Source organism: Mixophyes fleayi, chromosome 1 (genome assembly GCF_038048845.1).
Source record: "Mixophyes fleayi isolate aMixFle1 chromosome 1, aMixFle1.hap1, whole genome shotgun sequence".
In the NCBI taxonomy this organism is placed as follows: Eukaryota; Metazoa; Chordata; class Amphibia; order Anura; family Limnodynastidae; genus Mixophyes; species Mixophyes fleayi.
Window position 1 is genome coordinate 338,191,801 of NC_134402.1, and position 138,196 is coordinate 338,329,996.

The following is a 138,196-nucleotide window of genomic DNA, read 5'->3' on the forward strand; positions in this document are numbered from 1 at the left end:
ATTTAATTCTATCCACTTCACTAGGAAGTGAGCAGATGCGAAGACTGTCATAGTCTCCCAGGAGTCCGTGAGACCCACCCAGAATTCAGGAGTCTCCCGGACATTCCAGTAGAGTTGACAAGTATGGGTAAAATGCTGCCTGCTTCAGAATGTAGTACACTAATAATGGCGGTGGTAATGGTTAATTTGATGGTTTTAATAATGACACGGAGTATAAAGACATATATACCGTATTTCCCCATGTATATGACGCTCCACTGTATAAGAAGCACCTATATAAATCATGTGAAAAAATTGAGGATAAACATTATCCTCAATTTTTTCACAGAGCAATTGTGCAGCATATACAGAGGAGAGACAACGCTATAGTCAATTCTGTCTTACCCTGTCAGATGCTTCCTCTGTCCAGTAAAGTCTTATTTCTTCTGTTCATTCTGATCCTAATGCTGGAAAGCCGCTTAAGGTCATAAACCCAACAATAGCAATCATTGCAGCATTGCACTGTAATACATTATAGACACATTTATAAACACTGAGAAAGGTACCTGCCCAAAAATCAGCTGTAATTCACTGTAATCACATTTTCCTTTATATACTTAACTATACTAGACAAACGGCAGTTAATATTGAATAGGTTGCTATGGGTTACAGCATTAATTACATATACACCAGATTTCATAAATGTTCCCTAGTGAAAAAACATGTCTGTTGTAGCACAGGAACATGTGCAGAACTTGTACCTGGTAAGATAAAGCCACCATAAACACCACAGCCCACACAGACATCAAGCTGTATCCTCCAATAATCAGCACTCGTCGCCCAATGCGGTCTATGAACAAAGTCTAGAAGAGAAAATTAGCAAGGAGGGAAATTAACAATGTCACATTATATCAGTTTTTCTTTTAATAGTCCTCATATATAAACTGTGAAGAGCTGTCATATCAATGCAGTTTAACAGATTCCATGTGGCCAGAGAAAGAACATGCAGTAACTCTGTGGTCTAGTTGTGTTCATTGTATATGTTGTAATGAATAATAAATTAAACAAATAAAAAAATTAACATTTTGGGGAGAATTCAATTTCCCCCTAAATTAGTGCAGCGTTAAATCTATTACCGTTATTACAGTAAATTTAACCCGGCTTTCTGCTCACAGCTCAGGGAGCTGCGAGCTAAAAGCCGGCGTTGAATCTAATAACGGTATTTAATCGCACAATTACCGTAATAACAGTAATAGTGCGCAGGCCGTGTTTCTTTTTACAGTAACGTGGCCAATTGAATTCCCCCCTTTGTGTAACAGTAACTAATTTCCATATAAGCCACCGTCTTAGTCAAAATGTTGGGTATTAACAATAGCAAAATATTTTTGTTTAAATACAAATAAACCTGTGTGAATTAACCCTTGGCACCAATTCCCTTGGGCCTAGTTTAGAGGTGACTAATTATATCAGTGACTAAACAGAACATTATTCTTTTAGTAGGTTACTACTCACAGAGATGATTGAGGTGAGAAGCTCACAGCTTTCTAAGCCAATAACCACATACTGAATCATCTCAGAGGGAATCCTGGCTGCTTCAAGAGATAGAGAGGTGTTATCTATTGGAGGAGGACAAGGAGAAAACACTATTTGCAAAAGATTGGAAAGAGGGGAGAACATAAACAACTATTAATGTTTAGTCATATATGACATTTTGCTGATACAAAAAAGTAAACAGGAATAAAAGATATAGGGGAAAAAGAAGTTCAGCAGAAGACACTGAAACAAAGAAAACATGGAAAGGCAAATAGGAGCATTTCAACGTACCGAGTCATTACCACAAAGTTGCATGGCACTGCTGAGCACCACTACAATGAGAAGCTGCTTTCGCACAGATGGGTCCCGTATAAGATCAAACAGGCCCTTTGGGCTTTGAGCTTTGATGGCAGCCTGCTCCACTATCATCTCCTCCTTCCCACTGCTACAATCACTGTTCTCACGGAACCGCTGCAATGCTGCAAGACATGACAAGTATAATAACTAACATGCGGTGTTATGAGAAATTGTTGATATGTGAATTGTTATTTCCCTTGTACAAGTGTAACTCTATTGCCAGGATAAAATAAATTGATTGAGCAACTTCCACTTCTTTATCTATTGCCAGGAAGTGGATGGCTTTGGGAAACTTAGTCTAAAAGAATGGATAGATCTTATTAATGATACTGTAGGACACGAACGGTTTCTGTATACTAGTCGTAATCTAACTACTAAATATAAAAAGATTTGGTACAGATGGAGGATTTCTCCTTATGTCACGGGAGAATTGCGGGAGGTAGATCTCTCTTAGATACTATGCCCTGGACAGACGCTCAGACACTATTATTTTGATATTAGAACATTATAGATCTAAATACGTATTTTAAAATAAATTTAGTGATAAGGCTTGTGGTTTACTGATTATTTTAAATAATATATTCTATTTAATGAAATATATGTTATTAAGAAGACCAATGATAATGACTAAAGACACAAAAAATTATTATGACATTTTATCTATTTTTATATAACATACTCAACTAATATTGTTCTATAATTAACAATATGCTTAAATGATTGTGTGTTTAATGGTATGACATTGTTGTTACCCCTACGTGGGTTTAATTTTAACTTATTACTGTTAGTATTTTTAAATAAGATGTATAACGCTACAAAAATTGAATACATTTATTTTTTCTGATTAAAAAGCAAACAAAAAAAAAAAAAACAAGTGTAACTCTACATCCCTAATTAGCCCAATCTATAAAAGTTCCAACTTTATATGCTATTGATCAGTTAATGACATTATCCTCACCAACTGCATATACATCAGGAAGCCATGGAATACACAGAATTTTCAGGATGGCAGGAACCACGTTGCTAGCTAGGAGAAGAGGCCATAACTCCTCAATGCCAAGTATCTCTCTAAGATAAGATACACAAGACAAATATTCAAGCTTTGACCATATTTTTATGTATGTTGACAACATACTCACTAAATATATACATTTGCTTAGTTCCATAGAACTGGATCTATGCATTTAAAATTTACTCAACCTCCTTGAATTTACAGAGACCTGGGGGTAAATGGATTAAGCAGCGCTTTTTGCAATTCGACGATATTCGGCAAGTTTGAGAGCAAAACTGAAAATGGCAATGTGCTTATAAAGGCAAATCTTACCTTTAAACCTATTGCAGTTTTACATTTTCACAATCACATTTTGTAAAAAAACAAACAGAACAAAGCATTTCCTGTATTATACATTTGACTTTGCCTTCGTTATTTAAGAAACACGGCCACCCACCTTTAGAGAGAGCTCACCATTACAGCAACCAATTAGACAAAGATTGCAGCATTGATTTAAGTCTGTATTACACTTTCATATTATGTTGCTCAAATGTGAACTCGTAAAATGTGCTTTAATTTTTACAGCTCAGTTCTGCATTAATATTGAACGTGTCATTAATGTTTCTGCATTACCTGAGTCCCACCAGTTGACCCAACACTGACCCAAGGGGCAGTGAAGCCTGCAGAGGATAGAGCTAATGTGCAATGTCGATTCTTGGGGGCACTTTCTTCCAGATACTTAGGTTGGATATTCATGCTGGCTCCTGGAGAATAGAGAGTATAGTTACACAGAGCAGCGAAAATGAAAACTTTAAATCTCTTAGCTCTTCTCATAAGCCTTTTAATTCCATTAACTAGCACTTCCATTCTCCATCCTATGTAAAATAATCATTTAACACTGTTTGGTTCTAGACCAGAATGTGTATTTATGATTCACCGATCACTTTCTCATGATTTCATTTTACTCGTGCTCATTGTCTCTGGGGTGGCACCCATGTGTTATGTATGCTTATTGTTTCTACATATGTTTCTCTTTCATTGCTAAATATATGACACAGCCCTTGTGCTTGTTTCTTATTGACAAACTGGCTCAGTGATGTTCACTGAGGTTCAAACTTCACTTCATACTGTACATATTGTATTTGCTGTAAACTGTAAGTCTATTTCACATGGTTTTCGTTTGTCTTATGTATTTAAACATGCTTCAATAAAAATTGTTTAAAAAGAAATAAAAAATAATTATTGATCACCTGAACTCACTCCGGATAATACTCTCCCCAATATGATCATCACAAAGCAATTGGCATAGCGGCTAAACCCACAAATGATCGCAGATAGTACTATGAACAGGTTACTGAAGAGTAGAGACTTCTTTCTGCAGACAAAAGGTAACAGCGTACAGTATCAAGAAACCAAACCGTAAATATGACCAAAATAGCCATAAATCATAAGCCGTTTAAGCAATGACAAAGTACAAGATAGTATATACTCTATTAACTAGCACAGTCATGTGCTTTTTAAGGTGAAGCAATACTGGAATTTATATATATATATATATATATATATATATATATATATATATATATATATATACACACACATACATATTGTATATATGTCAGAGAGTGAAATATGTGTTACCTCCCCAGCCTGATAGCCATAGGGCCTGCAAGTAGTCCTCCGATGAACCCACCCAGTGGGTACATAGACACCATTATGGACCAGATGAGAGTGATTGTCTGGCTGTCCAACTCTGATCCCCTGTTCTTCAGCCATGATTCTCTCACAAATTTTTGAATATGCTACAATCAGGGTGAAAAAAGATTATTAAATATTGAAGTGCACACATTTTGTAAGAGTCTGACCATAACACTTGGCAATATAGTCCACCATTGTATTGTTGGAACATGAATTTGCAATATTTTCTTAGTTACTTAACAAAGAAGAAGCATACTCACTTTGGTGGGGGCATTGATGATGGAGAGATTGTACTCATACTGGAAGGTACCCCCAATGCCCACTGCACACAATGTAAACAACAGCACCCATCCCTGAAACAAAACAGATCATGGCTGACAATGGGCCAACAAATAGGAACACACATCTGTAGGATAAACAAAACTGCACTAATTTCTATAAAATTATAAATGTGATCTCACAAAAATTATTAAGAATTGCTTCTAATATTATGCTTATGTTATCTGAACTTAATTTCACTTAAAGAAGTCATTTTAATCGAAATTACTGTGGTAGGCTATAAGAAATATGTTGGAATTTACCATTTTCCCTTGGGTTGTCCTTTAGTCTGCTATTACCGATTTATAACTCTTTACTGTGTCATGGAATGCCATGGCAACCACAGTCACAATGGCCATGATGTCCCTCTGAGGTCTGTCTGCATTGTGACATCCTCTTACATGATGAGAGCTGTGAGCCTATGACAACCATACTTTTTTTTATCTCCCTTTCAAAATCTCTTTGGAGGGCAATGATTTGTAGAACAGAAATTTAGTGCAAATAAAAATCAGCTAGTTCACCCAAAAATAGTGGTAGCAAATCTGAGAAATAAATGTGTATATTTTATTTTTATTTTTGACTTGGCTCTGTCCCTATTTTTCAGCACTAATTAATTTATTCCAAATGTGATTTAACAGTAGCTGAACTGCTTATGGTGGATCGGTCACTGCTGGGGTACACGGAAGACCTGGATATCTCCCTAGGGTTCCTACTGCCCAAGGATTTCCCTTTATTATTTCAACATTTTATATTGCCACATAAAATTGCACAGGTGTTTTTAAAATAAGTATTGTCTATATAAATGTAGGCTAAAACAGAAAAAAACTGTTGCTGAGGACTTCTCTTTCTTTGCATTTTGGAGCCACTGGCATTAAGCAGGAAATACCGGCAACACAGAGTGACTGATTAAAAAAGTGAAATAACTAGTCAGAATGTTCACTCCACCATAAAAGTGTGAAAAATATTAAAGTCACATAAATAACTGCAATGACAGCTACTGCAATTCTTTTGAACTAGTCAAATACAAATGTGAATTACTGTATATGGGTGTGAGTTAAATTCTGCTGGAGACTTGAACTTAATGTTAGTAACCCTCGCCATAAACTGACTGATCTGGTTGGATTGTTTAGCTGTTGTCAGCCAAACTGTTCTCACATCACTCTGCATGTGGGCCCCATACTGATCTTTCTGCTGAAACAAAATCCATTTTTGTATTGGGCATATGGGGTGGTCTGAGGGGCAAGTGGGGGGAGTTTTGGAGTATATGTGGAATTTGACGGCTTGTTGGAGTCTGAGTGATGGTGGGTGCATTTTGTGGTTAATGGAGGGCTGAGGGCATGTGAGACAATTCTGGAGCATGTGGTGGAATTTTGGAGCAAGTGACAGGAGCAAGTGACAGGCATGTGGGGACATTTGGGATAAAGGATGTGAGCAGAGTCGGACTGGGACATAAAGGGCCCACCGGGGGAATGCAATGGCAGGGGCCCATGAAATAATGTGGCCAACCATCAGAGGGGTTGTGGTCAACTGCTGGAGAGGCCAGGCCAGTCAATAAAGGCCTGTGGTGCTATATAAATAAATGTTACAGATTTGAAGAAGATTATATATATATAATCTATTAATATATATTTCCATTTTCCTTCCTCAGTAGCCATTGTTAGGAAAAATGGTTTCTTTCTATCCCCCACTTTATACGACATGCTGAAACACTTTGAAGCTACTAGCTGCTTAATTAACATGTATTAAGATCAAGGCACCCTGTTTTGGGACTCCGCCTACCTTTGGGGGGTGATCTGTAAAATACAGATACATTTTGCTATAGCTCTCTCTCAAGCTGGACACACAAGGAGAAACACATCATGCGAGGAATTCTCATAGGTCCTGCCGGGCAGTGGTAGTATTTGAATGCGAGGAAATAGATAATGGTTAAATACGTTTCTATAGTGTTTAATGTGTTTTATTGTAAGATATATTGTTACTTAGAAAGTGAAATAGTTGAAGTAATGCAGTTTTGGTATTTGGCAATGCAGTTTAGTTTAGTGTAACACTGTAAGCCTAGAAAGTGAAATAGCAATAGGAGTTGTATAAATAGATATTGCTATTGTAGTAAATGTTAGTGTGCTTAAAAAGTAATGCAGTTTTTGATCGTATTTCCTGGACCTTCAGTCCTGAGATCAATGGGCTTTACTGGTAAATTTTTAGATGGTCTACTAGCTTTATACCAATCACCTAGAGCAACTGTAACGCCTGCGGGGAACAGGGCAGACGCACACAGATGAACTTACCCTACAAACGATGGTCACATCCCTTCCGCTTCCGATGCACCCCAGCCACTGTCCTATCCCAGCAGACCAGCAACCGGACCTCTGTCACCTCCAACCCCTTCCCTCTGAGGAAGAAACAGAAATTAAGGCCGTGCCTACCAGGAAAGGGCTGGCCGAGACCACGGCAATGAGCGGAGACACTCACGTCAACCTCGCTTGCCGCCACCTCGTTTTACTCTTGCCAAGGGCGCGGGACTACAAGCACTTGAGACCAGAAACAGTCCCGCCTCAAGTACCCCACTCACCTCTGGGGGAGGGCCTAACTGAAAGAAGGAATAGAGCGTTCTACTCACCGGGCACTCCAACTGCCAGTCCCTGTTCTCCTGCTCCTCCCCGACACCTGTGGACGACAGACAACACACAGCCTCCCTCTACTCTACCAGTGAGCCGCACGGAACCGCCAGTCATCACTGCCGAAACTCGAAACGACTGCCTCCACTCAAGCGGAACACCTGTCCCAGTACGGAACTGCCAGAGAACCTGCCGGAACTGAGGACTGGAACACTCAAATAGAACCATGGGCGCCTGTGGAACTCAAATGAGCTGTGCTGCACTGCCAGCGAGATACTCAGTCACCACCTCTGGAAACCAGCGTAACCCCAGGGACCTACAGGACGGGAAAACTACTGTGTGTTATTCCCTGGCTATGTGTATGCTCTTAACTACACCTTGTCCCCACAGTACAGGTTGTTGCAGGAAAACAGCAAGTAACAAGAGCCTACCTTTAATGGGGGCCTGACGTCTTGCACCTGTTAAAGAAGTACACACATCACAGCCCAAATACAATACACAATGCAATATTCGCCTCACAGACGGCTTCTGTACCTGGAAGCTGTGCGATCTTAGCCCTTACAAGGGCTCCCCGCCGGCGTCTCCGGCAGTGATTTTCAGTGGCAGGGTAGCTCCTTGCCCTGACAAGGGCACCCTGCCACTTCCCCCGGCTCTTCTTGCTTGATCCGGCGCTCCGGACGTACCGCGACATCCTCGCTTCTCTCCGCCGGCGAACTTCTGCCGTAATGGCGCCGCCCGGAGGCTTATATAACCACCAGCGCAACGTCATCACTGGGCGCCGCCGCAAGCGCTCATTGGCTCGCCGCGGCGCCAATCCTTTGAATGGCCGGAGGTGAGCCAGGATTGGCTCACTCATCTGGCCGCCGATTGGCCAGTGGGGAAAGGCGAGCCCTGATTGGCTCATCCTCCTTCCACTGTCAATCCCTGCAGGAAGGAAGAAATACTCACCGCTGGAACACTGTATCGGTGAGTAGCTTTTATTCTGTTCCTTCTTCACCCTCTTCGTGGGCACAGCGGCAGTCTCCATCTTCGCCCTCTTCAGGGGCGCAGCGGCAGCCTCCATCTTCGCCCTCTTCCGGGGCACAGCATCCGGAGTCAGGGGGCACATCTCAACATTACAGTAGTGGCCAACTGAGTCGCTTCTTCTCCCTTTTCAATTTCTAATGGCACGCGGCAATGCTGCCTTCTCTCACCTTTAATCTTTGCCTTTTTAATTTAACCATTAGCCGCGAAAATTTGTTCCAATAATGCCATCCACGGGATTAAAGTAGGGAAATCCGGACATAAAATCTGATTACACGCCAACGATATCCTCTTGACGCTTTCGGACCCTTCTGTTTCTTTGCCCCCCCCTTCTTGCATTATTAACTCCTATGACTGTATTTCAGGATACAAAATAAACCCACAAAAGACAGAAACTCTTGATTTTTACCTGATGGACGACATTAAATCTTTCCTCACCCAGCAATTCCCCTTCAAATGGCTTTAAAAGGAGATTAAATATTTAGACATCCACATCACTAAACAGTACAGCCAACTTTTTCAAGTTTATTACCCTAAACTGCTAACCCAGGTCAAATCTGACCAAGAAACCAGGAATCAACATCTCATCTCCTGAATAGGTGCATAAACTCGATTAAAATGAACATTTTACCCAGGTTTCTTTATCTTATTCAAGCCTTACCTATATGCATTCTTCCCTATAATTTTAATTTTTTACAATACTACAAGTCACAATTCATGTGGGGCAAGAAATGCCCCAGAATTCGGCTCCTTGTTTTCCACAGGACAGCACAGGGTGGTGGCCGAGGGGTTCTCAATTTTAAACATTTTTTAGCGGTGCAACTTGCCCAATGTGTTTTGTGGAACACTCCTGGCTCCTCCAGAGTTTGGTCTCGTTACCAGCCATCCATAGAATCTTGTCACTGTTCAGTAAGGCATCTATTTTAGTAACTCAATACATCTAAAACAGAGGCCCTTCCAATTAATATGCCCTCAGAGAGACTACAGGGTCTGAAATATAAATTCACCTAGACTTGGAAATCCACTGAACTCTCCCTATTTAGGTATTCAGATCCCCCCACACTTAAATACTGTTATTGATAAGAATTTCTACCTGCTGATGCAACAACTTTCAGCTTTAACAGCTTCATGGATGTGTTACGAGGTCTCCTGGTTGGGCAGAATATCAGTGTTCAAAATAATGCTTCTCCTGATACTGATGTACTTGTTCCGCATGCTCCCGTTTTGGCTCCCAGCGAGGCTGTTGAATTAAATGACAGCTGTAATGAAAAGATATGTGTGGAAGAACAAACAGTGATGTATGGCGATGCAGCGACCCTAGTGAAAATGAAGGGGGGACTGTCCCTTCCTAATCTGTGAAAATACCATAATGCATACCTGTTGTCCCGGATGTACGACTGGTCTCTTCCGAGGGGGCATAAGCCTTGGACAGATATAGAAACGGCGTGTAATCCAGACTTCACCTTAGTCGATCTAATATGGGTTCCCAGAGACTGAAGGCCTCTGACTCACAACCTGCCTGCTCTAACTAGGGATGCTTGATGGTGTGGGACCAGTTCTGCAGTGGTACTGACGAATTTTCCAGTCCCACAGCTAACGTATCGATACAGGCAGCAACCAAATAGATTCCAGACTTAAATCTCTCACTATGGGGCTCTAGCGAGATTCTATCCTTGGGACATATGTTTGAATCAGGAACGCTCTCTGCCTTTGCCCACCTAGGTGACCACTACCATCTACTTAGATGCAACTTCTACAGATATCTTTAGCTAAGGTACTGGCTATCTACGCTGCCGCTTAAAGGACTGTCCCCTCCAACATTATATTTCACAAAATTGACAAGAGCTATAACTTTCTGTTACAACCTTCTGACTACACAAATCAGACTTGCCAAAATCCAAGGTAAAGCTCCAGTGTGAAGCAGAGCTTCACCTGGAATTTTTCAGAAAGGAGTGGGAATGTAGCTTCGAAAATTCCTTTAAGATGTCCAGATGTCTCTACCACACAGAATTGTTGGTCAAGCTCATAAATAGGTTATATGTCACACCTGAGAAATTGCACAAGATGTGGCCCTCCGTGTCCCCATCCTGTTGGCGTAACTGTTCAGGGAGAGAGGATATTTACACATTTTCTGGTCCTGTCCTGCTCTGCAGCCCTTATGAGCTGCAGTTTTTGATTTACTAGGGGTAATCTTCTGGCACCCTGTTCTTCCCTCCTTGGAGCTGGCCCTTTTACACCCTCTACTCCACAATGGGATAGATATGTGATGGGGCACATTTTTATAGCCATCAGGGCAGCTATAGCCCAAGCATGGAAGCAACAATTACTCCCCACTGACAAAGATTATATCAAAAGTGAATTACAGTTTTGAAATGGAGACTTTGGGGTTTCCCTATTCCACTGTGGCTGACTCTCCACCAGTGAAATGGTGTAGTTGGCAGGTCGATGTACCTGAGGGAGTGGGAGCTCCTTAATGGGATTCCCAGCAGATTGTTAACGCAGACTCATTGTGACTATAAGGATTGTATTGCTAGAGTGTTCTAATCTCATGTATACCAGTAAGGACTTTGTCCCAACTGCAACAATAGTTGGGATGTATATGCTGGTTCACACTGGTCATCAAGCTTGCTTTGTGCAGCTCGCCCTTAATAAGCAGTACAGTGTAAAGCAGTACATCCATCCTAACTATCCTTGCAGTCGGAACAAAGTCACACAAAATTGGGCGCTGCCCCGACAGAATCAGAACAATTGGCTACCATTGCCCGTGTATTTGAAGGAGATGGGAAGAGATGGAGAGCAGCCCAACACTGCCTCAAATGATAGCCACATCCTTTCAAACACTCTCAGAATGGAACCTCCCCTCTAGAATCCTGCATTTTCCCCTCCATAGTATTTAAAAAGTCATTGCTCCAATCACCCGCATTCTACTTTGGAATGGTTCGGCTGACTAATCCAGCCTCCCTTAGATTGCGAGTCCATTTCAGCCACTAAAATGGTTGCGATTTTGTGACTGACATCTCAGACTTCCCATCAGGAAAATAAAATCCTCAATCCAATAGCTAATCTCCCTTGTTAATTGACACTTCTGTTAATCTATCAACATTGTATCATAACCAGTCTCCCTGTCTTTATAACCCAATACAGTTACTTAGAATACATCTCATTATAGCAAACATAATGGGCCTGATTCATTAAGGAAAGTAAAGCAAACAAATGAGTAACTTAGCACCTTGGTAAAACTTTGTTGCATTGGAGGGAGGGGGGGGGTAAATTTAAAATGTGAGGACAGATTTATAATTGGGTTAGAGCATGTCCTAGAACAACTTTTAATGTCAGTGTAAAAATACATGAATACATGAAATACAGCCAGTATTTTCCTTACGTGCAAAATAATAAACCCATTTGCACCCCTTGCATTGCAACATGGTTTTGGCAAGGTTCAAAGTTACTAATTTTAACATTCCCAATCATTCTTAGTGCTTTCATATTCGCATAATTATAGCAATAGTAGTGAATTACTTTCTAAACATTAATTTTTTAAGATCCATTGTTGAAATTATATTTATATTTATAATGTATGTCATTGTAACTTTCCATTGCTCTCAGTTGGTCTGACCTTATATACTAATCTATGTACAAATTAAATTGTGATTATAAGCTTAATTGAATTAACCAAGATGTAAATCATGTTTATAATTCTTTTATATATTGTCTATTATATATTGAGCTGTTGGCGGGAATGTGGCCAGAGAGGCACGATGCTACATATATGGTGGACCTGCCCCCGTATAATCCCTTTTCGAATATGGTCCTTGCACTTGTTAAATCCGCATCTGAACAACAGGTCACTAAGGATCCCTGGTCGTTTCTTCTCTCTCGCCCTGTCCCTGATGAGAGCGCCCCCTCCAACAAGCTGATCTCTCACATACTGGCTGCTGCCAAATCTCTAATAGTTAAAGATTGGAAGGACCCTAATCCTCTCTCTATGCAGGCTGTACGGAATTACATCTGGCATATCGCAAGCATGGAGAGTATTACATGCTACCTTCACGATAAATCATACAACTTTGACAAGGTTTGGGCCCCGTGGTATCTACGTGAAAGCCGTAGCTGCTTACCATCTTTGGCTTCCCCACCTAATGTGCACATTAGTGCCCTGTGCACTAATGGCACATAGATTCTGGGCCACCTCTGGATCCTCCAGGCTGGGTGTCGTGCACCATGAGTAAGAGAACCATATGTGTGGACGTATGTTAATTAATTACATAGGTCATTAATCCTTGGACATGTTGCTTATATTCTCATTAGTAATATTTATGGCAATATACGTGCCTCCCCACCCCCCTATTCCCCCACTCCATTCCTGATCTTTCTCTCTTCTCCCCCCTCGCTAGTAAAATTAAAATGAGGAGACATCTTGTTGACTTATAATCTTCTGTTTCATTTGCAGTTTGTATTTTTTCATGCTGTTTCTTCTTGTGATAAATAAATACTGTGATCAAGAGTTAAATGTGTATATGGAATAACACTGCAACATCTACTATTTAATATAAATAACATATATATCATTACCTATAGTTTCACAATGTCATATTTGAGTGATTTTCCTATCGCTCTTTAATTAAAGTATTAATCTTTGTGTGAACCCTATTCCCAATTGAACCTTTTGTGTTTAAACATATAATTTTTAAACTACTGTAAGTGCTACCTATAGAATTTAGACTGTAAGCAGGGAATGATACCAATGATTAAATATTTTGTGTAAAGTGCTGCAGCTATAGGTGCTATATAAATAAAGGATAATAATATTGATGATGCTTACAAACTAGAAGCATTATTATGGCAGTTAAAGAGTCACAGATAATTTAAGAAATAAAATATATTGCATATCATAGACAGCCAGTTGAGGACTTGACTTCAACTCCATATGTGACTTTGGATTGAACCAGTGGTACCTGATCACATATCTTATCGCTCCAGTACAGTAATACAATGCAATACATAAGAATACAGTATTAGCTACATAATGTTGTCACACATTATAATTTGTGAAGTCGATTCACCATTCTGCAGAAATAAAATGATTCTGGATATATCACACATTATACTTTTATTACTGATACAGTGACAATTCTGAGCAGTAAATAATGCACTTATTTCTGATACCTTTGGTACTTGTAATTTTATTCAATTTAAGCAACAGTAAACAATACAAATGACATAATTCTATTTGGTTTATTTCTAAACAGGTAACATGACCTTTTCCTGTTTTTCCAGAGCAGTAGCAGTGTTTGATTTCCCCATTAATGTGCATTTTCCTAAATAAACCCATTTGTGATAATATTTCATGGAAATGTGAACACTGGAAGCAAAAGTCCATTCTGTGACGGATATATATCACTTTGCCTTTCCCTGAACAAGCAGTATAATATCTCCTTTTCATGAGCAGGAATGCAAATATTAAAATAGGTTATCAGCACATAATGAAGTATATTCATGTGTTTAGCTAACATTTATAGAGCTACCCTGCTTATGAATAGGGTGCATGCTACATACCATATATCAGGCCAATTACCCCAATAAAATCCCTAAAAATAATTAGCCTCACAGCATAGTTCCTTTACTAATAATGTATTCTTCAATCTTAGGGGTCCAGTTATGAAAGGATGAAAAGCTTCGCCCTATTTAACATAACCCTGGGATAGTGGTAGCTATGAAGTACTGCCGATATCCTCCTATCGCTATTTCAGGATGGCAAAAGCCAATGGGCAGGCAATTAAATTATGCTTTTTTTTTTATTACAAACTTTATTCATTTGTTTGTACTGAATCTGGAACTGAAAGCCCAAGTCCATGCTACCAGTTCCAATCGGCATGCCGGCTCATGCATGCGCAGAGGCTCCATGTACTGCTTGGTGAAGCAGTACAGTCCTCTTACCACTGCCAGCCAGTATTGCTTTTCATCATAAATTGGATGAAAAAACATTTTCCAGCACTGAAATAAGCAGTGATTGAAATTCTACCTTATCAACTGGTCTTAATAAATAAATTCCTCATTGTATTATTTTACTTGTATCATTATCTTTCTGCCCACGATTTACAAATAATATTATAGTACCACTACCACAATGCCATTCTCTTTCCCACATTTATTGCCAAATGTGTTACATCAGGGGCAACTTTGGAACACTCAATGATCCATTGGCGGCTGCTACATATCGCACCCAGTGCAACTTCACCAACGTTCTCTGTAGTTAATTAAAGTAAGGACCACTGAAATCTGTAACTTCCAATGACCAGTGAATATGATGTGAATCTAACAAGCATAGCTAATTATCCTTCCTGGAATAATCATAAAAAAATATTTTTAAACTACAGCAGCCTCAGATAAACGTATTGCAGTCTTAATAATTGCAAACAACAAGGATACCAATATTTGGTACACTCTGCTAACAGGAATGCCAAACACAGACATTCAATATAAATAGGACTACTTAAATACAATGTACCTGCAATTTGGGGGACATGACAAGTGGGATATTTTTTGGCAAACAAAAATTACTAAATTCTATGTATAATATGAACGTAAAAATGTAAATGCCAAACACATTTAATATTTGTATCTTAAATGCTGTACTGTTCCGCAAATAAATAATAGGTGAATAGTGGGCCAGAGGTGTGCCTGCCTAATCACTAAGGGAAGCTGAGGGTATTCCTTTACTCCCAACAATGAAGCACTATTATGCGGACAGGGCAAACTGTAGGCACTGAAAATTCATCTAAAAACATCTCAACATTATTCAATTAAAAAAAACACATGCTAACATACTGGTAAAAAGTAAATACAAAATAAATAAATAAATAAATAATACAGCATATCTAATCATTCAGTAGAATTGCTATTGTGAAACAAATATGGTATGTTACTAAACAGTACAGTACAGATTTAAAATAGTCTCCACAAAATCAAGTTTCCAAATATGTAGACAGCAAAACAAATGGCTGTAGTTTTAAAAAAGCTCTTAGCACTATTTCCTCATAAAAAATAATATAGAGCGTTCAAATATAGGGCTACCCATGGGATGTGACATATACTCATTAAAGCATAAAGCTCACAATAATTAAATTGAACTATGTTAAGAGAAAAATATAAATGCCCACATTTTGGCTTGTAAAAGACGTTAAAGCAAAGGCATATTGAGGACTTATCATGATTACAGGAATTGTGATCTAGATCTTAAATATTTTTGTATACACTGTGACTTAATGTTAATAAAATTAAGTTGTGTATGATGGCCTCTAAACACATATGTGTGATAGATGTAAAGACAAATACATCCTGAGGTTCACTAAAAGACTGAAACAGCTGCCCTAGATAAACCTCCTTTTATTCGAATGTGTAAGGTAGTCTTTATGCTTATTATGACTCTTATAGTGTAGGGGAGGTCATGTATGGCATTACATGCATAGCTGTGACACTGAGCTGACACTCTGCATGAGAGCTATCCACGTTATACAGGAACCACAGACCATGTCCTCGCTAGGGCCTGACCAGTTTTATGAGCCATATATGACAGACAGTATGAAACAATCACAAATAAGTGAATCAAAACAGAACTTATATTAGACAGCCAAATTCACAAAAGTGATGGTTGACACTCCTGCACTGGATACACGGAATTTAAAATTTTCCATCGCCCATTACAGTCAAAACCAGCAATCAGTATTAAATATAAGGGAGAACAATCCCTTTAATTTTATAGGCACATTTTCCTTACTTACAGACACATTATGACTTTTAAAATGTATTAATCATACTTGCCAACATTTTTTTTTTTTTCTTCCGGGAGATGCCGGCTGGGACGTGGGCGTGCAGGGGGCGGGGCTGCGAAATCGCGTCATTTTGGCCCCGCCCCCGTGACGGAATGACGCAAATCGCGTCATTTTACAGTGGGGGCGGGGCTAAACGCCGCGATTCCGGGTGAATCGCGGCGTTTAAACTAAATTTTTCCCCCTTCCTATCAGGGAGATTGCCACACTCGTCCGGGAGACTCTCGCAAAATGCGGGAGTCTCCCGGACAATGCGGGAGAGTTGGCAAGTATGGTATTAATGGGTCTGGAAGATAAAACATGTCTTTCCAATGTGAACATTATAATTCTCTTATGAAAAAACAGTAAAGTTTTCACAGTATAAACAAACTTTTACCATTTTTTTTTTTTAAACTAGACAGATTCATATAAACTCGATTTCATTTGTTTGTGAATTTGACCGTGGATAGATGATTTTGACACCATTTGCAATAAAAATGCAAACTCTGTGGATTTAGTCCGTTACAGTTTTAGAAAAACATAGAGACAGGGTACACGTGTGGTAGCATACAAGTGATGTTAGGCAATAAAATAAGTAACTATATAACTCGTGCCCTGAATTGGAAAATGTGGACGGAGCATTACTGAAAGGGGTAGAGAAAGACTAAATAGAAGTGATACAGAGATAATTTTAGCATGACGTAGAATCCTGGATGAAGCCACGATGCTATGACTGAGGGATTATTGTCATTTAGCCATTGTCATCGTTGAGTGCGTAGTACCTTCATGTCTTTCACATGGATGCCTGGAATGGTGTTGCACAGGAGACAAGGGTCTGTACTTTAGTTGGTGAGGAAGAGAAGTAGGGTTGTATTGATTGATGGTGTGGGCTGTTAGGAGGCACAAACAAGTCTATAATATGAGAGGTGAAAAAAGAAATGTATTAATTATATTACACTTGTGTGAACTTATAGTACATGAGAGTATAGTATATATACTTATAGTATATGAAAGAAAAAAGACAAATATGGATAATGAAAAAAGAAAACGTAAAAAAATTAAAATAAAAACAAGAGTGGCAAAGAGGAAGAGAAAGGGGGTGAGGGAGAGTGTAAGGGATGGGTGTGGGGAAGTATTTAAAGGGTTGATCTAGTGAGTGGAGGAAGGTAATATGTAGATGTTACGGTTCTCAGGAGTTTTCTATCAGTCAGTATTAGCACTGGCTTTCCTAAGGCACGGAGTCTAACGAACCCCCCGGTCTTCACCAAGAACCGCCGCAAGGCAGGATGGACTTTGCTGCCGGGGGTCCGCAGGTCGCGGCCCCTAGTTTAGCCCACTGACGTGATGGGAGACAGACGTTTAGTAGGAGGTCCGGCAGGAATGGGGAATAGACTCTGTAGAGGTAATGTAGCAATGCACAGAGGAGCAGGATCTGTTAGCTAAAGGAACACAGCACATGCAGAAGAATCCTAGCCGTATGTAGTGGAACTCCGGGTCGGATACACAGGGGAGCAGGCAAAAGCGTAGTCGATAAGGATAGCCGGGTCAGATACACAGGTTCACAGGCAGCAGAGTAGTCAAAGGAGAGCCGGGTCGGATACACAGCAAAACACCAGAATGCAGCACAGGATATGCAGGGAGAGCCAGATGCTAAGTGGTAACTTGTTGCTCTGACAAAGCTGCAGTGTCCAGGTGAGCTTAATATAGTCTATAGATAGTAAAAGCCGCCTCCCAGCCACAATCACGTGACCACCGAAACCAGGAAGTGCTGCTGTACACAGAGGCAGGAAAATCAGCATCATGAAAGCAAGTAAATTTGTGACAGATGTGCAAGTCAGAAAGAGAGGTATGAAGTGAGGGTAGTAGGATGTGCATTCTGGTGTCAGATGTTTAGTATGTGTGAAAGTTGAGTAATATAAAGAGTGAAGTGAATCCATATGAAAGAGACAGGTGTGTCACATTGATATGGAGTGGAATGAAAATAAATATAAAGTGAAATATAGATTAGGAAGTGTTAGACAGACAATAAAGCACAAATAGTGAGTCACACTTAGGAAACCACTACCAGTGGTAAAACACATTTGATACTATCCTATACTAATGGACCACTACACAGGTTGCATAGCTCTTTATTTTATTTATATATTAATATTTGCAGTTTTGAAATAAAAATAAAAAATAAAGTTACATGTGAAGGTTTTCCCTATAATAATGTATTTTTTTTGCCCTTAAGTTTTTTTCTGTATATTAATGTTTATTACACACATATATATGTAATGACATAATTGATTTAATATACATTAATAAAATATATATTAAATATTAACATTAGTGGAAGTTTATGTTATATGAAGGAGATATATTTTGTTCATACTTGGTGTGACTTGGGTATTCATTCAAAGTGACATATTCACAATGATTCTGCTGGCATTTAGTAAAAGTAACTTTTAATTCAGAATACATAGACTTTACTCAAGGAAAAACTCTTGTAATGAGAATGGATTGGCTGGAAGTGTCTCTTCACAAAGAGAAAAATACCCAGAACTTTTTCGAGCCCTGGAAAAGCTTCAGTGCGTCCTTATCTGCTCCTTTAAAAAGAACAAATTTGGAGATATTCCCACCACACTATATGAAATTCATATACAGCGGGTGAAATAAGTATTGAACACATCAACATTTTTCTCAGTAAATATATATTTAATGTGGCTATTGTAATGAAATTTACACCAAATGTCAGCAACAACCCTTGCAATTCACACATTCAAAGAAATCAAACCATAGATGTCCATAATGTAAGTTTTGTGTAATAATGTGAAATGACACAGGGAAAAAGTATTAAACACATGAAGAAAGGGAGGCGCAAAAAGACATGGAAAGCCAATACACCAGCTGACATGTATCAGTTATTAGAAAGCAATTCTTCCAGCTGGTTCAGCCACAACTGATGGCCTATAAAAAGGTGTCTCATTACGAAGGTGTCACACTAGAAACATCTCATGATGGGTAAAAGCAAAGAGCTCTCTCAAGACCTTCGTACCTTATTGTTGCAAAACATACTGATGGCATTGGTTACAGAAGGATCTCTAAACTGCTGAATGTTCCAGTGAGCAATGTTGGGGTCGTAATCCGGAAGTGGAAAGAACATCATTTCACCATAAACCGGCCACAACCAGGTGCACCTCGCAAGATTTCTGACAGAGGAGTGAAAAAAAATTATCAGAAGAGTTGTCTAAGAACCACTTGTGGAGAGCTTCAGAAAGACCTAGAATTAGCAGGCACAATTGTTTCAAAGAAAACAATAAGTAATGCACTCAACCGCCATGGCCTGTATGCACACTCACCATGCAAGACTCCTTTGCTGAACCATGTTGTTGCTCGTTTAAAGTTTGCTGCACAACATTTGGATAAGCCTGTGAAATACTGGGAGAATATATTGTGGTCAGATGAAAGAAAATAGAACTCTTTAGGATGCCATAATACACTCCATGTTTAGAGGAGAAATGGCACTGCATATCACCCCAAAAAGACCATACCAACAGTGAAGTTTGGAGGTGGGAACATCATGGTGTGGGGCTGTTTTTCTGCAGGAAATACTGGCATATCCAGTGTCGGACTGGCCCAGCGGGCTACCGGTAAAACCATCGGTAGGCCCGGCTACACCCCCTTTTACCCGTGGCTTACCTGGAGGCCCCCACGAGAACCCGGCGTCCCCGCTGCTCAATTGCGATCATTTGACCCGCCCCCTCCCCCTGACAGCTGATCTTCCCGCCTGCCACCGCTGAAGAAGAGAGAAGGAGCAGAGAGCCTGCAGCAAGCAAGATATCGATAAGTATATTTTTAAACCATTTGTTTACACTATATATGTGTGTGTGAATTGTGGTGGTTACTTGTGTGGCATAACATTGGGGGCACTATGTGGCATAACATTTGGAGCACTATGTGGCATAACATTTGGGGCACTACGTGACATAACATTGGGGGCACTATGTTGGATAACATTTGGGGCACTATGTGGCATAACATTTGGGGCACTGTGACATAACATTGGGGGCACTGTGTGGGATAACATTTGGGGCACTATGTGGCATAACATTGGGGGCACTGTGTGGCATAACATTGGGGGCACTATGTGGCATAACGTTGGGGGCACTATGTGGCATAACATTGGGGGCACTATGTCGCATAACATTTGGGGCACTATGTGGAATAACATTTGGGGCACTATGCGACATAACATTGGGGGCACTATGTGGCCTAACATTTGGGGCACTGTGGAATAACATTGGGGGCACTATGTGGCATAACATTTGGGGGCACTACTGAGTGGCATAACATAGGGGGCACTATGTGGCATAACATTGTTTTGGGGGGCGCTACTGTGTGGCATAACATTGTTTTGGGGGCACTACTATGTGGCATAGGGGGGCTGCCTATCTATACTAAACTATAGGGGGGCTGCCTATGCTAAACTATAGTGAGGGGGGCTGCACAGAGAACACTATAGGGAGGGGGTGATGGGACCTTTTATGCTGAGTTGGTTTGGGTCTATAATTGAATGTGGGGCTGAGTGTGGGGGCTATCAAATGTGAATATTAATTATTTAATGCTAGGAATGGTCGTGGGAAATGGATGTATCAAACGTAAATGCTAATAATTTATTGCTGGGACTGTTTGGAGGGAGGGTAATAGGTTTATTTATTAAATGGGAATACTATTAATTTAATGTTGGGGTTGGTTGGAGGGAAATAGATCTATTCATCAAATGTGAGCACTATTACTTTAATGTTGAGGCTGGAGAGAGGCCTAATTATTAAATGTGGGTGCTGTTTATTTAATGTCCGGGATGGTTGATGTTTCTAAATGTACCCATTATTTTTTCCAAATAGGGCCGGCCCTCAACATTCCAGGATACAGACAAGCCGCAACTAAAGAAACCAGCAGCCACAGGTGTTAAAAGTGACAACAACAGGTAGGACAGTCTGTCAAATGATCTGAGTCTAGTGCAGGCTTGGCTAACCTGTGGTACTCCAGGTGTTGTGAAACTATAAGTCCCAGCATACCCTTCCAACAATAAGCTGCTATATATTGGCAAAGTATGCTGGGGTTTGTAGTTTCACAACACCTGGAGTGCCACAGGTTAGCCAATCCTGGTCTAGTGGGACAATCCTGATTTTTGGTGACTGTTCTGCCCAATCAAAGGGGCAGGTCAACACTGTGTACTCTTTATACACTACACTATTGTGCTAGCTGTCCTTTGTGGACTGACCACTCCCCCTCTAGTGTCTGGTCCCACACCCCCTTTGGTGGGCCCCTAGTGTAGCATTCCCCGGCGGGCCCTTCATGCCCCAGTCCGACACTGCACACTGCATATGATTGAAGGATGGATGAATGGAAAAATGAACGGAGACATTCTTGATAAAAATCTGCTGCCATCTACCAGGATGCTGAAGAAGAAACGAGGGTGGACATTTCAGCAAGACAATGATCCCAAATACACAGCCAAGGACACTCTCAGTTGGTTTCTGAGAAAGAAAACAAAGATGCTAGAATGGCCCAGCCAATCACCTGACTTTAATCCAATTGAAAATTCATGGAAAGAACTAAAGATCAGAATTCATAGAAGAAGTCCACGAAACCATCAAGATTTGAAGACTACTTGTGTTGAAGAATGGGGCAAAATCCCACCTCCGCAATGCATGCGACTAGTTTCTCCATACAGGAGACGTTTTGAAGCTGTCATTACCAACAAAGTCTTTTGTACAAAGTATTAAATAAATTTCAGGAAGCATGTTCAATACCTTTTTCCCTGTCATTTCACATTATTACACAAAACTTACATTATGGACATCTATGGTTTGATTTCTTTGCATGTGTGGATTGCAAGGGTTGTTGCTGACATTTGGTGTAAATTTCATTACAATAGACACATTAAATATATATTTACTGAGAAAAATGTTGATGTGTTCAATACTTATTTCACCCGCTGTGTACCTACAGGCTCCGATTTACATGTGATTTCCTAACTATGCAATCTCCTCTGTGTCTTTTGGAAATATTATTTCAATTTGTATTTAACTCAATTTTCTTTTCCACTTTTATCCCTTTATTTCTTTTCTGATAAATGTAATTTGTGCTTTCATGCTTAACATTGATTGAAGGTCTTCAATAAAAACATTTAAAACAAACCCTGCAACTTTTAAATAAAATAGAAAGTGTTTATGCAATACCTTATTAAATATATATTTATACAGTAATTTGTTTGTTTCTTTTAACAAATCATATTAACTATTTAATTTAAAATCTAATTGCCAACATATATTGACCCCTATTTTTTAACCAATCATCAAGTAATATCTGGCTATAAAAGGCCATGTGAATGAATGTTTCCATCAGCCACTGAGGAAGTACATGGTATGAAGTGGAGATCTAGTTATGGAGAAAACATATCTTACAATTATATCTGATCTTGCACCTGTCCCTTAAACTACAGGCCAAGTTTCAGAATGAAAACTTAAATTACAGTTCATGTGTGCAGTCTTACAGGTCGAAAGAAGAACTTCAAGATACCTTGGGTAATATTCCTTCACGGTCACATGGCGGTTGTGATCTCCTGAGGTCCACACCAGCCATTTTCCTCATGATGTGGTTTAGCTCTATGGTTTGTAAATGCCTCCGTGATTTCTAAAATACTTTTTCCTTTGGTCTCTGGGAGGAAGAATCCAACATACAGAGCGGTGCTGACACAAACTACCAGAAATGGTATAAAGCAGAAGTGACCAAGTCCTTGCTGGAATGGAATAGAATTGGTCAAATGGTGGCAGTGTAAATAAGCTTGTTTGTGCAAGGTACAGTATGAGAGATGTGTACACGAAGCTGCAAGGATCAGAGCTTAATAGCTTCATAGCACAGATGCTGTGAGAAGTGCATGTGACCAAGTGGGGAAATTTAATTAACGTTAACATCTTAGTAGCATATTTATTTATATAGCACCATATCACACAGCACTGTACAGAGATTATGTCATCATTCACATTATTCCCTGTCCCATTGCATGTTTTGGACTATGGTAGGAAACCACACTACCCAGAGGAAACCCATACAAAAACGGGGAGAAAATATAAATGCCATAGAGCTAGTGTCTTGGATGGAATCGAACCCATGACCCCAGTGCTGTGAGGCAGCAATGGTAAGAACTATGTCAAGGTTTGCTAAATTATTAAAAATGTTAAAATATGCCCACCCTTTGTAACTTTCTGCAGTTAACTTAACTAGACTCAAATGTTGTTTATAGTGCTAGTGGCTCTCCCCCTATGCTGTTTCGGACGAGGTCACTGGCCTTTAAATACCCAAGGGATAATGTAATGTTGGCCAAATGAGTCAGCAGAGTGCTCAGCGCAAGAAGAACACATACAGAGTTTAGTAGGAATCAGAGGTCATATTTGAAACTAAGAAGCCATTAGACACAGACTACTAGAAAGTGTATCGAACACACTATAGCAGCTTGATAGCATTTTCCATTAGCAGAAATTATCCTCATGTTAACTGCATAATAAATTAATCTTATTTGCGATTACGTCTGTTAAATATTTTGATGTTAGCTACATGCTATAATAGGATGTCTTGTACATAGGTTTCAAGATTATTCTTTTCTATATCACTCTATATTTATTAGTTTAATAAAAGTTGACAAAATCACAGTTTGTCCCCATCGCTTCACTCCCCTGGTCATGTTTTTTTTTCTACATCCCAAGCTGACTGGGAGCGGATTCTTGATTCCCCTAGTTACATGTTCTCTTGTTATTACACCTTGTACCACCTCATTCCATCCTTTTTACCTCCCTTCATCCCGTATATATTTCATACAACTAAGAATACACTACTTTATCTTCTGCACCTTCATACGATAATGTCTTCTATTCTACTATCCCTTCCATTATAAATACCATACGCTTTGTATCCATTAATGCTAAAGAGAACCGAGAAGAGAGCTATAGCATTACCATCCTTCTATTCAGATTGAGTAGATATAGCACTAATACAGGAAACACATTTTAAATATACTGCAACTCACCTCCACCTTAGTAATAAGAACTTTCCACAAGCTTTCTTTTGTAGCAACTGTAAGTCCAAAACCAAAGTTGTCGCTATCCTGTTTGCTAAACACTTGCTTGTGTCAGAGATTGAGACTTATCAGTTGGAGGAGGACAAATGTCTCTTTTGTAAAATATTTTAAAAAAAATTGCACTGTTCACAATATTTATGCCCATAATCAAGTTCAGCCAGCTTTCTATGAAAAAGTGCTGGAGCGGGCTGCCTCTCTTCATGATGGCAATCTGAAATTTGGTGGAGACTTCAATTGGACACTTGATCCTCACCTTGACACATCCAACGAGTTAGCATACCACTCTGGGAAGATCATCCAAAGGGTAAGATATATCTTTCACACTCACCAGCTAGCTGATGTATGGAGGATCTTCCATCCTGATGCCAAAGACTTCACATTTTATTCTCACCCACTTAAGTCTGAATCTAGGATTGACTACAACCTTATTAGTCATAGACATTTACACATATTATGGGAAGCTTTGACCTCTATTGCCTCATAGTCCAACTATACACTGGTCCTGAAAGCTGAATGAATCTTTACTGCAGGACAAGTATTGTAAAACACAGCTTGAGGAGACTATTAATGAGTATTTAACACTAAATAATACCCCTGATGTATTCAAACTTACGATTTGGGAGGCACATAAATGTGTCATCCGGGGTAAATGTATCCAACTGAGCACTTTCCTTAAACAGCAGAAACCCCAAATAAAGCTCTGTTACAAAAAACTTAATTTACTTGAAACCACACATAAATCCTCCCTATCTAGGGATACTTTGGCAGAATTAACAGCAGCGATAGAGGCACTTCTCAATGAAAAAATCAAATTGTCTTTCCGAAAACGTCGCAACAGATATATCCGATAGGGCAATAAACCCGGCAAAATGTTAGCAAGATCTCTTAATGTTCAAAGGGCTACCTCTTATATTCATTCTATTAAGGTTATGAAAGGAAAAATATGTCATGAAACAAGTAATATCGCTTCAGACTTTTGCTCATACTACTCCAAGCTATATAATTTACTTGAGGATACTAGCTACCCAGGAGATGGGAACAGACAGTCAATCATTAAGGCTTACTTAATTAGGGTTAAGCTTCCCAAGATTCCTTCTGCTGGAATCTTTTACCCTTGTGTAACTGGAAGAGGCGTTTGCATCGACCTCTAATGGTAAAAGTCTGGGACCCGATGGCTTTACTATCAGCTGAGGTGTTTAAAGACAAATTAGCTGCATTTCTTTTAGCAGCATTTAACGCTGTTTCAGATCGAATCCCTTTTTAAATCAATCATTAGAGATTTTGAGAAGGTCTGGACAACACTATGAAAGTACTGGACCTTGTCCACCTCATCTCGGGCTCTGCTTTCTGGGCAGTCCACCTGTCGACTGTTGCAAAAAAAAAACTTTGATACAATTGACTGGAGATGCTTGTCTGGACTCCTGAGGCATTTGGGAATGGGTCCAACCTGCTATCAGATCTTATCTCTATACAAATTTTCACCTGCTATAATTAAAATGAATGGCTTTTCAAATTCATTTGATATAAAAAAACAGTACTGGACAGGACTGCCCACTCTCTTCGTTGCGCGGTCGATCAGAATGAACCCTGATATTTTGGGGATCCATAAGATAAGTAAAATAAACGTGCCCTCTTCACAGACAATCTACCTGCAACACTTACAAACCTTGTGATATCATTTCCTAATTTGTTAAAAGAATTCACAGAATTCAGCACATTATCCAATTTTAAAGTGAATTATTCCAAATCAGTGGCTCTGAATCTCACCACATCAAGTCAAGCTGTAGAGGGTCTGAAGCTAGCTTCCCATTTGTCTGGCATAAATCTCCCATCAAATATTTAGAGGTGTATATCACCAATTATCTGAGCCAACTCCGTCATATAAATTTTTTGCCACTGTTGACCAAACTTCGTAAAGAATTACACTCTTGGAAATCTAAGAAATGCACCTGGTTAGGGAGGATTAACATACTCAAAATAATTTTGTTGCCCACAATACTATATCTTCTTCAGACACTACCAATCTACAAACGTCCCAAGTAGTTCTCCATGGATACCTGCCCTACCAATAATCAAACTTCCTTTCATTTCTCCCACTGTTTCTTGTTGGAAAAAGCTTAGATGTTGGAAACTCATTTCATCAATGGTCTCTCCTCTGATGTCCTTTGTGTTGAACATTCCGTTTCCCCAGGACTAGATCTAAATGCTTTTAGACACCTGCTAAATGCAGGGATCTTTCAGGTTGGGCAGCTGGTGAGCTCTAATGAAATACGCCCTTTTGGTCAGCTCCGAGAAAAACTGAATCTCCCCAATACAGAGAAATGGAGATACTTGCAGTTACATCACTTCCTTGGGATGAAGGTTTCTATTACAAAAATCAGTAGAGATCTCACTCCATTTGAGCAGTTATGCTCTAGACCAGGGGTAGGCAACCTGCGGCTCTCCAGGTGTTGTGAAACTACAAGTCCCAGCATGCTTTGCCAGTAGATAACCAGCAGATAGGTGGCAAGGCATGCTGGGATTTGTAGTTTCACAACACCTGGAGAGCCACAGGTTGCCTACCCCTGCTCTAGACCAACCAGTCCCACTCATTTATTATCTAAATTATACAAACTTATTCTTGAGGACTCATATGATCCTTTACCGCATTACACCACGGAATGAGAAAGAGACTTGGGACATGAGATTGGAGAGAATGGGTGGCTAAAAATCTTTCAGATTAATGCTAGCTCAACAAGTACCATGTAATTGAAACTCAATATAAATATTACTCTCTAGATGGTACAGGTGTCCTGATACCCTTAGCAAGATGAAGAAAGGAAATTTAAATTTATGTTGGAGATGCCCATGGAGTTAGGCAACCCACTTCATATTTGGTGGGACTGTATGTTGTTAAAACCTTATGGAAAAATGGAAAAAACATCTTCCTAGTGAAATCCTAGTGATCCACTGTTTTGACTTTTAAATTGGGCAACAATAGCAGTCTCTAAATATAAAAAATCCTTTTTAAAACACCTTTGTAATGCTGCTAAAGTTGTGATATTCACACACTGGTGAACCTCCTCTCCTCCAACTATAGCCGAATGGTTCTTCAAGATAGACCTCTTTATATATGTAGATGATATTACCCCACAACAGGCGACAATTACAACTCTTTTCAAAACACCTGCACTCTACAGAAATAATCTCTCATCTGCCACTAGTTGATTTATTTAAATCTCTTTAATGTTTTATGCTCTCAGACTGGGGGTTGGTAATGCCATATCTTTTGCTCAAATATTTAGCCTTTTTCTCAATATCCCTTATCTTTACTAGGTGCTGTGGCCGTTACCCTACTTTTGCGCCTTCGTATACGGCTACACCAAGATTACATTCACCCTTTTCTAGTCTCTCCTTTTGTCCTTCCGTCTTATCTGTCTTCATACCTCCATCCTCCCCCTGTTTATACTTTATCCAAATTGTTTAAAGTATTCTATATGATAGAATTGATCATGTTTTTTTTTTAACTTTGTTATATTAATAACAACTGTTAAGTTCAAATTAAGTGTTCTATAATCTATGTACTGGTATGTTGCTGTTGTAAACCCTGTCTTATTGTGAAAAATATAAGATAGTTTGTATACGGAAATGATCCTTTGTATTCAGTTAAATACCTAATAGTACACAAAACGTGGACTATTCATTAACTTGCATACAATGACAAAGATTATGTGGCAGTAGCCTGTCAATCATTTTACCTGACTGATAAACTATGCTTTGAATGTGTGCTGATAGTAAATTAAACAGGTAGACTGTAAAAAAAAATGCAACATAAGTATAAAGATATTACACTCACCACAATGAAGGGAAAAGCCAGACCCACCACAAAAAGCATGATCCACATGAGGGAACCATAGATCATGTATGCAGCTGGACGAGCCATATGATCAAATATCTCAGCTGGCATTAAACCAGTAACTCCAGCTATTAGTTTGGGAAGGTAAATGAAAGCGAATGATTAGTGTTCTGAAAACACAATGGGAGACAATTCTGAAAACTATTTCACAGGTAACTATATGTACTGTATGGAGTTGCATATCACAACCAATCGGTCAGTGTCTTTTTTTTTTTAATACGGTATAGCCTAGGAACTGAAAGCAAACGGTTGGCTGCCATGTGCAACACTAAATATTCTTCACAGTAACTTCTAGAACAGTTTTGTTGTATCTCAACCTTGAAATGTTCAGGACGGAAAGTTAAAATACTAGAAAGAATGTTGTCGCACTAGTATATTTTGTACAAGACTGTTACTCCATACCATGTAAATCTGATATTATGATATTTATCTTAGTTGTAGGTTATATTGATATATCGCATTTCTACATGGCAATGAGGTGCCATCAACCAGCTTAAAGCAACATATAAAAAGAGAAGAAAAAGAAACTGGAATAAATTGGTGCACTACAGTCTAGTTCAGTATTAAATGTATCGAGTTGTGTATGCCCCTATTGATTAATAACACTTAACCTTTATTAAATTGAACTAAAATAGTTTAATGTTAATAAAAACAGTGAATTAAAAATGGCTGTGCGTTTCCCTATCTTCCTTCCATTACATTATTACTGCCCTTGGGATTGGACATTCTATAAAAGTTTGTATCCAGAAAGAAATCCTATTATTGTGGGCTCCGTTAGATTCATTCAAACAACAGATCGACTGATGTAGGATGACCAATAAACCGCATCAGAATTCATAGGTTAGAAAAATATATAATATCAGTAACTCCCTAAATGTAGCCGACAGGGATTATTGCCTCTTTAGCTTATGCGGTTCCCTGAATGCCATCGGTGAGGGGAAGTGATTTGCTAACTACCACGAGTCCAAAGTACTCATGCAACTTGTAACAGGTAAAGAGGAAAGACACAAAGCTCATACGCCAATGTGCGTTTCGCTGTACTCTGCTTTTTCCAGAGTTTCCCTTTACAGTAAACATCCAAATCACGGACACGGTGAGTGTATTCGTGATAAATATGATTGGTTTTAGTTCTATATAACATATGGGGACATAGCAGATGCACTTCACTGAGTGATAAAGAACTTGCATTAGAAATACAAAGTCTTTACAGTTCTATATTTACCTGGTCCAATGCCAAAGCTCAAAATGTAGGCGAAAATGCAGACCATGCTAAGATATGGTATCCAGCTGACTTGTGCCTGCAAAATAGGAAAAATATTTAAGGGGGGGGGGGGGGGGTCAACATCTGGAAATTGAATGTAGCTTTAGTGCTTGTCAAAACAGTTATCAACAGATCACTATGACAAACACAGTTAAAATATTCAATAATATATACAATTTTAAGAAATGCAGACGGTTCAAAAATTCATCAAGTTGTGTTCATGTTGTGTCTGGCATTTGTTAAAAGCTTTCATAATTATTACTGCTTTTTGATAAGCGCTCACCGGTGTGTTCACTCGCCAATGAATCAAGCACAGGCAACGCAACAAGGGCAGGTGTTAAGACATTAATGAGAGAAATACCCTTACCAGCAATATGGCAAACATGTAGTTTAGAAAATCAGAGAGAATCCTGGTTAAAACAGATGGCATTCTGCAAAACCATAGGCACACAATCTGTATGTTTATAAATAATGAACCAAATAATCCATAAGTATAGAAATTGAATGGATTGCATCTACACTTCTAGCACTGTACATAGGTGGTCATAAACTCAACAATAGCAAACATTGCACTGTAATACATTAGACACATTTAAAAAAAGAAATTAGAAAGGTAGCAAAAAGTAGGTGTAATTCATAGTAACTAATCATTTGTTTTCATAGCCTTAAATCTACTAGACAAACTGCAGTCATTGAATAGGTTGCTATGGGTTACAGCATTTTACATATACACCAGATTCCATAAATGTTCCCTAGTGATGGTGAAACAACATGTCTGTGGTAGTACAGGAACATGTGCAGAACTTGTACCTGGTAAGATAAAGCCACCATAAACACCACAGCCCACACAGACATCAAGCTGTATCCTCCAATAATCAGCACTCGTCGCCCAATGCGGTCTATGAACAAAGTCTAGAAGAGAAAATAAACAAGGTGTGAAATTAATGTCACATTATATCAGTTGTCTGTTTAATAGTCATCATATACGAGGTATGTCTATTAAATAACGAGACTGACTAAATAACTCACCTTTATTTATTGGTATTACAAATTTAATATTTGTCCCCTTCAATAAACTCCCCATTTGCACTAATACATTGCTGTAGTCTTGTTTTCCACTGGCCAAAAGCATGGAGCAAATCAATTTCTTTCACTTGTTTCATTAATATCGGCCGTTTTCTTTTTTACAGCATCAACTGACTCAAAATGTGCCCCTTTAAGCAGATTTAGCTTTTGGGAAAAGATAAAAATCGCAAGGTGCTAAATCAGGCGAATATGGAGGATGTTCAAGTGTAGTAATGTGTTTGTCCGTCAAAAACTGCTTCACAGAAAGTACTGTGTGAGCAGGCGCATTGTCCTGGTGAAAAAAGAAACCATTATTCCACAGTTGTGGCCGTTTCTTTCTGACTCTTTCTCTCAGCTTTTGCAAAACTTCCTTATAATAATGCTGATTAACTGTTGTGCCTTCTGGAACCCATTCTTCCAAAATGACACCCTTGATATTGAAAAAAAAAATGAGCATTGCTTTGAATTTTGACTTGCTTTGACAAGCTTTTTTCATTCTTGGTGATGACGGTGTTTTCCAGTGCATTGGCTGTCTTTTGGTTTCAGGATCGTACTGGAAGATCCAGGTCTCATCCCAAGTGATTACTTTATGAAACAGGTTTGGATCTGTGTCAAGTTGCTGTAGAATGTCAACACAACATTCCTTGCGACGTTCTTTATGCTCTGGTGCGAGAACCTTTGGGACCATCTTTGCACAAACTTTTGTCATGTTAAGATCCTCACGCAAAATTTTCCATACGGTGTCTTTGTCAATGTTCATGGATTCAGCTATCATTCGAACACTTAGTCAGCTGTTTTTTTGAACAATCTGACTGATTTTTTCTACATTTTCTTCGATTCCTGAAGTGCAAGGTCGTCCAGGGCGCTCATCATCTTCAACATTCTCACGTCCCTCGCTAAATCTTTTGTGCCACTCAAACACACGCACACGAGACAGGCAATCATTCCCATGGGCCATAGTAAGCATTTGAAAACATTCTGTTGGTGTTTTGTGCAATTTTACTAAAAATTTCAAATTGACACGTTGTTCAACTTTTAAACGGCACTTTTTCGGCACTCTACAGAAAACACAACCAAACTAAATGACGACTCACAATCAGCTGAACGTCAGAGTGTTGCAGCTTGTCACGCAGGTTCAAGGTTACTACATATGCAGTTATAACCGGTTCTGACTGCTTTGTTTAGTAGGTGGAATCACAGTCTCGTTATTTAATAGACATACCTCGTATAATCTGTGAAGAGCTGTCAAATCAATGGAAGTTATCAGATTTCATGTGGCCAGCTTTGGATTCTGCTACCAGTTGACTGACTCCCTGCCGGTTCTTGTTAATTGAATGGCACGATCTAGAGATATTTTTCTGTGATCCTACTTAGTTAGTTTAACTGGAGATCTTGCAAGTACCACCATGCCCAGACGAGAGCCCTTTTGTAATGTAATCTGATGTTGAGCTTGTAGTTGACAAGCAATGGACTAGATCTTGATGCACCTCTCTTTTGGTAGAGAAACTTTGTTTTGTACAGTGTCTATTTGGACCCCCAGAAATTGTATCTGCTGGAATAGCACAAGATAACGCTTTGACTTACTTATAATCCAGCTGTGCTCCTCCAGAAAGGCCATTACTAAAAGCTATCCTATCCTTGATTGGAAAAGTGCTTGGACTTCCCTGTCACTAGAATGTCATTCAGATAGGGCCAGAGAGTGTTCCCCTGTTTCTGTAATTCTGCCACCAATAGAATTAATACTTTGGTAAAATTTCTCTCTACGTTACCAGAACATAATAAAGGCAAGTGAACTGGAAATGCTGTCTCAGGACACAACCTGAGGAATCTCACATGATGAACTACAAAAGGGATATGGATGTAAACATCCTGAATATCTATGGATGCAAAAAAATTTATACCAGTGAGAATTTAATTTACAGACTCCATATGTAAATGTCTTTCATGGACAAAATGATTGAGTCTCTTTAAATCTAGAAAAGTACTAGGAATTTCTGACCAGAACAAGAGATATCACATGAGCTTCCTGCAATGTTGCAGACTGATGTGAAAGCTTCCAACTCTGCTGAAGCAGAAGGGGCTCTGGATCTGACAAATAAGTTTCCCTGGGAATATAACAGAAATTTATCTTGCAACCGTTTCTGACAATGTTCAGATCTCATTGATTCTGAAGAGTATGTGAGCACCTGAAAGGGTTGTTTGGATGCAATGGTACCACCTTGTTTGGTGTACTGTATCCCAGGCTTATAATTTCTTACATCTTATAAGTGTTGGTGAGATGAGGAAGGGATATACATCACCTTTCAATCCTCAGGCAGGTGGTTAGATTTACCCTCAGAAAACTTGTGAATCAAGGTGTCTAGTTTATCACTGCTGTTAAAGCCATAGTTCTGTCTGAAAAGGTAATGGTATCCAATGATGCCTCGCAAAGGAATTCTATTCCTCTATGCATAACTTCAATGTTTTTCAGCAACTATTGCTATGGGATTAGACTATTCATATTGTATGAAGAGTCTCACCACATTGTCTGAGTTCTCTTGCTGAGGTCATAGTTAACCCTTATTTCAAGATAGTTCCAAAATAAATTTTTATAACAACTTTCCATCTTTATATCCATAGGATCTCTTAGAGAATAGTGGTCCTGGTTGATAAACGGACTATTGCTGCGTCTAATTTTGGAACTGACCTGAACTCTATTTCTGTGCTTCTTCATTTATAAAGGGATACATTCTGTCTAATCTTTTTCGGTTAGACTGAGATGGAAAATGTATTAAGCTGCGGTTTGTAAATATTATCAGTTTTCAGTGTTTTTTATGGTGGTTTTGAAAACTACAAATGGATGAATTGATGGAATGAAGGTAGCAACTAGCGGTCACCGTTTAGCCAGCCTTCCTCTTCAGCTTGCACCACCAGCGGTGCGTCGCTGGAACCATTATAGCAGGTAAGCCCCTACACATAGAAAATAACAAACTACTACCTGTCCACTCTGTCTTCAGCTAAAGATAACAATAGACACAGGGGAAGAAGTGGATCTGCACCATATACTACCTGGGTCATTTCTATTCTTCCTGTCTCTACTTCAGGCTAGAAGAGGACCAACCAATTGGGGTGGCTGCCATGGAGGATGGAAGAGGAATCTTGGGAGTGGTTCAGAGTTGACTAATTATATCAGTGAGTAAACAGAACATATTTTCTAGTTTATACTCACAGAGGTGATTGAAGTGAAGAGCTCACAGCTTCCTGTGCCAATCACCACATACTGAATCATCTCAGAAGGGATCCCGGCTGCAGCAAATATATAAGATGCATAGAAATACATCTAGGAAGACAAAGCATGAGCAGGTAATATATAGAGGTGTTATGTCTTGGAGGAGGAGGACAAAGGGAAAAAATAATTGAAATATATTGGGGAAAGAGCGGAGAAAAATAAAAAGGAGAACATAAACTATTAATGTTTAGTCATGCATGACATTTTGCAGATACAAAAAAGTAAACAGGAATAAAAGATATAGGGGGAAAAGAAGTTCAGCAGAAGACATTGAAACAAAGAAAACATGGAAGGGCAAATAGGAGCATTTCAACGTACCGAGTCATTACCACAAAGTTGCATGGCACTGCTGAGCACCACTACAATGAGAAGCTGTTTTCGCAGAGATGGATCCCGTACAATATCAAACAGGCCCTTTGGGCTTTGGCCTTTAAGGGCCGCCTGCTCCACTATCATCTCCTCCATCTCACTGCTACAATCACAGTTCCCACGGAGCCGCTGCAATGCTGCAAGACATGACAAGTATAATAACTAGGACTGCATTGTCGTGAGAAATTCTTGATCTGTGAATTATTTCCCTTGTATTTAAGTGTAGCTCTATATCCCTAATTAGCCAATCTATAAATTTTCAATTGTTTTTGTTACTGATCAGTTAATGATATTATCCTCACCATGTACACATGAATCATTGTCCTTTAAATCAATTAACAAATATCGAGGGCTCTCAGGAAGCCATGGAAGAAACAGAAGTTGCAGGATGGCAGGAACCACGTTGCTAGCTAGTAGAAGAGGCCATAACTCCTCACTGCCAAGTATCTCTCTATGATAAGATACAGAAGACAAAAATTCAATGCTTTAACCATATTTTTCTGTATGTTAACAAAATACTCACTAAATATATAATTGCTTAGTGATATATATGAATAATTTCAGAGAACCTGATCTATGCATTTCAAAATTCCTCAACCTATTTGTCCTTACAGAGACCTGGCAAACCTCCTTTGACTCTACATCCCCTGTGCTCTATATAACCCTCAGCTACACTTCCAGACCCAGAGACCGACAAAGTGGCACAGTAGGCATACTACTTAGTCCAAGCTGCACCTTCTGAGCCATACCTTAAAACCCTCCCCATCCAGCTGTTTTGCTTTGAAGGTTACACCATCTGTCTCTTCTCTCTGCTTCCTGTTCCTTTCCCCTAGGTTCAGTCTACCAATTACATGACAACTTTGCTGCCTGGCTTACATATTTTCTATGACCAAGCTACTCTCATACTAGGTGAATTCAACATTCAAAATGACAACTGTTTCTGCCACTACCAAACGTTTCACTTACTCCCTCCTTAGTTTCTCCCACAGAACTTCCCACTCACTGTGATAAACGTGTCCTTGACCTCGCCTTCCCGATACTTCTTTATCTTTAGTTCCTCCAACTCGGTCTTCACATCCTTCAACCAACCTCATGGTCCGCTATTGCACCCAAATCCACATGCACAAATCTGCACCTAAATGCTCTTGACCTGATCCACTTCTCATCTAAACTCATCCCAATAAAACTTCTCCTCTCTCCAAGCCTGAGATAAAGCAAGGACAGTCACAATATACAGTTTCTAATTATCCAAACCTTAAGAGTAGTACACCAAGCAGATCCACTACCCACAAAGATGCTCTTGCACAACTAAGCGTCACTTGAGGAAATCTCTCTTCAGAGCTGCCCTTTCACCTGACAAAATAACTTAGTACACTTATCTAATATCTACCCCCAACACGTCCTTGCCACCTTCAATTTGCTTCTTTGCCGACTTAAACCACCTCCCCCTTTCTGCCTCTCAGCTCATGACTTTGACACCTACTTCAAAGACAAAATTTACACCATTAGACAGAATTTCTCCTCAAGCCAGACCCTATTTGCACCACTTCTACTGCACTCTCCAATTTATCCTCTGTACATTTGCCCCCAAAATCTGAGAAAAAGACTCTCCCACTTATCTCGTCTTACCCCACAACCTGCTCCTTCAACCGTTTTCCCTCTCACTTCTACACTCACTGCTCGTCAGCCTTTAGCTCATCATTTCAAGCTGTTTCTCTGCACTGGCACATTCCCTTCTTCCTTTAAACATGCACTTTTCTCACAAATCCTCCAGAAACCAATTCCTGACCAAGCCTCCTTCTCCAATGACTACCCCATTTTCATCTTCCCTACTTGAGCAGCTTGTGTACAACAGCCTATCTCGCTTTCTTCATTCTTCATGAGTCTCTGCAGTCAGGCTTCCACTCCCACATTCTGATGAGACTACCCTCACAAAAATGATGTACAATCGACTTACAGCAAAGTCTAAGTCTACTACAGCATTTGTCACCACTTCAATGCATCCTATGTGTTGCATGATCTTACTCTCTCGTCACTCCACATCCGCCAACCTCTCAGCAAATCCCTACACTGGCTCCCTATAGTCACAAGAATCCAATTCAAATTACTCACTTACAAAACCCACAACCACACAACCGCATCTCTGAAAACTCATCTATGTACTAGCGTGTAACTTACACCGACCTATACTACTCACAATGGTACACTGTCCCAAACTCGACTCTATACCTCACTTCTTCCTCTTGTCTCAGCTCTACCTTTTTCCCACTAGACTGTAAACTCCCTCATGAGCATGGGCCTTCCTACCCTTTGTTTTCACAACTGCATTCATTTTGTTTACCTTCTATGCCCCTTTTTATATATACTCTCTTTTTCCCATTGTCCAATGCTGCTAAGCACAGTGGCGCTTTACAAATGGCGCTTTATAATACCGTATTTCCCCATGTATAAGACGCACCTTTTTCCCCAAAATTTTGGGTCTAAAAACTGGGTGCGTCTTATACAGGGGTAGTAGCACTTTACCAAACAGAGGAATCATCTGACAGGGTAAGTCTTCTTTCTTCTGTCCGTCTGATCTTGATACTGGAAAGTCGCTTAAGGTCCTCTTCGCGATGACCGGATGTGGTGCGTGATCTGCAGTTGAAACGCACACTTCCGGTTTCTGCATTTGGTGTTTTTCCAATCAGGACCTTGTCAAGGTCCTGAAAGGACATCCGGTCATCGCGAAGAGGACCTTAAGCGGCTTTCCAGCATTAGAATCAGAATGGACAGAAGAAAGAAGACTTTACTGGACAGAGGAAGCATCTGACAGGATAAGGCAGAATTGACTATAACGTTGTCTCTCCTCTGTATATGCTGCACAATTACTCTGTGAAAAAATTGAGGATAATGTTTATCCTCAATTTTTTCACATGATTTATATAGGTGCGTCTTATACAGTGGAGCGTCATATACATGGGGAAATACGGTAATAGGAAAAAAATTTACATTTACGTAGTGAAGTGATTCCGTTACATCACTCAAAACTACATGCTTTACCATATATAAAAGTTATAGTTCATGCATGCTACCTTGTGTCTGTTAGAATCCATGCATATTCTTTGTTACTGATTTTAAACAAGGTATAGAAAGCCCTGTTAGTAGGAACAACTGACTTTTATTTTTACTTTCTTTACCTGTTCACTATCACATTTTGTACAAAAACATATAAACAGAGCAATACATTTCTATACTATACATTTGTCTTTACATATGCGCCTCCATGTGTCCTGGGACAGTCTGCGGAGACGCATTGCCTAGACATTCTGACTCAATGCTCCATTCATTTTCTCTGGCAGCCTACAGAGATGCACCACAAAATGAGCAGAGAATCCTTACCATAATAGGCGGTAATATGCGGCAACTAGTGCTGAACTAAATCTGCTTCTTAGAGAGAGCTCACCATTACAAAGCCCAATCAGATAAGACAACAATTGCAACACTGATTTAAGTCTGTATTAAACATCAACTTCCATAGTTATGAACTCTTAAAAAGTGCTTTAATTTTGCTGCTCAGTTTTGCATTAATAATCATAATGTTTTCTTTCCTCTGTGTTACCTGAGTCCCACCACTTGACCCAACACTAGCCCAAAGGCAGTGAAGACTGCAGACGATAGAGCTACTGTGCCACGTAGATTCTTAGGGGCACTTTCTCCAAGGTACATAGGTTGGATATTCATGCTGACTCCTGTAGAAAGGAGAGTATAGTCACACAGAGTAGCGAAAATGAAAAGCTTTACATCCATTGGGCACCACGGTGGCTAAGTGGTTAGCACTTCGATCATGAGTTCAATTCCCGACCATGGCCTTATCTAGGAGGAGTTTGTGTAAGGAATTACCTTGACATTTGCACCTCCGACCACTAGGGGTCTCTGTATTTGGAAACTTGCCTTTAGCTTTGCCCTTATCCAAGATGGACAGTTTCTAATCAAAGAGAATCCATCTTGAATCCTGTTTCCTGTTTGGGCCTATAAATAGCACTTCCTGGTTCAGACATATACTTGAGTATTCTGCTTGCTCAGCTCCTGCTACCTGCTACTCTACCTTGCATCTGTACCGACCCGGCTAACAACTGACTACCCGCTTGTGTAGTGACCCGGCAAACGTCTGACTACTCTCTGGATATCTACTCGGCTATTGGGCTTCAGGTAATAGCACCAGTATCGTTACAGGATACTCAAGCCTTGAAATGGATCCCGCCGAAGATATACCTATTAAGCGGCGCATGGCAAGTTTAACCACCATGCTAATTGAATGCCAGGCGGAGCTGAAATTCCTGAAGGACAGTTTTGTGACTCTCGAGGCACAGGTTAAGCAAGAGTTTCAAGTTATCTCACAAAAAACCCATGACGCACATAGTGGTTTCCAGGAATTTCTAATTAGACTGTCTCAACATGAGGAACTTATCTCAGAGTTGGAGAAGGGGTCACCACAAGTGCCTGTAACTTCACCATCCCCTGCTGCTCTCCCTCTCCCACCAGTCTGGTTTGGAGGGGACCCTCAAAAGTTTCGCGTATTTATCAATCAATGCCAGCTGCATTTCCAACTGTATGAGTCCCATTTTCAGTCTGAAAAGTCAAAGGTGCAGTGTATGCTTTTGCTACTTCAGGACACTGCCTCTCCCACCAGTCTGGTTTGGAGGGGACCCTCAAAAGTTTTGCGTATTTATCAATCAATGCCAGCTGCATTTCCAACTGTATGAGTCCCATTTTCAGTCTGAAAAGTCAAAGGTGCAGTGTATGCTTTTGCTACTTCAGGACACTGCCCTTGCATGGACTTCTCCTTATATTGAAACTTCTAGTCCAATATTAGAGAAATTTGATGACTTCCTCAAAGTAATGAAACAAACCGTTGATGATCCGAACCGGAAAGATACTGCTGAAAAAACATTATTGAAATTACGTCAGGGGAGACGCTCAGTTGTGGAATATACTGCAGACTTTCGAAGATGGGTCCTTGATACTACTTGGAATTCTGAGGCACAGCTGTCTGTCTACCGTAGGGGACTTTCTGAGACCATTAAAGCAGAGGCACCAACTGAACTTGAGCCTTTCATTATCCATTGCATTCGAATTGATGCTCGTCTGATTGAGAGACGACAAGAAAGGAAGGCCTTAACCTGGACATACCCCAGTTATCGAGAACCCACAAGTTCAAACTATTATGGGAATTCTGAGGTAAAATCTACTAAAGAATTTGAGTCTGAACCCATGCAAGTAGACACACTTCACAAACTTGGTTCCAATGAGAGAAGGGAGCAACAACATCAAGAGAACTTGTGCCTTTATTGTGGCAAACCAGGACATTATGTCTCAAATAGTCCTAGAAGACCTCAGAAGACAGTGGCTAACTTAGCAGATGCAGACTTTTCAGACCAGGAGTCTGTGATTTCCGACATTGCTCAGCATGTGAATGCAATTATTCTTTGTCTCTCCTCTTTAGCATCAACTGAAAAGAATAAGGTAAATAATAACTCACATTTCTCAATTCCAATAAGATTCCAGATTGGTGCACACTGCATTTCCAGTACAGCAATGGGGGACTCTAGTGCGAACGGCAATTTTATGGACATTATGTTTGCTAAGAGAAATAAGATTGAATTTAGAGAGAAACAGATACCAGTGTTAATGGAAACTGTGGATGGTTCTCCTTTGAACTCTGGTCCAGTTACTCATGAAACCGAACCCCTGGACCTCTTAATTGAGCCAAACCATCATGAGACTCTGACATTCTTACGGATCTCTTCTCCCCAGTTTCCTATTATTCTGGGAATCCTTGGTTGGCTGCAAATAATTCATTCATTAACTGGGAATCAAAAACTATTTATTTTTCACAAGAAACATATGCTCCGGAGATTAAACCTGAATCCTCTGTTGAAGAGGTGAGCAAGTTATATAATTCCCCTCCTCATGTTTTGGACCAGCTACCTCCACAATATAAGGACTTTTCTGATGTCTGTAGTAAGAGGAATGCTGGCAAATTACCACCTCACAGACCCTATGATTGTCCTGTGGATTTGTTACCTGGGGCTGCTATACCCTTTGGACGTATTTATCCATTAGCCGAGCCAGAGTTAAAGGTCCTCAAGAATTATGTGGATGAAAGTTTGGAAAAAGGTTTTATTCGTCCATCTACGTCCCCAGCAGGTGCACCTATTTTCTTTGTGAAAAAGAAGGATGGTTCATTACGACCATGTATTGACTATAGAGCGTTGAATAAAGTGACAATCAAGAACCGCTATCCACTCCCACTTATTTCAGAATTACTGGAGAGGCTTCGCTCAGCAAGAATTTTCACAAAATTAGATCTACGAGGGGCATACAATTTAGTTTGCATACGATCTGGCGATGAATGTAAGACTGCCTTTCGATGTAAGTATGGACATTTTGAACATCTGGTGATGCCCTTTGGACTGTGCAATGCTCCTGTTACATTCCAACATTTCATGAATGATGTTTTTAAAGATTTAATTGACCAATTTGTTGTCATTTATCTTGATGACATACTAATTTTCTCAAATTCCCAAGATGAGCATCAACAACAGGTTCGAACCGTACTGGAATGTCTTCGCAGACACTGTTTGTACATTAAGTTGGAGAAGTGTGAATTCCACCAAACACAGATTCAGTTCTTGGGCTATATCATCTCACCTCAAGGTTTGTGAATGGACCCTAGCAAGGTCCAGGCTATAGTAGATTGGCCAGCTCCAAGAAACGTAAGAGGTACAAAGGTTTGTAGGGTTTGCCAACTTCTATAGACATGTCATTAAAGACGTTTCCAAGATTGTGACGCCAATCACTCAACTAACCAAGAAGGGATCGTCTTTCCATTGGTCTCCAGAAGCTGAAGGGGCTTTTTCTCTGCTTAAGACAAAGTTTACTACAGATCCCATATTAATATATCCCAACCCAGAACTTCCTTTCATCCTTGAGGCAGATGCTTCAGATTCAGCAGTAGGGGCAAAATTATCACAGAGAATAGGAGAGAAGATGTTATTACATCCATGCGCTTTTTTCTCTCGTCAAATGACTGCTTCAGAAAGAAATTATGATGTGGGAAATAAGGAACTATTAGCCATTGTGGCTGCATTTACTGAATGGAGACATTTGCTTGAAGGTGCTGCACATCAAATTACCGTGCTTACTGACCACTGGAATCTAGAGTTTGTTCGGTCTGCCAAAAGACTTTCTCAGCGACAAGCCAGATGGAGTTTATTCCTAAATCGTTTTGATTTTGTTATCTCTTATAGACCTGGATCCCGAAATGGGTAAGCTGATGCTCTATCCAGAGCATACATGGAAGACTCACCACAACTTGATCCGGAAAAGACAATCCTCTCTAAGTCAAATTTCCTGGGAGCTATTGGCACTGGTGAGCTGTTGTCTGACATCAAAGAGGGTTATAGAACTGATCCGATCCTTTTAGAACCCCCTACAGATTTACACTTGACCTATCGAGATAACATTTGGAAGTATGGACATTGCTTGTATGTACCAGCAGCAGCACGATTAAGAGTACTGCAATTTGTCCATGACTCTAGAATGGCAGGCCATAAAGGTGTTTGGAAGACGCATGAATTATTATCCCGTTACTTCTGGTGGCCGAAATACAAGGAGGATATCAAAAGATTTGTATAATCTTGCAGTACTTGTGCCCGTTTAAGACTCCCCGCACTGCTCCACTTGGACTCTTACAGCCTTTGCCGGTTCCTTCACGTCCATGGGGTTCAATTTCCATGGATTTTATTGTGGATTTACCTTCATCCAAGGGTATGACTACAATTCTGGTGGTTGTAGATCGACTCGCAAAAATGGCTCATTTTGTGCCCTGTCGTGGGCTTCCTTCTGCAAAAGAAACAGCAGAATTACTAATCAAGGAAGTGTTTCGTCTACATGGAGTCCCTGATGATGTAGTTAGTCTCTGACCGAGGAATACAATTTACTTCACGTTTTTGGAAGCAGTTTTGTAGTGCTCTTAATATTAATATCAAATTATCAACTGCTTTCCATCCTCAATCCAATGGACAGACAGAACGCACCAATCAGACTTTAGAACAAATACCTACGGTGCTACATTTGCCATCTGCAAGATGACTGGACTAACGTTCTGCCAATGGCAGAGTTTTCATACAACAACTCACAACACTCATCCACAAGACAAAGTCCTTTTTATGCCAATTTGGGGTATCATCCAAGCCTACTCCCCAATTTTCCACATGATTCTTCCATACCTGCTGTTACATCCAGACTAGAGTCGCTACAGAATAATCTCGAAGTACTAAGAGAGACATTGCAACATGCACAGGACAGTTATAAGAAAATTGCAGACAAACATTGTAAAGCTGCACCAGTTTTAAATGTTGGTGACGATGTTTGGCTTTCTACAAGAAACCTAAAAGTAAGCGTGCCTACTCCTAAATTAGGACCGAAATATATAGGTCCTTTTAAATTTTTGGCCCAAGTCAGTTCATCTGCCTTTCGACTTGAACTCCCAGGATCTATGAAGGTTCATCCTGTCTTTCATGTGTTCTTACTGAAGCCAGTAGTTTAAAATCCATTTCCTAGTCGTACCTTGCCTCCTCCAGATCCTGTTCAAATTGATGAACATGAAAAGTTTCTGGTAGAGAAAATACTAGATTCTCGAATATTTAGAAATAGACTTCAGTATTTGATACAATGGCAGGGATATGGACCAGAAGACAATTCATGGGAACCAGAAGAGAACATCCATGCACCTCGATTAATGCGTGAATTTCATCAAAGATACCCGGAGAAACCCTGCAAAGCACCGTCCAGAGGACGTTATTGAAAGGGGGGAATACTGTAAGGAATTACCTTCACATTTGCACCTCCGACCACTAGAGGTCTCTGTATTTGCAAACTTGCCCTTATCCAAGATGGCCAGTTTTTGGAATCAAAGAGAAACCATCTTGGATCCTGTTTCCTGTTTGGGCCTATAAATGGCACTTCCTGGTTCAGACATATGCTTGAGTATTCTGCTTGCTCAGCTCCTGCTACCTGCTACTCTACCTTTCATCTGTACCGACCCGGCTAACGTCTGACTACCCTCTTGTGTACCGACCTGGCAAACGTCTGACTACCCGCTTGTTTACCGACCTGGCAAACGTCTGACTACCCTCTTGTGTACCGACCTGGCAAACGTCTGACTACCCGCTTGTGTACCGACCTGGCAAACGTCTGACTACCCGCTTGTGTACCGACCCGGCAAATGTCTGACTACTCTCTGGATATCTACTCGGCTATTGGGCTTCAGGTAATACCACCAGTATCGTTACAGTTTGTATGTTCTCCCCGTGTTTGCGTGGGTTTCCTCCCACACTCCAAAAACATACTAGTAGGTTAATTGGCTACTAACAAAGTGTGTGTGTGTGTGTGTGTGTGTGTGTGTTACTGATGTTAGTGAGTTCTCTGTACAGTGCTGCAGAATTAGTGGCGCTATATAAATAAATAGTGGTGATGATGATCCCATAGCTCTTCTCAAAAGCCTTTTAACTCAATTAACTAGCATTTCCATTACCACCATATGTAAAATAATCAATGATCACCTGAATTCACTCCGGAAAATACTCGCCCCAATATGATCATCGCAAAGGAATTGGCATAGCGGCTAAACCCACAAAGGAATGCAGAGAGTATTACGAAAAAGTTATTGAAGAGCAGAGACTTCTTTCTGCAGAGAAAAGATAACAGCATACAGTATCAGGAGACCAAACCTTGAACGAGATCAAAACAGTCATAATCAAACAATAAAAAAACATGGAAAAGCACATCTATATTTACCAGAATATTAAATTTCTAATGTACAAGTTAAATCCTCAAGAAAATTCAAATGTCTAAACCCTTCTATACAAGTTTAACCATGGTCTTAAAACCTATTAAAACACAATTGTACACCGATAATCCAAAAATAGACTTGTATACATAGGCATTTGCCTCGTCTCAAATCTGACATTGTTTGCACGTTTCATAAGTGTTCATTTTTGGCAAAATCATCATTATCATCATTTATTTATATAGCGCCAGCAAATTCCGTAGCGCTTTACAATTGGGAACAAACATTAATAAGACAATACTGGGTAGTACATACAGACAAAGAGGTAAGAGAACCCTGCTCACAAGCTTACAATCTATAGGATACAGTACTATAGTTCTATAGGAGTTATCATTAATCACATAGGGCATTATCTTTATCAGAGGATGAAATATGCGTTACCTTCCGAGCCTGATAGACATAGGACCTGCAAGTAGTGCTCCTATTAAGCCACCCAATGGGTACACGGACACAATTATGGACCAGATGAGAGTGATTGTCCAGCTATCCAACTCTGATCCTCTATTCTCTAGCCATGATTCATTCACAAATTTTTGAATATGCTACAATCAGGATGAGAGGGAGATTATTATTTATTGGAGTACAAACATTTTGTAAGAATCTGTGGTGGACCATAACAATTGGTAAGTCCACCATTATATTGGTAGAACATGGGAATTTGAATACTTTTAATTGTTACTTAAAAGAGAAGTTCTTCCAGCATACTCACCATGGTGGGGGCATTGATGATAGTGAGATTGTACCCATACTGGAAAGTGCCCCCAATGCCCACTGCACACACTGTAAGGATAAGCACCCATCCCTGCAAAACAAAACAACATGGCTGACAATAAGGACACAAATAGGAGCATGTATGTGTAGGCTGAACTGCACTAATTTCTATAGAAGTATAAAAGTGATCTCACAAACGTTTTATGAACTATTGCTATTATAATGCGTTAGTTTCTGAAAACTCTTCTGTATCCAGGAGTGTTAGTTACCTCAATAACCAGACCCAATATATTCTTGTGATGTGTCTTCTGCCTCATAATTGTCACACAAACAGAAATTTATTACAAAAATAAATTGGCTCGTTCATCCAACAATAGTGATAGCAAATGTGTTTAGTGTACTGAAAAATAATTATTTTTTTTCTTAAAGGCTGTCCGCTCTTTTTTCAGTACAAATACATTTAGTATAACCAGGATTTAATAGTAGCTGACGTACTTATGGTTGATCTGTCACTGCTTAGCTGCAGGGGACACCTGAATATATCTCCCCATAGTTCCTTCCTCCCTACCTTAAATAAGGATTTCCATTTATTATTTCAACATTCAATATTACCACCTAAAATTACACAGGTGTTTTTAAAACAAGTATTGTCTAGATGATTGCAAGTTAAAACAGAAATGAAAATAATAGAGTCCTAAATTAATACTTCTAACAAATAAACATATTTATTGCAACCTTAAAATATTATTCAAACAATAAAACAAAAAACTGTGGGCAACCGGCGTCAAAGTATTTTAATGTGCTTATCTATTATAAATGAGATGTACCGGTAATTAATCTGGAGTCAGAGCACATACACGTCCATAGGAGATATTACATAAAAGTCCAATCTGGGTAAAAGTTATAGTCCAAGATAATAATAGTATTCTGGAAAACAGAAGTCCCTGTCTTGGTTACTCCGCATTATTAATCTCCAATTAGCAGGACTTAAAATGCATTTTTTAATACCTCTCATTATATTAGTGCCTGGTTGTGGTTGTTAAAACAGAATTGAAAATTGCATTTTGGATCGACTGACACTAAGCAGGAAATATCGGCAACTAAGAGAAGAGACCGATTAAAAACTGTGAAATAACTAAACAGAATGTTACAAATGTACTTCACAGCACCAGAAACGTACAACAGTGCAATATATTAAGGCCTCATAAATAACTGATGACAGTTATTGCACATATTTTTTATTTTATTTTTAAATAAATGAAAAAGGTGAATTACTGTATATAGGTATCAACTAAATCAGGCAAAAAAAATGATCTTTCTGTTGAAACAAAATCCAAAATCCCACAATTTTTTTATTGGGCTCAGAGTAAGATCAAATCAGTGGAGGACATAGGTTTTTGTACATGAACATCTTATGACCTCATTGCATGGAACCCCTCTCCAGCCCCACCAAAAAAACAACCATATGCATCCTCAACAGTCCCTATTTCCATTGGACAGCCCAAATGATTAAATTTGGTGGGGCTTGCTAATTTGGGATTTGTGGTCTGTAAAATAGGGGTGTGACTAGACAGATAATGAATAGTGTCAAATTTTGTCACCAATATATTTCCTGGAATATTGGATGCATGCAATTAAAACAATTGCATCTGCATATGTGGCCAATGTTGATGTTAACAGGCTCCAACCCCCCAGAAGGTTCATCCGTAGTCTGGCTGCCAAGGAAAAAACAGATATTAGGCAAAATATTACACAGTGAAAGGATTAGTGGTCCAGATATATCCTGTTTCTACTCTTGCAAGTCCTTTGCACCAAAAACACTTATTTTTAATAAAATGCTCTCTCTTCACAAAGTCATCTTAGAACACAAGAAAAAAAATTATTATTAAAGCATTATAAAGAAGTTGGCATATGTAAGTGTTAATTACATGGTAAAGGTTGAATTTACCATGAAGCAATTGAACAAAGGTTTCTAAAAGCTATGCTTTTTTTCTGCCAAAGGGCAATTGGAAGGCACAAGTTATGCTCCATTAAGAGTACAGGATCAGACCAGATTTCTGCCAGTTCAGAGTTATTGCAAAATTACTTTTTTTATTTATTGCAGTGACAATGTCTGTGTGTAGTAATGAACACCCTTAAAAATGTGCATCTCCACCCCTTTACTTTCAGCATCATTTGGATTATATGTTTGTCTGATTAAGGGACGGCAGAATCCTAAATGCTTGTAGCTTTTATTTTATGTTTACAGTGCAGTCAACGTACTTATTTATTAGCAAAAATTCAAACTGTTCTACTACTTTATCCTAATATATAATTTGTAAATGACAAGGTGTACAAAGAAATCCAAATATTTTTGTACCTACCACCTTCAAGTTCTTACCACATTCTGCTGTTGGTCCATTCTTTTGCAGACAAATAGATATTCTTGACTTCGTGTATGTAGTGGTAGTTAAGAAGTAGATTTTTAAACTTCATCCTTCAAGGCATTTCTGTTTAGTTATCCATTATGGGCTGAAAGTAAGCAATTAAATCATGCATATCATGAAGATGAATGAGAGAATAGATTTATATATTTGCAGGTCAGCTCACCAGAAATCCAACCATAGCTCCTTATTCTAGGGACTGCCACAGTCATATATATGACTTTAAAGCAACAATTCTTTGTATTAAATGATAATGCTCTATGAAAACTTGCAGGCATCAGCCAAGGTAGAGGGGGCAGTAAAACCATCCTACTAGAAAGTTGTCATTCTAATGGTCAGATGGTGGTTGGTATGCAACAAATAAGAAATAGGGCGCAATAGAGTGAGGAGAGCTTTTACTCCCACTAATATTATTATTATTAAGTTCTTCATTTCTGATGCTTAAATCCAGGGATATGAGAATTACAATTTCACTAGTGCATTAGGGACATTAAGAGTTCACCACACTGGTGAAATAGTGAAAATGTAACCGTTTCTCAAGGTTTTACATTTTTCCTATATCACTGTATAAAGGAACCTATTATCTATAGTAAGTTTAAACTGAAACGCATACACAGAAAATATACCAAGCTTCTCTAAACCACTACATTTTTAAAAGCAAAACTGTATGAAAAAAAACATATTATCATACTAAACATGGTAAGAAAACAACATATCAAGAAAAAGTATTTCCTTTAAGAACAAAAAGTCATATTAGTGGAGCTGTTAGCATTGTGTAAGGATACTGGGGTAATATTTAGCATCGTCAGCTGACTGATTGGCCCAAAGTGACCTTATGTGCTAGCCTGGCACCCTTACTTAGGAATGAAATCACACTGGAAAATATCCAAAAATATTTTATAATACCTATGTTTATCGATAAATAGATATTAGCAATTGAAAGGGGATACATTTAAAAACCTGCTGCAATTACAGCATTCTTAGTAAATGCAAGATAATGACTAAAGCACCAATATGCAAATCAGTATTGCAAATTTATTAAAATGTATAAAAATAGAACATACAAGACACTGATCTTGGTTGACACAAGTACTATATACCAGTACAAAACAAATAAATATCCAAAAACTTACATTAAAGATCTGTTGGAAATACCATCTAAAACAACTCCGATTGTTATATTGCACATTTTGGATATTTATCCGGTTTACACTGGTATATAGTAATTGTGTCAGCCAAGATCAGTTTCTTAGATGTATTATTTTTATACATTTTAATACATTTGTAATACAGTTTTGCATATCAATGTTTTTGTCACTCTTTTGCATATTATTGTGTTATACAAGTTTCAGTGTCCTGTTCCCGAGAGCAGGAGATTGCATACACAATAGTTTTTTTGATTTTATTTATTTTCTTAATAAATGGTCAACACAGTCTAACTAAGTTATATTGAAGTTAAATGTAACAATAACACAATATAGTCATATCTAAACTACTTCAAATATTGGTCACTATAACAAATATCCAGCTGGATTTTCCCCTGGGTCCAGTGGGTTGGCAGGAAGTCCAAATTTTATTTGATCACCTACCTGTGTCCCACATACACAAGTTCCCAGGCTGGGGTGGTGTCTTAAGCCACCAAGTGGCAGATAAATTGACAACTGGGAGTAGTGGTACCCGATACTTAATGTAAAGAAATTTATAGTAGACCAAAGATTGTGTTTTTTGCCCAGTGTCAGGGGTGCTTGGGCACAACTGCAGATCTGGCTTGGTTAACAGAAATGTCAAAAATCCTCCATTGGAATTTCTCATCCCCAAACGCAGATCTGAAAGCTGCCCCATGACAGGGAAATGTTGGGGTTCCTTGTCCCATTCTGTCTCCTCTAACACTCCCTTCCTCAAATTGAAACCAAAAACTACCAAGTGGCAGGCAATTGTAAGGGCTCCAGGATGCCCACTGATGCTGGCTGGTCCTGTTATGAAGATTCCTCTGGTGGTCACCTTCAGCAGGGTCCACCCTGATCTTTGCTAGATCAACATAGATGGCCATTCTTTGGATCTGGTGGTATAACTGTCAGTAGTAGTGGTATCCTATAGGACGTTTCCTCGTCTGGGTCTCTATCATGATGGGCCTCCCCCAGTACAGCAATCCGGACAGCGATTTGTAGGCTCTTCTTTCCAATCATCGTTTCCATGGAGTTCTCCTCGATGTCAGCATCCCCCCAGTAGAGCAAATTGGGCAGCAGGTTGTAGATTGCCCTCCTAATATGTCTCGCACATCTGGGCTGGCTAGGAAGACTGGAAAATCCCTGCAGCAGGACTCATCTTGGATGTAGCTGGCAGAGATGTGGTCTCCTTGGGGAGCAATTCTATAGACTGGTCGGCTGCTAATATAGCTGGTGGAAGAAGCTGTTACAGGCAGTGCCTTTTGGCATCCACCCGACAGCATTGGTCTTGCAAGAGCATGGTTTCAAGCTGCCCCCGATCCAATACTTCTTCTTCTACTATTTCCAGGGACTCTTCCAGACAGTTCAGTTATTCTGGGAGACTCTTTTGTGGCGAGAAGAATCCACATTTGATAACCCACTGAAAACGTTGATTGACTCCTGGTCCTGGGTGAGGCACTCGATGAGCTCCTTGTGGGTTCAATTGTGGCAGGAGACATGTAACGCTGGTATTCAGTTATTGACTCCTCCATATCCATTTCTTGAAGTTAATCTGCAGAGTATTATGGCCATAAACCTTTCCGCTCCATCGCTTCTGTGTCTGCAAATGGTCCCTCGGTTGCTAGGCCGTATTGCTGGGCACAAGCAGTGGGAATCAGCACCTCTTTGATTGGTGACTCCCTTGTCAAAGAACCCTGCTGGTTTGAAATATTCAGAACACGAGCTGTGGTCCCTTGAGCCAAGTAGATCATCTTCCAGCCGATCTGTTCTGTGACCTCTTTCCACTCAGTGCTGCTCAATAGAGTGTCCATGGTGATCTCTGTCCACCGCCAAAAGCGCTTACAATGGGCACTTAAGCGCCAGAACTGGACCATGGAGCAATGGAAGAAGCTGGCCTGGTCTGATGAATCATGTTTTCTTTTACATCATGTGGATGGACTGGTACATGTGCATGGTTTACCTGGGAAAGAGATGGCACCAGGATGCACTATGGGAAGAAGAAAAATCAGCGGAGGCAGTGTGATGCTCTGTGCAATGTTTTGCTGGGAAACCTTGTGTCCTGGTATTCATGTGGATGTTACTTTCACACATACCACCTACCTAAATATTGTTACAGACCAAGTACACCCATTCATGGCAATGGTATTCCCTGATAGCAGTGGCCTCTTTCAGCAGGATAATGTGCCCCGTCATACTGCAAAAATTGTTCAAGAATGGTTTGAGGAACATGGCAGAGTTCAAGGTGTAGACTTGACCTCCAAATTCCCCAGATCTCAATCTGATCGAGCATCTGTGGGATGTGCTGGAAAAACAAGTCCGATCCGTGGAGCCCTCACTACGCATCTAACAGGATTTAAATGATCTGCTGCTAACGTCTTGATGCCAGATACCACGGGACACCTTCAGAGGTCTTGGAGTTCATACCTCAACAGGTCAGAGCTGCTTTGGCGGCACAAGGGGGACCTGCACAATATTAGGCAGGTGGTTTAAATGTTGTGGCTGACAAGTGTATATTGGTACTATATAAAGGATAATAAAAAGAAAACAGTATAAAACACTGGTTAACAAAAAAAGTCTATAAAGATGCAGGAAACCAGTGCACAGAGCAATGCAGAGATACACAGAAAGAATGATTGCAGCTGTCCTAAGGTGACCTTTTATGTGTAGCTGGTGTGATTGTAACATCCTTCTCTTCATACTGAACCTTTGATCACTGCATTGTGAACTCAGCCAGCTTTCCTTTCACTAAGTCTTATGCAAATTGCTCTATACTCCCAGATTTCATTGACTAATTAAAATGAGCTAGAATACATTAGTCCAGTACTATCACACCCCTTTACTAGTAAGTCATTTGGGGTAAGGACATGTTGTTTTCTGTGTGTGCAAGATAACAAAGTAAATGTGTATTAGACCTGTGTGCCTAAAAGGGGTCTGACATTTGTACAGGGGAAGGTAGGATACAGGATTTTGCATGCAGCATCAACAACTAACCAAAGTCCAAAGCTAGTTAGTATGAAACATTTATTATCATCATTAACCATACAGAGGGCAAGCCTATAATTCTATAATTTAAACATTGCGGGTTAGTTTACCAGTTGTTGTGTCTTAGATTGTTAGGTCTATTGAAAAAATCCTCATTTCAAATGTAATAAAATAAAAAAAAGTATAAAAAAAAATTATTTATTATATTGAAATTTCTTTGCAACACAATACAAATTTTAATACCTCAAATTCTAAGCCTGTTGGTTGTCAGGATTTTATTAAACTTCTTTGAATTTGAACCATTTATAGTCCCAGTGTGGCAGATACAACTTTGTATGCTGTTTTATTACAGATTATGGGCCTAATTCACGAAGACATGCAAAACTAACATAATAATACGGAAGTGCGTTTTTAAAAACACGCACTTCTGTATTAGAATCAGATCTGGATAAACATCTCTTGTTGAATACGGATGTAGGTAGGCTCTATATACACGGCACTTGTCGCAATGAGACAGACACAACACACTGTTTGATACACTACAATACATGTATAATATAAAGTCCAAGCAGAACTCACAGAAAAAAATATTCAATTATTATTATTATAACTTGTTAATAAAATAGTCATTAATGAAAAACATTAAAAAAAAGTAAATATTTTTCCATGAAATACATCAGGATGTTATTGGTGCTTACTGTACATAAAATGCATTTTTTTCAGTTGCTATTGATTACAAACACATGTTCTAGCATGCATATGCGACTGTCATCACTCGGCATTTATACCTGCCCTGTAGTTGGTGCAAGTGATATGACTGAAAAACACGTACCTTAGAAATGCCCAAAGCTGCTGCGTGTGCTCGGGCTTAGCCTGCTCTTACTGTACCATTGACTACTTCTCTCCCCCGAAATAGTAGGAAGTGTGCTTTGCGTTCAAAGATGAATTGGAGGTACTTGCATTCACTGGCATATAGTCTGTATCTGGGCATGCACAGTGCACTTTAACTTAAAGTACAGCACGTATCAGCATTTACGCTCCTTAATGAATCAGGCCCTATGTGCATTATACTAGAGATGCTCTAAATATTTAATACTGTTCGAAAGTCAACTGAATTTGGCAATTTTAGAGGACCTCAAAGTTGTTTGCAGTATGATCCTGATTTTTGGGTTGGTTCATTTGGGATTTCACTGTTACAGCTGAATTTGCTGTTCTAAGTTCGAGTTCGCAGCTCACAGATAAAACACAAAATTTGAAAATAAATTATACAAAGTCATTTGAGATTACAAATAAAAAAAAAAGTCTATTATACGAACCAGTTCGAGAACCACTTTGAACATTTTACCTAAAGACACATTAAAGAACATTTTTTTCATTTATAAACTGCAAAAAAATGCAGAGGTGCAATGCTTTTGTATAAATACCCCTGTTAGAGCACTGTAAACAAACACAGTTGTACGATGTTTATACTGCATGCCCAATTAATAGCCCTCTACCAGGTCAAACAGACTTAAGGATGAACCACGTATAGCACAAAAAATATAACATTGTAGGACCTGGTGAAAAGTTTTCTTTGATTACAATATTTTCACTAATCTCTTTAAATACAACTTGGTGGAGGCTCCTTTAAGTCTTGAATAAGACACGAGAGTATGGAGACGCTGGTGCTGACTTTATTGTCACTATTGTATATTTGATTTATATTATTTTTGTTATACACAACAAAAAAAGAAGATTTTTGTACTTACGTTAAATCTCTATCTCCGATTCCATCTGAGGGACACTGCTACCATGGGGTTGTATGAGGGCGCATGGAGTTGGCACTTAAATAGTTAACAACTAAGTTTGCTGCTGACTCCTCCCCTCTGCAATCCCACAGACCTCAGTAATAGTAAAGTCTCAAGAAAAGGGCTCAACAACACAACTAATTGTAGAACAGCAAAAGGGAGGGAACGCAATGTCCCCCAGATGGAATCGGAGAAAGAGATTTAACGTAAGTACAAAAATCCTCTTTTCTCCTTCATCCACTCTGGGGGACACTGCTACCATGGGGACCTTCTAAAGTATCCCCTAAGGGAGGGAATTCCCTGGTGTACTAGTCCGCAAAACACTGCGGCCGAAACTGGCGTCCGCAGACGCAAAAATGTTGAACTGGCAAAACCTCGTAAAGGTATGAACTGAGGACCAGGTCGCCACCCTACTCAGCTGCTCTGCAGATGCTCCATGGTGAGCAGCCCAGGAAGCCCCCACCGCACAGGTAGAGTGCACCGTAAGAACCTGAGGCACAGGTAGATTTCTACACACATAAGCAAGCTTAATCATAGATCTGATCCGACGAGCAATGGTCTGCTTGGTGGACGGCCAACCTCTCCTATGAAATTCGCAAAGAACAAAAAGAGAGTCAGTCCTGCAACCAGAAGTCCTGTCCACATAAACCCGTAAAGCCCGGACCACATCCAGACTAAAAGAGGAAGAAGGCCCAGAAGGAGCAATCCTTTCTCTAAGGGCCGGAACCACTATCTCATGATTTAAATAAAAACCAGGAACCACCATAGGCAAGATAGTAGGTACAGTCCTATGAACCATCCTATTCTCATGGAAAACCAGATAAAGACCCCTACGGGACAAGGCTCCAAGCTCCGACACACGTTGAGTAGATGCCAATGGTCAGCAAAAACACCACCTTCCACGTCAAGAAACGCAGATCAGCCGACTCCAGGGGTTTGAATGGAGGCCACTGAAGAACCTCCATAACGAAGTTCAAATGCCACGGGGCCTACGGAGGAACATTGGGAGGCTGAACATGATTAAACCCTTGAAAAAAAAGTACAAACTTCAGGGAGGAAAGCCAACTGGCGCTGAAAGAAAATAAAAAACGGAGAGACCTGAACCTTCAAAGAACTTAGTCTTAGTCCCATCTCTAACACATTCTGAAGAAAGACCAGAAAACGGCTAATCTGAAAAAGGTAGGGTTATGACACTTCTACAGTACATAAATCCTCCACACCTTGTGATAGATTCCGGCTTGTGAGCCTCTACGAGGATCTCCACTATCCTGGAGGAGAACCTCTTCGACAATCAGAGGTTGGCTTCAACAGCCACTCCATTAAAGCCAGCCAAGGCAAGTGCGGATGGTGTAAATGGTTCTTGACTGAAATGATCCAGCCTGAGAGGAAAAGCCCAGCCTGACCCTTCCACTAGGAAGGTCCCGTCATGCGGATTAGTATTTTTTTATTTTAAGATCATGGGATTCGGACATCTTCTAGAGTAAGCATCTCTACCCGTTTGCAGCTGTACTCGAATTGCAAGGAGACTACCACTATTGGCAGGCTGAACTTAATAGCCTGTGTTCACAAGAAAGGATTTCCAAAAAGACCCAAAACCTGTAGTTCGTGATTTAGGGGCATTCACCGGCAGTAAAGCACCTTTACCGCCGGTTGCTTGGCTGCTTGGTGTTAGGAACTTACCTTGTTCCCGTTCCGCTGCGCTGTCAGCGGGAGCTGACAGCGGTGTCCGATCTCTTCAGCGCTTCTTCTGTGAGCGCTGCCGCACTTCCGGGTTCTCACTGCTGCCGATCATGTGACTCCTGGGCGGGGAATTCAAACTCCTATATCTCCCCTGCTCTGACACGCTGCCTGTGTCAGAGCAATGTGTTTCCTGTTCCTGGCTACAGTTCCTGTGTCCTGACTCCTGTGAACCTGCTCCCTGTTAACCCCTCTATTCCTCCTACTCCTGTGTACCTACCTGGCTGTGACCTGACTATTCTTTGGCTTATCCCTGGCACTACGCAACTGATACCTTCTGTGTACCGACTCGGCTGTGTTACCAACTATTCTCTGGATCTCCCTCTGGCACCGCATACCTGATACCTTCTGTGTACCGACTCGGCTGTGTTACCAACTATTCTCTGGACCCTGCCACGCACCCATTGCCTCCGTGCATCTACCGGTTACTGTTCCAGACCTACAACGCCTGGAATTAACGGTTAGTGCCTGTACTTGCACCGCATTGTCTATTTTCTTGTCTGCCTGCCATCACTTAGAACTTTCTCCCTTACGTCAGTAGGCTAATCTGGGGGCCGCGACCTGCGGTTCTTCGGCAGCTAAGTCCACACTACCTTGCGGTGGTTCTTGGTGAAGACCGGAAGGCCGTTAGACTCCGCGCCCTTGGTAAGCCTGTGCTAATACTGACTAAGGCATCAAAATCGAAACAGTTTGCTCTGACCCCCTTATCTAACTGATGGAAGCGACAGGGAATCCCACTGCGAGAGTACTACTGGATAACTTAGCGGCTCAGGTTGAGGAACAGGGGAAAAATCAAGAACAGTTATTACAGATTCTGCAGACTCTGTCTAACAGGTTGGATACGCTCCAAGCAGCTCAGGTGGCAGCTCCTAATCCTCCACCTGCTCCGGTCCCACAACCTGCCCCCGCTCCAAGCAGTTCAGCTGTATCTGCTCCCACAACCTCTCAACCCCGCATACCGAACCCACCCAAGTTCAATGGGGATCCCAAGGAATGCCGAGGCTTCTTGAACCAGTGTGCTATTCAATTCGAACTTTTGCCCGGAAACTTTCCTACACAGAAAACTAAAGTCGCTTATATTATTTCCTTATTGTCTGGTCAAGCGCTTGCCTGGGCTTCTCCTCTCTGGGAACATGATGACCCCATTCTCCATAATTGTGCCACTTTCCTGGAAACCTTCAGACGCATCTTTGATGAACCCAGACGAGTCTCCAGTGCAGCTTCTGGACTCCTCCGTCTGCGCCAGGGTACCCTTACTCTGGGCCAGTATGCCCTTCAATTTCGCACTATGGCGGCCGAACTTCGTTGGAACAATGAAGCTTTAGTGGCCACATTTTGGCAAGGCTTGTCTGATCGTATTAAGGACGAGCTAGCAGCCCGAGAGTTACCCACTACCCTGGATGCTTTGATCTCTCTCTGTAACCAGATTGATATACGTTTCCGTGAACGCACTCAGGAGAGAGAGAGTTCCCGTCGATCTACTTTCCGTTTAGCTCCTCGCTTCCAAAGTCCTATTACACCGGAGGAAGAGCCTATGCAGTTGGGAAGAGCACGTTTATCCCAGGAGGAAAGAGAGAGGCGGTTCAAGAATCGTTTATGCCTTTATTGCGGGGAACCCGGTCATGTCCTGAGTCAATGTGGGAAGCGCCCGGGAAACGATCGGACCTAACTGATGACGGAGAGACTAAGTTAGGTATGAATATTCTCTCTCCTATGGATTCTAGTTTTTCTATCCAAGTTCTTCTGCAATATACTGATAAACAATTGTCTCTTCCAGCACTTATTGACTCCGGTGCAGCGGGGAACTTTTTACGAGCTGACATTGTAGAGCGCTTATCATTGCCTAGGCAACCCTTAGATCCACCTATTGCCATTACAGCTATAGATGGCAGTCGTATCATTGGAGGATCCATTAAGAACAGAACTGTCAACATGTCTCTACGCATTGGAGCCCTACACACTGAGGAAATCTCCTTCTTAGTTATTCCAAAGGCTATCAACCCGTTGATCTTAGGCTTACCTTGGCTCAGACTTCACTCCCCCACTTTAGATTGGCAGAAACCGGAAGTTCTTGCATGGGGTTCAGAGTGTCATTCCCGATGTCTTCCCAGGATTCATAGACCCGCTATGGGCTGTCTTCCAACACCCTCCGGTATTCCTCCTCAATATCATTCGTTTTCTGACGTCTTTTGTGAAAAGGAGGCTTCCAAGTTACCCCCTCATAGACCTTGGGATTGCTCCATTGAATTGTTGCCGGATAAGATACCACCTAGAGGACGGGTATTTTCATTATCTCTACCCGAATCAGAGGCCATGTCTCTATATATTAAGGAGAATTTAAACAGGGGTTTTATCCGGAAATCCTCGTCACCACCGCAGGAGCAGGTTTCTTTTTCGTAAAAAAGAGGGACGGCGGATTGCGTCCTTGCATAGATTACCGTGGCCTCAACGCCATAACGAAAAAGAATAGGTACCCCTTACCATTGATCTCTGAACTCTTTGATAGGATCAAGGGAGCTTCAATTTTTTCTAAACTGGATTTGAAAGGGGCCTACAACCTTATCCGTATTAAACAAGGGGATGAATGGAAGACGGCGTTCAATACGCACGATGGGCATTTTGAGTATCTTGTCATGCCATTTGGACTTTGTAACGCTCCTGCGGTTTTTCAAAATTTCATTAACGAAGTTTTTCAGGATTTCCTGTATCAATTTGTTGTCATCTACCTAGACGATATTCTTATTTTTTCACCTGATATTATTACTCATCGCCATCATGTCTCCTTGATTCTTCAACGCCTTCGGTCACATCATCTGTACTGTAATGTGGACAAGTGTGTCTTTGAAAAAACGCATCTTCCTTTTCTTGGTCACGTGGTTTCTGGCTCCGGATTACGTATGGACCCTGAGAAATTAAAGGCGATTTCTGATTGGCCCCAACCGGTTGGTCTTAAGGCCATCCAGCGTTTTATTGGGTTCTCTAATTATTACCGCCACTTTATCAAAGGGTTTTCGTCTGTTATTGCACCCATCACTTCCCTGACCAAGAAGTCTGCCAACGCTAAGACCTGGCCACCAGAGGCGGTAGAGGCCTTCAAGTATCTTAAAGAAGCCTTCATATCGGCACCTATTCTTCAACAGCCAGATTCTTCCTTCCCCTTTTTTCTCGAAGTTGACGCATCCTCCACTGGAGTGGGAGCTATTTTGTCTCAGAAGAATTCTACTGGAAAGTTTTCTCCCTGTGGCTTCTTTTCTCGTAAATTCTCACCCACCGAAAAAAACTACGGCATTGGAGACAGAGAACTACTTGCTATCAAATTGGCCTTGGAGGCTTGGAGACATCATTTGGAGGGAGCCAGATTTCCTGTTACTATTTTTACGGATCACAAGAACCTGCTTTATTTACAAACTGCATCCTGCCTCAATCCCCGTCAGGCCAGATGGTCTTTATTTTTTTCACGATTCAATATGATCATTACCTTCAGACCAGGGTCCAAGAACAAGAAGGCTGATGCTCTCTCTCGTTCCTTTGATTCTATGGATACCGAAGAAGAGAGTGTTAGGTCTATTCTAGATCCAGAATGTATTTTGGCTACTACTCCTACTCGGTTGATCATTCCTCACGGGAAGACTTTGGTTCCTCCACATCTCCAAACTAAACTCCTTAAATGGGCTCATGCCTCCCGTTTTTCTGGTCATGCCGGTATAAATAAGACCTTGGAATTCATCTCCCGTAGTTATTGGTAGCCGGCTATCCGTTCGGACGTTCGACAGTTTGTGACGGCGTGTTCCACTTGTGCTCAAAATAAAGTTCCTCGTCAAGCTCCATACGGTCTGCTGCAGCCTCTGCCAATTCCGGATCGACCTTGGAGTCATCTCTCCATGGATTTTATCACAGATTTACCCTCCTCCAGAGGGTTCTCAGTAGTGTGGGTGGTCACTGATCGCCTTTCCCGAGCCGCTCATTTTGTGGCATTAAAACGTCTCCCTTCTGCTCCTATTCTGGCTCAACTCTTCATTAAAGAAATTTTCCGCCTACATGGCTGTCCAGATATTATCGTGTCTGATCGAGGAACTCAGTTCGTGGCAAGATTTTGGAGGGCCTTTTCTCGTCTTTGTGGAATTAAGTTAAATTTCTTTTCTGCATATCATCCGCAAAGTAATGGTCTCACTGAAAGGACGAATCAAGAATTGGAGAAATTCCTCAGATGTTTCATTTCAGCTAAACATGATGATTGGGTTGATTTATTACCTTGGGCGGAATTCGCCCACAATAATAATTCACACGACGCTACCTCCACTTCTCCCTTTTTTGCTCTTCAGGGATTTCATCCTAAAGTTCCACCCTTCAAAGAGTTAACCGCTTCTGGGGTTCCTGCAGTGGATTCCCTTCTATCGGACTTCTCGTCTAGGTTGGATCTTATCAAACGCAAATTACTTCACACCTCTGCCATCAGTAAAAAAGCATTTGACAAAAGAAGAAGACAGTCTCCACTACTTACTCCTGGTGACAAAGTGTGGTTGTCTACAAAGAATCTTCGCTTGTTGGTTCCTTCTAGGAAATTCGCTCCCCGATTTATCGGTCCCTTCGAGATCATTGAGGTCAATAATCCGGTGGCCTTTAGATTAAAATTACCCCCTACCTTGAGGATTCCCAATGTCTTCCATATTTCCCTTCTCAAACCACTTGTCGTTAACAAATTCTTCTCTTCAAGAAGACCTCCTGCTGCTATTTCTGCACCAGATCAGGAATTTGAGGTGAAGGAGATTCTAGATTCTCGGATTTCCAGAGGTTCCTTGTAGTTCCTGGTTGACTGGAAAGGTTACGGTCCTGAAGAGCGTTCTTGGATTCCTGCACAAGACCTTCATGCTCCGAGTTTGTTGAAGAAATTCCATACCAAGTTCCCTCTAAAGCCTTATAGGTTGTCCGGAGGCCACCCCTGAAGGGGGGGGGGGGTACTGTTAGGAACTTACCTTGTTCCCGTTCCGCTGCGCTGTCAGCGGTGTCCGATCTCTTCAGCGCTTCTTCTGTGAGCGCTGCCGCACTTCTGGGTTCTCTCTGCTGCCGATCATGCGACTCCTGGGCGGGGAATTCAAACTCCTATATCTCCCCTGCTCTGACACGCTGCCTGTGTCAGAGCAATGTGTTTCCTGTTCCTGGCTACAGTTCCTGTGTCCTGACTCCTGTGAACCTGCTCCCTGTTAACCCCTCTATTCCTCCTACTCCTGTGTACCTACCTGGCTGTGACCTGACTATTCTTTGGCTTATCCCTAGCACTACGCAACTGATACCTTCTGTGTACCGACTCGGCTGTGTTACCAACTATTCTCTGGATCTCCCTCTGGCACCGCATACCTGATACCTTCTGTGTACCGACTCGGCTGTGTTACCAACTATTCTCTGGACCCTGCCACGCACCCATTGCCTCCGTGCATCTACCGGTTACTGTTCCAGACCTACAACGCCTGGAATTAACGGTTAGTGCCTGTACTTGCACCGCATTGTCTATTTTCTTGTCTGCCTGCCATCACTTAGAACTTTCTCCCTTACGTCAGTAGGCTAATCTGGGGGCCGCGACCTGCGGTTCTTCGGCAGCTAAGTCCACACTACCTTGTGGTGGTTCTTGGTGAAGACCGGAAGGCCGTTAGACTCCGCGCCCTAGGTAAGCCTGTGCTAATACTGACTATGGCATCAAAATCGTAACACTTGGCTAATCATACTACCCAACACAATCCAGGGTCAATATATATATATATATATATATATATATATATATATATATATATATATATATATATATATAATATATATATTATATATATATATATATATATATATATATATATCTCAATCAGAATAATCCTCACAATGGAAGAATCTCAACAATAAGTTGATAACTATGTGAAGGAAATAGTAAATATTCTACAGATATCTATTTGTACAGATATGTGTAAGGCAAAACTGATGTAAGGTCTCATCCCTACAGAACCATGTCTACGGCAGAGTACCCGCAGATGAAAAGCAACGTGTCAGACAGACACAGTCTACTGCTGATAGAGAGCAGCCTGTCAGTTACACACAGAATACTGCTGATCAGTGGCAGTGATACCTGTAGTACCCACAGATAGACAGCAGCCTGTCAGTCACACACAGAATACTGCTGATAGAAAGCAGCCTGTCAGTCACACACAGTATATACTGCTGATCAGTAGCAGTGATACCCGTAGTACCCACAGATAGAAAGCAGCCTGTGAGTCACACACAGTATATACTGCTGATAGAGAGCAGCCTGTGAGTCACACACAGTATATACTGCTGATAGAAAGCAGCCTGTGAGTCACACACAGTATATACTGCTGATAGAAAGCAGCCTGTGAGTCACACACAGTATATACTGCTGATAGATAGCAGCCTGTCAGTCACACACAGTATATACTGCTGATAGAAAGCAGCCTGTGAGTCACACACAGTATATACTGCTGATAGAAAGCAGCCTGTGAGTCACACACAGTATATACTGCTGATAGATAGCAGCCTGTCAGTCACACACAGTATATACTGCTGATAGATAGCAGCCTGTCAGTCACACACAGTATATACTGCTGATAGATAGCAGCCTGTCAGTCACACACAAAGTATACTGCTGATAGCAGCCTGTCAATCACAGAAAGTATATACTGCTGATCAGTAGCAGTGATGCCTGTAGTACCCACAGATAGAGAGCAGCCTGTAAATCACAGACAGTATATACTGCTGATCAGTGCTTGTGAAGTAAAACTGCTCAGGAGTTTCTTCAACTGTCTACTGTCCAGTTCCGTGAATTGGCTTAAAGGAACAGACCAATTTGAAGGGGGAGCAGTCCTATAGGAAAATAACATGCTCCTCCTCAGTTTTTATATGTTATTATTTAAAAAGAAACAGACTGGCCATAAACAGCACAGAGATAATAGTATAACCCCATTTGTTTTGACCCTGGCTAATGTCTCAAAACAGTATGGAAATTAAACTCTGAATAATATAATTATGTCTCATAATCATTGACTGAACACCCATGTAAAATACTGTCCCCATTAACTTTAGATCCTTCTATAATAAAACTCTAAACTGTAGGTAGATCTATATAGACAGTTTTCTCTCTACTACCACAAGGAGCCTCATTGACTAGTTATTCCCCAGTGGGGTACTTAGCTGCTGAGGACAGTGTCACACTGAGCACAAACGGCCCCCTAGTCTCTTTACCCACAGATAATTTGACAGGTATTGTGAACAGATATACCATACTTGCCAACTTTTCATCATTGGCTACAGGGAGATCCTGGGGGAGGTGGGCGTGCGGGGGCGGGGCTTGTCAAATCACATCATTTTGTCCCCACTCCCTAAACGATTGTCACAATTTTGGCCAATTACAGCAGGGGATGGGGCTAAGATGACTCAACATTTGCGTCATTAAACCCTGTCCCCGCCACTTATCTATTGCAGGGGCGAGAACCGGGAGGTTACCCTGCTCTCCTGGATCCCAGGTGGTCTCCCAGAAATGCGGGAGTTTCATGGACATTCCGGGAGACTAGGCAACTATGCGTTAAAGAAAAGCAGCTAATGAATCTCTAGAGACTGAAGTGTCTTTTACATTTCTGTCTCCATTACTGTCATGTTGTCTTACCTGTCAGTCTTTGATTAAATCTTGGTCTTCATGAAAATGGCCACCTCCATAGGCATACATGGACATAGGACACAATTTCTGAACAGTGTCATCGTGCCACAGATGGCGAAGCCAACCACGTCTTGTACTGGCTCAGCATCAGGGAGAATGCCAGACTCTTCAGGGAGTGAGGGAGATCACCCCTATTTCAGGGAGTCTCCCTGACATTCAGGGAGAGTTGGCACGTATGAGGTATACAATTCTGCACAAGAATTTTAGTTCTTATCACACATTATATTTCTTTTTTTTTTTAAAGAAATACAGATAAGGCAACTTTCACAGAGAAAAATACAGTAAAATAATTACTAGTTCTGACTCTGGCTATTAGCCTCAAAACAGTAATATAAATATCTGTGGTAATAATAATGTAAAAGTGGAAGATATTGTATAAAATCACCTAAGTGCAGTTAGAGTCTAGTTATAACCCTATATGCCTTTTGTAAACACATATATATATATATATATATATATATATACACACATATACATATTATAACTCTGCTGACTTATATCATAAACAACTTCCCCCACCGGGGTACTTAGTGCAATTGTCAATGAAGGGAAGTCTACAGCAGATGGATTGTCAGGAGTCCATCTGAGCAGAGTTGCCAACTCTGAAATGAAAAACAAGCAACCGCTAAGTGAAAAACAAGCCCAAACCAATCTTAAAAAACCCCCAAAAAGCCCAACTTACAGGGGACAGGGGTGTTAGTGTACTGAAAACCACAACGTTTATTGTTCATTATTAAATAAATACAGATAAATAAAGATTCCTACAATCTGTCTTCAATTTTTCCTCAATAGAACATTGAATAAAATACAAATAAAATACTATACCATGTTCCATACAGCATCTGGTACAGTAAAACATTGACCAATTGTGTTCTCACTGCTATGAAAATGCATTGAATGAGAGTTAATAATTCCAATACACTATTCATCTACTATGAATGGTGACCAGTCAGGGACAAATACGAGATTAAAAGTGAATGTAATTAGAATAATACTCAGTTTCCGTGCAGTCAGTTTCACCTTAGGCAATTAATGTGTTAATGTTAATCCTTAAACGAGGTCACATCTTAAATCCTGGAATGCTCCAGGCTGTGCCCTACATCTGCCAGGCTCAGTGATACGGATACTAATATTCTACATACAGACAAAGGACATATAAATATAATATACAGTCAGGGCCGCCGAGAGGGGGGGGGAGCGGGTACTATTTACCCGGGCCCGGCCATGCCAGGGGGCCCGGACCGGGCCCCCACCGCTGAATTTTATTTTATTTTTTACACTTTTCTTTATTGCAATTTTTTTTTATTTTTGTCTTCTTTTTTTTTTTTTTTTTCCCGGGGAGGGGGGGGGGGGGGCTTGGGGTGTCCGACCCGTCCGTTGGTGGGGGGAGCTAGATAGTTAAAAAAAAAAAAAATTTACATATTCACCTGATCGCGCCGCCCTCCCTCCTCTCTGCTCGTTTCACACTGACTGTCGGGCGTGACGTCATCAAGTCACGCCCGACAGTCAGTGAGGAACGTCGCAGAGGGGACCAAGCAAGAAGAAAGAAGAGAACACAGAAGAAAAGAAAGAAACTAACAAGTAAGTAAAGAACAGAGAGTCAAGGGAAGGAAAGTAGAAAGGGAGAGTGTGACAAAGAAGGGGGAGAGATGTACAGAATGAAAAAAAAAGTGGGGAAAGATGTACAGAATGAAAAAAAAAGTGGGGAAAGATGTACAGAATGAAAAAAAAAGTGGGGAAAGATGTACAGAATGAAAAAAAAAGTGGGGAAAGATGTACAGAATGAAAAAAAAAGTGGGGAAAGATGTACAGAATGAAAAAAAAAGTGGGGAGAGATGTACAGAATGAAAAAAAAGTGGGGAGAGATGTACAGAATGAAAAAAAAGTGGGAGAAATGTACAGAGTGAATAAAAAGGAGGGGAAGCAGCATGGAGGGCGCAGTGTGAACATAAGGGGGCACAGTGTAGTGATGAAGGGGCACAGTAATGTGCACAGGGGGCTTGTTGCAATGTAGTGAGTGTGAGGTAGATGGTGGCAAATTAATGGGTGCTATTTTGTTTGTAGGGTGATGGGGAGGCAATTTAATAGTGGGGACTTAATTTAAGATGGGGTGGTTTGGGGGCTATTGAATGTGGGGATGAGTTTGGGGAGAATGAGGTCTATTTATTAAATGTGACTATGAGTTATTTAATGGCAGTGATGGTTGCGGGAAATAGGTATTGCTGTTTGCAGGAAGGGAATAGGTTTATTTATTAAATGTGAATACTATTATTTTAATGTTGGGGCTGGAGGAATGCCTAATTATTAATTGTGGGTGCTATGGATTTAACGCCGGGGCTGGCTGTAATTTTCTAAGTGTAGCCATTTTTTTTTCCAAATAGGTCCTTCAACATTCCAGGATCCAGACAAGCCACAACTAAAGAAACCAGCAGCCACAGGTGGAGAAAGTGAGAAGAACAGGTAGGAGAGAGCAGCAGAGTGTGTGAAATGTTGTGATTCTAGTAGGGACAATACCAATTTTTGGTGAGTGTTGTGCCCAATGTTAGGTGCAGGCCAAGACTGAACTGTTTGTGTACACACTGCATTCTTTGTATACTACACTGTGGTGGTAGATGTCCTGAAAGTCAGGAGTGCTTGGACATATGTGACGCTCCGGCGAATTGAGTGCCTAGTGATTTTGATGTTAGCCACGCCCCCAAATGCCTAACTACAACTTTGAAAAAATTTGCGCCGCCGTGAGGCGGCGCAAAATTTTTTTGCATGCTCAACTATAAGGGGGGGCCCCACAAATTTGTTGTACCGGGGCCCTGAATTCCTCTTGGCAGCCCTGTATACAGTATACAGAGAAAATATACGGTTCAGGATACATATTACAGACAGACGTACTGACACATCCCCCTGGTTACTGAGGCCCTCAGCTATACCCGCCCTGTGCATTCCTGCACAGGTTCCCCACTAGACCACACCAGGAGATCCGGATTTCACACGTTCTTAAATCCCCGGGCATCTCTCACCTCTTCCCAGTTGTACTTCTTCCTTCAGCTGAGAGCTCCTGCTAACACACACCTGCCAACAGCTGAGGTCACGCCCACTTAAGAAGAGGCCAGCAGCGTCCAACACTGAAGCGTTCATACACATAAGGCAATAAAGCTTTTTTTAAAAAAAAATAAAATAAAATAAAGTGCCCGAGCTTGTAAAGCCCAAAAACCCGCAATCCGCGACAAGCAGAAAAAACCCGCAACTTACAAATAAAACAAGCCCAATTCCGCTTGTTATAAGCGGAATTGGCAACTATGCATCTGAGGTAAACTCTAGCTGAATTTTCCGGCCTTTGGAGTGTACCAATCAGCAGGGGGGAGTTCTCCTTTACACTCCCAGCACTGGTGTTTTCTTTTTTTTTTCTTTTTTTAATATATATCCCCTTAGCTGACACAAGGAGGAATTGTGAAGAGAAGCCAGCAGAAGTAGAACTCTCTGAGGTGCCTCTGAAGTCCAACTGCGATGACAGGAAAAAGTGTGAATATCTCCCGCTCCAGAGCATACCACTGACAGCCGGAGAATCTCTCACACACTCCCCCCTGTCTGATGGTTCCAACACCCATAGGAAGCCTCTATCAGCCCAGGCTGCCACACTGTGTTGTGCTCCTGTATCAATGCCCATTCGGAATCCTTCCTAGGGCTCTATGAGATCCAAGTCCCCCCTCTGCCTCAGCGGGGGACTTGGTATCTCCCAGTATTTACGGTCCTCGGACGGAGTGCGGCACTCTCTGCCTGTGGTAGTGCCGGACCCGTTGGGACAGTGCAGTGACAGTCGCTTAGCGCTGTCACTGCTCTTGATCAATTAACACCACACTGAGCTGTGCGGTCTTTCTTTTATAAATATTCTTCTTCTTTTTTTTTTTTTTTTATAAAGGAAAACGGAGCATTGCTCCATTTTGAAACCTGCGAGGAAAAATATGTAAAATACATCCATCCTCACCTACACTCTACCAATAATCTAATAAAAATAATAAAATCTAAACCTAAGCCGCAAGTACTGCTAAGCAGTACTAAACGCAGCCCAACTCTTTGGGCACTTAAACAAAACTAAGGTCTGTGGGATTGCAGAAGGGAGGAGTCAGCAACAAACTTAGTTAACTATTTAAGTGCCAACTCCATGCGCCCTCATACAACCCCATGGTAGCAGTGTCCCCCGGAGTGGATGAAGGAGAAAGTCCCTTTTCCCAAATCTCGATATTTGAACACTGGCACATCCTAGGATGCCATTTTGCAGAGTTTAAAAAAAAAAAAAGATCTGTGGGCACCCGCTAAACCAAGTCCACCCTTCTTTTGAATATTTTGTCTCACAACACAAAATCAAATTTTTATATGTGTGGGCAGTGTCAGGTGCATTATTGTGGCTCATGTCGGACTGAGGCATGAAGGGTCCACTGGGGAAGTAGGGGCCCATGAAATAATGAGTATGCCACCACAAAGCGTCAGCACATCGCTGAATGGGTGTGACCAGTTGGCAGTCGCCAAAGAGGCCTGGTCAGCCGAACGGCGTATTCGCAATAACACACATGCAGGACAGTCAAAAGTCCTGACACCATCACACCTGGCTGACACACAGTGCATCCACTTGTATTCAATGATGTCATCGCACATGCGTGGCCACTATAAATGCAGAGTACAATGCGAGCTCCGGGGTCTATAGAAGGACAATCCTAGTACACTTCCTCTTTCACCTGAATGCAGACACACAAATATCCTCTCACACTTTTCTACTATGGGTAGAGGGGACACATGGGCATAAACTGGAGACAAAGAAGCCTATACTAGGGTCAGCTTATACTGGAGACATATGGAGCCTATACTGGAGACATGAGGAACACACAGGATAATATTGGGACTGTGGAGCTTGTCATATAGATATGGATATTATGATGCTAGTGATATACTATGATGTTTGTGAGATTATTATTATTATTAATAATTTTTATTTATAGGGCGCCACTAGGTATCCGTAGCGCCGTACAGGGACAGACAGAAACACGATACAGGGTGAGACAGCACGGTACAGTTAAATGAGTTAGATGAGAGGTAAGAGTCCCCAGCGGGGTAGAGAGGGGTAGAAGGGCTGGAGGACCTCACGGAAGAGACAAGGAGCTGGAGAGCAGAGTTAAGGTGGTGGAAAACAGAAGGAGAGGAGGCCGTGCTCGAAGGAGAGGGTAGGACGGACAGAGATGCAATGGTAGGAGGAGGAAAGGGGGAGAACGGAGGCAGAGACAGAGTGGGGGGAGAGGAGAATGAAAAGGAGTGGGAGGGGGGTAGGGGAGACTGGGAGGAGGTCAATTAGGTGGGGGGCTGGAGGGCTTTAAGGAAGAGGTGGGTTTTTAAGGCCCGTTTGAAGCTGGACAAGTTGGGGGAAGTTCTGATGGAGCAGGGGAGCTGGTTCCAGTGGAGGGGGGCAGCGTGGGAGAAGTCTTGGATACGAGCATGGGAGGAGGTAATCAGGGGGAAAGAGAGGAGGCGGTCATTAGCCGAACGCAGAGGGCGGGATGGAGCGTGAATGGAGATTAGTTTGGAGATGTAGGGAGCAGTGGAGTTGGAGAGGGCCTTGAAAGTAAGAGTGAGGAGCTTGAACACGATTCTGTAGGGGATGGGGAGCCAGTGGAGGGATTGGTAGAAGGAGGAGACAGAAGAGGAGCAGCGAGAAAGGAAAATGAGCCGAGCGGCAGCATTGAGTACGGAGCAGAGGGGAGCGAGATGAGAGCGGGGGAGGCCAGTAACGAGGAGGTTACAGTAGTCCAAGCAGGAGATAATAAGAGAGTGGAAAAGAGCTTTAGTGCCATCTTGGGAGAGGAAGGGCCGAATGCATGCGATGTTGCGCAGCTGGAAGCGGCAGGATTTAGCGAGTGAGAGAATATGAGGGGCAAAGGAGAGAGGAGTCAAGGGTGACGCCGAGGCAGCGAAGTTGAGGAACAGGGGAAATAGAGGAGTTGAGAACAGTGATAGAAAGGTCGGAAGGGAGGGGGAATGAGCGGGTATACATATAGGACACTTATGGAGACTGTGTGAATGTATATAGAACAGCAGTGATATTGAAGTACATACTGAGGAGCAGTGGTGTTATACATACCAGGAAGTGGTGGTGTTTGTATGGTGACAGCGGTGCTATTTGTACAGTAACATAAGTGGTATTAGTACTGTGAGTCAGTGAAATTAGTGCGGAGTGGGATAATAGGAGTAGTTAGACCTGTCAGTAGTAATGAGATGGTTGATAGTGATACTGTGCATTTTTTAATTAGAATAATGGTAAAGTTATTGTGTGTTTGTACTTAGGAACAATGATGATGGTTAAGTCTATGGCATTTGTGAGATAGCATATGGAGTTTTGTGAAGATATATCTTTCTGATTCTTTCTGATAAGTATCACTGTCCCAATATGTGTGTGTGTAAGCGTATATGAGTATCTATTTGTACTACATAAACATATAACAAAATCTGTGTGTAAGTGGGTCAATTTAAATTAATTGGTACCTTGTATGTGATTCAAGGTACCCACGTCTAAGATGTCTACTATAGTATGCATCTGAATGATATATTGTGATACAGATTTCTAATAGAGAGTTAACTTAATGTCACTCACCGGACTGTGAGTGCCATTTCCCGTGTGTTCAGGAACCGTGGCCGTCTGCCATCCTGAGGGTCTGCGCATGTGCAGCCCTTATCAAACCTTCAGTACCTGTTGCTTTTAATTGATTGGATGATCAGGCAACCCTCCCTATTTAATAGGGATGTGCACCGGCGACTTTTGAGGTCTCGTGTTTTGTGTTTTGGATCCGGATTTTCGTTATTTTTGAGGTTCGGATTTGTCTCGCAAAACACTTGACGAAAAGGTCTCGGTTCGGATTTAAGGTATTGGATTCGGATTTTTTTTGAAAAAAACATAAAAAGTTTAAAAATCAAGTTTTTGGGCTTATTTTCACTCCTAGGCTATTATTAACCTCAATAACATTCAATAACAAGCATTTCCACTAATTTACAGTGTATTCTGAACACCTCACAATATAGTTATTAGTCCAAAACGTTGCAACAAGGTATCTTTCTGGACTGCGTAGAGGAGTGGGTCACCACAATATATATTAAAAACCCTGAACTTTTATGATTCGCACCAATAAATGTACCTGGACTGCGTAGAGGAGTGGGTCACCACAATATATATTAAAAACCCTGAACTTTTATGAATCGCACCAATAAATGTACCTGGACTGCGTAGAGGAGTGGGTCACCACAATATATATTAAAAACCCTGAACTTTTATGAATCGCACCAATAAATGTACCTGGACTGCGTAGAGGAGTGGGTCACCACAATATCTTAAAAACCCTGAACTTTTATGATTCGCACCAATAATTGTACCTGGACTGCGTAGAGGAGTGGGTCACCACAATATCTTAAAAACCCTGAACTTTTATGATTCGCACCAATAATTGTACCTGGACTGCGTAGAGGAGTGGGTCACCACAATATATTAAAACCCTGAACTTTTATGATTCGCACCAATAATTGTACCTGGACTGCGTAGAGGAGTGGGTCACCACAATATATATTAAAAACCCTGAACTTTTATGAATCGCACCAATAAATGTACCTGGACTGCGTAGAGGAGTGGGTCACCACAATATATATTAAAAACCCTGAACTTTTATGAATCGCACCAATAAATGTACCTGGACTGCGTAGAGGAGTGGGTCACCACAATATATTAAAAACCCTGAACTTTTATGATTCGCACCAATAATTGTACCTGGACTGCGTAGAGGAGTGGGTCACCACAATATATTAAAAACCCTGAACTTTTATGATTCGCACCAATAATTGTACCTGGACTGCGTAGAGGAGTGGGTCACCACAATATCTTAAAAACCCTGAACTTTTATGATTCGCACCAATAATTGTACCTGGACTGCGTAGAGGAGTGGGTCACCACAATATATTAAAAACCCTGAACTTTTATGATTCGCACCAATAATTGTACCTGGACTGCGTAGAGGAGTGGGTCACCACAATATCTTAAAAACCCTGAACTTTTATGATTCGCACCAATAATTGTACCTGGACTGCGTAGAGGAGTGGGTCACCACAATATATTAAAAACCCTGAACTTTTATGATTCGCACCAATAAATGTACCTGGACTGCGTAGAGGAGTGGGTCACCACAATATATATTAAAAACCCTGAACTTTTATGAATCGCACCAATAAATGTACCTGGACTGCGTAGAGGAGTGGGTCACCACAATATATATTAAAAACCCTGAACTTTTATGAATCGCACCAATAAATGTACCTGGACTGCGTAGAGGAGTGGGTCACCACAATATATTAAAAACCCTGAACTTTTATGATTCGCACCAATAATTGTACCTGGACTGCGTAGAGGAGTGGGTCACCACAATATATTAAAAACCCTGAACTTTTATGATTCGCACCAATAATTGTACCTGGACTGCGTAGAGGAGTGGGCACTGGACACCACAATAAAATATATAAAAAACCTTCAACAGATCTGCATTACACTACACATACGGCTGCTCCTCCATCCTCTCCATCATATACATGTTGGAGTTTTAGCGTGTGACAACCTCTTGTTTTTGATAATGTCAGTGCATTTTGAATATTTTTCAATTTGCCCCACACCACTGAATGTACTTTATCTATGATACGCAATACGCATCTATCTATCTTGACTGCGTAGTGTGGTGGCCCCGGTACACAATTTGGTACCGAGGCCACAATATAATTAAAAAACCCTCCACGTGTCTGAATTCCACCAAACAAGTATCTGGACTGCATAGTGGGGTGGCCCCGGTACCCAATTTGATACCGGGGCCACAATACCTCCTCCAAACATGGTACAGACAATTCGTCATTGAGATCCCAGACAGACAGGGTCAAAGTGTTATTGTTTGACTTTGTAAACCCAAAAAACTGTCCCTGTTGCACATAGTCGTGCAATGAAGACTGACTTTTTCATTTAAAGGCACGATCTTTCAAGTGTAGTGTTTGTAAGTCTAAGTCATATTATACTTTTGGTAAAATTGGTTTATTTTGTTCCTCTTTATGGTAATTAATTAGTAATAGAATTAAAGTAGGAAATAGAATTAAAGTATGAAATAGAATTAAAGTATGAAATAGAGTGGTATAGAGTTGTAGTGTGGTATAGATAGAGTGGTCTACACAATATAATAATAAAACCCTCAACTGGTCTGAATTCCACCAAACAAGTATCTGGACTGCGTAGTGGGGTGGCCCCGGTACCCAATTTGATACCGGGGCCACAATACCTCCTCCAAACATGGTACAGACAATTCGTCATTGAGATCCCAGACAGACAGGGTCAAAGTGTTATTGTTTGACTTTGTAAACCCAAAAAACTGTCCCTGTTGCACATAGTCGTGCAATGAAGACTGACTTTTTCATTTAAAGGCACGATCTTTCAAGTGTAGTGTTTGTAAGTCTAAGTCATATTATACTTTTGGTAAAATTGGTTTATTTTGTTCCTCTTTATGGTAATTAATTAGTAATAGAATTAAAGAAGGAAATAGAATGAAAAGTATGAAATAGAATTAAAGTATGAAATAGAGTGGTATAGAGTTGTAGTGTGGTATAGATAGAGTGGTCCACACAATATAATAATAAAACCCTCAACTGGTCTGAATTCCACCAAACAAGTATCTGGACTGCGTAGTGTGGTGGCCCCGGTACACAATTTGGTACCGAGGCCACAATATAATTAAAAAATTGGGCATCAACTGTCACCGTTGTTTAATATCTGATACACCTAAATATGGACTGCACAGTGGAGTGGCCCCGGTAGTAAATTTGGTGCCGGGGCCACAATACCTCCTCCAACTTCCAAGTGTAGTGTTTATAAAGACAGACAGCGTCGAAGTGTTATTAGTTGACTTTCTTAACCCTAAAATTGTCCCTGTTGCAAATATTCGTGCAATGGACAGTTATTTTTCTATTGAAAGACTCAAGCTTTCAAGTGTAGTGTTTATAAAATATAAACAACAATACAGTAGTTTTAGAGCACGTCAATAATACCTCTTGTTTTAAATTATGACACGGCATTTTACTTTTGGTTTAATTTCTTGAATTTTTTTACATTTGGTTTTACTTTTTGAACATGGCAAACGACTGTTGCTTGGTCATATAATGCAAAAAAAAAAGTTCCAAGATGGAATTGTCCTTGGGCCCTCACACCCACCCTTATGTTGTTGAAATAGGACATGCACACTTTAACAAACCAATCATTTCAGCGACAGGGCCTACCAAACAACTTTGGCTGAAATGATTGGTTTGTTTGGGCCCCCACACCAAAAAAGCTATTCATCTCTCCCTGTACAGACTAAACAGGCTCTACTGAGGCAAGATGTCGTCCTCATCCTCAACCTCTGATTCCTCTCCCCCTACAGTGTGTACTTCCTCCTCATCACACATTATCAATTCGTCCCCGCTGGACTCCACAACCACAGGTCCCTCTGTAGTATCTGGAGGGCAGTGCTGTACTTCATTGAGGAATTGATTATTCATTTTTATAAACATCATTTTTTCAACGTTGTGAGGAAGCAACCTCCTTCGCCGCTCACTGACCAGGTTCCCCGCTGCACTAAAAACTCTTTCCGAGTACACTCTGGAGGGGGGACAACTCAGGTAAAATAGAGCCAGTTTGTACAGGGGCTTCCAAACTGCCTTTTTTTCCTGCCAGTAACAATATGGACTGTCTGACATGTCTACTTGGATGGTGTCAGCAAAGTAATCATCCACAATTTTTTCTATTGTGACAGCATCCAATGCAGCGAGAGTAGACATGTCTGCAATGGTTGGCAGGTCCTTCAGTCCGGACCAGATGTTATCAGCATCCCCGCCAGTGCCTCTTTTGGGAAAACTGAGCTTTTTCCTCGCAGCCATAGATGTGGAAGAAAATGAGGGTGGAGCTGTTGGCATGTCACGGTCCTCTTCAGAGGACAATCTCCTGACCAGCAGGTCTTTGCACCGCTGTAGACTTGTGTCCGCCGGAAACAGAGACACAACATACGCTTTAAACCGAGGATCGAGCACGGTGGCCAGAATGTATTCCTCTGACTTTAAAAGAGTGACCACCCTCGGATCCTGGCAAAGCGTACGAAGGGCTACATCCACAAGAGCTACATGCTTGGTGTAATCGCAATGGCTTACCAGCTCCTCCCTCACTTTCTCCAGCTGCTTCTGCAACAGCCTGATCAGGGGAATGACCTGACTCAAGCTGGCAGTGTCGGAACTGACTTCTCGTGTGGCAAGTTCAAATGGCTGCAGAACCTTGCACAACACGGAAATCAGTCTCCACTGCGCTTGACTGAGGCGCATCCCCACTCCTTTGCCTATGTCGTAGGTGGCTGTGTAGGCCTGAATGGCCTTTTGCTGCTCCTCCATCCTCTGCAGCATATAGAGGGTGGAGTTCCAGCGCGTCACAACCTCTTGTTTGAGGTGATGGCAGGGCAGGTTCATGCTTTTTTGATGTGCCTCTAGTCTGCGGTAGGCACTGGCTGAATGCCGAAAGTGTCCAGCAATTTTGCGCGCCACCGCAAGCATCTCCTGCACACCCCTGTCACTCTTGAGGTAATGCTGCACCACCAAATTAATGGTGTGTGCAAAACATGGGACGTGCTGGAAATTGCCCATATTTAATGCCCGCACAATGTTACTGGCATTGTCTGACACCACAAATCCCCATGAGAGTCTAAGTGGGGTAAGCCACTGGGAGATAATTTCCCTCATTTTCTCTAATATGTTGTCAGCGTTGTGCCTCTTATTAAAGCCTGTAATGCACAATGTTGCCTGCCTTTGCATGAGCAGCCATTTTGTAGATGCTGCTACTGATGCAGCTGTTGCTGTTGCTGCGGAAGGGGATGCATCTACCCAGTGGGCTGTCACAGTCATATAGTCCTTCGTTTGCCCAGAACCACTTGTCCACATGTCCGTGGTTAAGTGGACAGGGGGTACAACCGCATTTTTAAGAGCACTGAGGACACTTGATCGTACTTCTCTGTACATTTTTGGTATCGCCTGCCTAGTGAAGTGGAATCTCGAGGGGATTTGGTACCGGGGACACAATACCTCCATCAACCCTCTAAATCCCACTCCACTGATGGCGGACACCGGGCGCACGTCTAACACCAACATTGCAGTTACAGCCGCAGTTATACGCTTTGCAATAGGGTGACTACTATCGTATTTGGTGGTCATGGCAAACGACTGTTGGACGGTCAATTGTTTTGTGAAAGACTTAGCGGTCTTACGACTTCCCCTCTGGGAAGATGACCGACTAACAGCAGCAACAGCAGCAGTGGCAGTAGTAGGCGTACCGCTGCAGGATTCCTCGGATGAATCCCGTATTGAGGAGGACTCAGTCTGGCTGCTGACTTGGGCTGCAGGACTGAATCTGATGGAGATTGTGGAGGAAGTTGACGAGGAGGGTGTTGCTGGTGTGTATCCAACTGGACCACGGGATTTAGGTGTCCCTGTACCGATGAGGGTCCTAGCCCCAGTTCCTGAACTAACCACTGAACTATGAAGGTTATTCAGGTGACGTATAAGGGAGGATGTTCCTAGGTGGGCAAGATCCTTACCCCTGCTTATTTGAGCTTTACATAAGCTACATATGGCCATACATTGGTTGTCTGGATTTGGATAAAAATAACTCCAGACCGAAGAGGTGCATTTTTTGGTCTTCTGACCAGGCATGACGATGGGCTTTTTCATCCCATGGACATCAGCTGTTTCCCCCCCTGGTGCCTCATTTACAATAACCACATCACCATCCTCATCATCAAGTTCCTCCACAGCGCCAGCTACATCATCAATAGCCTCCTCCCGAGCCACCTCTTCCCGTACAGTGATGGGAAGGTCAGGCTTGACAACCACCAACACCCTTGGACTCGCCTTGGGGATTTGTGATAATTTCTCTTTAGAAGGCAGAGTTGTTTGCTGTTTTGTTGCTGACAGCATAACTCTCTTCAATTTTTTGTAGGGGGGGGGGAGGAGGAGGAGGGCTAAGATCCGTGGGTGAAGCTGAACCACTAGTCATGAACACGGGCCAGGGCTTAAGCCGTTCCTTGCCACTCCGTGTCGTAAATGGCATATTGGCAACTTTACGTTTCTCCTCAGATGATTTTAAGTTTCTCTTTTTGCTACTTTTTCTTAACTTGGGCTTTTTGGATTTTACATGCCCGGTACTACGAGATTGGGCATCGGGCTTGGAAGACGACGTTGATGGCATTTCATCGTCTATGTCATGACTAGTGGCAGCAGCTTCAGCATTAGGAGGAAGTGGGTCTTGATCTTTCCCTACTTTATCCTCCAAATTTTTGGTCTCCATTATATGTAGCACAAGATACTGCAGAATGTGTGAACTTGGTAATATTGCAGTACCAATGGACTTATACTGCTGGATTGGTTTTGCAAATTTGGTTATAATTATTATATATTTTTTTTTTTTTAAATTTTTTATTTTTTTTTACTTTTTTTTTATTTTTAAAAAACTTGGGAATAGTGGGGAAATAACTATGCCCTTAGAAGCACAGAGCACAGGACACAGCACCACTGGACTGAACAGGACACGGCACAGGACCCAGCAGCACTACGGAACTCAGCAGGACAGAGCACAGGACACAGCACCACTGGACTGATACTGCAGAATGTGTGAACTTGGTAATATTGCAGTACCAATGGACTTATAATGCTGGATTGGTTTTGCAAATTTGGTTATAATTATTATATATTTTTTTTTTTTTTTTACTTTTTTTTTATTTTTTAAAAACTTGGGAATAATGGGGAAATAACTATGCCCTTAGAAGCACAGAGCACAGGACACAGCACCACTGGACTGAACAGGACACGGCACAGGACCCAGCAGCACTACGGAACTCAGCAGGACAGAGCACAGAACACAGCACCACTGGACTGATACTGCAGAATGTGTGAACTTGGTAATATTGCAGTACCAATGGACTTATAATGCTGGATTGGTTTTGCAAATTTGGTTATAATTATTATATATATATTTTTTTTAAAATTTTTTTTTTTTTTTTTTATTTTTTAAAAACTTGGGAATAATGGGGAAATAACTATGCCCTTAGAAGCACAGAGCACAGGACACAGCACCACTGGACTGAACAGGACACGGCACAGGACCCAGCAGCACTACGGAACTCAGCAGGACAGAGCACAGAACACAGCACCACTGGACTGATACTGCAGAATGTGTAAACTTTGTAATATTGCAGTACCACTGGACTTTTACTGCTGAATGTGTGAACTTGGTAATATTGCAGTACCAATGGGCTTATACTGCAGGATTGGTTGTGCAAATTTTGTGGTAATTAAAAAAAATTAAAGTAGTTTTTGGTATTTTTTAAAAAAACTTTTTTTTATTTTTTTAAACACAGGGGAATATTGGGGAAATAACTATGCCCTTAGAAGCACAGAGCACAGGACACAGCACCACTGGACTGAACAGGACACAGCACAGGACCCAGCAGCACCACTGACCTCAGAAGGACAGAGCACAGCACACAGCACCACTGGACTGATACTGCAGAACACAGCACAGCACAGCACTAAACAGCACAGCACTAAACAGCACAGCACAGCACTAAACAGCACAGCACTAAACAGCACAGCACTAAACAGCACAGAACTAAACAGCACAGAGGACCACCTAACACACCCTCCCTCTACCCTGATCAATGCCCGAGTGAAGATGGCGGCGACTAGCGGGGAATTTATAGGATCCGAGTATCGCGAGATCCGACAACGGGATTATGAGTCAGAGCCTCAGTTTCACTTTTGAATTTGGCGCCAATACCCGGATCTGTCTCGGATCCGATTCGGATCCGCAACGTTCGGGTGGGCTCGGATTTCATAAATCCGAGTGCGCTCATCCCTACTATTTAAACCACCTGTGATCATTACCTGGTTGCCTGATCTTGGAGTCTCATTCCCCATGAGCCTCTAAAGGTGTTCCTGTGTTCCTCGTGTATTCAGCTCCTGCTGATTCCCGTTTACTGCTATTGTGGTTTCCAGACCACTTCAACTCTCCTGTGTTCCTCGTGCCTGCACTCAGCTGATTCCTATCCGCTGCCTCCGTTATTACTACAGAGTTCCTGATCGTCTCAACTCTCCTGGGTTTATCGTGTCAGCTCTCCGCTGCCTCCGTTACTACTACAGAGTTCCTGATCGTCTCAACGCTCCTGTGTTTATCGTGTCAGCTCTCCGCTGCCTCCGTTACTACTACAGGGTTCCAGACCGCCTCAACTCTCCCGTGTTCTTCATGTTTCCAGTTCCACTTACTACTGCTTCCTGAGTATTGCTTCGTTGATTCTGGATTACCTGCCGTGCGCTGCACCAACCTGATTACCGCTTCCACCCTCCAGTGGTCTCTCCTCCTGCCGGCCTTCAGCCGTTCAGGTATCCCTGCACGTCTCTCTGACAGCCTGCTCTCCTGAACCGCGGTATGCATACTTTCCATTGACTTTGCTTTTGTATTGCATATCCATCTGGACTGAGTTGTGTTCTCCTCCGGAGCCTCCTATCCACTGAAGCTATTGTTACCATTGACTTTGTTTCCTATTGCCTGGATAGCTATTGTGACTTTGTATACTTCAAGCAGTGCTTGTCAGTTATCGTTGTATTGTGGATATCATCGTGGGATCAAGTTCTGTGTGCCCCGTGTATACTCTGCTTTACATTCATCTCCTCGTGCCCCTCCTCACATATATATAGCAGTGGTACAACTTGCTGACGCAGACCACTGACTCCTGTTCCCTGTGACACCAGTTTCAAGTATCCTCTCGCATAAGCAGTGGTACAACTTGCTATACGCAGACCACCGACTTCCCCGTTACCTACTTTCACCTGGATTCCATTCCTTCACTATAGACAGCGGTACAACTTGCTATACGCAGACCGCTGACTCTCACTACCTCCTCGCTACTCCTGGACATTCCTCCTCACTATAGCAGTGGTACAACTTGCTATACGCAGACCACTGACTTTCCTCACGTTTCCTTGTCCATCTGGTTCCTCGTGTACATTCATCTACTCATTACCAGTTGCTGCTAGTCATAGACTTTCCTCGAGCATTCTCTCACCATCTGCTGTTTCTCCTGTTCCGTTGTCACCCTGCTACCAGAGAACCATAGTACCAACTATATTACTCTGGTAAGTCCATCATCTGGTGATATCCTGGGCAAAGACTCCTAGTGCCCGTGACACTTAGATATGAAAATGAATAGTAATTTGGATAATTAAAGAAATTAATAGTTATTTAATGGTCATTTACAATAATATGTTTTCTCTTCTTTCAAGCTGCTGATGTGTATAAGACATAACATGCTCTCTTAGAGATAAGAAGTTCAGCCTTGAAGAGATATATTTTTATTACACCAATTTACTTGATTTAACCACAAAGCTATCAGGGGGACCTGCAGATCACAAAGCAAGATCTAAATTTTACTCGGAAAATGTGTATATAAGTTTTCTCTGCTATATAAATGACAAGTAATGGACTTTTTGTAATCCATTGTAAATTTAGTTTCTTATTATCACCATACAGGACAAGTGCAATAACTTCAAGATAAACAAATTTGCCTTTTTATCTGGAAATTACATATATGTATAAATAAAACAAAGTATAATCATCACATATTTGTCTGCAAAATATTACATCTTTATTCATCTAATTTTATTTCAATTGCCAAGGGGAAAGAAGCCTGGCGCTCCACTGGAATTAACTTGATTTTAGTCATAAAAGACCACCTATGCAATTACGAGTTACTGATGCTGAGGAGCTAGGATGGAGTCTGAATCTGAAAAATAATTTACAGGATTAGCTATAAAAAAGCAAAATAGTGCTCATACTGGTGGTAATGAAGTCAATTAAACAGACCTAAGCAGAACTTAAAAAGTGCCTGATATGAAATCCGAGATAGTGGAATTGGGAACCCACACATATATGATCGAGATTATAGTTGAAAGAAGTTATCCAGTACCAATAGTACCACATATGGAAAAATACTGTTCCATATGTGAAGAACAAGCAAGATGATATGGAGAGCAGGGCAAGAAGGAACAACATTTGTATTAAAATCTACCTGAAATATTTTGAAAAATTGTTCCTCACATCCTTCTTTACCTCCTCATGGATTGTTCTCAGAAATATCTTCCTCCAGATGGTTGCATAGAACTATAAAACCAAGAACATAGTCCTCAGCGCCTCCTAAGGATAGAATCCTACATCTAAACTAAAACCAAAGAGAGACTCCGATCGAAAGCCAAAAATCAGGATAAATGCTCATTTGAAAAACAACCAGCTGGCAACATTCCAAGATTTAGCGCCTACCACTCTCAAGACAAGATACAATCTTAAAAATCTCTATTTTCAGGGAACTGACCTCTCCTTGACACTGGGACCTAGTTTCTGCAATATGCTAGGTGGAAGGCTCCAGGTGTACATCGCCATATCACACCCTACATTCACAGCCTACCTTATACAGCACCCAGCAGTGTATGCCTGCCACACAGTGATACCCAGTGCACAAGAGGCCCTTAGGAAGAGCACAGCTTCAACCCAACTTCAATTTCCTTGCCCAATCAGAGACCAAACTCTGGACCAGCCCTGGGCCTCATCGCCCAGCCTAATCGCCACAAGCACAGGTCTTACCTTCTGTTTGGCACCCTGACCATTGGCACTCAAGGAGGCTGACCCTCCATGCTGCAGGACGGTTTCTATGATTGATGTGTCACTGTGGATACCACTGAATTTGGGGTTTTCAGAGACTCTGGCTATGGCCTACACCCCACACCATCTGAAGTCAGTCTGTCTGACCCGGACCTGCAACCTCATCTGGGCCCTTGTGCCCCCTGCTTCATCTGTCTACCTATTCTGCAGGCCTCCTCCCTGCATCACTGAGGCCTTTGCACCTTCTAGGCCTCGCCATCATCTAGTCTTCTGCACCACCTAAACTTGACAAAATCTTTCACCTGCGCCTTCTGTGTCCCTATACCATCTTGGCCTCTGTCGCAACTAGATCTCTGCACCATCTGGACCTTCCAGGACTCTCTACCATCTAGGTCCCTGCACAATCCTGGCATCCCCACTTTGCAGATCTCTGTATCATAGTGGACCCCACTTTGCCTATTGTCCCATTTGCTCCTATTGTCTCCCCTATGCCTCACCTGTCTACTCTCTGTCTTCCTTGCTTGTCCCGGTCATGTCTTTTGCTGAATTGATTCTGTATGTGATTTGTTCTGTTAATTGCATATAATGTATTTATTATTCTGCTTAACTGTACCCATGAACCCATTGTTAAACTTACTGCTCTCAAGTCTGTATAATCATGTCAAGCGCTATGGAATATGTAAGGCCATACAAATAAACAAAGATGAGGATTGGTGTAAGAAATGGCAAACAAATCATGGCTAGAACACAGGAGGCTTTATGTCTCCTCTTCGAACTAAACCTTTTGACATATCCTGAACCTTCTACATCTAGTTCTCCCAGAACAGATCAAGAAGACACTGATACTCCACTTTTCCCACAGGATGTCCAGAAAAAAAAAAGTGTGCTCAGTGGTCCCTGACCAAGCAAAACAACAAGAAACAGAACTGTTAAGAAATATTTGACTTTAGAGTCAATTTAGGTTATATATCCTCAAGATATTTTGCCTGGAATCTATGGATAACTTTATATTTTTAAAGCCAATAGTGATCTTTGAGATAAAATACTAGAATATAAGCCAATCATGATGTTCACCTTTAGGAATCCCTTTTCCCATAGAACTAGTCATGCTCACCTGTACTGTGCTGTCCCACAGGATTGTAGCAAGTAGTAATAGTATCTTATCTATAGTTTGACTCCGTGGCACAACAGAAAGCGTAATATTGGAGACACACAAACTAGAATAATCAAAGTCACTCACAGCAGCTGTCCCCAGGTACCAAAGGAGTGCTGACTAATGACAATGGTCTAAAGAGAGGTTAATGGCCTGTGGAAATAGATCCCACCACAATATCAGAGGTCAGCGGCAAGCAGATAGCATACTCAGGTCCAAGCATAGGGTCATTGTCAGGCAGCAGGAAAATAGCATACTCAGGTCCAAACACAAGGTCATTGTCAGTCAGCAGGCAAATAGCATAGTCAGGTCCAAGCACAGGGTAAGCAACGATAAATCACAACAAATACAGAAAGATGAGAGAACCAAAAGCAGAACATATAACCAGCTCTGCCAGCTAAGAGAGGCAGTGTAATAAAGCCACAGCACATGTGTATTCATTACTAGCTGGAGGTAGATGCTAACAGTAGGTTGCTGGAATGGTGAGCACACAGTACCACCTCTGGTGGGAGTAAGTTACTGCAGCAATAATTCAGAGTCACAGGGGTCAGTCCTCAAAGTCCTGATAGTATCCAGTTACTTTGTACGCAAAGATTTTACAGGATTATGTAGTTGTTATCAGACAGCATCTAGTTTATGAGGGATCCCTCATAAGTCGAATATGACTTTTATTTACTAAATATTATGTAAGGGATTTGTAGTTTTGAAGTATTTAACATTATTATGTTTCAGTTTACTATTACTCTATTCTTTACTCTTAAGAGCGTGATAGCACTTAGAAATTTTGTTGCCTAGACACCTCCTAGCGGATCATATCTGTCACAAGGCCGAAGTTGAGCCTTTTCTCAGCCCCTCACATTCCTTTCTCCTACAGCTCAACAAACTTGACTAACAACACAAGATGTTGTGTTCTTGCAGGAATCCCACTTTGACGGTAAAGTGCATCTCAAGCACTCTCCAGCTGCTTTCCATGCATGTGATCTGAGGCAAAGAGATGGTCACGCCAACAGTATTCAAATTATCAATATAACAAAATTAATATAATATTAGGCAGAAACCAGTATGTAAAAACACAGAAGAATCTGTGATCCGAGACAGATGAAAAGGAGAGTTTTTACCTTATTCAATAATTACCTTCAATTAGATCTTCAGAACATTATCATGGTAACATTTGGGAGATTTTTTATTTTGGTGGGAATATTGGACAACATCTCAGTCATTTTTATTAATGTCTATGCTCTAAACAAATTCAAGTCACCGTTTTCTAGACTTAACCAAAACATTTTACAATATAGGAAGTTAAGATTAATTCTAGCAATATGTTTTAATCAGTAAATATGATTTCTCCATTCCAATGCCTCCTTCGTCTACTCCTACTAGTGAGCATAGCTCCAAAGCTACACTCTGTACTCAGAGATCAACTGTTTTAGGATTCCTGGAGAGTTAAGGATCCTGAAATTAAAGATTTGACTTTATACTCTACCTTACATAATGTACACACCAGAATTTACATGTTTTTTTCTAGGTTAACGAGGAGTATCGAAAATTGTAGATCCTCATCAAATAACTTGGCCAGACCATGTTCCTATTACAGTAGAAATATCTGGTATTTCTTCCCATTGCCCCCTCAGCCTTGCGACCCCTAAATAAAACTATGATGCAAAATACTGAGATTAAGAAAAAATAACTTTGTAAGAGTATTTCAATTTATAACAATCCAAATATGTTACCAACATAACCCTCTGGGAAGCTTATAAAGCATTTATAAGGGACATTTTACACAAAGAACTTTGCATCTTAAAAGAGAACATAATGTTAAACTACTTCTCAACTTCAATTCTTATAAAGCAAACATCGGAAGCCCCTTGATGACCGAGAATCAGGGACAGGCTGGGCTGTGGGGCATCTGCTCTCCAGGCCAGTACCATAGTGGGCTACCTTTGGTTGGGGCACCTACATTTTTACCTTTAAAATGGTCCTAACAGGCTGCTGAGTCGAGTCCTGTCCCCCCCGGCTAAAATTTGCGAGGGTGAGGGAATTTGCTTAATACAGAACAAATGAAAAGAAATCTCAGATGGTTAAATCAAAAATATTACGGAAAAGAGAGACAAGGTTTACTAAATATTAAATTTTTAAAAACAGCACCACCTTCTTTGAAAATATATAATTGCACTTGCTGCCAGGAGACAGTTGGAAGATCCATGAAGTCTCTCCATTAATGATCAAAGTTCTAACTGGAAACCTCTAACGCACATTAAAAAACCACCAATAGCGTGTAATGTTCTATCAAAGGGGTAGCAGAAGAAGAACTTATTCAAATTCTACTCACTTTCAGTATTATTATAACAAGCATGGTATCTCAATCCCTTCCTCCTTTACATAGTCTGATGACAAACTATGTTTCTTCTTGTCCACAAAGAGTTACGGAGAATCTCAAAATAAGGAAATATACAGTGTTTAATGCTCCTAACAGCAAGACATTTTCCAATATTGTGGTTACTAACCTTGCAATAATCTTTCCAGTATTCAATGTGTGTCGAGTTTTATTCTTTTATGTAGTATAAAACTTGGTGTGATGATCTGTGAGGACTCCACTGATTATTTAAAAGCTGCATAGAATTGTGGTGTCTATAAGGAATCAAAGAAGAGAGTAAAGAAACACGATTTGAGATTTACTGATGAAAATATTTAGTGCACATCACAATAAATGACTATTGGTATTTATTACATATAGATAAATTACAGTTACATTGTGCATACACCTGATCTCACTCCAAAGGTTTAATTTGTTAGTCATACGGCACCAAACATTAATTGTTCTACTTGTAAGACACCTCTACACAGAACTTTTCCATTTTTTATGTCACTGCCCCAAGATCCAGGAATTTTGGAACATCATAAAATCTACATTACCTTCACTCACTTACACAGCTGACTGTGCACTCTGGAATATACACAACAGTAATGGACTGAAAATTGAATGTAAATAACAGACTTCTATTCTTGGTGACCGCTCTTATTTGATACACCCTTACTACGAATGGTACGTTACAGGTTATCACACCTGCTCCACATGTGCTGCACAAAAACAAGTAGCAATTAAAAGAAACAAAAATGTCTCAAAATATGGTGACCCTACATTCACACTTTACCCAGGACGACAGAAAATATTTTTCAAAAAGAGCTTTCAGCTTACTTCCTGGTACATTTTAAAACTACTGACTGGTAGGACTACCTTTTAAATTTCAGTGACATACAGTGATACTCTATATTTTGGCGGCATGGCAGCACAGTTGCTAACACTGCAGCCTCATATTGCTAGAGCCATGGGCTCCATTCCGACCAGGGCGCATCTCAGTGAAGTTTGCATGTTTTGCCCATGTTGTTTGGGCTACCTGGATGCTCCTGGTAGGTTACTGTAAGTGTGTGTGCCATCTGGCAAATGTCAGATAGCCAGTGGACACAGGGCCATGCTGTCAATGTACACTTTTTTTTTCTTCTTCCAGATTCATCGCTGCCGGCTGTTGGCTTTGAAAAAATGGTATGCGTAGCCGCTTCTTCTATGGGCCGACAGCCGCTAGGAGAAGAAGAAGAAGCCCTGTGTCTGCAGCTGGGCCTGTGTACTTTAAATGCCAGGGATGATTTTTAGTCCCAGTTTGGCCCTGGCTGGGAATGGGTAGAAAATTTAGACTTGATATGAATGATTAAACATAATGTACAAGGTCTGTGCAATATGGCGGTGCTACATACAGACAATGTTTTTGTAATGTTACATTATTTGGAGTTTCAGTACTTTGAAATAAATATATCACAGAGAACAATATTTCAGTGTAGGATTTGTTATTTAGTAAAATGAGAAGATCAGAATACTTTTGCAAGGAACCGTAAAGTAATAATAATGATACGAATTATAACAATAATGTCGCCTGTTATGCATTAGCATAAAGTCAGCTATACTTTTTAGTAGGGAATAATACGGCATGTCTCAATAGCAGTAAAGTTAAGCACAATAATAAACACTAGGTGGCAGTGAAAACACAGTCATAACTTGAGTTGTCATCCAAATGTATATATAAAGCAGTCCCGCTCTACTTCCTTCCTACACTGCATTAACGATGATTGTTAGTTATGTTACTCTTTTTAGATGAAGATAATCACGGTTTTGTTAATTCTATATTATTTGAAGTGAGATTAAGCAGCTAGATTCAATAAGACTTTTCAAAAGAATCACTTGATGCAAGGTTTAGTGATGAAAATAGCAGTGAATACCCATGTAGAAAAGTTCTTAGTATCCAGCTGAACTGCATAATGAGGACACATACAGTCTGCAGCTGATGTAAATGTGTTCTCTACATTTAATGGGATGCAGACTTGACCCTGTTTCTGTTTTGTTGCAAACCCCAGAACCATGACGCATATCTGCCATGGGACCAAAGAAAAACAAATATTCTAAATTAAGCTCAAAAAAAGAGCTAGAAACAAGACTCCACACTCCCCCACTTGTCATTAGCCCTCAGCTTCTAATTCTTGTGGTTGATGACTGATAAGAGAGGTAAAATTAGGTCAGACTGTGGGGTATGGAAAGAAAATATCCTCTGGTAGGGGTATATTCCAGCTGCTGGTTTGGTACTATCTTGTTACACTTCACAATTTATTACAGTCTAAAACTAAACATAAACTGACTCAGTGTCCCAGATATTGACCCAAAAGGTCCTTCACATTCTAAAGTATAATTACAAACTATTCCCTTCTGCTTTCTTCTTGTATAAGCTGCTCCATATGGAATATTGTGGCTTTATGCCATCCCCAGTCCTGTGTCCCCAATACAACTTTCTGTTGCAAGAAAAATTATGACCGGCATCAGTCTTAGTAGGAGTTCCTCTACCCCATAAGCCCAAGAAAACATAAAGAAATACAAAAGAGAAAAAATAAAAATAAATTAGTAAAGTGAAAAACAAGGATGGGAGAAAAGAGAGAGAGATTGCAACAAAAAAAAAAAAGATAAAATAAAATAGAAAAGAGTAGTATCATGAAACAAAAAGAAAAGAAAATAAGGGCAAAAAGGAACTGGTCTCTAGTGATTTGCTTCCCAGATAGATGCAGTTACAAATGTGCTCACATCATGAGCCATTGCCGGCTTTGTCACAATAAAAGCAGAGTGGTCTTTTACCCTTACCCACTTCCTGCTGTCATTTAAGTATTTACACCATAAAGCGGATTTGAATTGGAAGGGAGACAGCGTCATGAGTCAATGGGTAATGCGCCCTACTATAAAAAGAAAACTCCCCTGCCCATACAATATATTGTTTTAGATAAAAGCAGCATTGAGGAGATTAATGACGTTTTGTACAAAAATAAGAGCTTGTATCATCTGAAAAAATGTGCGGCTCTCAAGATGATACTCTGGCAACAGATCATAAACAAAATCAATACTGTGCGTCCCATATGTCACAGTGTTTAGGAAGGTAAGAAAGGGTGTCAGAACTTTCAATAGAATAAATAAAAGACATGCTCCAGGTAAACCAGAGGCATGCCAGTGGCAGGAGGATGACCAGAAACTAGTGGCATGGGCTGCATAAATGTGGCGTAGATTTAGAAAGTTGGAGGGCTGGACAGTGAAACCACAGCCACATGTGCTTCACCCACAGCTGACGCAGGTATCTCATGTTATCAATTATATTATGATCACAGTAGAAGTGCCTTCTCTTCTCCTGACTTCTTGTCCACTCCCACCTCATCAGTCCTACATGTCCTTGTATTTTATCTTTTGCATATTGTAGTCTAAGTTGTAGTTTATGTTTGTTCAATACATTGCCCATGCCTTACATGTTAGATTAAATATTCATATTATTGCATATATGCTTGGTAAATGGTCTGTATTTTGCCTTTGCTTCTTGTGTATTTTGCTTGGCAGTCCTCGGTGATATATGTACTCTTTTTGTTGTACCATACAAATAAACAAGACTAGCAATAACAAATATTTTTCAAACATTATCCACTGTATAATAGGTGTAAAAAGGCTACAAACCATGTTTTGTCTCAATGTCTTAGGCTAGGTACACACTGGAGCATTTCCGCCCAATAATCGGGCAAATGAGCCGTCACCCGACCGTTTAGTCACATATCGTGTATATACGTATACAACGATCTAAAGTCGGCTTGAAGTTCCGATCATCGTTTGATTAGTTTGGTCGTACTGTTTAATATTTTCCAACCAATCACCTTCCGATCCTGCAGTATGTATGCACTTACACGACCGTCGGTCAATAGTGGATCTCAGTGTGACAGGTCATGTCCTCTGTCATCTCCCTGCAACCGTTGCGTCCCTGTCTGCACAGTTCCTACCAGAGATATACTAATACACTGACAGCACAGACCGCCTGACAGCACAGACACAACAGCACTCAGACACACTGACGTACCTCAAACAGCTCCACTCACTTGCCGACAGTGTCAAATCAAATGACAGACGAAGAGCAGCTATCGTTATAAAATCATTATAGTGTGTACATGGTAATCGGCATGCTGATCGGGACCTTTTTTTTTTATGTTGTTGCTAAAATTGGTGAAACTATCGCATCAGGAGAATTTTCTTGCAGTGTGTACCTAGCCTTACTGTATTTCTCTTCCACAGACATTGAACCTGAACAGCCTCAGGGGGTAACTGAAACACCACCTACGATGTTCAATATCCGGGAGGTAAAAAGGAAGCAGTGAGCCCCCTAAAAGCAGCACACACCAATTTAACCGACATGGAATTATTAATCCAGCAAATGACACAAAACACACAGATCTTCAGCACTTCACAAAATGCACAAGCCCAGATGTTCTCCACCCTGGTCAAAAGTGAGTGTGCTAAAAGAAATTAATTCCCAGTGGCATGCCACAGCAACAAGGCAACAGCCTATCATTCAATATTTGCTAGACACCTGAAATCAGGGATCAACACTAAAGGTTGACCAGTGGCACCATGAAAGAGCCACCTGGCACAGGTGTGGGTGACCCTACTGAAGAGGTTGCACCTCCATTTTCTCCAACAACCATCACCATTTTTCACCTCCAGCCAGGTGTGCCCTTTAGAGATCTAGGCATTATAATCCCCCATCTCTGAACTTCTGGGCTTCTCTGTAGTGTAGTTCAGCGGTTCCCAAAGTGTGCGCCGCGGCTCCCGGGCGTGCCACGGCGCTGTCACAGGGGTGCCGTGGCCAGGAAAAAATAAAAAATAAACTTTGCTGGGAGGCTGGGAGGAGGATGCTTGGTCCCGGGGCGCCACCAGATTGGTAAGAAAACAGAAGAAAAGAGAGAAGAAATAGAAGAAAGAAGGTCAAGTATGGTAAGTAAAGAATTGAAGGGGATATAGTAAAAGGAAACAGTAATGGAGGGGCAAAAGAATGAAGGAGGGGGTAGTGAGGGTGAGGAGGGGAAGAGTCAGGATGAAGGCGGGCACAGAGTGTGTGGACGAAGGAGGGCACAGAGTGTGTGGACGAAGGTGGGCACAGAGTGTATGGACGAAGGTGGGCACAGAGTGTGTGGACGAAAGTGGGCACAGAGTGTGAGGAAGAAGGGCACAGAGTGATCGTGAAGGGACACTGTGATGATTTTTGTACATATTGTTGTTTTATTTTGTTTGATCTTATTCCTTAGTATTAGCTGTAAATTATTCTTTGACAGAAATATAATTGAGAAAAATATATATAAATATTCTTTTTCCTTGGATATATGTGTATTATTTTTGCATACAACTTACTAAGTATTTCTGTCCTGACCTAAATATTTATTACGTTATTTTGACCCAAATACTTATAAAACGGGACTGCTCGGTAATTATGTTGGATGGATGCCTTGAAAAATTGAGGAGACTCTAAGGGTGAAAAAGTTCGGGAACCACTGGTGTAGGGTGTTATTGTCTGGTGATCAACATAGAGTAACTACTAAGCAGGCACCTAATTTGAAAGAGGGTAGATCTCGGCATTACAAAACCCCTACCCCATCACTTCTTAATAATTTCTGTAGTGTAGGAGGTTATGGCCTGACGATCGCATATAATCACCAAATAACTATTATGGGGGCACCTTAATTAAGCAAGGGTGCCCCTGAGTTTCTAGGTGCCATGATGGGCAAGATAGGGCACTTTGATTGTCCTCACTCCCAGTCCCCTGGCTCTTCATTATTTTTCTGTAGGCGGCGAGCAAAAAGGCGCGGCTTAATGGTGTAATTGCACTTCTACACAATAATGTATTTAAGCCCTGTCCACCACCAACAGGAAATAGCTGCTGGGGAACAGGCAAGTACAATTTTAACTTCTTTGAAATCCCTGTGTGCTAAGGACGAGTCTTTAGCACTGAAGGGGTTAAATAAAGCATGTGATGTACACATTATTTATGGGTTTGTTTTTTATCAAAGTCATGTTGTGTTGCTGAGGTCTAAATGTAAAATGGGTTTTCGTAATTTAGATTTAGGGGGGAGTCATGGCCTAGGCCAGGGGTGTCCAACCTTTTAGCTTCCCTGGGCCACATTGGCAGACGACGAGTTGGTTTGGGCCGCACATAAGATACACTAACAATAACGATGGCTGATCATCCAAAAAAACATAGAAAACATAATTAACATATATATATATATAAATAAATAAAATCACCTTATACTTACCTTTCAATCGCCCTGTTCAAAAAATCCTCTCTAGTTATTATACTATAATCACTTCTTGTATTGTTTCGATGCAGTATCATTTAAGACAGGCATTGTATATCAGGGTGCCCTGACCAGGCCTGCGGTACCTGACATATACACCACTGTGACCCCAAATTGTGACCTGTTTTGATAATTACACCACTATGTTAATTAAGGGATAACAACTTATAATGGGCCAAAGAGAATAATATATAATGCCCCATTAGTAATACAAGTAGAAGTATGTAGCAGGGAGATAAGGTCCATGATGCTCCAGGACCAGGTGACTTGTATTCACTTGTCAGCATCCCTTGAAATAATAAAAAAAAATCCCGCTTAACTTACCTTTTAATCGGCTTGTTCTCCTGTCCTCTTCTCTTCTTTTCTCCAATTCTGTGCTGCTGATTGTTCTTCTCGCGCGGGTGACTCCTCTGTGCTGCGCTCCGCAATGGATGTTGAGCGTGATGACATCACGCCCAACATTCACTGCGAGCACCACACGGAGGAGGAGACAAGGGAGGGAGCCGGAGTACCAGCTGACGTGACCGCGTGACCGCAAGGTAAGTAGTTTCTTTTTTTTTTTGCAGGATTTTTTTTTCCATTAAGAGCGCTGCCCCCTTGCCACAACCAAAACTCCTTCTGGGCCACATTTACAGACGTGCTGGGCCGCGGGTTGGACAACCCTGGCATAGGCAAACAATTCATTTAACTTCAACATCACAGCTGACCAGTATTTGTATGTATTAAAGAGCAATGTGTATATATTGTTTTGTATCTTAACTTGAAACATGAAATTCCACGGTTGACAATTCAGACCTGAAGCATTTTTGGCTGTAAACTGTTAATTATAACCATAACTATGAGAAAGTTTGTAAAACTTACATTTTCTTGTGTAATTACAATTGAAGTATTGCTGAATAACATAATTCCTCATTTTCTGCCCTTTTTCCGTGGCCACAGATTCTGGATCATTATCCTAGCCTTCCTCAGGAATAATCTCCTCTTGATCTGTAGGCAGCCTTTTCGGTATGGCTATGTTATGAAAAACTGCACACAGAGCAATGATATGGCACAGAAACTTCAGCGCCTGCATGAAGGCTCGCCTGCATGAAGGCTCCTCAAGAGCGATCCAGACAACAAACAAGTCAAATGTTCTCTCTATTATTGATCTGATAGAAGGATGGGCTGAATTGTTGCTCCGTTTCCTGTAATGAAAACAAACACATTTTTTTTTTTAAAAAAATGACCATGTTGTACCATTGGGGTTGTATGTAAATGAATACAGATAGGGCAACAGTTATGGATACAAATTCTAAATAAATAAAAATCCTAGAAGTGCCCCACAATAGTAGTTCTTTTTATTTTCTTTATCGTTGTGGATGCATGGTGAAATCAGGATGTTTACAATATTTCTATAACCAGTATGGATAAACTAGCTCCAGTGGAACTATATGTCTCAGCATGTCTTGTCAGTGTCTATTATGACATGCTGGAACATATAAAAAAAACAAAAAACATACTGTTTAATCACGGTGGGCCTGATTCATTATGGCAGGCAATGCAGATACGTGCTATATTTTGAATAAAATCACTCTGAACATGCCCAGTAACAAACAATACGTCAGAGAACGCAGCAACGTCCAATTCATCTTCGAGCGCAAAGGACCCTTAGTACAACCTACCATTTCAGGGGTGGAACGGGGAGTGACTGGGCGTATGAACATAGTCAATGTGCAGTAAGGGTGTGCCAAGCTCAAGTGCACGCAGCATCTGATTTAAGTTTTGGGCATCTTAAAGGTACATGTTTTTCTGTCGTATCACTTGCACCAGCTACAGGTCGAGTGTAAGTGCCGATTACTAGTGATGACAGTCGAATAACATGCTAGAACATGTGTTTGCAATCAGGAGCAAGTGTAAAAATGCATTTTATGTACACTAGATATTAATAACATCCTAAAAAATGTATTTTATGGAGAAGAAAAAAAAACAAGAAATAAAAAAACACATTCATCAACAGACATAAGTTTAAATCTGCTCCATGTTGAATATGGATGTACGTATGTATGATTTATATGTATTTTTAAAAATCGCACAATACATTTCTTTTGCGTGCTTTAATGAATCAGGCCCTGTAATTATAGTTGCCTGTAATGTATGTGTAACACTAGTCCCTAAGCATAGATGTTAAGCACTAGTCTTGCTCTATATAGGCTGATCCATGCACAAGCTGACCACATCCCCTTCAGCAGCACACAAATGCTTAGTGGCAGCTCCTACTTTTATTTGGGCCCCTGCTTTTGGTTTCCCTTGCAGGCTCTGCATGCCCCAGTCCGACAATGGGTGTGTATGCGTTTATGAGATAATACATTTAAAAATATGTCTTATTAGCGACTTCTTCCTTTTTAATCTTATACAAACCTGCTAACTTTAGTTTGCCATCTAATAATTTATATACATGGTATGGGGAAAACAATATGTACATGGTAATGAACAGCAAAAAGTACTGCATAACATATAGCCCCATAACCAGCAAGATCACATTCACAAATGCCCACAATATATGATTGCATGCCACCATAATAGCTCGACTACATTAGCATTCATTTAAGTATAACAGCCCCATGATGACAACATATACAGCCCCAACATACTACAACAACTTAACAGCCTCAATGCTTGTCTAGCAGGACTCACCCGTGGCTCGAGACAGCTTTGGTGCTACCTCCATGTTCACTCTGAACCCAGCAATATGAAGAAGAAACCTGCATGGTCATTTGCTGCGTCTCCTATATAATGAACGGTTTACTGGAACTCATCATAATAAATGTTCAGATGCTATCTAGCGGACAGTTGTGAGATACTGCACAGGTTCTCTCTCTACAATGATTCAGCTTTCTGTCACTGAATGCAGCATGCATAAGAAAAACGGAGAACGGTGTATTGGCTCATGTCAGAGCAGCTCTGAGTGGCATTTATGAAGTGCAGTGTGAAAGGAGGCTTGTACAACCTATGCCTTCCCAACTGATTTGCTGAGACTTGTAGTTCCACAACAACTGACGGGCTACAGGTTGTCTACCTCTGGTGTTATGGGGAGAACTATAATGTACTGTTAAGGTGCCACATGTTACATTTTTGAGTTTAGACGATATTCAATTAAATTAAGGTATATAAACAGATTGAATTGCTGTGTGTGCACACAAACTGGGTACACACCTATGCAATCGTATTTCAGATACAATTTCTGCAGCAATTTTGCCAACGATTGAAAGTCCCAATGAGCATACCGATTCATGCGCACACACCACAAACCTAAAGATCTGTGATCTTTATCTCTCATAACCATCTGCTGAAAAGATTGTGGCTCTGTGCACACACAACAGATAACTGCCTACGCTACTGGTCGTGGGTGTGTACACACTTCCACATTTGCCTGACATCCTGGCACAAGGTTCTGGGCATGAAATCAGGTGGCAAAGGCACGTTTTATTATTTTTTAATAAGTAGCAATAAGTTTTGCAAGGGTTTAACCACGTTGAACCACAAATTTAACAATGTGAAGCAACAGAGAGTGGTCATTTACATACAACCCACGTGTATGCTTCCTGGAACAACAAGGTTTTCTTGTTAATGACATTTAAGCATGCTAATAAACATGTAAGCATGTATCAGGCCTAATGGATTAATCCAGTGGTTCCCAAACTTTTGTAGTTCGCAGTACCCTTAGGGGGGTATTCAATTGTCCGCGGGTTCGAGCGCGGGAAAACCAATACCGTTAATACGTTAATCTTTCGCTGGATTTCAGCTCGCAGCTCCCTGAGCAAGTAAATTACCGTATTAACGGTTTTTCCACGCAGGATTACCGTAATAACGGTAATCCTGCGCGGACCGCGGGATTTTCGCCAATCCCGCAGGCAATTGAATATGCCCCTTAGAGTCTCCATAATTTTTTGAAGGCATCCCTCCAAAATAATTACCGAGCAGTCCCATTTTATAAATAGCTGGGTCAAAAAACGTAATAAGTATTTAGGTCAGGAAAGAAATACTTATTTAGTTGTATGCAAAAATACACATAAATCCAAGGGAAAATATTATTTTTATATATTTTTTTTTCAATTATATTTCTGTCAAAGAATAATTTACAGCTAACTCACTCTGTGCCCCTGCATCATCTTCACACACTCTGTGCCCCCTCTGCATCCACACACTCTGTGTCTCCCCTGCATCTACGCTCTGCCCCCTCTGCATCCCGCCATGGACAGGGAGAGGAAAAAAAAAAACAAAACAAAAAAAAAAACTTACCAATCCGGCGGCGCCTGGGACTCAGCATCCTCTCTCCTGCCGCTTGTCAATTAATGTCGGGCATGATGACGCCCGACATTCAGTGAGAAGGAGGGAGGAGGATGCAGGGTCTCAGGTGCCGCCGGATTGATACTTTTTTTTGTTTTTTTCTCTTTCTGTCCACAGCACCACTGTGACAGCGCCGCGGCGCTCCTCGGTAGCCGCGTGCACAGTTTGGGAACCTAAAGATTATTCTAGTTTGAACCATGCAAAATATCCTGCGTTTCTTTGGGGCACATTTATCAATCTTATCATAAAGTGAAAAATAGTTTTCAATCCTTATCGCATTGATAAGGTTTGAACTATTTCTCACATTTATGAAAAACGCATCACCAGACACAGTTCTGATAAACTGCTGTTTCTGTGATAAAAAAAAAAAAAAATCACACTTACCCCGCCTCTTTGGAACACGATGTCTATGGATCTCCTCCTGGTCATCTTTTTTTCACACTGGAATTGCGCATGTGCAGTTCTTTGAACTGCACATGCACACAGACATCTCCGCTCTATCCTGCAGAGAGCGAGCGGTGAGTGACAGGGAGGGATCATGTGATCCCTCCACACATGCGCTCTTCGGAGCAGAGCTGACAGCACTGAAATCTTTCAATTATGATACATTATCACGACAAGTTACCGAAAAAAAACTTTTTTTTTTGGAACTTGTTAGATTGCGGTTGGGAGTAGTCACCATACTGTAGAATGGCGACTGCTCCCAAAAATGAAAAGGAATGCAAAGCAGCAGATATCCACGATAACTGCTGCGATGCACCCTTCTTAAATATGTGGGACACACAGAGGGACCTGAATTTCACGGTAAGTGCACGATCATTATTTGCTAAATATGCCCCTGTGAAACTTGTCTTTTTTTTGGGTGGGGGGGGCGATATTTTTCCAAAATGGTACCTGAACCAGGCTACATACAACTGCAATTTGTGTAAGGAACACACTTTTGTGTTCATCAAATGTTAAATCCGAGATCCTGTAACGGCTATGGCGTTATTGTTGTGCCCCCCCTGTGACGGCAGGCCAGAGCCGTAACTTAGAATTCTAGAGCCTGAGGTGAGAAAGACAAATGCTGCCCTGCAGCCCTCAATTTTAACCAAATGAACCTAAAATATTCCTAAATTACGCCCCCTTCAGCGTTGCGCTCTGGGCGGTCGCCCCCTTCGCACAGCCCTAGTTACGGCCCTGCGGCACGCAAGTTCACCGGGAACGGCTGTAGTGAGACAAGATACCGGCCTCCCCACATTTCGAGAGGAGAAGGAGGAGTGAGCAGAAGGGGGGTGTGCGTGGCGGATGCCGAGAGGCCACAAATGTGGGTATATCCTATTTTCTTCATGTTTGTGATGGCCTAGCACAAAATTTCCTTTGCACTGCACCACACCACTACACTAGAAACTGCCCACATAAATACAGTGCATTCAGGGGCAGTCCTCTGGTAGTGTTTGCCCATACCCACCAGCTAGCCGGGGCAACAAGGTCTGTGTATTCAGGTTAGGCCCCGGCGGCACCCTTCACAGCTCAACTGAACTATTCCTTTAGAAACAAAATTTTCTGAATAAGAAGCTGGAGCATGAATAAGCAGTGAATGAATGCATTTAATACACAGACTAAAACAAAGGTGGGTTGGCTTCACTGAAAAGTGAGAGTGGTTGCTCATAAAGAGAGCGTGATTGGGGAAGGCTTGTGCAACTTAGAGGCGAGACTTATATATCAGGAGAAATGATGGGAGGTATGGAAGAGTAACACAGATAACACTCGGTAGTTACATCAATTATATACACCTTTTGGCTAAGGTCAAATGGGGAAGTGAGGGTGCTTTGCTGTGTGTAGGCCTTGGTTGAGGCGACAGAACTCGGAGTCAGAGTTTGGGTATTGATCGAGTAATATTTGGGTACGTGTATGAGTAACAGTGGGTGTTGAATACCATGATGATGATGAGAGGTAGCAGGTGTCCTTTTAGGAACATCTGATCGAGAGAAAAACGAGTTATACCAAACGTGAATGTTTGGGGAAAAAATAAAACCATCTACCCATTGCTCTTGATGTAAACTGCGGAACACTACCAGAAGTGCCGGGACGTACCTGGTTGCAGGCTGTGACGTAGGTAACACAGGAGCAGTTCAAGCAGCTGCTACGGGAGCCCCCATTCCTGCTTGTCTGAGCATGCGCAGTGAAGCCCTGCTTGGGCTTTAAGAACTGATACAGCAGAGTGGGTGGCTTCTGGAGCGGATGGCCCGGCCTGAACACCCCTCCCTCCATTCAAAATATAATGTATCCATGATGCCGGTGATCCTGACAGGTATATATATATATATATATATATATATATATATATATATATACCTGCAGCAGGGGAAGAGGAGAGGGCCCAGAAATGCTCGTCTAGCTGCCTGATAAGAACGTCGTAGCCCGTCAATACAGGGCGATCGCAGGCTTCTGTCTCACCTTCCCTGTGTAACTGTCCTTTCCTGGCTCGGGAGTCGGGTTAGTTTTCCCTGAGGCAGACGGAAGTGGCACAGGATGAGGCACGGTAAGCCTGGCACTCAGCTACAACAGCTGTTACAATGAATATAGCACTATTGTTGGGCAACCTGCGAGGAAAGCATGGCTCATCTGGGCTTTACCTGGGACTATCAGCGCATCCCGACGGTCACCCTGGCTTACACCACCGCCTGTGTGATCACCACCGCTGCTGTGGTAAGGGGCAACACTGTCACCCGCTCTGCCACAGGAGACAATGGAAACATTCAGCTTCATAATATTACTATAAATGCATAAGACACAAACAGGGGGGAGACTATGTTTTAAATTATTGCTGGGAGCAGTTAAGTACAGCCCTCAGATTTCAATGCAAGTCTGATTTTTGTAGGGACAGCACATACATAATTCTTTAAGGTTCACACATAAGGTTTCTCTATACTACAAGATGAAGGAACAATCCAGTTAAACATTTTGTATATCTGCAAATGAATCCCCGATGACTGAAAATATCAGTATCAAAGTTTTTTGATTCTTGCTCAAAACAAAGCAGCTTTATACATCTGTGATAATTTAATATCATTAATATCTCATCTGTAGCAAATGCAGCTCATTACTCCTTTCCAGCTTTACATCAATCCTGACCTAATCTTCAGAAAATTGCAGGTGAGTCTAGATTTATTCATAATACATGTAGTTTTGTGGAAAAAAAAATTACACAAGTCTTACACATTTATACACTTCCTAGGGTGCAGACGGCTGCCAACCTTCAATATAGCAGGTGGTAAAGCCAGAAACAATATCTACAACGAAGAAGGAAGAGGGCGCCTTATAGTGTAGTATTTTGAAAATAAATCCTAATATAATAGGAGATAATGGTTGTGTACCAATATATGAATCAAAAAAGCACATTTATGTTATGGTCCCAAACTTGAATCTTGATGGGCATCATAACATGGCAATAAAATAGAAATAACCAAAGATAACGTGATATCATTTTAAAAAAGAGTTAATTATAAAAAGAAAGAAAAAAAAAAAGCTCCCACCAATAGTGCTTAAGCGTACCAGAGAAGAAAACTTTGTTCATCTGTATATATCCTGGGTACTGCTATGCATCTTGGTGTTTAAGGGTGCCTCCAATAAAGAAAATACAGAAACCATATGGTGAAGTATTTTTATAACAACTTTATTTTAATCACACAGGTATATAGCTAATACACTCACAATGTAAAATATTAAAGTATGTAGTCCTAGAGATGTAGTCCAAGTAGTTTGTGCTGGGATTCACTGTAAATTCACCCTGGGTTGATCCCAACCGTTCCACTACACAGAAAGACATCCAAAGGGACCAATGCCAGTTTGAAACAGAAGATCCAATTGTCAAATGGCCTCATCCAGTTTTCTCCTGATGAAGTTTCGTTTAGAGATGAAACGCGTTGACAATTGTATCTGATCTTTTGTTTTAAATTGGAAATGTTTGGTTCCTCTATTGGAGGCACCCTGAAACACCAAGATGCATGGCAGTACTCAGATATACACAATTTTCTTCCCTGTTTGGAATTCTTAAGCACAATTGGTGGGAGCAGATTTTATAATTATCTATTATTTTTAAAACAATATCACACTATCTCTGATTATTTCTATTTAATTGCATATGTTACGGAGCCCATCAAGATACAAGTGCGGAAGTATGAGACCATAATATAGATGTGCTTTTTTGATTCATATATTCGGTATGCATAACCATTATCACCTATTTAAATTTATTTCCTAAATACTGCATTATTAAGCACTTTATCCTTCTTCCTTGTAGACACGTCGTTTTATTTAAAAAGGAGCAAAGGGCTCCTGAATCAAAACAATAAAAGTAAATGCAATGTCTTAGCCTGAATTTACATTGTAGGTTTGTTAAAAAGTTGAGTATAATAAGGTATTTCATCTCCCCTCCATTATAAAAGGCAAATGTCACAAAAGCAAAGTATGGTATGTTTGAAACAGGTTCTAACAGGGGTTACGGTCCTTTTTGTGACTACACCATCCTTTGCAAAGCATTTCTGTGAATGGAAGCCCATCACCCAGCCTTCTTTGTCCAGTTAAACTGCACGGAGCGAACCTCCATAAAACCGTAAACTTTTGCATATGTCATCTAGTCTGGCTTCTAAAAGATATTTCGGATAATGCACTTCCTATAATTAAGGTCCCTGGAAATTAGAGGCCAGGGGCAGTTCTATGACCATATAAATGTAGATTGCTTTCTTTCACATAGTGTGTATGCTGTGTTTAGCAAAATAAATTAATAAAAAAAAAAAAAAAAAAACTTTGTAGGATGAGTGTACAACAAATAAAAAGCTCCACGGTCAAACACTCTAATAATTTTCAGTAATGACTTTCTTTAAAACATTAATAAGCTAATTAACTCATTTGTCTTCAAACACTGCTAAGTTCTCTCCGTTCTGCCAATGACCGTCCCCTCCTCCCACGCGTGTATCCAAGACTTTGCCCGCGCTGCCCCCCTCCACTGGAACAAGCTCCCTCCCTCCATCAGAACTTCCCCATATCTGTACAGTTTCAAACGGGCTTTAAAAACCCACCTTTTTCTTAAAGCCTTCCAGTCTCCCACTTAATTTCCTACTTTTTCTTCTGCCTCTTCCCCTCTTTCCCCTTCCCTTATCCTCCATCTTCCCCCCCGTGTCTCTCTGTCTGTCTACCCCACCCCTTAGATTGTACGCTCCTTTTGAGCAGGGTATTCTCTCCTCCTGTCTTCACCACTGTTAACTCTGCTCTCCAGCTACTTAGCCCTCCTCCTTGAGGACCCTCTTCCCGCCCATCCCCTCTCGCTCCCTCCTCTCCCCTTGGGGGTCTCCCTGTCATCCGTGCCTTCCCTCTTGGACTCCGTCGTTGGCAGACCTTCCCCTCTCCCCTCCCCCACCCTCTCTAGCTGTGCTTTGAGCTCACTGAGTTACTGTGCTTATTGTTTACTGTACTGTGCTGTCTCACCTCGTATTGTAATTTCGTTTGTCCCTGTACGGCGCTACGGCCATCTAGTGGCGCCCTATAACTAAAAATTAATAATAATAAAGTTGATGTCCTCACTATCTTTAGAAACTGCTATAATGCCCCACTGTGGTCCATGAGGACTTAAGTTGAGAAGGACTGCTGAAGAAAGGTTGATGGTTGTGTGTCTCAGTCTTGGACCACACTGGGGCAATGTAAAGCCAGAGCATGTATGATTGTTTTGCAACAGAAATGCTCTGTACACACTGCACTTTGGTGGATCCACATGCAAGTATTAACAGTTATGCTCATATAGGGAAGAATATGTCATAACTATTCTCCGTTTCCAAAACTACCCTCCCGTTTCTTAAGTCCACTGTCTGGGTGCCATCTTCAATTTATATCACTCCCCACATTTAGGCAATCTCTCAATCCTGTCCCCTCCACCTTCTCTCCAGGATCAGACCCTTCATCACCCTAGATCAGGGGTAGGCAACCTGCGGCTCTCCAGGTGTTGTGAAACTACAAGTCCCAGCATGCTTTGCCAGTAGATAACCAGCAGAGAGGTGGCAAGGCATGCTGGGATTTGTAGTTTCACAACACCTGGAGAGCCACAGGTTCCCTACCCCTGCCCTAGATGTATAAAAACCACTCATCTACTCTCATTATCTACCACCTTGATTACTGCAACCTCTCTCCCCCACTTCACTGTTGTCACTGCCGCTGCTCCTCTGATATATTATTTTCATTCATATTCTCTCTTTTTTTTTCCCTAACACAAAGTTTTTTATTTTAACTTGGGGTCCCCTTACCTCCTATGCAATATAGAGGGTAGTGCTTTGTATTAATATGCACAATCACAGTAGCTACTGCTTTCAATTGGAGTGTTGGGTAAGCAATAGAAGACAACCCTCCCACTAACCTGAAAATCAGATGTGCATAAACTTCCAGTATCTGAGCAGCAGAGTGTAGGTGATACAGTCCTTCACAAGCATACAGGAGTCAATCCTATCAACTTTATTGCAAAAATGTAAATTGAAGATGACATAACTTTAGACCAGAAAAATTATTTAAAGCAAGAAAATAATTCAAAGCTGAACCCGTACAAGAAATAACTTATTTATACTTAATGCATTTTTAGAAAGGAGGCCTGGATTGATGTATATCAAAATTGGCATGGCAATTTTGCCAATGGCACTGTCCACTCAGATTGAATGGACAGTGCCATTCTATGTAGAATACAGTTCTTTAGCATTGCTTTGAAGAAAAAGAAGGTGGCATCAGAAACATCCTTAAATCCTTGATTGAAAGTTGGCCAAGGAACAGAGTGGGCTCTCTGGCTTTACCTGTTAGCACTTCTTCGTAACTGGTGATCTTTTGTTGGATGCAGAGACAGGTTTTGCTAATGCTGTCAGTGAGAGCAGCGATATACTACCCTGCTAGTTTACATAGACCACAGCACTTTATGCCATAAAATGATAAAAATAAATGTGTAGTTTCAAAAAAAAATTATACAGATTAGATATAAGTACTTTAAATTATGTCCAGGGTGTGCTGACATAGTAACCTAGGTGCATGTATTTATACAGTGTTTAATAGTATAGTATTTCATACTCAACTCTGGGGAAAAAAAAAAAACAGTTCATTTTTGTTCAGACAATAGACCACACAGAAGAATGATGAAATTCCTGAATCCTATAAATCACAAGAACCTACATGATATTCATGATGATTTTACATTTGTAGAAATTAAGGGGAGCTAAACTCATTTCATGTATATTAAGTATCTAATAAACAACCTTTGTTGACCAGGAGTGTTATTTTAATCCCAGCATGAACAGATTTTTAAAATGATGTTAGATTGGGTACACCATACAAGCATTATTATGACAGTACCATAGTCATTAAGAACTGTAGCCTTTGGACAACCACTGAGCCATTGGTTTATGCCAGAGGTTCCCAAACTGCGCCTAACCTCCCTGGGGGACCTCGGCGATCTCACGGGGGGGGACTATTTGGTAATTATTGTGACTTAGGTGTGTCTTGGAAAAAATTATGGAAACCCTAAGGGTGCCTGTACTGAAAAAGTTTGGGATCCACTGGTTTATGCTGTATTCAAGAGCTGAAGGTCATAACTATTAAAAATAAAACCACCTATCCATGTACCTTTTCTTTTGCACAGATTTGGAGACTGATAACCAACTTTCTCTTCTTTGGACACCTGGGGTTCAGTTTCTTTTTCAATATGATTTTTCTGTATCCTTTTTCCACTGGTACATATCTAACATTTCAACTAAGCACATACTTACATAAATAAACGATTAAAACATGTTCCTATTCATTCATGTATGTTAATATTTATTTATTTTTTTTTTTTAAAAAAAAGTTATACAACTGGACAATTTGCATACCTATAACTTTATATTAATATATTTTCAACATAAGGTATGCAATACTGTTAGTTTGTTGGAATTGTCATTTTTCTGGGGGGGTTTTTAATGTATTTTTGAAGTTTTGTTTGACTTTACAGCCAGTAAATAGGCTGCAATGTTATAAAAACAGTACAATTTTGTGTTAAAAAATACTGGATTAAAAATCAAAAACACACACCTTCCATTTACTTAAGCGTGAAAGAAATGCATAGTCCTCTGTTATAAGTGTAGCATTGTTTCCCTCTCTTATGTCCTATAATGCACAGAGATGCAGAACAGGAAGTTGCCCTTCTGAATTTAGTGCAGTGTTTTGGTTGTTTTATCTGCTTATATGATATATTGTGCAAAAGACTCCACTGCTGTTAGTTTCCTTTACAGATGACTGCCTGCAGGTACAGATACAGCAAAATGTTAGAAGAAACTTCTTTTAGAGGCCGCACAGCAGATTTTGTATTTATGTTTCTTTTTGGCGGACTCCTCATCACTGTATCCTTTAAACAGTTATTCGTAAACTAAACATAAGCCATAGATTGCTGAATTTCACATTATTTTGTATTTAAAAAATAAGGATGTTTGGACACTAAATTTGACACATATCAGGTTGTTACTGTAGAAATAAGAATGTACAGATGGCATATATGCTATATATGAGCTTCTTTATAATTGATACAACAGCTTCTCTATCCATAAAAATGTAGAACCACCCAAAACAAGAGAAATGGAGAAACATGACTTGTAAGGATACTAGAGTTTAACACCAAGGGGTAAATGTATCAAGCCGAGTTTAAAAAAACCAATCAGATTCTCGCTATCATTTATTTAGTACATTCTACAAAATGACAGCTAGAATCCGATTGGTTGCTATAGGCAACATCTCCACTTTTCAAACTCGCCGGAAAACTCTCAGCTTGATACATTTACCCCCAAATGTGCATAGCAGATGAGCAATTTGTCCAACATTTTTTCAAGGTAACCTCATAATTGAAATACTTGATATTTATAGCTAAAGAAGTAGCACTCAAATATTATTCTGAAATACTGATTGTTGTGGCTATGTAGGGTGTTTGGACCATCCGGCTTGACTGCAACACTGTAGCTGTAAAAATAAACCATTACTTTAATGCTTCATGGAAGTCTCATAGCGTGAGGGAACCTCTGCAGTGGTTTCATGCCTGCACATGACACTCCTTAACATTAAACAGCTTTTTGGTCTCTTGGCCGGCCTCTCGTTCCTGGGTGAGGCATTCACCCTTATGTTGCTATATGTTTGGTGCCGCAGAAATCCTTTCATTCAAATTAATCTCTTTGGCCTTCTGACCTTTCAAGCGCCTTTCCTGCCCTGGCTGATTATGGGCTTATCCCTTCTAAAGGGTAGTTCCAGCCTTGTTAATTTGCTGGGTAAGAGAATTCACCTCATGTTTTATCTGATCTTGGCATTTTGGCCTATGTACATTGATGAGGCCTTTAATCATCACTGCACAGTAAAATTAAACTATATCTGTACACTCCTCATACTTCTTCCTTTTCAGGCATTGCAACTGGACACATTTACTTCTTTCTAGAAGATGTTTTCCCAAATCAACCTGGAGGGAAAAAGCTTTTAGTTACCCCTGCACTTTTGTGAGTATCATAAACCAAGATAATGACGTCCTCATTCCAGCTATTTGTTTATATTTCCTGCTGGCAGAAACTCATTGTTGGCACAAGAGACATTATTTGTAGAGACGTTACAGTCAGCACATTCTGTACTGCATAAGGATCTACTATACAGAAAAGGCATGACACCGAGAACATATAAAGTGCATTTACATAGGGCAATTTAATACAACTGCTTTATTCTTAGCCTTCTAAAAGTTACTTACCTACCAGTAACTATAAAGCTGTGTAATTAGTGTCTCATCAACAGTATTGCAGTAAATCGATAGACATGGCAAAGCATTCAGATACACCAATCTTAAAGTTACTTACTTCACCACCAGACACTTACAGTTTACTTCCTACATAGAGCTCACCGATTCTGATAGCTGCTTATTCAAATCCTGCAAGAGAATAAAATTAACACACAGTGGCACAAACAGGTTAGAGCTATAGAAAGGGGCCTTGAGGGAAGCAATCGCACGCACTCCCTTGAAAATGCTGCAGTAGGAGTAAAAGTTGCATAGATTAAAATATTAGATTGTAATGTCCACATTTGAGCAGTTTTGTCTGTGTTCTCCAGAAAGCAAATATTTGATGATCCTCATGCCGATTTGAACTACAATCCATTACCAGAGGACATGGCAAACAATCAGCACAATCACCAGCTACCTCGAGTGGACCATGACTAAAATATGCTAGTGCTGAGCTCAAGATTCCTGTACAACACTGTTTATATACAATAAAAGCTCTTTCTGGCAGTTAAAAAAAATACAGAAATTTATAGTAATTTTAGATTTCATGAACAAATTAAACATACTGAGTAAGTTTATAATTAGGTAAGCATATTATGTTGGTGTCTATAATTATTCAAAAGTGGACAACGGTCCACTGTATTCTTACCTTTAAAAGATGGTCCTTTAAAGATCATGGATAATTTTGCTTGACTGGGATGAGAGACCTAGATTTGCAACCAAATTCTAACGCTGCCACCAATGCTGCTGTGACCCATTGAAGCATAAACACATATTCAAATAGAAATACAGAAAACACAACCCTCAAACAATGCAGAATATTGAGCATTACTTTTATTCAAAAATGTTTTCTCTACAAGTGCATACAGCACCTATACAAATTAAAAATAGAACACAAAAAAGCTTTACATATCACGTACACAGGTATAAAGGAGGGCTTGGGACATCTGTCTCAGGTCTTCCGGTAGTCAGGTAGCACTAATGCTTCACACTCTGTACATGGAAGAAAGGATGTGAGGGAGTCAAACTCAGCAGCATCCAGCTGCTTTGAAAGTGGAATGTGTGGGTCCCCCGCACCTTCTGATTTTGGCTCAAGAGGTGCTGGGACCACCCTCCTCTCCTCCACAAATCTTTAGTCTTAGTAATTTTTACATTTCTTTTTTTTCTCTTTTTAAATGTTACTTTTTATTTATGGGGCGGGGTTCCATCTCCAGGATGTGAACCGCGAGTTTCGTCGGGAGGGGACTGTTTACCAGGCCGGTGCAGTGTTGGCAAGACGTCTCATACGCCTATAGGGAGGAAAAGAGAAGAGGGGCAAGGTAAATGATAAGGAGGTTGTAGGTGTATTCTTAACTCTAAGGCAGAGGGTTATGTTCACGGGGGATTTTTATTTCACACTGGCCATTGGAAAGAAACATTGTATGCTGAATATACTTTTAATACAGCCACTCTTATTTATAAAGTACCAAGGCAAGTACTAAATCGCGACTATGCGTTATAAAAGTTCTTCTTGAACTCCTAAAGATTATTATTGCCCACTAAGGTCAGTGCTATCCTACTGGCAGCAAGTTCAATACTGCTAACACGGTTTCTGAGGCCATGGGGCTGCCTCATTAGTGATAATGGATTACAGGGGTTCATAATACAACACATGTAAGTGTACATGTCTGTGGCCCGATCTTTTAAAAAAAAAACTAAAAACACCTAATTTTGATTAGCTTTATGGGGAGTTAAGGGCAATCAGGAGCTTAATAGCCAATAGTAGCAGAAACCTACATATTGCAGGAGCAAGTATATCTCTAGAACAGTGAACAATGTTAGAACCAACTCTGCTGAATATACCTGCAATAACAAGGGGTTAACAAAGGTAAGTGCCTACAAGTGGACAGACAGATTCAAGAGGATGAAATTGACTGTCCACTTGCAGGCACTTTGTTCACTTTTCCTTTTCCACAATGTACAATTAAACATACTGTCCCCCAAAAAATTCTGATTTTACCAAATCAAGAGTATTGCCGTTCTTCTGGCTCTTAAAATGTAACAAGTGGAGATATCTAGTTTAAGAGATGTAGTGTATTTAAAGGTTCAAAATTGACAGCACATTCAAAGCCTGTTCCGAGATATTTCAAACAAAGCTACTAGGCGACTTGTCCTATAGAACCACCAGACACTGCCACCACTGGTCAGTGTGTCAAACCTAAGCACATTCAGAGCCAACTTCTTTAAAAAGGCACACAAAGAAATGAATGCAATAAAATACATCAATAGCTATAGGTAATAAAATAATTAAAATGTGGGTCATAAAAACAACTAGTCTGATATTTTCACATTTTCCATTCCAGCATGGTTAGATATAAAAGAAACAGATACTGCTGTTAAACAGCAGGTCCTAATATGCTCAGTTAATAAAAAAAAAATAAAAAAAGATGAAACATTAAACTTAAAAATAACCTGATTTCTCACAAATCTCAGGGGAAAACAATGGACAGAGGAACATGATAAATAATATCAGAATCCAAGTCCAATAGTCATGCAATTCCAGTTTTTCTATCAGAATGTTGACTGTATAACACACATTTGTGTCCAAGAGCCCTTTCATGAATTTAACCAAGTCTTCAAGAAACCAAATCAGAAACATGTACAACACTGGGTTCCTGATGGATTTCACCAATAGAAGAAATGAACGTTGACAAGAATGTCCCTGTATACCTGTTTGTTTTACCTAGGTCAATAAGGCTCCAGGGGGCTCCACAACCAGCGTGGGCCGACCTTTCTGAAATACTAACCACAGTTCCTTACTTTCCAAGAAAACATTAATACTGTCACTACACATTGCAAAAACAAAAAAAAGATTACAAGTCTTAATACTGCACATATATACTTCATAAAGCCACCACCTGAAATATAATCAGTGGCAATTCCTCTTACATTTAACCGCAGCATGCACCAGTAGAATTATGCTCTACAGGAACTGGCAGAAGTTAAATGATTATGTTTAGCATTTAAAGCAGCAAAGCCATCAATAACATTTCACAAGCATATTTTTGGCACCAGTTTGCACGTATTGCCTACCAATATAAAGAATACTAAAGCCTGATCAATACAAATGCAAGACGCTAAAAGGACATTAAACATTATTTAGTTAGAAGGGTGTACTTTTGCTAGAGAATCCAACAATATACCGTATATATTGTGGGTCCCGTTAACAGAAAAAGAGGGGAAGAGGGTGTCTGACTATCTCAATGTGAGACAAAAGGTGCTAGAAGTTGGAAATTAATTAAGTGCAATAAGGACCAAGTATAGGGACTAGAGAATAAACAAATACATTCCTAATAAGAATAAGGGAAATTGGGCATGTATGGTGCTACTAAGCTAATGGCAAGCACTGGGAGAAATGTCCAATCCCACCAGCTAAAGTCAAATGAAATACCAACACGTCACTTGCAAAGTGCGATAATGATTAAAAGAGCAGCTCCACTGGTTGAAGCACGACAGCACACACACGGATAAAGACACATCACTTCATAGGCTGGTGCACAAAAGCTGAAAAGTCTTCCTCGTGGACGCTCGGAGGAAGTGCCACCTTGTTGTCTATATTCTACCCCGGCGGGAAGCCCGGAAGGAAAAGCGTATGAAACGACGGTGGCACCTGGTGTTCCTGTCCTGGTCACGGATCTTCTTTTCCATTTCAGCATCTGTAAGGGTCTCCAGCAGAGGACACCACTGGTCTGCATCACCTGTATTTCGGATGGCAATTTCCACTGTTGGCAAGGGGTTTTCACTGAAATAAAGTAAACGGTGTTAAAACAAAATTATAATAATTTGAAGATTACATCATTTTAGTTGAGAATAATATTTACATATATTATAATAATTTACAATCCCTACTCTCAAACAGTAACAATCATCATTTATTTATATAGCGCCACTAATTCCGCAGCGCTGTACAGAGACCTCATTCACATCAGTCCCTGCTCCATTGGAGCTTACAGACTAAATTCCCTAATATAGACACACACACAGACGACGAGGGAGGGGGCCAATAAACCTACCAGTATGTTTTTGGAGTGTGGGAGGAAACCGGAGCACCCGGAGGAAACCCACGCAAACACAGGGAGCACATACAAACTCCACACAGATAAGGCCATGGTCGGGAATTGAACTCATGACCCCAGTGCTGTGAGGCAGAAGTGCTAACCACTAAGCCACTGTTCTTGAATTCAATGACAGAACACAGACACAAACCATATATTAATTATTGTCTGCAGTGTTGGATAATGGGGAAAAGAGAGCATACAACAAATGGACATACAAAGTAGACAAAACAAGTGCAGACATGAAAACAAGAAAGAGTAGAGGGTCTTGCTCATTATAGCCTATAATCTAGTGAGATAAGGGATATATACATTGAAAGATATACGAATATAGGGACAGGAACTGTATCAGCAGTTCAATAAGGTGTTGTAACTGGGTACTTATAGCATTTCAAAAATGGTATTATATTTGTTACAAGTGACATGCAAATGAAACATGAAAAGGGCTCCCAATTTATTAGACACATATACATCTTCTTAACTAAGGGTTTTTGCACCTTGTTGTGCTGTGTTGACTACACCAGAAATAACTTTTTTTTTTCTTATACAAGAGGAATATATTATTTTTTTAAAGCTTACCAATGTAATTTTTTAAGCAGCAACAGACGTGACATATTGCTTTAGAAATTACATATAGAGAAAATGGACAAAGTTGGGGCAACATTTACACAATTATTGCAACTTCAGTAATCTTTTTTTGGTAAACGTGAGAGCCGTGAACCTTTGCTTTTTCCCCCAATCTCTCTATTATTGTTATTTCTAACTAAGGGAAATCACAGAAAAGATCAATCCTTTTTTCAGTTCCACTGTTTAGTATAGAAGCACAGAAACAAATTCAAAGAAGAAGTTCCAAAAGCAAATCCAATATAAAATGTAACTTTTTTTTTGTGAATACCTAATGATCTTCTGGATTTTTAATTCAGGTAATTGTGAATTGGAGGGGGAACAAAAAATAATCACTGGAACATTTCGAACTTTTAAATTTGGCCATACAAGTGCATGTACTATATGGTTAAATCTGACAAGAGATCCAGTCACTTGCGGGCATTCACAGCAGCCAGACTGCTCAGGATAAAGGCAACAGGCAACAGTTATTGACTCAATTCCCTATCCAATATATTATCATACATAAAAAGCTCCCACTGCTAATTGTTAGAAAGTTGGAGTTAAGTTTTTAATTGTTTATTGTGCAACTTTGAAAAGTGTAAAGAAAGTTGGATCTTACTATTCATCACATCTCCCTACTTGCATAGATTTTCTTTTCTTTTTTTTCTTTTTTTTAAGGATGACTCCAGGGAAAAAGTAAGTTATCCGTTATATCCTCTTGCTATCAGAGGAACTAATTTTTATGGATATTAGAAGTCATCTGATATTTCTGTGACCTATACAAAAAGGTTTATCATGGAATTCTCAGTAAATTGTAATATAATTTCAACACAATTGCACCGACATACACCTCCTCACTTGTCTCAAAATATCTCCCAATGACACCTCCGTTCTGCACATAATCTGCGTCTCTCTCCCACTCTCATCACATCCTCCCATTCCCAATTACAGGATATTTTTCAGGGTGCACCCACTTTGTGGAATTCCCTCCCTCGCACAGTAAGCCTTTCCTCTAGTCTTCAAACCTTCAAGCGTTCTCTGAAAACCCACCTCTTCAGACAAGCTTATAATATTCCTCAACGGGCATCTTCATCTCCTTAGGTTACCCTATTACCACCATCTACACAGCTAACACAAGACAACAACCCTCTGACCAACATTGCTGTGTGACTTGATCACACAGCCCACTCAATACTTTTTACCTTTGCATTCTAGCTGGTCCAATGTGCAATATGATGTAGCACATGCCCTTGTGTTTCAAACTCCCATTGTCCCATACATTGTAAGCTTGTGAGCAGGGCTCTCTTACCCCTCTGTATGTATTACCCAGTATTGCTTTATTAATGATTGTTCCCAATTGTAAGGCGCTACAGACTTTGCTGGCGCTATATAAATAAATGTTGATGATGATAATGTACAGTTGTAAAAACATGATGCCATGTATGAAATCTCTTGTGCTCAGTAATCGGCTTCCCCTCTCATACATAGAAGAGTAATAATCACTTGGTGATCATAGAACGCTAAGACAGTAGCACTACAGCAAGAATAGCACCTTCATTCAAATGATAGCAAGGCTCAAACAAATATCCCCCTTCTTTTTAGCCGTTAGGCATTTCCAGCACACAGCACTCAGTTTGCACACTATGCGATGTGATCATAAACTAAAAAATGTGCAATGCGGCTTCTGTAAATTTCGGACGTGTTTTCCCCAAGAGTGTCAAGTCTATTTTGTGGAAAATTGAATGCCTTCATTGATAGTAATGCATTTATTAAGGACTAGTACTAGTCATGTAACAATTGTGAGCTGCCTGTTACATAAATACAAACGGAAAGAACTAGGCGAGTGAAAAAAGCTGCTTCTTGCCTTTGGCAAAACAAAAGTCAAGAAATTGACTGGCCTGTAGGCAGAGAATCAGGAAGCCATGTTTATTACATACACTATAAAGACATTTTAAATAGAATTCATGACATGCACTTTCCTTATAAAATTACCAGTTTCATAGCAAGTTCACTCATCAGCTTGCCAAGATTCACAACTTCTATAGCCAATCTCATGGGACATCTTGAAACCCTTAGCACTTGATTTATCTATATATGTACAAATACAATCTAAACATCTATCTCTCGTTTTTATTATTAAGCTTGTGTAATTGTGGTCCCCTCTTGAGCAAAACAAAGACTAAACAGCTATATGCTCTTGCCTACAAACATAAGCAAAGAACACAATATTAAAAAGACGACTCCTGAACCAAGAAAATATTTATACAGACTAACCCAAGTACTCGTGTAAATAGGACTCTTTCTTATATTCAGCCTTTACAGTCAATTCATGGCTTTGTCCCCCTAAATCTGCTGAAAGATTTAATCTAAATTCGCCCAGCTTAAGGTTCATCACATATTTACTGGAATGAGCCCAGGAAAGACTAATTTTTGGTGGGTTTAGAAAAACAAGACATTAATTTGCATTCCCATCAGCCAGTGGGATAAAAAAAAAAAAAAGCCTGTTTCGCATACTTAGTATATGTAAATAGACACTAAATCAAAAGAAGATCTGATTTCAGACGTGCGTCAACCACAAATAATGCCTTATCTAGACATCTTACTGCTGGTGACCAAGAAAAAACCCCAAAAAAAACAGTGAGAACCGCTGGGGGATCAGGCACACAAATTTGTCTATTTGATATACATTCAGATACTTCACAGTAACAATAAGTTCAGTGACTTCTACAGTTGACAATATTTACAGTAAATGAAAATTATGCACTTGTGAGCTAATCAAATGTAAAACACACAGTTAATGTTATCAGACACAAGAGTATATTTGCAGTTAACTTTAATAATTCCCATCAGAGCAGTGAGCTGTGTGAGCATTTCTTGTTACCATTAGGCATTTATAAAACCGAGGGTACACAAAAAAGGTGTCATTACTCGTATCTTGTGCTCAGATTCTAGATTACTAGCTCAGAAAATGATAGCACACTTCTGATTAGTGCAAAACACTTGAGGTGCCAGTTTCAATAAAAGTCAAACAAAGTTTCTTTAATGTAACTGGAATCCATTTGATATAGGAATATATTTCAGAAAGCAATTCATTGTTTGTGCTCTAGCAAAACACTAAAGAAAACAATCTATGTAACTGTAAATATAGAAGCATTTCCTACCTGAATGCGTAAGTTTTCTGGTGCCAACTGAGCTGCCCTCGGATGCTGTATGCAATAGTGGTGACAAACTCCCCACCCAAGCCAAGCTCAGAACATAACTTCAGTGCAAACTTCTCTGGGGAATTCTCCTTTTCGGACATGTCCCACTCAAACTGGTCCACTAAGGATATGTTCCCAACGTGGATATTTAGCTGAGGAAGAACACAAGGACAAAACCGCAAACCAAGAAGTGAGGCTGCTATCTTTCATTCACCAACACAAGATTCAGTCACAATCTTTGCTGTTACATATTCAAAATCTTTATATGCCATGCAAAATAGCATCCAAGCATCAAATCAATAAACACATTCTGCATGCTTACAACTGCACTAAAAGAGGCCCATTCAACATACTGCAAGGGCATGCATTGGAGTGGGCTAAAAGTAAATCAAGCTGCTAAAACATAAAGGAGAGAACACATTGTAAAGTCTGCTAGATTTCTCTCTTAGCTGTACCTTGATGATGACTCTCTGGTCAGACTGGTCCTCCAGAATGCTGTCAGTGGGATAAGATTCTATCTGCTGGCGGATAGCTGAAGCAATAGCTGGGACAAAAGCAAGCGGGTTGAGGTCTAGGTCGTCGCACAGAATCTCTGCAAACATTTCTGGGGTCATTAACTTCTCTATTGAAGAGAAAAAGAAGAGAGTTAAACAACATAAACATTCATTTCCTACATGCAAACATACTTCTTGTGTGTGATTAATACTATCATCATCAGCTATGCATATAGTGCCATTAATTCCGCAGCGCTGTACAGAGAACTCACTCACATCAGTCCCAGCCCCATTGGAGCTTACAGTCTAAATTCCCTAACTTACACACACACACACACAGACCGAGAAAGACTAAGGTCATTTTTTAATAGCAATTAAACAATTAACCTACTACTAAGCTTTTGGAGTGTGGGAGGAAACCCACGCAAACAGAGGGAAAACATACAAACTCCACATAGATAAAGTCATGTTCGGGAACAAACTCATGACCCCACTGCAGTTAGACAGTAGTACTAAACACTAAGCCACTGTACTTTGTTTCATCTACTAAAGAAACATCTGAGAAAACATTATTCAATCTATTAAGTGGATAGTACATTATGCTGCAGGAAAGCTTTGAGATGGGTTAATTGATGCTCTCTTAAAGAGAGGACAAAATACAAAGTTTTGTATTTGCCTTTACCTAGCCTTTTCACACTCGTGTGTACAAGACCTAACAATATTCCTATATTCATTGAATGTCAACAATATAAAGGTAAAAGTACCATTCATGTTCCACGTAAAGGCATCGCGCAACTTCTGCCCATCTATCTCCATGTCCAATCGAATGGGAACTAGCACTTCTGGTTGAGAAGCATTCTCATGAATCACTGCTGGATCATGGTCATCAAAGCTGTAAATCAATAGGAAACACACTGCTAAACAATAAAGATGGTCACTTACTAGCTCAAATATCACAATTTGATGTAGTCAATATGAAACCAATGAGAGCATTTACACCTTTGTAGCATTGTAACATGCATTTTCTTTTTCGCAACACACAGAACCTAAAGATAACCACTTCCCAAACACTTAAAGGGCTTGTCTACTTTTTGGAAAAATCTCCTTCCTTTTATTCAGAGATGGGTAACAAGCAGCCCTCTGAACCTTAACTTGCTTTTCCAGCTTCTTCCTGCTTTATTACCAGATTTATTTTAGCTTGTAACACTTGTTTAAAATGTTTGTTGATATGTTATTACAGATAAGTTTTGCTTTCTTTGATTAAATGTATTGATTTCATTTATTACAGAGATCGAGGGTAATGTGTGCCCCTTTTTAAAGGTTAGAGGGCCACCCAGGCAGTCCCTAATGTGCATCAGGTTGCCCATCACTGATGTACCAGTGCTGTCATGAGGGTGGCACCAGTATGGATAGGACCTGCAGTCATCCAATCAGGCATTTCATTCAATTCACACCATCCATCCTAGCAGACAATCTGTAGGATTGTTCCAGCCCAATACTCTAGTGGGATAGTTGCCCTAAGGTGCATGACACCTTTAACCCAGAACATACATACCTGTCAATAAAAAGAGAGCAAAGCACACTAAAAGAACCTGCATTATAATTCACCATATGTTATTGTGTGGAAGCTGTAATTAACCATTCGGGCTAATCATTGAAACATGACTAGCACAAGAGGTAGATGTGGAATAAACTGACAGTAAAGATGACACTGGGCAATCAATTATAAGTCTAATATTACATACTATTCACAAAGTAAGTGAGCTGCCTGACTGCCAGTTCTCGCATCTGAAAAAGCAGCTAGGTGCTGGGGAGGCGCTTTAATATTACACAACTAATAAAAAATAAATTTGTGGGACGTGTACATATCATTTAAATGAAACAAACTAATATCTCTGGTGCAATTGTAAGCCACATTCATTATGTAACAAAAAGTGTAAATCTATTTCAATATTTATTAAAAATGTAATACTTTTTGTTCTTTTCTATGAAATGGTCAGAGGTGATCAACTATACTGTGGTTGAAAATACATGTTATCCACTTTTAACATACATTTGGTAGTGAAGTCATTTATACCCAATGTGTCATTTTATTTCATATAAGTGGCTATTTGGCTTCTTTTATCAAATAGATACAGCTGCTTCTTGAAATACTACTTCCGATAGTTACCAGGGGAAATTACTTTTGCTTAGCCGCTGTCTGTGCACCCCTCTCCACTCCCTTTTCCCGGAGCAAACATGTATATCTACTAAGACTACATTCCATTTAACATAGGATAACATCTTCTACTATAAAATGTACACCATAGGTTAAATCTAACACATCAAATAATATGGATACAAAATGTAAGAAACAATGCTAATCTCACCACAAAGGGAAGGTCCTTTTCTTGTCACGACCTAAGCGGTTTCTGTTGATAGTAGTAGAACAGGGCACTGCATCCAAGTGGTGGGAGCTGTTAGGCAGTGTTGGAACCCACTGGCTGTTTCTTTTTGCTTTCTGTTCCCTATAATCAAAACATAATACAGCTGTCAGATATTTCCAAAAATAATATATGCTTAAGGATACGTGTACTGTACCAAAAGGTTTTAACTAATATTTACCAGGTGATTCAAACAATGTATATTACTATGCACCTGAATAAGTGGGACTAAATACATAGGAACTTGTATGGTCGATTCTTGCACTTTAATTTTAAACTGCACTAACACATAGTAAAATATTCGATTTTAGATCTGTGGCTCAAACATAACTTACACTTATAAAGTATGCTTGTTCTCAGAGTCCATTCATGCGTTTGGTCAATTTAACTATGTTTAAAAAATAAATATGCAATGACAATTCTAGTACAATGTTGACTTTCTAGCTCAAACTGATTACTCAATGTCATGACAATATGCCCACCAATAATACAAACAACAATACTAAAATAGAACAAAACAAGGTGATGGCCGAGCTTTGTTTCTAATAGAAGTGTGTTCGACACAATAATCCAGCATCGGGAGCCTGACACTGCTACTATGTGTTGGAGAGACCTTTGCCCATCATGCATCCATTTCTATATTCACATAATGGCAATGCCCATGCAATATCCAGTGCTGTCCACACTAACATTTGCACTAGTAGAGAGGTCACAGCCTCCCAGCAAACGCACTTCTATAGTGAACATTCTGATGATCTGATAACAACCTATAGCCAACTAAACACACTTTTAAACCGAGGACATCCCACATATGTAGGACATATTAGGGCAGATTCAATTCCTATTACTATGGTAATAGCTGCGCATTATTACAGTTACTACGGTAATTTCAACGCCGATTTTGCTTGCGGCTCTGTGAGCCGCATTAAAATTGCTGTAGTCACAGTAATAATGCGCAGGAATTGAATCTGCCCCGAAGAGTGAATACAATAAAGTGCTCAAGCCTTAGTGAAATGCAACTAATAGTTGCCATAATCATAATGATTTGGGGAATCAGAATTTTATTAAAAACCTATGGGATGGAGCCAAAAACCCAAAGAAAATTCTGGTTCAGTACATTCCTAAATTTAACATCAATACAACAGACAGTTCTCCGCATATAATCCAAGTTAAGCAAATTGTTATATATAATAAGACTAAATAGAAGAAATAATCTCTTATTTAAATATCAAAATTGTAGATACATCTAAAGCAAAACATATTCAAATCTAATGGACAAAGAATAGAAGCTGTGAAATACAATATAAAATACTGGTTTCACCTAGAAACAAATCAATTGTGTTTGTGCTAAAGAATTACCATTTTCCCTTAGGCTTTACATCAAAATTGCTATGAATCCTAGCATTCTTCAAGCCTTATGTTCACATTTCTCATCTTAACAAAATATAAACATACAGTCCCTATAGAACATGGTTTCTCAATCTTGACAGTAAAGATGTTATGTAAAAATGTAAAGTATATGTTTACCAAATAGCCCTAAAGTGTGTTTATTTATACTAAGTACCCACTAATATGGGTACATTTATACCACACAAAGCCTTATGTATTAAATGATTTTAAAAAAACCTTGTGTATGTTTTATTCTTTACTAAAGGTTATTTTGAGTTACATTACAAGACTGAAGCACCCGTCCTTGAATACGAGGATTATATATTACAAAACAATACATCAAAGCTTAGGTATTATGATGACTGTTGCAATGAACATCGTCAACTGGTTCCAAACCAACCACCCCATACCCCATAATATACTGATCAAAATCAATTGGATTATTATTGGAAATGTTGGCAAGTGAAGTCAGAAAAAGATGGCAGATGGCAGTATTTAGTCTACGAGCAGGGCCATCTTCCAATTCCTCCACCTCAGAGATACACAAGTGCAAAATACATGTAAGAACCATATAATGCAGACATTTATGTCAACTTTTTTATTCTCACACCAAATACATTACAAAAAATTTGTCAAGACAAAGATTGCAGTTTCTTTTTGTACTGCATATTTGCTAGAGTTGCATTTCTAAAATGCTCATATTTGGGGAGTTCACATGGCACAACCATTCAGAGAACTCCAGTCTACTTACTACTTTCCAGCAAAACCCTCCTTCCCTATAAACTACTGACAAGGGTGCCCCAGAGTGTGTGTGTTAATCACTTCTGGCAGGATCATCTTCAGGGAGTTGTTAGCCCCAGAACAGCTCTGCTCAATCTATTCTCCAGAAGAGAAATTGTACGTAAACAGGATCTGTGCAGGTTGATTTCACAAGTAGCATCTCCAACCTACACAAGCTTTGCTCATTTTCTAAATTCTTTATGGACAAGAGATTGAGCAGGATGGAATGGGGTGAGGGGTTACATATGAAATAAAATTATAACACTTCTGGATTAAACCTATGTCCATTTAAGAGAAAATAATCCCAAAGTGGGGGGAAAAAAAAAATATTTGGGGTTTCTAAACTTCATTTTCTATAAAGAAAGCAGCAAATGCACAAAATTTACACGATTGTGTACAGACCTGGGACAAACAAAAAAGTCTCTTTACACACACACACACAAACACACAAACATAACATATGGAATAGCATTTCACTTACCTGAGGTAAGTTGGAGGTTCTGTGCTAATAGAAACAGCTTTGTACTTTTCATCATTCCCATCAAGAATCTCCTCAACTTCTGAAGCTTTCAAGAGTGTAACACTAGTAGCTAATGTTGTGTATCCATGATCTAGATATGGATAAAGACAGAGTATTAAAAGGACATTATATATCTACATCATGTGTAAATTAATCTCAATCAGGGGAAAAATCTTTTCAAAGATATATGTTACCATAAAAATATTTAAAGTTTTATAACTGCATAAGCATCAATAGAAAGCTGTTAAACATGGACAGAATGAAATCACGATGGGAGGGAACTGTAGTGGCTATGTGCTACATTTTCTTTTGCTCCAAAACATTGGCAATTTTAACTTGGTGTGACGTCGCCCTATGAAGTGAATTGGAAAGGATTTCTTGCAACAATGGAGCACTAGATTGTAAGCTTTTCTGTGCATTTTTATTAATATTGTATCCACCTCAGAAATGGAGACAATAACCATAATTTTTTGCCCTACCTTAAACATACAAATACACTCTTTACTTGGGATCGTTAATTAAATTAAGTCATTCCTGTGCGTAACCAAACAAAGTAAACTATGTATTCTATATAGACTAAATGTGTACAGCCTGTAGACACACATGTGCGATAAGTTTTGAGATCAGATATTGGTCTATTACTATGCATAGGTAAATGTAGAGCCATGATGCCAACCAGAATAATCAATGCAATGTAATAAAGATCATGTTGAGTATTACTTTCAAGCCAGTTTAACCCTAAAATAGACAATACACAGACCTTGGGCAGCAATTAAATTGTTTAGCCCAAAAGGAGGAATCAGGCAGCACAACAGGAATATGTTGGTTCAAAATTATCTAAAATGTGCTAGGGAAACAAACTGTAAATAAGCCCCTGACTGGACAGTAAAAAAAACAAAAAAACAAAACACAACAACAACAAAAAACAAAACATTAAAGCTACATTACATTTCTTCCCATGAGAGGAGGCTACAATTTTCTTTCTTTCTTCAACTGTGGCCAAGCGTCTCCAGAGGGAAGGATACCTTTTGTACAGTGAGCCCCTAAACATGCGCAGGTAATTTCCCACCTGTGAACAGAAACATGAGAGTTGCTTCTTATATGCCAGTCACAACATTCATATGATAAGACATTTCACAATGAGGATTTGTGTAATTGATACTCAGTAGTGGATCACTCTGACCCCTCAAATTTCACTTTCTAAACCCCCTTTGTTATTATAAATAAAAAGGTATACACATAAACAATTTCAATTGCACTCACCACAGCTTCTTACAACAGTACCAGAAATGTTATTGATCTTTAAGTTATTCTATCCAACATGATTCATTTACCTTACCTCCCAGTTAAATGTATTAGCTTATCAGTTATTTAATTTAACCAGGTTACAGCAACTGGAAAGCATTCTCAAAATCCTGAAGCAGAAGACTCTCGGAGAGTGCAGTTGGGTTCAAGTGAAAGTATTCCAAAAACAGAAAACCTAATCTTACCCTCTTGTATGTACCCTTTCCTCATATTATTGTCTAACACTCCTTTCTGTCTGTATGTCTGTATGCACCCTCCCTCCTGTCCTTTGTCTCAGGCCTTGCTCTCTACAGCGAGATCCTGCTGCGTTTCACAGCCGTGAGCCTGAGCTCCCTATCACATACCTCGGAGCCGATCATGTAGAAATCGCCATCCTCCTCTAATTGAAATTTCACCGGCTTCTGGCCGAACGTTTTACTCAGCGCCATAATCATCTTGCCGTTTCCCAGCGCCGGGCCCGCCGCACCGAGCATGCGTGGAAGAGCAACCTCCCAGTGAGCATGCGCGATGCAGGCGGTAACAACTGGGCATGCGCGGAACTGCAAGCTCGCGTCTCCCAAAATACAACGCAAAGCAGTATGGTCAGACCTGTGACGCTGTCTTTGCTAAGCTAATTCCTGGTGTATTTGTTTTTATTGCAGCATTAATGTGCTAGGACAGTGATGGCTAACCTGTGACCAGGTGTTGTGAAACTACAAGCCCCAGCATGCTTTGCCAGCTATCAGCTAGTTATCTACTTGCAAAGCATGCTGGGGCTTGTAGTTTCACAACACCTGGAGTGTCACAGGTTAGACATCACTGTGCTAGGACTAGGGGTTGTCACATTTTCTCTGAAACTTACAATTAAATATATTTCTGCTCAATGTCAGTGGTGGAACTGGAAATTTAAAGTGCCAGTATGGAAATTTAGAAGGAATGAAAAATGTAATGGGAATGTAAGTAAATCATACTTGCCAACTCTCCCGGAATGTCCGGGAGACTCCCGCATTTTGCGAGAGTCCCCCGGGCTCCCGGGCGAGTGTGGCAATCTCCCGCATCTGGATAATTCTGCCCACTTCCTAGTGAAGTGGGCAGAATTAAGTCCCAAACGCCGCAATTCCCGGTGAAATGACGCGTTATGCGTCATCACGTCGGGTCCAAAATGCCGCTATTTTGGAGCCCCGCCCCCTGTTACGCCCACCTCCTCCGCAGGCTCCCGAAGTTGACCAACAGAAAGCTGGTATGAAGTAAATGGTATTTGATAGGTTTACAACATACTTGCCAACTCTCCCGGAATGTCCGGGAGACTCCCGCATTTTGCGAGAGTCTCCCGGACTCCCGGGAGAGTGTGGCAATCTCCCTGATCTGCCCACTTCCTAGTGAAGTGGGCAGAATTCGGTTTAAAAGCCGCGATTCACCCGGAATCGCGGCGTTTAGCCCCGCCCCCACTGTAAAATTATGCGATTTCGGCGCCCCGCCCCCTGCACGCCCACGTCCCAGCCGGCATCTCCCGGAAAAAGAAAAGCAAATGTTGGCAAGTATGGTTTACAATGTAGGCAGTAGGAGAAGTGGTGGTATGGCATACCACCGTATACAATCCCACTTCGACCCCTACTCAATGGAATAATATTAATAAACATGTAATACAAAGTTATACCCAGGAACAGTTTTTATTTATAAAGCGTCAAAAATATAATTTTACTTTCTTGCTCTGTATGCTTATTTCAATTCTGAGGGGCATATTCAATTGTCAGCGGAAACGCAGAAAACCTCGCGCTCTGCGCACTATTACCGTTATTACGGTAATAGTGTTAGTGTGCGTAAAAAACGTTATTACGGTAGTTTTCTCGCTGGATTTCAGCTCGCAGCTCCCTGAGCCGCGACCTGAAATCCAGCTAACTATTACCGTAATAACGGTAGTAGTTTTAACGGGGCTGGGAATTCAAAGAATTGAATATGCCCCTGAGTGTTTGTTTTTATCTGTAATGTCGAATAATGTATTTAAAGGAACCTACACTGGACCGTATATTTGTAGGGTAGCCCACCAATACATTCATTTTATAAGACAGGGAACAATTTACTAACACGCAAAAAAAAACAAATAACAAATCTGCAAACACTGTTTTGTGACTTCCACCTATTGCTGAACATGAGCAGTTATAGAGAAGTGCATGGATTTGTGGACCAAGATATCAGCACGTGCCGAGATGCAATATTTATCTTTTCCTTATTGGGTGATTGTGAGCGTGCCTCGCAGAGGGCAGTGGTAGTAGACAGGAAGGTGAAGTGACATTTTCAATGTTTTTACTTTGCACATTTCCAGTTGGACCCACAAAAGAAGGCACAGAAAAGATTTGCCAGGGGCATATCCAAACACTAGGTTGATAAGGTTGGCGTTCTCCTTTAACATTGTTTTTTTTGTTTTTTAAATGTGCTATGTTGTGTTGGGCTTTATAGTGAACTCAGGCTGCACATATGTCTGATAGTAGCTGTATTACTTTTGTGTATCTGAGGGCTGGTTCAAATACGCCCTGATGATGATGGTGGTCACCAGCACTAGCTAGCTGCTTCTGATTGGTTGATTTCAGATTCACCTCTGAAGCTGATAGGTGTCTTATTCATTGTTTTTGCCTATATTATGTGATTTTGTTAGCATATTTTAGAATTAATTAATTTTTTGCTACTTTCAGTCATATATGAAAAGGAAGATTATACCTGCTGTATTTTAGAAAATTTGTTTTGCTCAAATTAAACCTAATAGCGAATGCGTTTTTCACTATCAAAACGAATGTTCACAAACTTTGTTAGTGTTTATGGTCTGGTTGGGTGTAACTTTATCAGGGTGTAAGTACGCTTGGCATAAACCTGGTTCATGTGCTATTGGTGCAGAGTTGGATGCATCTTGAGATCACCATATAGGTGTAAATATACTTTTTTTTTTATGACTGGCTTTTTAGACTAATACGAGTCCAACTCAGCATGAGCTACAGATCAGCCACTAGTGGGTCTGTGATAGCCCAAAAATCCAGAGAAAACAGAGAATGGCTATCATAGGACTTCACTTAATTTATGAAGGGGTTAACACAAGAGAAATCAGAGATTTCTTTGGCATTAACCTACTTTTCGTTTGTTACCTCAGTCCCCATAGAACTCTATGTGGACTGCAATGTTGGTGATACCTCAAGCAGCAAAAAGCATTGCTTTTTACTCCACACTAAGGCAAGCTCAGGATGGCAGTACCTTACTTGTTCTTAATGGGTCCAGTGGAACTGGAAAGGCATTGCTTGGTCCACACCGGCTCAGGTCACTATGCGCATGCGCAGATTTCCAGCTTTCACCGGGCAGCATTAAGCCATACTTACCAATCTTCTACTCTTCAAATCCGGGAGCCTGCGGAAGAGGTGGGCGTAACGGGGGGCGGGGCTCCAAAATGTGCGTCATTTGACAGCGGGGAGGGGGGGGGGGGGGCAAACGCTGCGATTCACCGGGAATCGCAGCTTTCGGGATTTAATTCTGCCCACTTCTCTAGGAAGTGGGCAGAATTATCCAGATGCGGGAGATTGCCACACTCGCCCGGGAGTCCGGGAGACTCTCGCAAAATGCGGGAGTCTCCCGGACATTCCGGGAGAGTTGGCAAGTATGCATTAGGCTGCCAAATTAGGCTGTAAAATTACTTTGTTGTATAGGGCAAGCTTTACCCCTAGGTATTTAAAGAAGTCATGTCATAGAAAGAACAACCTAAACATGGTGAATGTATATGTACTGCCACAGCAGATAATAATGGTTGCCATAGTCTGTCAAATCCAGCATTAGTGCCAGTTTTTAATGATTTGTCCTATATTTTACTACCATTGGTTTAAAAAAAAATGTAGAGTACTGCATCTTTTGCTCTTGTTCGGTATGCTGTGGCTGGTTCTCAATATCTGTGCTTATTTTGCATGGGCTGTAAAGGCAAGTATATTTGTATCCAGGTGTAACCCTTGTTTGTTTGGGAGATGGTGGTAGTAGGTTGTTATCTTCAACTTGTACTCTGTAATTCATTGAGTTAATCACTGTACAGTAGCTTAGATTCTCTCTCGCCTCAGGGCCTTTGGGTCAAATCGACAAACAGGTGTCCTTGCACGTGCAGGTCTAACAACAGTGAACATATGAAGTGTAGATTCAGCAAGGGTAGCAGTATACAGTTACCAGTGATTAAATAAATGGGGACCCAGGCAACTGGTGAATAAACAAATAATGAGGTACCTTTACTTATTTTTCTTTCTCCTCTCACATAATACTTAGTTGAAGAAATTCTGGTTCATAGTTAAATCATTTCACATCTCTGTACAAGTTGTCTCATTATTACACACAACAGTAATCACCAGTTCCTTTCACAATGCAGTAGTGCCTATTTTGACTCAGGAGTTCACACTTTTTTTTGGGGGGGGGCAGTACCTCTCTTTTGTTCCCACTCTCTACTCCTTCCACACTGTGGCTCAATTGCACACAGTCTACTACTCTCTCTTGTCTCTGTCACAGCTCCACTGAGGTGAAAGGTAAATGCAGCGTGCAGGTTACTTCTCGGTGCCTGTCTGAGTGATCACTCACACTCGCACACTGGACTCACATGCAGATCATGGTACGGCTCTGTGCTCATCCCCTGAGTTTTTGTCACTCACCATGCCCCATCCTCTAAAAATCCGGTCTCACAAGATAATCAGGCCTGGCAAGATGATTAATGTGCTATATGTATCCTTAAAAGTCTGTGGCTATAACACCCATCTGGCAATGGATGCCCTCCAAGTATGTTCAGCTCAGCTTCATTCTGTCCTCTGCAAACTCTGCTTCTTCCTCATGTGCTGCATCTGTGGAGCAGAAAAGGGAATTATTTAGATGTGGCAATTTTAAAAAAATGTTTTCGTTAGATTAAAGCATGCTTTTAGTACACAAATCATCCATCATTGGTTTGAACATATTTTTATTGTTTCCTTTATTTTTCACAATATATTTAGATTATATGAATTATAGGGTTAAAGTACCAATTATACTTATATAGCAGAATGCATCAAGTCTGTCCCCTTGAGCAATACACTGAAGTTTGTATGGTCTGCACTACTTTGCCATATTTAGGGGCAGATTTATCCACCCTTCTATAAAGGAAAAGTGATGGTGTTGCCAATAGCAACCAGTCCGATTCTTGCTACCATTTATCTAGTACATTTTAGAAAATGATAGATAGTATCTGATCTCCACTTTTCCTTTTTAGAGGGTACAATAAAGCTACCCTCTGGTCTACTAAAATGCAATGTCTGTGTCATGGAGACCCCCATTCTGCCCACTTCACAAGGAAGTGGGCAGGATGCAGGAGAATGGTTTGCTCTCCTAGGAGACCTACCGGAAATTCGTGAGCCTCCTGGAAAATTCCAGGAAAGTGGGTGTTAGTTATCTGTTTCTGTTGTGGTTTCCCTGTGTGTGAGAGCTGCTTGCTTTCAATTAGTTTTAGCAGATGTGCTACCTTCATATGTTTGGATACTGTTGTTAAATGTCAGGTACTGCTGTATTTCCTTGTGTATGCGAGATCTCTTCTTCCACATCAGTTCTCCATCCATCATCAGTACCCAACAAGGAGAGAAATTTGAAATAAGACAGATTCTCTATTCTAAGATATTTCGTGGTGCTGTCTGGTATCTAGTGGACTGGAAAGGATACGGGCCAGGGGAACATACTTGGGTCAACTCCTTGGATGATCATGCCCTAGCCCTACCTACTGTCACCCGGGCATAGGCTGATTAGTTGTTCCTCCCACTAACCTCTCTCAGGTGTTAAAGGCACCTGTGCCTCTCCCAGATGGCCAGATATTCTTGTCTTCCAGCCTGCTCATTTGAGGATTAGTTGGCTCCCTGCAGTTACCTGTCATACTTGGAAAACCAAAGTCTCCTGCTTAAACTGGCAATCCAGCCATCCTATACCTGCAGTCACCTGTCATACTTGGAAAATTAAAGTCTCCAGCATCCCAGCTTAACCTGGCTATCCTGCACCTTCAGTCGCCTATCATAATTGGCAAACCAGAGTCTCCAGCTTAACCTGGTGATCCAGATACCTGTACTTTTTCTCCACCATCACCAACAATTTTTGATTGGTGGCTGCCCGGAGATCCGCAACTCATGGGGCTGAAGCAGCTAAGACCAAACCTCCTACCTTTCTACCTTTACCCCATTAGATTCTGCATCTCCGTGGTAGGCAGTACTAAACCACGCAGATCACAAAGGATCTGAAAAGTCTTGCTGCTATCGTGATAAAGAATTTTAATTTACCTTCCGTAAGGTTGGCTGTGAATAGCCCTGCCTCCTCTTCTGAAAGCAGGGCTATCTCCTTCATGTCAACAGGAGGGACTGGCTCCTCCTCTTCACTGGGCAGGGATTTTGTCATTTTCCATTGGAGGGGCTGGCCCAGCCTCTTCCTCTTTCAGTCTCTCCTCTATGGCCCACTCATCCGCGGCCACTTCCTCTGCAGCCTCCAGCCCTGGACCCTCCACTTCTGTGGCCTCTTCTTTTGGCCGTTCTTGTTGTTGCTGCTCTGTGGAACATAAATTTAAAAAAAGTGTGACAGCTTCATTTTTTTTAAAACTTTAATATTTATTTAAACTCTGCAATATATACAGAAACAATAACATAAGCATTCATATGTACAGTGACAAGGAAATGTATGTGAAATTATAGTACTTTCCGTGTCCACATTGAATACATCTTTGCAACATTTAAAGTATAAGTTGGAAAAAGTGTGTGAACCCCTAGGCTAATGACTTATAGAAAAGCTAAATGGCCTAACCTGGGGGTATATTTATAGTTACTAAACTGCAGGTTTCAAAAAGTGGAGATGTTGCTTATAGCAACCAATCAGATTCTAGCTGTCATTTTGTATAATGTACTAAATAAATGATAACTAGAATCTGATTGGCTGCTATAGGCAACATCTTCACTTTTCAAACCCACAGTTTAGTAAATATTCCCGCTGGAGTCCACACAATGAGACAAGATTGGAGTTGTTGTCTAGATTTGCCCTGCCCTATAAAAACCACTAACAGATTTGGAGTTTGCTATTCACAGGAAGCATTGACTGATGTAAATCATGTCTTGAACAAATGAGATCTTAGAAGATTTAAAATTAAGAATGGTTGTCTTGCATAAATCTGTAAAAGGGTACAAAAATATCTTCATGTTCATAAGTTCAGTTCAGCACTGTTGCCACTCTCCCTTGAAGTGCCCGTCCTGCAAAGATGACTGCAAAAGCACAGCACAGAATGCTCAAAGATTTTAAGAATAATCCTAGAGTGTCAACTAAAGACAAGAAATCTCTGCAACTTGCAAACATATCTGTTCACGAGTCTACAATAAGTAAAGCACTGAATAAGAATGATATTAATTGGAGGACACCACAGAAGAAGCCACTACTGTTCCAAAAAATATATCTGCAATTCTAAAGTTCGCTAAAGAGTATCTGGATATTCCACAGTGCTACTAGCAAAATGTTATGTGGACAGATTAAATGAAAGTTGAGTTGTTTGTAGGGAAAACAGAACACTATGGGGCTGATTCATTAAGGAACTTAGGCAAGAAATTGAGTAAGTTTTCTGGACAAAACCATGTTGCAATGCAGGGGGAGTAAATTAGTTCATTATTTTGCACATAAGTTAAATACTGGCTGTTTTTTTCATGTAGCACACCAATACTTGATAGCTTATTTGTACAATTAAATTTAAAGTTGATTTTTGTGTTGTACTGTTGTGCCCTTGTGTATCCGACCCAGCTATTCACATTGACTACTCTGTTACCTGTGTCCTTGTGTATCCGACCCGACTATTCATATTTGACTTCTCAGCTGCCCATGCTTCAGGGTATCAAACCCGGCTGTGCTCCAGTGTATCCGACCCTGCGACTCTCCTACTGTGGTATCGCTTTAGTGTATCCAACCCGATGCACCACTGAAACATGTCAGGAATCTTCTGTCTATGCTGATCCATTTCAGCTAATTATCCTGTCCTACGTAACGCTTCAGAGTCTGCTTTGGATCTCTCATCTATTAACTTCTCACTATTACGTCAGGGGCCACGACCTGCGGGCCTGCGGCAAGAAAACTCACCCCGCCTTGTGGCAGTTCTTGGTGAACACCAGGGGGTCCGTTCAGTGTCAGACTGGGGCATGGAGGACCCACCGGGGGTCTGCAACGCTAGGGGCCCACCAGAGGGGATGTGGCCAGCCATCAAAGAGCTGAGACCAGACACTAGAGGTTGAGTGGTCAGCCCACGAAGAACAGCTAGCACTATAGTGTAGTATATAAAGAATACACAGTCTTGACCTGCCCCTTAGATTGGGCAAAACAGTCACCAAAAATCGGGATTGTCCCACTAGACTCAGAACATTTGACAGACTGTCCTACCTGCTCTTGTCACTTTCACCACCTGTGGCTGCTGGTTTCTTTAGTTGTGGCTTGTCTGGATCCTGGAATGTTGGCTTTATTTGGTAAAAAAATTGGTACATTTAGAAAATTCCAAACAGCCCCAGCGTTAAATCAATAGGACCCACAATTAATACTTAGGCCTTCGTCCAGCCCCAACATTAAAGTAATAGCATTCCCATTTAATAAATAAACCTATTTCCCTCCCTCCAGATAGCCCCAGCAAAAAATTAATAGCATTTACATATAATAAATATACCTATTTCCCTCAACCGTCACTGCCATTAAATAATTCATATTCACGTTTAATAAATAGACTTCATGCTCCTCAAACTCAGCCCCGCATTCAATTAATAGCGCCCAAACCACTCCATCTTAAATTAATAGTCCCCACTATAAAATTAACCTGCCCCACCATCACCCCACAAACAAAATAGCACCCATTAGTTAGCCACCACTTACCACACACACATTACATTCCCACAAACCCGCTGTGCCATCACACACACATTACTGTGCCCCATCATCACCATGATGTGCCTCCTTATGATCACAGTGCGTCCTCCATGCTGCTTTTGCTCCCCCCTTCTCCTGGCCCCCCCTTCACACTCTGCCATGCTGCATTGGCCACCCTTCACACTCTGCCATGCTGCATTGACCCCCCTTCACACTCTGCCATGATGCTTTGGCCCCCCTTCACACTCTGCCATGCTGCTTTGGCCCCCCTTCACACTCTGCCATGCTGCTTTGGCCCCTTTTCACTCTCTGCCATGCTGCCTTTGCCCCTTCTCACTCTTTGCCATGCTGCCATTGCCCCTTTTCACTCTCTGCCATGCTGCCTATGCTACCCCTTCACTCTCTGCCATGCTGCCTTTACTCCCCCTTACTTCTGTTCTTGCACTTACCTTTTCCATCGGCTTCTTTCTTCTCTTCTTCTGTCTTCTCTCTCTTGCCGACTCCTCTCTGGACGTCACGCCCGACATTCAGTGCAAACGGAGCAGAGAGGAGTAGGGGATCGCCGCGGTCACGTGAGTATTTTTTTCTCTTTAATTTGTTATTTTTTGTTAAAGCTACCCGCTCCCCCCACCAACGAAGATGAGAGAGATCAGGCTCGGGGCCTACCGGGTGATAGACCGGCCCTCCGGTGGCCCAGTCCGTCCCTGGGTCTGTTAGACTTCGTGGTAAGGCCTGTGTCAACTCTGACTAATAGGAGTCTCACATGAGACGTAACAGTTTGCTCTGAGCCCCCAAAGATGCACGGATCCTGTAATCCCTCTGCTAGGGAACTTTTGGAGCATCTTACCGCTCGGGTGGAAGAACAAGAGAAGAATCAGACCCAGCTACTACAATTTCTACAGAGTATGTCTGCTCGTCTAGATACCCTTCAGAACACTCTAGCCTCATAGGCGGCTTCACCACCTCCTACGCCTTCTCCTCCACAACCGTCTTCTCAATGTCATGGTTGGCTTATGGGAAATTGATCCCTATGCTCTGCTGGACATGGCTTAGCCCACCCACAGGCGTGGAGTCTAACAGGCAGGTGGAACCCCCGTAAGGAGGTATGGATTTAGCGGCACCAAACCTGCAGGTCGCGGTCCTGTGAGTGGATGAACAGCAGAACGGTGTGGAGGAGCCAGGTAACACGGGTAGCGACAAATGAGGCACAAGGAGAATAGATGTCCTGTGGTACAACGAGGAAAAGCAGAGGCTGTCACAATGGTGTATCCAATGGTGATTGGTAGAGATACTGGAACAGCGGGAGTACAGCACTGGAGTATGCTGAGCACACACGGGAAAGCAGAGGTAGCTGAGGGAGAACAGCCAATGAGTCCCCAAGGCAGTTGCGGCTCACAGTGATAGTGGTTAGAGAACTGGAGCTGTCACGAAGTACATCAGAGATGGTATAGAAGTACTAGAGCAGCAATAGTTCAGTACAGCAGGAGACTGAGAGTAAACTGACGTGGTGAAGGTAACTCGTAGTAACAGCCGATGAGTCACAGTAGTAGTAGTAGCGGCTCTGAGTGGTGGCGGTGAGAGAACTGGAGCTGTCACAATGAAGTACACTGGAGATGGTAATATCAGTACTGGAGCAGCGATAGTTCAACACAGCCGGAGACTTGAGAGCAGACTGAAGTAGTGGGGGTAACTCGTAGTAACAGCTGATGAGTCACAATAGTAGCAGCGGCTCTGAGTAGTAGCGATGAGAGAACTGAAGCTGTTGCGATGAAGTACACTGGAGATGGTAGTAGCAGTGCTGGAGCAGCAACAGAGCAATAGGTCAACACAGCAGGAGACTGAGAGCAGACTGGAACACAGGCAAACCACGAGGCGAACAGGAACCAGAACCACAGGCTACAGGAAGTGAGCTTGAAGAACAGGCATCAGACAGGTGAATCCAGGAGGTTTAAATAGTGCTCCAGAAGTGCTTAGCCAATGAAAAAGAGGGAGGAGGTCCTGAAGTGCAATAGGCTTGCACCTGCACAGATCTGAATATAGCTGAATGAATGAAGTTAGTCTGATGCTGGAACATGGCAGTTTCCAGATAAATGAAATGCGGGTAACGGGACAGGTACTACTTGCGGGACCGAAGCGTTACACTCAAGTATCAAGCTCAGTAGCTTCGGCTTCCTCGACCTCTCAGCTTCGGATTCCAAATCCTCCTAAATTTGACAGGGACCCTAGAGCTTGCAGTGGCTTTCTAAACCAATTTGCCATTCAATTCAAATTACAGCCAGGGAATTTTCCTACTGAAAAAACAAAGCTGGCCTATATTATTTCTTTATTATTGGGACAAGCTGTAGCCTGGGCATCTCCCTTTTGGGAACGCAATGACCCCATTTTGCATAATTGTACCACCTTTTTGGAAACCTTCAGGCGTATCTTTGATGAACCCGGACGAGTATCCAGCGCAGTCTCAAGTATTCTGCGCCTTCGCCAAGGCACCCTCTCCCTGGGACAATACACTGTCTGATTCCATACCTTGGCGGCCGAACTTCGCTGGAACAATAAGGCTCTTGTGGCCACTTTTTTGGCAAGGACTCTCAGATCGTATCAAAGACAGATAGGCTAGTCATGAACTCCCTACCTCTTTGGATGCGTTAATTTCACTGTCACCAGATAGATATACATTTCCGGGAGCGCACTCAGGAAAAAGAGTTGTCCCGTCATTCTGGGTTTCGTTTGGCTCCTCACTTACCGAGTCCTGTGGTACCTTTAGAGCAGGGGTAGGCAACCTGCGGCTCTGCAGGTGTTGTGAAACTACAAATCCCAGCAAGCCTTGCCACCTATCTGGTGGTTATCTAATGGCAAAGCATGCTGGGACTTGTAGTTTCACAACACCTGGAGAGCCGCAGGTTGCCTACCCCTGCTTTAGAGGAATCCATGCAATTAGGGAGAGTTTGTCTCTCAGGAGGAGAGTGAGAGACGATTCAATAATCATTTGTGCTTGACCTGCGGGAAACCAGGTCACGTTCAGAGTAATTGTTCCAAACGTCTGGGAAACGACAAGGCCTAACCGACTCCAGAGAGGTCAGGTTAGGTGTCTTCGCTTCTTCTCTATCAGATTCCAGTTTTTCTATTCAGGCCCTCCTTCTATATGCTGACAATCAGCTATATCTTCCTGCTCTCATTGATTCCGGGGCGGCAGGGAAATTCATAAGTGCTGCTACTGTCACCAAGTTATCCTTACCTACACTTCCCCTGGATCATCCCATTGCTATTACTGACTGATGGAAGTCGCATAGTAAGAGGATCCATGAGAAGACGTACTATAAACTTGTCCCTTCAGATTGGAGCATTGCATAAGGAGATCATTTTGTTCCTGGTCATTCCTGAGGCTATTAATCCATTGGTACTAGGCCTCCTTGGCTCAAACTTCATTCCCCCACTTTGGATTGAAATAAAGCCCAAGTCCTTGCTTGGGGTACCGCTTGTCACTCTCGATGTCTTCCAAAAGTAGGAAGGTCTTTTGGGGCTACCCCTTCTGTACCTGAGGTATCCTCTAATATTCCTCCGCAATACAGTTAATTTGCTGATGTATTCTGTGAAAAGGAGGCTTCCAAGTTACCTCCCCTACAGACCCTGGGACTGCTGCATTGTACTCTTGCCGGATAAGATGCCACCTCGAGGGCGAGTCTACCCGCTGTCCTTACTCGCATCACAGTCCATGTCTGCTTATATTGAAGATAACCTTAAGAGGGGCTTCATTAGGAAATCTACCACTTCTGCCAGGGCTGGCTTCTTCTTTGTTAAAAAAAAAAAGACGGTGGTCTCCGTCCTGTATTGACTACAGAGAACTTAATGCTATTACTGTAAAGAATAAATCTCTGAGTTGTCTGACAGAATTAAAGGGGCTTCTGTTTTTTCCAAGCTGGATCTCAGAGATGCTTATAATTTAATCCATATCAAGCAGGGAGACGAATGGAAGACGGCATTTAACACTCATGATGGACATTTCGAGTATTTGGTTATGCCTATTGGGCTGTGCATTGCCCTAGCAGTGTTCCAAAATTTTATCAACAAGATTTTTCGGGATGTTCTTTACCAAGTTGTGGTAATATACTTGGATGATATCCTTATATTCTCTTCTGATATCACTTCCCATCGGAAGCATGTCTTCTTAGTTCTTGATCAGCTTTTTGCCGAAGCATCATTTATACTGCAAGTTGGAGAAGTGTGTCTTTGAAAAGGATCATCTTCCCTTCTTGGGATACGTGATTTCTGGCTCTGGTCTTCAAATGGACCCTGAGGAACTTAAGGCGGTTTTGGAGTGGCCTCAGTTGGTGGGTCTTAAGGCGGTTCAACGGTTTGTGGGGGTTTGCAAATTACTACAGACAGTTCATCAAGGGGTTCTCTTCCTTGGTAGAACCTATTACCGCATTAATTAAGAAGTCCGCCAATTCTAAACTTTGGCCTCCTGAGGCTGTGGAAGCCTTTACTTCCGCTCCGATCCTACGACAGCCTGATCCCACTCTACCTTTTTCCCTCAAAGTGGATGCTTCCTCTATCGGTGTTGGAGCATAATATCTCAGAAGAACTCCTCAGGGAAACTTTTTCCATGTGGCTTCTTCTCCTGAAGATTATCCGCTGCAGAGAAGAATTATGGTATTGGAGACAGGAATCTTCTCGCCATCAAATTGGCCCTGGAAGAATGGAGACCATATTTCCTATAACACTATATACTGACCACAAAAATCTTCTATATCTGCAATCTGCATCTTGTCTTAATCCTCGACAGGCCAGGTGGACATTATTCTTTTCTCGCTTCAATATGATTATTATTTTCAGGCCTGGTTACAAGTACAAAAAAGCGGATGCTCTCTCTCGTTCTTTTGACTCTACTGATGCAGAGGTAAATTCCAGAAGACTTATCCTTGACCCAGAGTGTATTGTGACCACCACTCCCACTCTCTTAACTATTCCACACGGGAAAACTTTTGTCCCACTCCATCTGCGTTCCAAGCTCCTCAAGTGGGCTCATTCTTCTCGTTTCTCTGGTTAGTTCGGTACCAATAAGACCAAGAATTAAATTTTTCGTAGTTATTGGTGTCCTTCCTTACACTTGGATGTGCAAGATTTTTTAGCTGCGTGCCCTACTTGTGCTCAAAATAAGGTTCCTCAACAGTCCCCTTATGGGTTGTTGCAACCACTTCCCATTCCTGTTTGTCTTTGGAGTCATCTCTCTATGGATTTCATAACATATTTACCCATTTCCAAAGGATTCTCTGTGGTATGGGTCATTACAGACCGCCTTTCCCGGGCTGTTGATTTTGTTCCTTTTGAAGGGTCTACCGTCTGCCTCTGTTCTGGATCATCTATTCATAAATGACACCCAGCCGATGCTCCGTTCTTTCGGGCGGTGCACGGCTGCGGTCATGTGACATGGCGGGGAATTTGAATTCCCTTCCCTTATATCTTGCTCGCTCAGACACACTGCCTGTGTCAGAGCAACAAGTTACAGCTTGGCGTCTGGCTCTCTCCCTCTGTGTATCCTGTGCTAACTCCTGGTGTTTCCTCCATGTATGGCCTTTTTTGACCACTACTTACGGATTATCCTGCTGACATTCTGTGTATGCGACACAGCTATTCACATTGACTACTCTGCTGCCTGTGCCCTTGTGTATCCGACCTGGCTGAGCGCCAGATACAGACAATTCTACCCGAATGTGTGGGGTAAGCTGTCCCTATTCACTATAACTAACTCAGCTCTTAACCTGTCATGTCGCTAGACTTGCTGGTCCTCTCTCGATGCCCAATTTTCCGTGCTTCCAGTGCCGTAACTAGACATTTTAGTGCCCTGGGCGAGACAGGGCACCGGCGCCCCCCCATCTAAGTGGGAGTGGCATTTGACAAGTGGGTGTGGCCAACCTAATGTGTGGGTGTGGCTAGCACGTTACTGAAAGAATTCTTATATATATATATATATATATATATATATATATATATATATACACACAGTGGTGGGATTCCAATAAATTAACAACCGGCTCTCTGGCCTAATGACCATTTAAAGTATGCAAAAAATATATAGCGATAGGTATTATAATATTTAATGCACTTAATACAATTTAATGCCGCCGACAATTGAATACCCCCTCATGTGATTACTGCCTGTCACTATGTAATGTAACAATATATAGGAAACAGCATTCCAGGGACAGAATGCCCAACCTTCGGCAACAGACATGTCAGGTGCTGTGGGATCATTTGCAGCCCTATCTCACAGTCACAGAGTTCTGCTTTGGGGCTGTGGGAATACATTAACTCCTTATCTTAGGACTCCAGTGTTCACTTGTTTCATTAACAGTCCACGTTGCCGTTTCCTGCAGGTCAGTGTATGAGAGCTAAATAGATTGATATCCAGCCAGCACACCCGCCCCTCCCCCCCACCCCCTCCCTCGACTCGTGGCACCCGCCCCCCCACCCCCCCTCCCCCGACTCGCGGCACCTGACCCCCCGCACGAGTCGCGGGGGGGGGGGGGGGGGTCGGGTGCCGCGAGTCGGGGGAGGGGCCACAATTTTTTATTTTTTTTTTAACATTTTTCATTTACTAAGTGCCACAGAGAAGGGCGACGGCACCGCCCGCACCACCCTAGTTACGGCTCTGCGTGCTTCTCTGCTGGACACTGCAGTCCCGATATGCTGGAAAGCATGCGGACTTCCTGTATGTGAAACAAGAAAGGTGACTTTTTTGATTCATGTTACACCATACAGGAAGTCCGAGCGTTCCATAGTGAGTTAGTTATAGTGAATAGGGACAGCTTACCCTACAAGTTCGGAAAGCATTGTCTGTATCTGGCGCTCCATTGCCAACACTCTGCCTGGTGTATTACCTCTACAGTAACAGCATTTATTAATGCTACAACATATCCAAGAGCCTTGCATTTCTTTTTACATTCATATTTTACAAATGTTATATTTTTTCTGTTCCTGGTGCACATACCTGTTTAGGGATTGGTTTTAATTTATATACGGTTCTGTTTATTTTAGGAGTCCACCCTCTTAGTCTATTATTAGTCTACCTTTTGCACTCCTTTTGCGTCTTATATACCCCTATGTCTCTATAATTATCAAAGTTTAACCTTATTCATCCCCAAACATTTTTTGCAAAGATTGGAGCAGCCTCACTACTGCAGAGAATGGTGCTTGTCCCTGACTCGCCAAAAGCAATATCAAATGCAAAGGAAAAACACAGTGCTGAGGATGGCCAAACTTTTAAATATTTAATTACCAACAAGGTAAAAATAAAATAAATATACACTTTATTATTAATACAAATAAATTAACAACCACTTTGTGCTATTTGCAATAGCATAAAAATTCTGAGGATGCTCACATATAATGCAATGTTTATGATTTTCTGTTATCCAGTATATGGCAATGTTTCTCTGTATAATGTCTTTTTAACTAAATATCAGTTGAAAATAATTTAGCATGAAGGACTCACCACCACAATTCACATATGACTGGATCTCCAATGAAAGTCCGTTCTCTAGTTGATTCTTACTTATATACTATACTGGGCAAAAGTTTTAGACAGGTGTGGAAAAAATGCTGCAAAGTAAGAATGCATTCAAAAATAGAAGAGTTAATAGTTTATTGTTTTATCAATCAACAAAATGCAAAGTGAATAAACAGAAGAGAAATCTAAATCAAATCAATATTTGGCGTGACCAACCTTTGAATTCAAAGCAGCATCATTGGTTTGAGTATGACTTGGTGCTAATCTGATATTTGTTTTAGCAAATCTTTCTCCCAAGACTTCTTGCATGCTGCTCCCCACGTATGAAACTCTTGTGACACATTACAAATAAACGATGATGATTAATGAAAAGGTCTGGAGATAGATTTTTGTATTGACCTTGCATTTATTTATACAAGCACCACTTTAAGAGTGTAAACAGCTCTGACTTGAATATATCTCCTCCCAGCTAAGACCATCAATACAATCTATTAATTATTTACTACAAGTTGTGGGGGTTCACTCAGGGCCTGATTCATTAAGCCATGAATTCAACAAGGACAGGATCTGAAGATATGTGTGCTGATGGATTCTGGTGTAGGTCTGCTCTACTACACAAAACACTGCCAGAAAAACAAGAAACTTTGAAATGCCCAAAGGTTGAATTGGTTGTGGCTGCGTGCACTCAAGTTTGGCACTTCCTTAAGGTACATTGACTACGGGCGAACATCCCCACCACTCCCCCCCCCAGAAATCATAAGCTGTAGTAAGTGTCCTTTGCATACGAATATGACTTGAACGTTGTTGCGTTTACTTGCGTATGGTCCAGTTCTGGCCATGCGCACACTGAATATGCGGATTATACGTACACAATCAGTATTTACATTCCTTGATGAATCAGGCCCTCTGTGTCTGCATGACAGGTCAGCTTTGCTTCTTGTTTCACACCTATAATTTAAAGCGGTTGCTAAAACTTCCACAAACATCAATTTGAATGAGCATAGAGGCCTAATTGGAGCGTCTAATGACCGTAAAGATATTTTGGCCCAAGCAGCTGTACTTTGCTTGAGACAGTGACTACATTTTACAAGCTTCATGGATGCAGACCATGAATCTGGAAGCAACGTTTTACAAGCTGTTAGACATGTCCTTTCACTTTTATTTATTTTAATCCTATAACAACTAATAGGATTTAATCTCTAAACCCATTTCAGTATTCCGAGGTGACATTTTAAAATAGTTTCCAGAAACACTTATCTGATCAGTTCGTGCATCTAAGCATAATATGCCCAATACTTTCTCAGTGGACACTACAATAGCCATAACAGTTAGTTTAATTTATTATTACACAATTTTTTGTATTTTAAAAATTATTGAAGAAATGTTAACTAAGAAATGCATAGCAAGATTTATCTAATATACAAATTTAATAGTACAGTTTGTCTATATTGAAAAATAGGAACCTTCGAGGGTTACAAATATCCAGGGACAAATCTTTTGAAACCTGGAACTATTCCTAGAAAACAGTGTTGGCAGTGTTTATTCTCAATGGAACTGTTCTTTTTTTGCGTCTAATTTTCTTGCTGATGTATATTAAATTTATAGGCAGCATTAACTATAAGAGAGAAATGTATAGGCTAAATAGTCACTGTTCTACAAAAATACTTAAATTTGAAATAATATATGTTTTAAAAATGTTTTATGATGTTTTAAAACTTTTTGCAGTCATTTGATTCATAAGTGCCTTTTGTAAAATTGCACAATTTACACTAAAGTGAACAGTGTGCTAGCTGCCCTAAATATAGGGATCACTGATCCCTATAGTAAGTAATTCGTAAATGATAAAAAGTAGTCCATGCTTTATTCAGGATTTGTTATTTGTTTTTTTGTTCGCTAATTTTAAGATTTCATCAGGTTTCAATGTAAGTTTGGTTACACCCGCAATGGGTGATTTTTGTTGTTGTGATTCTGATAACTGGGAGTAGGGATTATATTGAAAAAGTTTTATAAAGATCTAGATGAATGTTGGGGCAATTTTTGCTCCTTGTGTTTAAGCCTCATCTGAAGATATATCACTTCTTTGTTTTTGAAAACCTATAATACAATTTAATACAGACAAGAAATATATTGCAATTCTGCTACAGAATAACTGACACCCAGTATTAACGGTTGGTAAAATGAATAAAGATAAGTACATAAGAGTTCTAAAAAACAATGTTTATTACAGATCATATAAAAAGTTTATATACAACATTTAAGCTTAACAAGTTCACATTGGTTAATTTAGTAACAACGTACAACAATAACACTGCATAATGGTTCAATTTTTGAGAGGGATACCATGTAAAACCACCTTCTTCTAGAATTATGTTTAGGATATCAGTGCTCTGTCCAGTAACAAACTGATGCTCAGGGCATGTGAAATAATGAGGACATTTTGCCCTTGTGTATTCCCCGTTGAAGATTGCTTTATTTGAGTATTATTGAGAAAATGTTTTCATTGGAAATCTCTTATCGTCATTTTGAGATAGTGATAGTAAAAGGAGGATTGCAGCGGTACATGTACTTTATG

The 138,196-nt window shown here is 40.9% G+C and overlaps 3 protein-coding genes and 1 pseudogene across 11 annotated transcripts; 1 reads left to right on the top strand and 3 right to left on the bottom strand.

The window, feature by feature from the left end:
• Window positions 1-1,585: 1,585 nt before the first annotated feature.
• On the bottom strand, window positions 1,586-8,554 carry LOC142109613 (solute carrier family 2, facilitated glucose transporter member 11-like; annotated as a pseudogene).
• Window positions 8,252-96,809, bottom strand: LOC142160758 (solute carrier family 2, facilitated glucose transporter member 11-like). 5 transcript variants are annotated; one of them, XR_012693298.1, is made up of 17 exons: window positions 96,728-96,809; window positions 91,187-91,509; window positions 84,139-84,262; window positions 47,286-47,416; window positions 44,904-44,996; window positions 44,576-44,736; window positions 43,908-44,032; window positions 37,901-38,030; window positions 34,605-34,753; window positions 34,252-34,439; window positions 33,874-33,984; window positions 30,411-30,512; window positions 29,562-29,637; window positions 28,280-28,407; window positions 22,890-23,109; window positions 17,105-17,234; window positions 9,687-9,754 (listed from the first exon to the last, which is right to left on the bottom strand). XR_012693298.1 is itself a non-coding variant. In XM_075215726.1 (16 exons), the coding sequence occupies exons 4-15, from the start codon at window positions 47,304-47,306 to the stop codon at window positions 22,912-22,914; spliced, it is 1,482 nt and encodes a 493-aa protein (XP_075071827.1). In that variant the 5' UTR covers window positions 47,307-47,416; window positions 84,139-84,262; window positions 91,187-91,509; window positions 96,728-96,809; the 3' UTR covers window positions 13,374-17,234; window positions 22,890-22,911. The 5 variants fall into 5 exon arrangements, 3 of the variants coding, with proteins under 3 accessions (XP_075071853.1, XP_075071827.1, XP_075071837.1); XR_012693301.1 differs by lacking the exon at window positions 9,687-9,754 and adding an exon at window positions 19,360-19,513 and having other exon boundaries at window positions 13,374-17,234; XM_075215726.1 differs by lacking the exon at window positions 9,687-9,754 and having other exon boundaries at window positions 13,374-17,234.
• A 168-nt stretch (window positions 96,810-96,977) lies between these two features.
• DERL3 (derlin 3) lies at window positions 96,978-104,956 on the top strand. 5 transcript variants are annotated; one of them, XM_075215827.1, is made up of 8 exons: window positions 96,979-97,175; window positions 97,724-97,789; window positions 100,226-100,405; window positions 102,300-102,373; window positions 102,942-103,035; window positions 103,752-103,947; window positions 104,079-104,169; window positions 104,768-104,956. In XM_075215827.1, the coding sequence occupies exons 3-8, from the start codon at window positions 100,346-100,348 to the stop codon at window positions 104,874-104,876; spliced, it is 624 nt and encodes a 207-aa protein (XP_075071928.1). In that variant the 5' UTR covers window positions 96,979-97,175; window positions 97,724-97,789; window positions 100,226-100,345; the 3' UTR covers window positions 104,877-104,956. The 5 variants fall into 5 exon arrangements, with proteins under 5 accessions (XP_075071903.1, XP_075071928.1, XP_075071937.1 ...); XM_075215836.1 differs by having other exon boundaries at window positions 97,751-97,789; XM_075215802.1 differs by lacking the exon at window positions 100,226-100,405 and having other exon boundaries at window positions 96,978-97,342.
• A 301-nt stretch (window positions 104,957-105,257) lies between these two features.
• Window positions 105,258-119,740, bottom strand: SMARCB1 (SWI/SNF related BAF chromatin remodeling complex subunit B1). Its single transcript, XM_075215788.1, has 9 exons — window positions 119,594-119,740; window positions 118,893-119,013; window positions 117,906-118,035; window positions 115,202-115,339; window positions 113,597-113,724; window positions 112,794-112,960; window positions 112,300-112,490; window positions 108,088-108,219; window positions 105,258-105,727 (listed from the first exon to the last, which is right to left on the bottom strand). Exons 1-9 carry the CDS (start codon window positions 119,720-119,722, stop codon window positions 105,688-105,690), a joined length of 1,176 nt encoding a protein of 391 aa, XP_075071889.1. The 5' UTR covers window positions 119,723-119,740; the 3' UTR covers window positions 105,258-105,687.
• Window positions 119,741-138,196: the final 18,456 nt, after the last annotated feature.

Coding starts and splice junctions, on each gene's coding strand:
- LOC142160758 (XM_075215726.1), bottom strand. CDS start 47,306: ATGGACCAACAGCAGAATGTG. Junction 34,440..34,604: donor CAATGATTCATGTGTACATG/GTGAGGATAATA, acceptor CATGTCTTGCAG/CATTGCAGCGGCTCCGTGGG. Junction 30,513..33,873: donor TCTTCACTTCAATCACCTCT/GTGAGTATAAAC, acceptor TTTCTCTTCTAG/ACTTTGTTCATAGACCGCAT.
- SMARCB1 (XM_075215788.1), bottom strand. CDS start 119,722: ATGCTCGGTGCGGCGGGCCCGGCGCTGGGAAACGGCAAGATGATTATG. Junction 119,014..119,593: donor TCTACATGATCGGCTCCGAG/GTATGTGATAGG, acceptor TTCTGTTCACAG/GTGGGAAATTACCTGCGCAT. Junction 118,036..118,892: donor CTCCTCTCATGGGAAGAAAT/GTAATGTAGCTT, acceptor ATCCATATCTAG/ATCATGGATACACAACATTA.
- DERL3 (XM_075215802.1), top strand. CDS start 97,250: ATGGCTCATCTGGGCTTTACCTGGGACTATCAGCGCATCCCGACGGTC. Junction 102,374..102,941: donor TTTTTCAATATGATTTTTCT/GTATCCTTTTTC, acceptor GACTGCCTGCAG/GTACAGATACAGCAAAATGT. Junction 104,170..104,767: donor TTAGTTACCCCTGCACTTTT/GTGAGTATCATA, acceptor TGTGTTCTCCAG/AAAGCAAATATTTGATGATC.